A 139881-nucleotide genomic window follows, 5' to 3' on the forward strand; every position below is an offset into this window, starting at 1 on the left:
TGCTGCTTGTTTGTGAGTCTCTCTGCCTCCAGTTTTGCATTTATTGAAAAAAGCTACATCAAACTTATTGGTAATGTCACAAGAAAAGCAATGGTGTGCTCGGTTTCAACGTAACTTTATTCTTTCATGAGTTATTTACACGTTTCTCTTTGTTCGCAGCCATTGACATGTTGAAGAGGTTAACACGTGAGGAGCGGATCGAAATTGTGTTGCTATCTGGTGAACGCAGTCACCGGGTCATTGCAGCAGATTTCAATGCAAGACACCCTACGAGTTCACCCATCTGTGAACAAAGAGAAACTTGTAAATAACTCATGAAACCAACCATTCCCATTTTATTACAGTGTATCCATATAAATGGCCCACCCTGTAATCTGTCCTCCTTGTTCTTGAGTGTAACCAGTGGTTTGCACCTTGTTGTAAACCGTCTATATTTCCATACATGAAGGCGTCTCTTGATTGTAGATCTAAAAAAAAAAAAAAGATACACCTTGACTTGGATGGACGTTATGAAGGTGTTCTTCTTAAAGACGGAAATAATTCTGTCATCATCCACTTTAGCAGTCTACTGTGGTCTTTCAGATCTTTTGATATTGCTGAGCTGGCCGGTGCATTCCTTCTTTTCAGGAATGTGATTGATGATTTAGCAACTCTTAAAGTTTTTCCACATTTTTTTCAGCCAGAAAATGTCATTCTTCACTTTTCACTGACAAGATCAACACTTGGATTTAACTTCAGCTCATTTATCTGCTTCATTTGTTATGAAACAACCAGGGAACCTGAACACGAAATGGCCTGTCAGTTAATTATCCAATTATTTCTGAGCCACTGAAAATGTCTGTAACACCTAAACAGTTGATGGAAAACTTTTGCTCAGTCACTTGAATTAAAGCTTAAAGTCTGCACTTAAATCACATGATGATTGTTTGATTTAAATAGTCTGTAGTCGTGTACAAAGGCAAAAAAAAAAGGCCTCACTGTCCTCAAACGTATGAACTGAACTGTAGATGTCTCAATAAAGTGCAGAGACAAGAGAAGACACACAAAATTGGAGTAAATTAAGATTAATTTGAAAGTTATTCCTCTAAAACTTTCATTTGAATTTTTTTTTAATCACTGAAACGCCAAAACTAACTAAAGAGAGCATGCCAGAACAATTTGAGACCTATTGGTCTAAAGTGGCTCTACCATTTGCGAAACTGGTCCAAAGTTGTTTTGGGTTTCCTTTTTCTTTTTTTTTAAAGGTTTGAGAAATGTGCTGTCTCATGTGTCTGGACAGGAAAACCCGATAACCTTTTCTGAGCAGGATACATGCCTTTTAAATATGAAGATATTGCCAGAGGACCAAGTCAGTTTTGTTTCTAAAGCAGAGGTGTCAAGTGTACAGCCTGCAGGCCAGAACCAGCGGAGGGGGGGGGGCATGAATATGAATGACTTTGACACCACTAATATGAAAGAAACTAGAACCTATCGTCAGTTATCTCTAAGCCTCACTAATAACACCTTACATTTTGTTTGTTTAGCCAATGCGTACAAAAGAAGATTCTTCTGTAGAATCACAGACTTTAAGAGCCAGGTTTTAGTTTTTGCAGGGACTTGTTGCCAGACAACCAGATGAAAGTCAAACAAGTCACCAACAACAGAAACAGGTAACACGGGAACAACTTCAGCTGTCAGAGAGATTTAGTGGGGCTGAATGGTACTTCTTTGGTACTTTTTGAAAGAGCAAAGGTACCTATTCCAGTCTGTGCAAAGTTAATGTTCAACTTAAAGGACAGAAACGAGAGTGGAAATAATTTCTGTGCCTGTTTTTAAGTAAAAGCACAAATTTAAACAGAATAAAATTTGATTATTTTCAAAATTCCTGCATTGAAAATGTAGTCAGTAAAAATATATAAAGTAAAAGCATTTACTATAAAAAGAGGTCTTATTACTCATAAATAAGTATTACAAGAAGACACTCATTGGACATTTTATTAAAAACACCTTGCTACTACAGGGTTCAATGCTTTTGAAATTTTTAATTGAACAAGGTGGTGGAAACATTCCTCTGAGGTTTTGGTCCGTATTGATATCATAGCATCACACGGGTGCTGCGGATTTGCTTTCGGCACATCCATGATGTGAATCTGTTGTTCCACAAAATCCCAGAGATGGATTGAGATCTGTTGACAGTGGAGGCCATTTGAGTACAGTGAACTCATTGTCACGTTCAACAAAGCAGTTTGAGATGATTTGAGCTTGTGACATGATGCTTTATCCTGCTTGAAGCAGCCATCAGAAGATGGGTACAGTGTGCCAGAAACAATACTCAGGTACGCTTTGGTGTTTAAATGATACTCAGATGATGCAAAGTGACCCAAAATGTGCCAAAAGATATCCCTCACACTTACCTTCACCACCAGCCTGAGCCACTGATACCAGGCAGGATGGATGCAACCTTTCATGTTATTAACACCAAATTCTGACCCTACCATCTGATCAGATCAGGCAACATTTTACCAATCATTTATTGTCCAATTTTGGGGAACCTGTGTGATGATAGCCTCAGTTTCCTGTTCTTAGCTGACAGGATTGGAACCACGTGTGGTCTTCTGCTATTGTAGCCCATCTGCTTTAAGGTTCAAGAAGAGATGCTCTTCTGCACACCTTGGTTGTAATGTTCTTCGAGTGTTCCCAAGAGGCTGAAGCAGTCTGGCCATTCTCCTCGGACCATTTTTTATATTTTCTCTTTTATGGAGAAATACTTATGGTTAAGTGGGAAAATCCCAGCATATCTGCAGCTTCTGAAATTGTCAGACCAGCCTGTCTGGCATCAACAACGCCAGCATGTTCACCCAGATCTTTCTTCCCCATTCTTCAGTTGGTTGTTAAGACCATGTCCACAAGCCTAAATGCATAGAGTTGCTGCCAGTTGACTGGTGATTGGTGTTAATGAGCAGTTGAACAGGTGTCCCTAGTGAAGTGGATAGTAAGTAAGCAGCTAACAGGTCACAGAAAGCAGAAACATGGCAAAGAAACAGAAATCACAGATTTAATGCTTCACGCTGCTTTTATAAAGTGATCATTTGTTCTATTTCAATGCGCAATTGTGATTGTTAACTTCCGAATAACTTGAATAATAAGTATTCAAGTTCACATACTTCAGCTTCAGTTGAATCCTTTGGAACAAACCTACAAAGAAAACCAAAAGAATTCCCGGTGTGCCCTGCAGTCACTCAGCATTTATTTCTATGCAGCTTTAAACAAGCATTATGTGATGGAGCATCAGCAGACTCATATTAATTCATCCCGTTCATAACTTTCAAAACAGTGTTTGCGCCTGTATTAGTCTTATTTATACTGGAGTGGCTTGTTTTGTAACCCACTATGTAATGACAAATAGTGGCAGATCCCAAAGCTCTGAATAGTAAGGAGAGGCCTTCCAGCCATCTGTTCCAGTCGAGGTTTTTAGAGTCTTTCTACCAAGCACGCCTCAACCTGCCTCCTCAACAGCTATCAGCAGTTTCCACATATTACTCCTCACATGTGAATAGCTGCACGCAAATGTGCATTTGTGCTCTATTCAAGCCAGTGTTAACAGCCAAGCCAGCTGTAATCTGATGACTGTGTTGCAAACGGCGACCAATCAGGTTCCACTTTCTCTCCCCATTTGTTTGGCGTTAAATGAATGTTTCATCACCAGAGGTAGACGTGTCTCTTGTGTTTGCCGCTATGTTTGATGAAAGTACAGATTTGATACACAGCTCCAGCAGAGTCTCAATAGTCCTGACGAGAACAACATTCACGCTTAGGTTGAGAGGCAGCGCAAATATGGAGAGCACACATACCAACCCTATCATTACATTCACCCCGAGGCTGGGAAAACCCCACTGTCGCCACCCACACCAGCTCCTGCACTGTGAGTCCACGTTTTCCTCTGTGATAAATGCCACAGATACATCTCTCCTTGCCATTTCTTGCTCCTGACTTCCCTTCTTTCCAGACAAACACATTGGGGAAATAAGGACAAAGTCTCCATGGTTGCATGTCAACATCTGCCAGCTGTTCCAGGCTGTATGAACAGTACAGCTGCTCTCTGTTTTCTCTGGGTCAACATGCTGTGCTGGCTCAGACACCAACATCCCTGGTTTTACAGGCTTGAGGGGTGCGGACGACTCTGGAATGAGTTCTTGGCAGTGACAGTCGCCTTTATTGAAGACTCTGAACATCAGCGAATGGCCTTGGCGTCTCCTTTGAAGGCCTGTGCTGCTCGTGGTCAGCAGGAGCAGAAGGAGGAAGAAGCCCATGGACCAGCAGAGATTTATGCCGCTAGGAATGGGGCTGAAGAGGCTGGGCAGACATCTGACAAGGGAGCTATTTGTGTGGAGACAGGCAGCAGCCCACACTTCCTCCAGCTTCCATTGCCCCCTGACATTGAGGGCGACAATGACCCACACTGACAGGCAGCAGAGGTAGCCGACAACATGAGACCGTATGTCTTCATCTGAGCCGCTGCTGTCTTCCTCTTCCTCCTCTTTCCCATCACAACACTGTCCATCAGAGCCTGCTGTCCGCCTCGCTGTCCTGAGAGGGACGACAACACAAGGCCACAGGAGTCTGATCACAGTCTCCACAGCGATCAGAGGTGCGGTCAGCAGCAGCACCCCTCCATAGGTTTGGCTGAGAAAGAGCAGGAAGCGCAGGGCAATAAAATCCCCTGATGGAGTCAAGTCAGTCAGCCAAGAGTCAAAGATCCAAAGGCAACTCAGAAAAGCTGCAGAAACACAAAACACAAAGAAAAAGTGTCAGAGTCAGTGGGTTAGATGACTGGATAAGACCAGGTAATTAGATATCACAAAGAAGAGAAAGGGTTGGTTTAATAAAGTAACTTAAAATAAATATTCTGCCATTTTATTAAAGACAAAGCTCTGAAAAACACTTCATCCTAATATAGGTGTAAGGTAACTCAGCCCGCAAATCATTTTTTATCCGAACACACCCCTCCATACAAACACAGTTTGACCGATTGAAGTATGAATAACTCGGGTAACTGTGTAGGAGTTCATGTGTCTTGCCTCCTAAACCACTGCCCCAGCCAAAACCAAAAGGACTGGTGAAATTTACATAAGGTCTGTTTTATTTATCTTTATTTTAGCAAACAATAGCATTTGCATCTCTTATCATGTAAATAAAAAGGCGTCTGGCAGCGAGTGGAACTAGTTCCAGGATCACTACATCTCACATAACAGCAACTTGTACATATTTATTATTCTAGAATCTGTCATTTGTTTTCTTGTTCTATCAGAAAATTGTGAAAATGTTCATCCGAAGTTCCAAAAGTAAAGTAACAACAACAACCCAAACTCAAAGATTACAATAATTATTTAATCTGTAGCTCTCAGATGAAGATACAAGTTCATTTCCTTTTCCATTTTACTTACAGTGAACATGAAAAACACTTTTATATCTTTTTTAAATTCATACTTCTTTATTCTTCTCAAGTTTGTTTGGTAGATATTGCTGCTTTGATGTCTATTCACCTTATTAATATAAACATTTATTATAGATGAGGTTATTATAAATTAGATTAAACAGGCTCCCAATTAATTTACCAGGCATTTTGGTTCTTAAAGCTGATTAGACCGACTCAGGTCGGAGTTGTGAAACCACTGCTCGTATTTACCCGAGATCTCTTTGTACTAAAAAGAATGAGTTGTAACATGTCTCTGTTAAGAAACACCAGCTGCATTTCTTAATAGATACAGAGTTTCTTTTTTCCATGTTCAATAAAAGCAAATTATAGACAATAAAAGTACAAAAGTCATCACCTGTCAGAGTTTAGACCTCTTGCAGAAGGATATAAGGCAGGTTTTCAGATTTGATTGGACCATGGATTTTGAAATATTTTTGAAATATGGGAAAACACAGTATTTATGAAGTGCTGTTAATCTATGAATTGAGACCCCGCTGAAACATTTAGGAGGATATATACTCATTGACTTTGTCAAGTGTTACATGACTTTAAGATTTAAAAAGTTCAACAGTAAACAAATGTATTGAAAGTAAGTTTAAAGCAAACCTTTCCAACTTTTGTTTAATTTTTTGTGATGTAGAAAAACAGTAACTTCTCATGGCTCCTGCTGACTCCAGCATTTTGAAGCGTAGGGAGGGCAAAACATGCTTTGCTTCAAAATGCTCCTTCAGTCCTCACACTCTAACAGTTTAATCAGAAACCTCACAGAAATGTTTTCCTCCATCGACAGAGGCACCCATCCACAGTCCGCAGATTCAACAGCAAATGCTGCTGAAGCCTGAGCATTAATCCCATCCTCAGCCAGCAGATCCCAGGCAGAGCAGCTGCAGCTGTGATCAAAGCCTGTGGCTACATACTGCCACATCTCAGCCACTGGCAATAAATAAAACGTGTGACGTTTCACAGCATCTCCTTTCTGTTGTGTCTGCAGTGCATTTATTACCGAGAGTGAACTGGATCAACAAATTCACTATTTCTGTAAGGCCATCGAGGCATCATTATTCTATTTGATTCATTATTTGCTGCACCTATAGCCACGCCCAGCAATGATGTCACAGGCCTTGGGTAACGCCTGCAAATCACCATTGCATGGTGAGTGCTTAAGCCACTGGAGGTCAGTAAAACCAAGATTCTGCTGTGAGGTAAGGTTAATCTTAAAAAATAAAAATTATTTGGAAACTTGAACATACAGGTTGTTGGAAACACCTTCTGATATTTTAAACTAATTCAAGTGATTCAGTTTGTATAAGAGGGCTGTGGGGGAACTGGAAACACTGGTTAGAATCCTGCAGTGTCCTAATCAAGCCCTCACCTGTGACCAGGAAGTCTGTGAAGACGAGGAGGCAGCAGCAGCAGAAACTGACAGCACTGTAGGAGTCGGCCAATGAGGGCAGGAAGAGTAGACTGCAGGCCAGTTTACATGCACACAACACAGCCGCGCCTTCCAACACACCATCCATGGCTGAAAAAAAACAGGGTTGACATATTAAAATGGCTTCTTGTCTCAGGGTGGAAGAATTCAGGGATGACAAATACAAACATTTCTGGAACATCTTGCAAAGTCAAATCTATGTTTTACATGGTCATTCAACTGCCAACATGCTTCACAGTCAATATTTAGTTGTTTACATTAACACTGAACCCTGGAACTGAAGGCTGTTTGCAAATGACTGAAAAGAAAATTCTAGGAATAGGTTCATGTCATGTCGGGTAAATATCAATTCTATTTACATTTTTTCCAAAATTATGTCTTTCAAAGGCAAGATAAGAAATAAATAGTAATAAATGCAGTTCACATTCAGTAATGTGAACAGGTGCAAATGTACAGTAAACTTTGCTGTGACCTGACTGCCAGCATGTCCACTTCCTGGCAATGAAACTGGTTTAACCTGTGTAAACACTCCCGCCACCTCTACCACACGGCTACAGGTGGAAATCTACAAGCACCAGATAGTATCAATCTACCACAAAGTTCATTCGTTCTTACCTGTGCACACAGGAGCCTACAGAGCCACATGTCAATATGAGCTTCAAATGCTTCATCCGCTTTCTTCGCCTCCCCTTTTGCTCCACCCTCAAAGGGGATAATGACCCTCCTCCTTCCTCCCCTTTGCCTCCCCCACCCCTCTCTGTGATCCCTGCACCTGGACAGTGGAGGTGAGAGAACTGCGAGGGTGTGGCGTTGTTTGTGCTGACGAGAAAACCTGTCGAACGAGTACGGAACCAGCAGGGTGTGATGCAAAGTGGGTGTATGTTTGCTTGTAAAGAAAACATTTCTGTGTCTTGAGCCTGTACATACTGCACTTTTGGTAGTTCAAAGGGTACTTTAAATGCATACATGATGCATGCAGTCTTATAAAGCTGGATTAAACTATAGGTCACTGAAAATAGAAATACAATTTGTTATTTATTACCTTCTCAATGCTATATTTTAATCACTTGATCCTATTTAGGCATCACAAGTGATTAGTTATTATACTGGTTTCCAGTAATGCTCTGTTTGTAGAGATATATTGGTCCTCTGTATCCAATAGATAGATAAATAATGTGGTATGCAGGGTCTATAAAATACTTGTGGTGAAAACTGCCTGATTACTTCTGCTCTTTTATATTGAGAAATGAAGTGTAAATAAAGTGCATCTTCATAGGATTTTATGCCCTACGCTTAGCTTTTAAAGCACATCAAGAGTAATAAATTAAAACACAGCATAGTTATCTTTAATTATATAGAAAGCAACTCACTGAAGCAGGCAGTGTGTTGATAATTTCTCATCAGCTACTGCATCTTTATCTTTAAAACCAATGAGGTCATTTTATAAACAAGCAAATGTTCTTGACAGGAATCCCTAACACAGCAACGTCACTGTGATATCCTTAGCAAAAAAAGAACATTTACTTTTCAGAAGGTCATCTTGTGCTCAGATGTTCATCTTGTCTTTAAAAATGCTGCACCACCAAAAAGATTTGTGCAACTTTGTTCTGAGCAGATAAGCTTCAAATGCTCAGGTTGAGACACTTTCTAAATTAGATGAATCAATATCCCTTCCTACTGCAAAGTGGGAAGCAGATTTATCAGTCAACCTAGACCAAAACTTCTGGTCTCAGATTTGCTTAAAAACTTTTAAATTAATTAAAAATCCCAGTCTGCAATTAATACAATACAAAATACTTCATAGAGTGCACTATACAGGTCATCGGATGTTCAAGATGGGCTTTACATCTTCCAACAACTGCTCACACTGTCAAGGCAATACACCAGACAATTACATCCACGCTCTTTGGTTCTGTCCACCAGTGCAAAAGTTTTGGCGCGAGATATGTGAAGACTTATCAAAGTGTCTGAAATGTAACATTCCAACTTCCCCCTTAGTGTGTTTGTTGGGCAGCTTAGATAATGTCACTTCAGAAAAGAATATAGCCCATATGATCTTCACTGCCCTATGCATAGCCAAGAAAACAGTCCTCATGAACTGGAAAAATAAAAATAATCTTAATTCTAACCAATATAGAAATTATCTATTAGATTACATTAGTCTTGATACAGCCTCTGCCACCACATTAGATCAATTGCTCTGGGCCCCTTTTATCAGCTCCATCACCTAGTGGGGGTGGGGGGTCATAGTTTGGTCCCGCCTTCACTGTTGTGATTGGTGAGGGGGTAGGGACAGGCTTAGGGCGTCGGGGGGTTCCCCGGAGGCATCTTCCTTGGGGAGCTCAACCCGGGGTAGCGGTCACGTCCGGTTGGGGGCCCTGTCGGCTCTCAGGTGACTGTTTCCTCGCGGCTGCGTGCAGCGGGGCTAGGGGAGGGTCTGTGCTGACGGACGTGGGTTACTGACCTGGCAACCTGGCTGCCCCTGGGTGGGTCCGGGATGGGCGTGAGGTTCTGGGGGCGCTCCGTCTCTGGGCTGGGGCCCGGGCCGGGCCTCGGGGGCTTGGGTCCTGGTTGGTGTGTTGCCGGGGTTGTGGGCGGGTGGGTGCATGGGGGCCCGGCCCTGGAGCAGGGTGCCGCCGGTGCGTCGAGCCGCCTGGGGGGCTCTTCAACTGGTGGGGGGGATGGTCACATCTTGCAGGAGCTTTCTTCTCTTCAGGAACTCTCTGCAGGAGGGGGAGATACAGGAGAGGTGGAGGAAGATCTCAGCCTGGGTGTTTACCGTCTTATGTAGTCTGGAAGATGTGTGGATGGTGGGGTGGGTGCAGTTTTCTCTGTGGTGGGGTTGGGTGGACTGTCCAGGGCTCTGTGGAGCCAGGGGGCGCTACTGCACTGGGCCCCGGTCTGATGGGCCTGGGCCCCCCTTCCCTGGCGGGTCGCGGAGGGTGGGAGTGCCTACTGGGGTCAGCGGGGGAGCTGGCCCCAGGGAGGGGTTACCTGCCCCTCCCTTCCTTCCCTCCCCATCTCCAGCTGCCTCCCTCTTCCCGCTCCTCCACAACCACCCACACATGCAGGGCCTTGGAGTGGGGGTATGTCACCAGGGTGCAGAGGAGGCTACCCCCCCCTGTCCCCTTCTGGCTGCCTCTGCCTCAATTTTATCCCACAACTTAGACATTCACATTATTCACACTCTCATTACACATACATATAGGATCTTGGGGGTGGGCACAATCACGGAGTCCAAATCACCATCAGGGTGTACACCCCACCCCTAGCATCGTTGCCCACCTCTCAATTTTAAATACACTTAGTCATTGAGGGCTAGCAGGAGGGACTATGCGCTTACCTGCTGCTCCTTGGCAGGTAGCTCCATGCCCTCCTGGGTTTTAATTGCACCTTAGAACACATATGCATCAACACTACAATGAGCGGGTGGAGGGAGGTTTGGAGTCTTCTCCCACCCCCATTCTCTGCGGCCTGCTGGAGCGGGAGGGCTAGTAGGAGGAGTTGGCCGTCCGACTGCGGTCTGGGGTGTGGGGCCTCCCTGCTGCTGCGGAGTTGGGGTGGTCTGCCTCTCCCCACCGCAGGGAAAAGGGTAACACCACCTGGGTCTGGGTGCAATTCCCCCCTCCAGGGGCAAGGGTACCTAGACCCGGTTTGTAGAGTACGCTTGGGGAGTGTGATTGTGTGTACAGCGTCTCTTTATGTCTGTCTCCACGTTGGTTGAGTGTGGAGTGAGTGCATATGAGAGCATGAGGGTGGGAATGGATGTTTGTGTCTGTGTGTGCCTGTATGTCTGTGTCTATATGTCAGGTTGGGTATCAGACGCCACCTCTCTGGGGACACCTCAGGCCCTCCAAGGTTTGGAGGCCTATCTCCACCCACCACCACTTCCCCTGCCGGTGGCGGACTCCCTCAGGTGTCGGTGTGTTGGTGGTTCTTTGTGTCTGGGGGTGGGCGTCCGGGTACACACCGGCTCACTCCTTGGCGGCCGCTTGTCGGGGCCTGGGGCCTGGGGCTCGCTCGGGCCCCTTTGGAGGTGGGGTGCCCCCGGCCTCTCGGCCTGGGGCTCGGTCACTCAGGCGCAGCTGGGGGCCGGCGGAGCTCACGGGCGTGTCACTGCAACTCCCCCTGACTTCTGCTCCGCGGCTGCTGGGCGAGCCCTCATCTGGGACTCTCCTCAGCTCTTACTGGAACAGTGGCGCAGCTGCCCCTCTGTTGGTCTTCCATGGTCTCTTGTGTTCTGGGGGCCTCTGGATGTCTGGAGTTTTGATCTCCTCCATACCCGCTTCACACCCTGGAGGACGGGGCTGTGGCCCCCCCACACTCCCTAGCAGATCATTACATGGAGAAACCTTTGGAATGCAAGCATGCTGATCCACACAGGTATGCACACATGGGTATTCACAGACGCGGACTAAAGCTTTCTTGGCTGCTGCCTCAAAGCACACTGTGCGCTGTCTATCTTGCGTGCTGCACAATATCGTTTATTATTTAGTAAATATTGATATCTATGACTAGCTAGTTTATTGTGATGGTGCTTTGTTTTCTCTATTATTATGTTGCTCTTTGTTGTTTGCTGTCTCCTCTGTTTGTTTTTTTTGTTTGTTTTTTTTTTCTCCATACAGGTGACCCAGGAGTTCTTTTTTTTTTTTTCTCTCTCTTCCCCCCCCCTTCTCACCGTCTCTTCTCCCCTTTGGTTTTCTTTCTTTCTCTCCCCCTCTTTCTCTCATTCATTCCCCCTGTCCTATTTATTAAAAAAAAAAAAAAAAAAAAAAAAAAAAGACAAAGGATGAACTGAAGCTCTGCCATCACGTAATGTCGCATACTGCTGTTTCTGATGTCATTTAAAAAAAAAAAAAAAAAAGAGAGTGGATTTTTCCCCACAGAAGCTGTGCTTTTGCATGATCCTCCTGCATTTCAGCCCCTTAAGGAACAGAGCAAGCTCCCAGACAGTTGAAAGCATGTGCAGACTAATTTTTTCCCCCCCAGTCAATCAGTCAAATGGCAGCAACTCTATGCATTTAAACCGACTGAAGAATGGGGATGAAAGATCAGGTTAACTTTGAACGTGCTGGGTTTGAATTTAACCCTTAATCAGACGAGGACTCATATATATATATATATATATATATATATATATATATATATAAACACCCAGCACGCCCCTGCGGGCGGTTTATCCTTCAAGCTCGGGTCCTCTACCAGAGGCCTGGGAGCTTGAGGGTCCTGCGCAGTATCTTAGCTGTTCCCAGGACTGCGCTCTTCTGGACAGAGATCTCCGATGTTATTCCTGGGATCTGCTGGAGCCACTCGCCTAGCTTGGGAGTCACCGCACCTAGTGCTCCGATTACCACGGGGACCACCGTAACCTTCACCCTCCACATCCTCTCGAGCTCTTCTCTGAGCCCTTGGTATTTCTCCAGCTTCTCGTGTTCCTTCTTCCTGATATTGCTGTCATTCGGAACCGCTACATCGATCACTACGGCCGTCTTCTTCTGTTTGTCTACCACCACTATGTCCGGTTGGTTAGCCACCACCATTTTGTCCGTCTGTATCTGGAAGTCCCACAGGATCTTAGCTCGGTCATTCTCCACCACCCTTGGGGGCATCTCCCATTTTGACCTCGGGACTTCCAGGTTATACTCGGCACAGATGTTCCTGTACACTATGCCGGCCACTTGGTTATGGCGTTCCATGTATGCCTTGCCTGCTAGCATCTTGCACCCTGCTGTTATGTGCTGGATTGTCTCTGGGGCATCTTTACACAGCCTGCACCTGGGGTCTTGCCTGGTGTGATAGACCCCAGCCTCTATGGATCTTGTACTCAGAGCTTGTTCTTGTGCTGCCATGATTAGTGCCTCTGTGCTGTCTTTCAGTCCAGCTTTGTCCAGCCACTGGTAGGATTTCTGGATATCAGCCACCTCCTCTATCTGCCGGTGGTACATACCGTGCAGGGGCCTGTCCTTCCATGATGGTTCCTCGTTTCCCTCCTCTTTCTTGGGTTTCTGCTGCCTGAGGTATTCACTGAGCACTCGGTCAGTTGGGGCCATCTTCCCAATGTATTCTTGGATGTTCCTTGTCTCATCCTGGACTGTGGTGCTGACACTCACCAGTCCCCGGCCCCCTTCCTTCCGCTTAGCGTACAGCCTCAGGGTGCTGGACTTGGGGTGAAACCCTCCATGCATGGTAAGGAGCTTTCTTGTCTTTATGTCAGTGGCTTCTATCTCCTCCTTTGGCCAGCCTATTACCCCAGCAGGGTACCTGATCACGGGCAGGGCGTACGTGTTGATGGCCCGGATCTTGTTCTTACCATTCAGCTGACTCCTCAGGACTTGCCTGAGGAGTCAGCTGAAGTACCTCTGCAGGTACTTGGTGGTTGCAGCCTTTCTAGCGGCCTCTTCATGGTTCCCATTTGCCTGCTGGATCCCCAGGTACTTGTAACTGTCCTCTATGTCTGCAATGTTGCCTTCTGGTAGTTCAATCCCCTCAGTTCTGACTACCTTCTCTCTCTTTGATACCATCCGACTACACTTCTCCAGTCCGAAAGACATTCCAATGTCATTGCTGTATAGCCTGGTAGTGTGGATCAGTGAATCGATGTCTCGTTCACTCTTGGCATACAGCTTGATGTCATCCATGTACAGGAGGTGGCTGACAACTGCTTCGTTCCGTAGTCGGTATCCGTAGCCAGTCTTGTTAATGATCTCACTGAGGGGGTTCAGGCCTATGCAGAACAGCAGTGGGGACAGAGCATCTCCTTGGTAGATCCCGCACTTGATGGTGACTTGTGCTATGGGCTTGGAGTTGGCCTCTAGTGTTGTACGCCACATCCCCATTGAGTTCCTGATGAAGGCTCTTAGGGTCCCATTGATCTTGTACAATTCTAGGCATTCCAGTATCCAGCTGTGGGGCATTGAGTCATAGGCCTTCTTGTAATCAATCCAGGCAGTGCACAGGTTGGTCAGTCTGGTCTTGCAGTCTCGGCTGATTGTTCTGTCTACCAGTAGCTGGTGTTTTGCGCCTCTGGTATTCTTGCCAATTCCTTTCTGTGTCCTGCTCATGTATTGACCCATGTGCCTGTTCATCTTAGCCGATATGATGCCTGACAGGAGCTTCCATGTAGTACTGAGGCAGGTTATTGGTCGGTAGTTGGAGGGGACCGGTCCCTTCTTGGGATCCTTGGGGATCAGGACCGTCCGGCCTTCAGTTAGCCATTCCGGGTGTCTCTCGTTAACTAGCAGCTGGTTCATTTGTGCTGCCAGACGCTCGTGGAGTGCAGTTAGCTTCTTCAGCCAGTAGGCGTGAACCATGTCAGGCCCTGGTGCTGTCCAACTCTTCATACTGGAGACCCTTTCTTGGATATCTGCCACTGTGATGGTTACTGGACCCTGTTCAGGGAGGTCGCTGTGGTCTGCCCAGTAGTAATACGATGGCACCTGTCCAAGATGGCGGCCAACCAAACCGATTTGACCAGTTTCGTGTGTGTGCGCATGCGCGTTCAGGTGTGGAAATACCACAGGGGATCAGAGGGGTTATATGAGTTTATGTGTTTTTAACGGGGTTTTAATTTAACCAAACCATAGGGTTTTTAATTAAACTATTTTTATCACTTAGGTGTATCGCAACATTCAGTTATGCATGTGTTCTTAAAAGCAATTCTTTGTTTCTTGTTTCATTCTTGGCGGAGTGGAAGCTGTTTTGGTTCACAGTGCGCCTTAACAAAGAGGGTGTGCTCTAGTCAAAAGTGTTGGTAATAGTGTTTTAATCACACTAATTTTCTAAATCTGACAATGTCTCAGCTTGCAGTGAGGCATGCATTTTATTTTATAAATGGCACAAATGGGAATTTCTTCTGAATGGGTGATGTCAGCATGTTCACAAGCGTTTCATTTAATCAAACCCCTAGTTTTAATTTAACTAGTTTTTACACATCTACTGGGGTTTCTTTCCAGGGTTGATGCGATCATTTTATTTAAAAATCGGGATTTCGGAATGTTGAACTAAGAGTGAGACAAAGCCAGCCAGCTAGTTTTTAACACAGTAAATGTTACAAATAGCATTCAGTCCTTTAGAAAATAAATGCTATAAGCAGCCAGTATCGCTCTTTTCAAACTAATCGTCTTTTAAATACACTCATTTTGTGATTCTGGTGTCACACCTTGCACCGATGCAAGCATTTTATTTATTTAAAAACGGATCAAACGGGCCATTTCTTCTGTAAGGGGTTTCATGGTTTCAGAGTAGTTTTTAACACAACAGATAGTCGCAAATAACATTCAGCAAACGCTACAGTGATACTTCTAAAACGCTGCACACAATGTCGTCTTTTCACCCAAAGCAGCCAGTATAGCTCTTTTCAAACTAATCGTCTTTAAATACACTCATTTTGTTGACAAAGCCAGCCAGCTAGTTTTTAACACAGTAAATGTCACAAATAGCATTCAGTCCTTTAGAAAATAAATGCTATAAGCAACCAGTATCGCTCTTTTCAAACTAATCTTCTTTTAAATACACTCATTTTGTGATTCCGGTGTCACACCTTGCACCATGCAAGCATTTTATTTATTTAAAAACGGATCAAACGGGCCATTTCTTCTGTAAGGGGTTTCATGGTTTCAGAGTAGTTTTTAACACAACAGATAGTCACAAATAACATTCAGCCCTTTAGAAAATAAACGCTACAGTGATACTTCTAAAACCAGTCGCCCAGACCCGCTCCAACTTTTCAACAGCTGGCTAATTGTTTGAATTTGTTCAGGATTGTAAAAGCCCACCGTGGGTATCACTAGTTGAGAGTACCATGCGAACAAGGGCCCAGCCTATTGTTTAAAGTGGCCGGTATTGGCTCTTTTTGTAATTCCTCGACAAGGTAAATGGGGCAGGTGTACCAGTCGGGTGGCGACCCCGCCTATTGTCTGAAGTATCGGCTCCTTTGTAATTCCTTGAGAAGACAAAAGCCCTGAAGGGTCTCATTTAAATTGATTGGAGACATACCTTTTCTTTTTGGAAACACCCACCCTATATAAAAAAAACACGCTCAGAGCCCGAAACCCTGAGCCATTTACGCCTCAAGATTCGCTGCAGAGCACACCATTTTCTTTGCGATCATCAACACTAACATCGTTCTTTATAACATGGCCATCGTAAACGGTAAGTAAAACAAAACCTATTATTGGATTTTTAAAAAGTGTTATGTTAACATATTATAGGATATTCAAACTATTTTTTTTCCCTAAAACAAAAGCTTAATTTTTAGGAGTTCGGGAGAACGGCCCAGGGCCCTTTTCTTTAGAAACGGGCGCTTTTACAGCTGGAACTAGTCCTCTAACAGGCACAAGGTGTGTACAGCATTACTGGATTTTAAAACGTATGTATGTTTTAAACTAGCGATTGTTTTAAATTATGTAATAACGTTTTTGTTTGTTCCAGGGTTAACAAACTGAGCAGGAAAACATTCAGACACCGCGACCACAGAGCCCAACCTTACATCAGGTGTGTATACAACGGGATGTATAGTTGTGTATTATTTTTTCAAAAGAAAAAAAAATTAAAAAGAGGTTTAAACAATTACAAATGTTCTAAACTGACCGTTTTACACCTACAGAGCCACGCCAGAGAACCGGGTGTGTGGAGAAGCAGGACCATCCCGAATAACGCACACTACAAGGTAAGCATAGGCATATATAAATTAGATAAAAAGAGATAGAGAGGGAGACACGCTTATTCAGTTTGAAATGGGTACATGTATAAAATGTTTTAACACATGTCTATCTATCTTCACAGACTGCAGAACAGCACCCCTCCTCATAATGATCAGGACACCGTACGATTCCAGACGTTTTTGGAATGTTTAAGCAGTATCGACCTCCCAGAACAACAAAAACCTGGAGCTTTGTGCAACAGTGGAGAGTCAGAACAGATCTTCATCAGCGAACCTGCAACACCCCCGAGTGAGTGGCTACCTCGCGATTTCTCTGATGTTTTTGAGTACAGTATATCAGATTTTGATCTAGTTCATATACCCACCACCCCAGAATGTGACAGAAATAGCATTGATTCACACATAGATTTCGAAGAAGGCGGCATAACAGACTCTCAAATATCACCGGCGTATGATGCTTACATGAAGCTTCCAGACGCTCAGCCTGCTGAACAGAGTCATATAGCTTCAATAGCTGATAAATTATGTTTGATTGAAGCTAGACTCAATCAATACCACCAAGAAGCACAGGTACAAAGGCAACAGTTTACCAAATTCATAAACAAAGTGTGTAGTACATTAGACAACATCTGCTATGTTCTATTTAAACCCAGATTCCTTTTATAGTTTGCAGTGAAATTTCTTAAACCATTGTTTAATGGGACAGAAGTACAAGTCACTCTTTACTAACACACTGTAGATAAGTTTATTGCTGAACGACACAGCTAGCAGTCCCACACACTCTTTAGATTTTTGAAGTTTTGTGTGTGATGGTTTTGCCTCTCACACCTTACCCCTTTCTCCCAGTATCACAACAGTATGACTCCCAAAGTACGACTCAGTAAACAAACAAGGACTCTAAACTCAGAACAGAAAGATACAGTTGAAAGATTAGTGATATCTTTTATGATGCGTAATAAACTACACCCTCTTCTTCTCTGTATTTATGTTGTTTGTGTGCGTTACTAGGTTGACTAGGTGATACACAGCTGTTTTCACGGTATCGATAAATAAAGAAGATGCCCGACCGTCAAGCTCGACGGCTTGCTGCTGCTGCTTCTCCAAGGGGCTATAGTAACCGGGCATGTCAGGTACTAATGAGCCCTCGTCCGAGGAACTGTCCTCCTCCTCAGTGTGACGCAGGGGTGCAGAGTCCATCCTTCTCGCTGTTTTGAGATTTAAAAAAAAAAGGTTTTGGAGGAATGAGACGGCGGTCTTGTTTTAAAATAACAGAAGGTGGGGCGTGATCCTGAAGTGGGATGATCTTAAAGGGCGGGTAGGATATGTAGCGTTTGAAATGCAAAACGTCTCCTTATCAGCTGGAAATATTAAAGCCAGAACTTGCAACATGATACTTTTTACTTCATGTACGGGGTTTCAAAAATAAATTTTATTTCAAGTAAACAAACTAATACATTTGATTCAGGTAAAACAGATCATCACATTTATTCTTGTAAAGGGTTTTCTAAAAAGTTTTATTTCATGTAAAGCGTTTCCAAGGCTGTTAGCCGCGTTGCCCTGTATTGAACTTATTTACAGTTTGTCAGTAAAGGGTGACATGCACTTCTGGCCCCTGTGTTGTATGAGCCCATGTTGGGTTTGTGAATTTGACACCTTAAGGTTTTGAAGTTGGGGATACATGCTCCTGGTGAGCACAAGATGTCTGATATCAGCTTGACATCACAGTTATAAATGGAATTCAAAATGTTTTTGGAAGTATGACTAACGTATAATCTGACTTCTAAGGTACGCACGCCAAGGCCTAGAAGACAAGGGGACAGTTTACTTTGTGCTATAAAAACACAAACCTTAATCTTTGATCTTCCAATTTTATCTTTCTGTTCTGGTTTTAGCACGCACGCACGCACACAAACAACATAAATACAGAGAAGAAGAGGGTGTAGTTTATTACGCATCATAAAAGATATCACTAATCTTTCAACTGTATCTTTCTGTTCTGAGTTTAGAGTCCTTGTTTGTTTACTGAGTCGTACTTTGGGAGTCATACTGTTGTGATACTGGGAGAAAGGGGTAAGGTGTGAGAGGCAAAACCATCACACACAAAACTTCAAAAATCTAAAGAGTGTGTGGGACTGCTAGCTGTGTCGTTCAGCAATAAACTTATCTACAGTGTGTTAGTAAAGAGTGACTTGTACTTCTGTCCCATTAAACAATGGTTTAAGAAATTTCACTGCAAACTATAAAAGGAATCTGGGTTTAAATAGAACATAGCAGATGTTGTCTAATGTACTACACACTTTGTTTATGAATTTGGTAAACTGTTGCCTTTGTACCTGTGCTTCTTGGTGGTATTGATTGAGTCTAGCTTCAATCAAACATAATTTATCAGCTATTGAAGCTATATGACTCTGTTCAGCAGGCTGAGCGTCTGGAAGCTTCATGTAAGCATCATACGCCGGTGATATTTGAGAGTCTGTTATGCCGCCTTCTTCGAAATCTATGTGTGAATCAATGCTATTTCTGTCACATTCTGGGGTGGTGGGTATATGAACTAGATCAAAATCTGATATACTGTACTCAAAAACATCAGAGAAATCGCGAGGTAGCCACTCACTCGGGGGTGTTGCAGGTTCGCTGATGAAGATCTGTTCTGACTCTCCACTGTTGCACAAAGCTCCAGGTTTTTGTTGTTCTGGGAGGTCGATACTGCTTAAACATTCCAAAAACGTCTGGAATCGTACGGTGTCCTGATCATTATGAGGAGGGGTGCTGTTCTGCAGTCTGTGAAGATAGATAGACATGTGTTAAAACATTTTATACATGTACCCATTTCAAACTGAATAAGCGTGTCTCCCTCTCTATCTCTTTTTATCTAATTTATATATGCCTATGCTTACCTTGTAGTGTGCGTTATTCGGGATGGTCCTGCTTCTCCACACACCCGGTTCTCTGGCGTGGCTCTGTAGGTGTAAAACGGTCAGTTTAGAACATTTGTAATTGTTTAAACCTCTTTTTAATTTTTTTTTCTTTTGAAAAAATAATACACAACTATACATCCCGTTGTATACACACCTGATGTAAGGTTGGGCTCTGTGGTCGCGGTGTCTGAATGTTTTCCTGCTCAGTTTGTTAACCCTGGAACAAACAAAAACGTTATTACATAATTTAAAACAATCGCTAGTTTAAAACATACATACGTTTTAAAATCCAGTAATGCTGTACACACCTTGTGCCTGTTAGAGAACTAGTTCCAGCTGTAAAAGCGCCCGTTTCTAAAGAAAAGGGCCCTGGGCCGTTCTCCCGAACTCCTAAAAATTAAGCTTTTGTTTTAGGGAAAAAAAATAGTTTGAATATCCTATAATATGTTATATATATATATATATATATATATATATATATATATATATATATATATATATATATATACACACATATATATATATAAAAAAAAACACCCAGCACGCCCCTGCGGGCGGTTTATCCTTCAAGCTCGGGTCCTCTACCAGAGGCCTGGGAGCTTGAGGGTCCTGCGCAGTATCTTAGCTGTTCCCAGGACTGCGCTCTTCTGGACAGAGATCTCCGATGTTATTCCTGGGATCTGCTGGAGCCACTCGCCTAGCTTGGGAGTCACCGCACCTAGTGCTCCGATTACCACGGGGACCACCGTTACCTTCACCCTCCACATCCTCTCGAGCTCTTCTCTGAGCCCTTGGTATTTCTCCAGCTTCTCGTGTTCCTTCTTCCTGATATTGCTGTCATTCGGAACCGCTACATCGATCACTACGGCCATCTTCTTCTGTTTGTCTACCACCACTATGTCCGGTTGGTTAGCCACCACCATTTTGTCCGTCTGTATCTGGAAGTCCCACAGGATCTTAGCTCGGTCATTCTCCACCACCCTTGGGGGCATCTCCCATTTTGACCTCGGGACTTCCAGGTTATACTCGGCACAGATGTTCCTGTACACTATGCCGGCCACTTGGTTATGGCGTTCCATGTATGCCTTGCCTGCTAGCATCTTGCACCCTGCTGTTATGTGCTGGATTGTCTCTGGGGCATCTTTACACAGCCTGCACCTGGGGTCTTGCCTGGTGTGATAGACCCCAGCCTCTATGGATCTTGTACTCAGAGCTTGTTCTTGTGCTGCCATGATTAGTGCCTCTGTGCTGTCTTTCAGTCCAGCTTTGTCCAGCCACTGGTAGGATTTCTGGATATCAGCCACCTCCTCTATCTGCCGGTGGTACATACCGTGCAGGGGCCTGTCCTTCCATGATATATATATATATATATAAATAAATAATGGAACAAAAGGAAAATAATCTTGTGATGTCCTCCAAGGGCAGTCTAGGCTTGAAATTTTGACATCCATTTTAGTGGCTGCCTGAAAAGCCAATCATGTATTTTCTACCACTTATCCGGGTTTGTGTTTTGGGGGGCAGCAGTCTGAGCAGAGAAGCCCCAAGTTCCCTCACTATAACTATCTCTATCAGCTCATCAGGTGGGAACCTAAGTCATTTACAAGTCAGCTGAAAGATGTAATATCTTTAGCGAGTCCTGGGTTTCCCCCGTGGCCATTCTGCTAATAGGAAATACCTGTAACACCTCACCTATGAGGCGTCCAGCAGTCACCTGACTAGGATGCCTGGTTACCACCTGAACTGGCTGCTTTTGATCCGGAGGAGCAATGGCTTTATTCAGAGTCCCTCTGAAAGATTGAGCTTTTCCTTCTATCTCTAAGTGAGAGCCCAGATATCCTGAAAAATACAGTGAAGGAACCATCTAAACTTACAAAAGCGTTCCTAAAAACTGAGCCTATTCATGAGAGACCCCAACACCGATTTCTATGGCATAATAGTGTCATGATGTGTGTGTGTCAGAGGACCCCAAATGCAGACTTAAACTCAGGCAGACAGAACTAAAACTTCAAGCATAGTAGGAAATGGTCCAAAGAAAAAATTAATCCAGGAAACAAATACAAAACATGTTAGAAACATCTCGGGGTGGAATAACAAATACACTGACAAACGATAAGTAGAAAACTGGCTACTTAAATACATGTGGCTCCCCACGGGAAGTGAATATAGCTGGGGAACAACACAGGTGCAAACAATCAGGGAAACAAGAGGAAGTAAAAGTGAACACAAGACAGACAGGACAGATAACTATAGAGAAGCTAAAGCAGAAAGTGAAATGTGATAAATACACAGTGAAGTGTGTGTGTGTGTGTGTGTGTGTGTGTGTGTGTGTGTGTGTGTGTGTTTGTTTATCATTTATTTGTAATAGAGTACTCCCAAAAACTTTGATCATACAGGAGAAAAGAACGCTGGCGTCACAATTAGCTAGCTGTTAGACTGGGGTGTTAAATGTGATTTTAAATAGATGATGAAATACAAATGCATTTTCAACATCTTATGTAACAATAATGATGACATTTGCAAATTGAATTATTTCCCATAATAAATCAGCAACTCATTTCCAAACATTTTGCTTAGTTTAAATCAAAACAGGGTGAAAGGAACACTTTAGTTTGCATCTGACTAGGTGAGAGAATCCTTGGTGCCTCCCAGAAGACCAGGAGGAGGTGGAAGGGGGAAAGCGGTGGCATGGGCACCTCTGCTTTGGCTGCAGCCACCATGAAAAACAGCTGGATGTGTTAGTTAAGATAAATTTGTATGTATGTTGGAATTAAACTTTGAGGCAACAAACAAAAAAGGAAAAATGCAGCCATTACCTATGTTATAGTGTTATTCCTTGGCAAATATGAGCTGACCACATTTACTTTCAGCCCAAGTAAGAGCCACAAATGTGGAGTCAGAGATCTGCCAATTAAATCAGAGCCCACTGCTCTCTATGTGCACCTGCTTTGTATTTAGTGGCATTTGAATGCATTTTGTTTTCTCTGTCTGACTCATTTCAAAGATGGAAGAGGTGAAGTCCCACTGAGATATGCATTTTACATAGATTTGAATGTTTGTGTGTGTGAGCGCTTACGCTTATGCTAACAGCAAATATAGTTAAGAGGATGCAGAGAGTAAAGAGAGCTGCAGCATGTTAGTAAATGACACATTAAAGAAAATCATTCATTAAGGCTGCTTGTTGGCAGGTTAAAAACCCCAAGAATGCAGCAGTCCTGGACTAAATCATCTGATCTTATTAAGGCTCCGTTGTATGTTGCTGGATATTATTAGATTAACACCAAATATTCAGCCTACTTTTACAAGCAAAGACAAAAAGCTTGAAGCATCAAGTGCAGCTCAGCGCGTCAAACAAAAATGGACCCCTACAGTCAACAGAAAAGGTAAGAAGCACACTCAGCTGTGTAAACAGTCTTATCAGAAAGTAAAGAACGACCGCCGGTGTGATATTGGCATAAAACAGTTTACAGCAATTAAATCACGAGCATGTGTGCTTTCAAACAATGTTTGTCAAATATAATCCATAAATGTGCCATGCTGTTTAAAAATGTTGGGATTGTCCCTTGAAATTCTTTTTTTAGAGAGATTTTTGTGTCAAAGCCAAGCTTACAATTCAGCATTTTATAGCATAAAGTATATGTTACACCTGCAGTAAAACATCACACTGAAGAACAGGCATCAATCTAAGCGCTTTAACTGTTATAAGCAAGTTGGTTTGCTCCACCCTGCCACAGGACTAAAGCTAACACTGATGGCTGTGACATTGTGCAGTGTGACGGGCTGGAAAAAAAGTTAAAGCAACACGGACAAATTTCTGTATGCGGTAAAAGATAAATCACTAAAGAAAATATTCACATTCATGTGCAAATACAGTTCAAAAATTTAATTTTACAAAAAAGAAAGAAAGAAAGCACTCCGTGGCTCTCACATCTGATCAAACAGACGTTTCACACAAGGAACAAAATCCAAGAAAAAGTGCTAATTACTACTATATGTGGTGCAAATGTAGCCATGCAGTATGTCATCACCAAGGGAAAAACAAAACAAAACAAAATAAAAAACAGACCAGCAGTAATTCTTCATTAGACTCTTCCAAACCTCCATCTGTCCACATACTCCACATACATCCTCCTAGTCACTCAGGACACCAAACCTGTCTCACAGGTACATCATAGACCATTGAAGGTTCTTATCTACATCCTATATTATTACTTCCTCGAGTATCCTAGCAACCAAATGGATTAAAAATGACCCACCTTACTAAAACATCACATTAACACATTAATTGTTTTGAAGCAAAATCCAAACTCACCACCTTTGAACTTGTCTCCTTCAAACTCATTTCTGCCCAGTGACAAAGAAACAGTACAGTGTTTTTGCACTTCACAGGATGGACCATGAACGCTATGAAAAAAAAACACAAATCCTATTCTTATTTAAACAAAACCTTTGTTTGTAAAAACTGACAGCCCCATTTTCAGTTCAGCATGTCTGCTGCTAAAAACATAAAAGTCTGAGATTACTTCAATACATGCTAGTATTACCTCAAAGAAGAGTGAGAGGGCATGTAAAAACCTAAAAACATTAAATAATTAAATTACAATTTTTAGAAGATTCACTTCGTACTAATGAGCCCCTTTCTTCAATCACTAAAGAACCACACTGACATCTTGATGCACGCTCAATCATCCAGGTAAATAAATCTCCAAAAGTTGATTCTGTTCATCTGGATGTAGTTCCAGATGGACAGAATCAACTTTTGGAGAACCACACTGACCGTTTTATACTGCCTCAATCGTCCCCTTAAATAATGGATTGTACAATAAACCACCACAGGCATTACCTCCAGTAATAAATGACCAGTGGTAGTTTAGAGATGTCCCATTCCCTAATGTAAAGGGACTATGCTAAATATCTCCTGTTTTCATCATTGAGGCAAAACCTTCACCATCAGCTGAAGCCCTCTCTGTGGCAGCAGTGCCATCTCCTGCTGAGCTAAGCACAGAGCATATTAGCAGCCTGTCATGCTGCTGCTGCTGAGAGGATTACACTTCATATGTGTGCATGACCATCGTGATCTCCTACACACGGGCGCCAGCTTTTTACAGACCGTGTAACAGATTACACCTGCATAGGGCAAATCCCACTGTTAGGCTGCGCACTTGTTACCCCACCTCTCTCTCTCTCTCTCTCTCTCTGATGGAGGAAAAAAACCGAACAAAACCAAAAGCAAAAATAAAAAAAACCTCAGCTGGACTTGTGTTTTATTATTTGTGTGCACACCTGTTCTCAGCGATGACACAAGAAAGAGACACCCTTTCATATGCAAATATATAATATAACATTAAATAAAATAAAATAAGATAAAATGTCTTACTGCCAAAACAATCAGTGCACAGATAAATGAACTTTTCCATTGTGTATCTAACGCTACAGCGCAAATGCGCACAACATCTGCGAGGAAACCAGAAGCCAGAAAATGGGTTAAAAAATCTGTTTGAGCGCAGTGTTTTTACATTGAACAATTCCTCGCCTGCAGCACCCAGAAGTGAACAGCAGGCGACCCGGAAGATTTGAAGTCCGACTGAGAGCGAGCAGAAAGAAGACTCTAATCCTTTTTTAAAAATTGTTTCCTTGCTCGCTGGTTCAGGTACGTTGGCCACTCGATGCAATTTCTCTGCCTCTTTTTGCTTTTTTTACCCTCCTTACCCCCTCTCTCTCTCGCTCACACACACACGCAGCTGCTCCGTGTCGCTTCGTCACCGTTTTTATTTAAGTCATGCAAAAGTTGGAATTACAAAAAAGCGCATTTGCAGCGCATTAATGGCGAATAATCACTTCGTTTTTCGGCCGCAGTGCCACTTAAAGCTTCCACGGCGCGTCAGGATTATCATCGACGTTTGGATTTATGGCTCAGCAGCTGCAGAGCATTCAGCAAAGGCATGATGATTGTTGTAGGAAGTGTCAGGGCTTTTTTTTTCCTCCTCCCCGAGCCGGGCTATTCAAACCTGCAAATCAAAGTAAACAATCATTCGTACGCTTAATGCAAACATGCCGCTAGCAGATGCGTCGCAGCAGCGTTTAATCACATCCGGAGAATTATCTGCTTATAATATTCGGATCTGCAGAATATGGCGTCCAGTGCTTATAAAAATAAGACTGGGCTGCCATTTTTGTTTTCCTTTTGTCTGAAATTTTTTAATAAACTGTCTGAGAATGTGGGAGAGGCGGCGGACAGGCCGGGGAGAGCGGAGGATCGTGTCTCTCCGGAGGGAACGGCTCGTGTTTAAAGCTGCTCGGGTTAAGATTTGCACAGCGGATCCCTTTTTTGTTTTTAACGGAGAGTTAAAAAAGCAGAGCGGGTACAGAAATGGGGAAAGTTAACGCCAACTTTTGTTTCAGGGAAAGTTGGATTTCAATTTTTAGAGGCAATCTCGAAGTCTGATCTATTTTTAAAGCTGAAATATTGAGGTTTAAAGAGGATGTTCTGGATTTAAAATGTGCTGCCAGCAGACCGAGACTGACTAACCAACTGTGTGATCGTTAGACTCTAAAAATGTGCAGATATATTAGTCTACTTATTCAATAACAGTTCGTGCAAAATTAACAGCATGAAGCATGTTTACCGTGATTGTTTTTGAAGCCTTATTAAAGCTTTAAAAGTCGAAGGAAAATGTTATTTAACCCAATTATTTAAGCTACAAAAGACCGCTTCATGATTTCTATTTTCTGGGTGTATATTCACACCCCTTTCTCTTATTAATATTGCTAATCTATTAATAAATAGTCATAATAACCACAAAGTATCACGGTATAAATATTAACGAACCCAAAATAGGGAACTTTAATCTGCCATGTCTGCAGCTGTAAACATGAACATGTTTAAAACCTACATTTCAGAAGGTGACAGGTCAGACCTTGTCACGGTAAAAGCCTAAAGCTGCCACATTAGCCTAGAAGTGTGATGTGTCCAAGTGCATCATATGATTTAATTAATTCATCACCTGCAGGAGTTTATTTCTTCTGAATAAAACCAGTAACATTTTAAAAGTGTCACAGTAACCTCAGAGTTTTAAACAGCATTATTAAGTGACGTTTCATGCTGTTGCATCGTGTGGTTTTTTTATTTTTTTATTTTAAACTTGAACACCTGGATTAACTTTTCTTTTGTAGCAAGAGTAACCATAGACTGGAAATAATTACACCTTTAACTTGCCATACTCAAGGTCAGATGCAGTACTACAAAAAATGAAACTAATCTGGCCAAAATTGGCACAATCAGTCCTTAAATGAGCAAAGCAATGCAGTCCTGACTGTATAGGACGTAAAAATTAACCTGCGGATTGACTGCTGACGACTTGAGCATTTCGCTGCTGTTGCATGCGTTTTCAGTGTGTCAGGATGTCGCGTCTGAAAGTGACACAAAGCTGTCCGCTGCCAGACGGACTGCTAAACTGTGCCTGCTGCCTTAAGACAGAAATGGTCCGGGAACTGAAACGTATCCCCGCTGGCATCATTAGAGAAATATTTTGTGGGGTGCACTGTACGCTCGTACCCCTGAACATATCAGTTTTGTTTCTCTTGGCTCACTCATGTGGACTCTGTTCTGCCTCTGCTAAGCCAAACAGACTTAGGAATGGGGATGTGTGCCAAAGCATGCAATGCGAAATGTTTTAAAAAGAACTTCATACAGGGTTGAAAAGAGAAGTTATGGAAAGAAAGGCCTTCGGGTCAGGACTTGAGCAGTTAGTAACGTTCTCTGCCTGAAAAATAGGAGCGTTTCTGCCCACCTGGTCAAACCAGCTTCTCGATAAAGCACTGCTAGGTTTGTGCTCGCATTGTGCCATCGTAGTCAACCAGGGAAGAAAACAATTAAGGTTAACAGCTGAGTCATTTACAAATGAGTGTAGCATGTTGTGTCTGTGAAGCAATACTTGTAGTCTGTGTTTATAATTGGATTACTGACCTTCTGGTTTAGGCACTGGCTGTCTTTTGGGTCTTGCTGTACTCTGTGCAAACTTTGCTCTGTTGCCCATCAGACTCTTAACCAGTCGGGGCCCCATGCGTCAAGGTGGAGACAGAAAAAGCGGGTGATTACGATCTGAGCCACTTTGCTTCTAACATTTCTGTTTTCTCTGATAACTGTTCCTCCAGCTGGCTGTCGTAATCTTGCGTGACCCTCTCTCTCGGGCAGCATGCCCATCATGCTGACTTGTGGTTGGAGATCTTAAGGAAAAGCCTGACATCACTCCCCCCCCCCCCCCCACCCCCCCACCCAAAAAAAAGAAAAAACTCACCGAATGCAACTTGGAAGCATCCTCCCTGCTATCAGTGATGAAGATGAAGTGTGAGAAAACAGCATTTTCTCACACACTTTTCGGGAAGCAGGAGGACTCATACAGGGTTTCTTTGAAAATGCTGTCACAAGACTGGAAAAGATTATCTCAAATTATCACATCTAACAGTCAGCTGCTGCACGGGTGGAGAGCTACTGACACATGTTTTAACCGCTGTGTGCTACATGAACAACAGATCCACACATAAATATATATAGGACATCGTTTTACCAGGATTCTCACAACAGTGGGTTCAAACAAGATCAATCTGAGGAGCCGCAAACTGGTAATCAGTGAAGGGTGCTCAAAATAACTTCCTGCATTGTTATTTAAAACTTAAAAACAATCACTCACCTGTGGAACCAGGGATAAGGTATCACACGTAAATGTGGATATCCCTGTCTTGTAAGCTTGACTACAGATGTTTCCTCAGTCCTGAGCATTTAGAGCACCGTTCACCTTTTTTATAACCCCTATGTATTTATTTCAGGATGGCTGAACCCCGCTTTAACAACCCTTATTTTTGGCCTCCCCCTCCTGCCATGCCTGGTCAGGTGAGTGACTGTGGTATTCACCCTTGTTTCTAAACATCTTAACACTACACTCTACATGACTGTTTAGAATATTTTTTGTTTTTGTTTTAAAAATATATATTTTTAAATGATCTAGACAAATAGAGCATTCAATATTTCATTTCTTCATAATTTGCTTCCAAAGAGCCAGGTGTTGTTGTAGTGTTTTAAATAGGTCTTGGGCAGTAGTTGTCCAGACTCTTAAAGTTGTTCTTTGGACCATGGCTGCGTTTTCACTTTTCAGTCCAGTCCTTGTACCTGACCATTGTCAGAGGAACAGATTTATGAATCAGTCAAGGTTAAACAAAGCACCAAACTCGAGCGATCAACCAGTGTGGTGTCTAAATATAACGATCTATGAAAAATTAAAACAGTTTGAAGGCATAAAACAGTATTTTTACACCAACAAGGTAATTCCAAAAGAGGTATTAACTGAAAACCTGGTATATCTTGGGTTTGTGTACAATGGAAGGGTGGCTGATGAGAAGTCATTCTTAAGGAGGGAACCAGGGAGAAAAAAAAAACTGATGTGTGTGTATATATATATATATATATATATGGCAGAGATCATGATAAAGGTGGAGAGGTGAGTGTTTACAGTCATGCGTAAAATACAGTGGAGCATCTTTCGTACTTTGGTGCTACATTTTAGCCAGTACTGTTGCAGATCTTGTCAAAATTGATGAATTATGAATGCAGTTGGCTGAACCACCATGCAATACCAACTGGAAAGCATTTCAAAGTCTGAAAATGATCCCAAACACACTGCCAATGCATTAAAAGAATACCTGGATATAAAAACTCAGTGCAACTCTATCAGTCATAGATTGGATTGGTCTCTCCAGAGCCCATACCACAACAAAATTGAAGCAGTGTGAAATCATCACAATAGAGACTAGAAAAAAAAGGCAGCCAACACACAAAGAAGAGCTTTGAATGTCCTTGAAGAAGTCTGGAGAACTATTCCTGAAGACTACTTAAAGAAAGAAAGCTTGCCTAACAGTTCAGGTTGTGAATGGCAACCTTGAAAATTAAACACTGCCTTGGAAAATATTTGCCTTTAAGCTTGTTAGAAATGTACACTTAAAAAAAAGTATGTTTGACCTTTATGCTAGCACGTTTTAGTAAATCACCTTGCCTGTATCTATTTTCCTAGCAAAACATACAGAAATGAGGGGCAGCTTAAGATGTTTGCACCTTACTGCACTTGGAAACATTTATTAGTTTTTCTGACATAATTAAATTTTAATATTTGTTTGTTAAATATAGAGCTACAACCAGAAAGTATTTAGCCTAACCTAGCATGAATTTTTCTTTTTTTAAAAAGCACATAACTAGTGTATGTACAGTGATTTAAATAAAAACATGAGCACAACTAAATCCTTAAATGTTGATATGTAATTCGATTAACCTGGGGAAAAAACAATATTTAATATTTAAAAAGCTGTGATTTTGAAGGTGGTTAGCACTGAAATATTTTATAGCTTAGCATTGTGTGGCTAAGATATACACATAACTTCGGGTAAAACTACATTCTGATTTGTTTTCATGTTTGTTTGTTTTTTATTTATTGCAGTTAAACAGGTGTGGCATGTTGGGGAAAAGCTTTTTAATTTGGAGAGAGCTAGGCTAGTTTTTTATTTTTTAAAACATTTTTTCCATTCTTTAAGCTAAGTTGTGCTAACTGCCGATTAGTTTTGGCAACACAGTTAGCATAAATCTTCCCATCTGAATACTGTCAATAAAATGAATATAGAGAAAGTGTAAGTGTATGTTTAAATAACAGTCATACAAACCTTGAAACCAAGGATTGTTGAAGATCACTCAGAGGAAGTCACGTTTTATTTTTAATTTTTTTCTGCATTATTCAGTAGCTACTACCTATTTGGGCTTCTTTCTGGTTTTAAAAATCATTTTTAAAAAAGCGCCTCCAAAGGGAAATGGCTGGAAACGCATGTAATATCAGGTGTTAGCCACAAGAGGGAACCATTTCCTTATGAACTGACTGACTGAACTGATGGCTGTTTTCTTGTCACAAATGTTGTTTTCTGGCTGTCAGCTGGATAACCTAGTATTGATCAATAAAATCAAGGAGCAGCTGATGGCGGAGAAGATCAGACCGCATCATCTGCCCCCTGCTTCAGCCCCTTCCCAGCAGCCTCTATTGGCTACCTCCAGCCAGCCAGAAGGCGGCCAGCATGGGATATCCAAAGCCCAGCAGATGCCTGTTCTTCACAACCACAGCCCATCTCAGCCTGATATCGCCCTGCACGCCCGCCCTGCCTCCAGCTCAGTCACAGGTACTCCAGCGCTAAGTACACACCAGTTTCCTTAGTCTCCTGCAAAGAGTCATTTGCCTCATTAAAGGCTAATATAATTAGTAATGAAAAGTCTATTCACATGTCCACATATCAGGAAGTTACAGTTATGTAAGGGCGCACATATATGTGTGTGTATTCTTCAAATTTGGTGAAATTTCTTTAATAATTTTACTGTAATGTCATTTCATTGCATTTAGTCTGTAATTACACAGGCTGTGTGTGTGTGGTTGTCTTTCAGGCCGTATTCTTGGAGATGTAAACTTGAATCTAGATGACAAGGCAGCTATAAAAGCCAGAGGATTATGGGAAGACTGGCATCTGCGTCAACTCATAGATCATCCTTCCAGAACAAACCACGTCTCAGGTAACCATGCAGATTTCTGCAGATTTTATTGATTATTTAGAATTACAAACATATTTATGGGTGTGGCTGTAGCTCAGGAGGTAGAGCAGGTCAACCTAATCGAAAGGTTGGTGGCTGGCTGGTCCAGTCTCCATGCCAAAGTATCCTTGGTGAGATACAGATCTCCAAGATGCTCTCGGTGTATTCATCTTGGTGTATCAATGTGTATAAATGTTAGCTAGAAAGCATTTAGGTTCAGAAAATGTGATTGAATGAATGGGTGTCAATGAGGCATATTTTATAAAGTGCTTAAGTTGAGTAGCAAAGTGTTCGATAACAGCCATTTACCTTTTACCATATTTACAGAGCTAACTTTAAACACTAAGATTTCACAGCTTTATAATGAATACATTGTATTTTAAGATGAGAGAATTTAAATGGATGGATGGATGTGGACAATGTGAGCAAAGCCACATGGTAACCTAAACTAAGGAACTGCAGTTTAAACTCTACCTGTGCTCTTAAGCACCCGCAGACTGGGATATTTATCATTGTAAAATGGATCAACTAAACTCAGATGCAGCATCAAGTTATTTCCATTTGATTGTACATGCAAATTTATAGATTTTCTGTGGCATGCTACAACGTGCAGCATTATTGTGTCCAGGTGCCTAAACTGTGTCACGGCTTAATGAAGTCATGCCAGTCCTATTGCCAGGCAAATAATACTTGTGTGTGCAGTCCTGTGAAAAAGTGGAAACACTAGTACACTTTTACTGCTTCCATGTGAAGTTAAAGGGTAAGTAGAAACCAGGTGCTGCTAATATGTGAATAATTGACGATCAGCAAGTGAGAGCAGCTCTATAAAAGTAGAAGTTTTGTTGGTTTGCTGGTCTGAAGCATTCAGGTATGTGTGTGAACACAAGGCCACATTCCTGCCAGGAGTGGATGTCCCAGCAAATTCACCCCGAGGTCAGACTGTGCAATGCTCAGAGAAACTGAACTAGCTTGAAGGATTGTTGGAAGAAAACCTCTATTCTCTGAAAACAACATAGCAGCACACCTTAGGTTTGAAAAGTTGCATCTGAACAAATCAGTCCTGAAACAAAGTGGGGATGTTTGACCATAAGGCACAGTATTTAAACACACTCCCCTCATAGCAACTGTCAAGCATGGTAGTGGAGGGGAGATGATTTGGGCTTGTTTTTCAGCAAGAGGCACCTTGAGGTCAACTATGAGCTCCTCTGTATACCAAAATATTCCAGATTCAGCAACGGGACAAGATAGATCACGAGCAGAGCAGCAACATCTACAACAGAAAGGCTGAAAAAGAAAAAATCACAGTGTTACAAAGTCCACACCTCAAAATTTTGTGGCAGTACCTTAATTTCACCTCAGCGAACCGAAGACACACACTGTAAAGAAGAGTGGTGTCAAAGAGAAAACGTTTAATTCAAGTTATTGGTGTTAAAGGTTGTTCTACAAGCTAATGAATCTTCACCGTTAAATGAAAATGAAACATTTGGAGACCCCAGGAAATATGAAATATCTTTTAATATCTATTTGATCCTCTCTGGATTTATGCCAGCTGAAAGGTAAACGCTTTGCAATCATGTCTTTGTCTTCCATCTGTTAGGTGTGGCGCTGGCATCCAGAACAGGCAACCTAAACACCTCGGAGATCATCACCCCCACCACGCCCACCTCAAGCAGCCACAGCCGGCTGGGTGGAGCTCCCTCCCCTCACCTCATCTCAGGGTTGGCCGGCCACGGCATGGAGCCTGGGAAAAACAGCGGTGGACTCGTGGGACTCCTCGGTCCTCCTCCAAAGCAGGAACGAGGACGCAAGAAGATAAAGGCAGAGAATGGGTCATCTCTTTTGGTGGTGCCCTACCCATTTCTAGCCTCAGGCAACGACCAGTCGTGCATCACCATTGCTGCCAAAGAGGGAAAAACCTACAGGTAGCAAAAGACCTGCATTTACAGCAGCTCATTAGTATTAATTAGTATTAAGTATTAATACAAGAAAGAACTTCCTCATAGCTTTAACAGCTTCCTCATAGCTTTAACAGCTTCCTCATGGCGTTAACATGCAAAGGGGTTTGGCGACACTTCTGCTGTTTTTTGAAACAATGGGGGTTGGAAGAATATTCACAAGTGCATCTCTGTTTCTGTTTTTGACGCAGGTGTAAAGTTTGTCCGCTGACCTTCTTCTCTAAGTCAGACATGCAGATTCACTCCAAAACACACACAGAGGCGAAGGCTCACAAGTGCCCTCACTGCACCAAGTCCTTTGCGAATGCGTCCTACCTAGCCCAGCACCTGCGCATACACCTGGGCGTCAAACCTTATCGCTGTACCTACTGTGAGAAATGTTTTCGCCAGCTCTCCCACCTTCAGCAGCACACCAGGTCTGAAATGTTTACAGTGTATTTGTGATAGTTTGTTTTGCAATTATGTTGTCATCTTCTAAAAGCACAGGGAACATAAATGCACGAGTCCTATTTTAACGTGACAGCTGGATCTTCCCCTACAGCTCAGTGTTTCCTAATGAGGATAATCACTTAATATTACAACAGGAGAGAAAATATATGCTTGAACTTGACATATTTATTTTGTATTTAACGTGAACTGGCTCTATAAATAATGGTAACTTGTAAGAACAGGAGCTGACGTTTGAGCCTGTTGTGCAGCCCAGTTTTCAAAAAGATTGGAATTCTCTGTGACATGTACAAATAAACATTCATTTTATTAGCTTTGACTGTTCAACTACTTCTCTGAACAAACATTACTTTTGACCTTGAAGCAGATGAGCTTATAGTAGAAGAAGACCACACCAGATGCCACTCCTGTCAGCTAAGAGCAGGAAACTGAACTTCACCAAAACTGGACTACAGTGTATTGGAATAAATATTGTCTGGCCTCAGATTCATAAATTCTGATATGACATCGGGACTGTAGGGTAAGAATTTGGCATAAACTATGGTGTAATGGTGTGAAGGATATTTCCCTGGCATGGTTTGGACCCCTTAGTCCCATCTGTACTTAGATGCCTACTTTCAGCAGGATAACACACCATTACACAAAGTTCAAATCACCTCAAACGAGCATGACAGTGAATTCACTGTACTCAAATGGCCTTCCACAGTCTCCTAATATCAATCAAATAGAGCAACTTTGGGGTGGCAAGATTGGCATCGTTGATGTGTAGCGGACAAATGTGCAGCAACTGTGATGCTCTCATATAAATATGGTTCAAAATCTCTGAGGAATGTTTTCAGTACCTCGATTAATCTATGCCGTAAAGATTAAAAGCTGTTCAAAGCAAAAGGGCAGCCAACCAGGTACAAGCAAAGAAAAGAAAATGCATCTTTTTTTAAACTCATTTAAACTCTGTATTTAATTTAAATAGTCCCATGACAACATAATAAAGCCAGACACTAAGAAATAGTATAGTTTTCTTTTCAATGTTCATTATGAAGTTTGATGCAAGCAACAAAAGAATGAAAAGTCGTGTAATACTAAAAATGAATCAACTGATGGAAAATCTCAAAACTAATTAGCAAGAAGTCATGAACATGATTATATAGAGAGCGTCCACAAGAGGCAGAACCATCAGAAGTCCACATGGTTTTAACATGACGTGAGAGTAATGGGTAAGCTAAGTGTGTTGAACTTAGAGATTTTCATGTCATGAAGGCAGCTTCATTTTTCACCTTGACAGATAATTACATGAACTTATACTGAACACGTACTTTGGACAAGAGAAGATTATGGTCACAGTTTCTCTTTGCAATCAGCTGTAAATAAATAAATAAATAAATGCAGAAACAACCAAAATATATAAACCTCGGGTGTCAATAAAAGTAATTTTCTAGGTAATAATATTCCAGCAAAAACATTTGCAGGCTAAAGTAATTGCATTGAACTCACTTGAAATTGCCTTAAATTCATTAATTGAGACCGGTTCCTTAAGTTTTAGTTGATTCTGCAGCTGATTCAAGGAGAAAGAAGCTGAAAATTTGATTGCTCTTTTTCCAAATTCAGTACAAACCTTTGGGGAAAACTAAAGGAATAACCAATAACTTCTCACATTATTAATCTTTGGTTCTTTAACACCGCGTGTCTCCTGTCCCGTCTTCCTTGCCTCATCCCCAACCGGCCGCAGCGGATGGCCGCCCCTCCCTGAGCCTGGTTCTGCTGGAGGTTTCTTCCTGTTAAAAGGGAGTTTTTCCTTCCCACTGTCGCCAAAGCACTTGCTCATAGGGGGTCATATGATTGTTGGGGATTTCTCTATTTTTTTTTTTTTTTTTTTATCATTATAGGGTCTTTACCTTACTGTGTAAAGCACCTTGAAGCAACTGTTGTTGTGATTTGATGCTATATAAAGGAAATTGAATTAAATTCAACTTTTTGGTGAATGTAAGTCAGTGAGTAAGATGTGAACAAATCAAGAATAGCCTTATAAATGAGTTACCAGTTCATGACATGACAAAGGAGACCACCCAGCCTGACCAAACAACACAGTATTAAATAAGGCTTCTGAGGACACATGCATATACGTCACATCGCCATCATCAAGTACAGACCTAAAAGTGGAAAGAAGTCTCTTTCTTGCTTCAAAGGAGAGACTTTATTCTAAAGGTTGACCATTCTTTCAAGCATCTGTGTTGCTTTTTGCTGGCTTTTTTTTTTTTTTTTTCCACTTTCCATGACCGAATTAACCTCACTGACGACACTTATTATTCATTGCTGTGCAGACGTCCTTGTAACTTGAGCAATCATTTGAATTCATTCAAAACTAAGTAGATTGCAAACATCTGCAAGCTGCCGGCTTCCCGTCTCACCTGTTGGTTCATTTTTCTCGTTTCAGAATCCACACAGGGGATCGGCCTTATAAATGTGCCCATCCTGGATGTGAAAAAGCTTTTACGCAGCTGTCTAATCTGCAGGTAGGTAAACATGAACTCTGACGTACTTTTTTTTTTTTTTCCCCTTAAACTTGCCTGATGACCATTTGGCTTTGTGTGCGTGTGTTTTCTCTCTAAAGTCTCACCAGAGGCAGCACAACAAAGACAAGCCCTTCAAATGTTCCAACTGTTACCGTGCCTACTCAGACTCTGCCTCACTTCAAATCCACTTGTCTGCACATGCCATAAAAAACGCCAAGGCCTACTGCTGCAGCATGTGCGGCAGGTCGTACACCTCTGTGAGTTCAAAATCCGAGTCATATTTTTAAGCCTCAATTAAGGGGCAACGGTCACATCTAAATAGCTTTCCTCTGCTTCTTCTCAGGAGACCTACCTTATGAAACACATGTCTAAACACGCAGTGGTGGAACACGTGGTGTCTCATCACTCCCCTCATCACAGGACAGACTCTCCCGCCATCCCTATACGGATCTCCCTCATCTGAGCCCTTCACGCGTCTCCTGCCCTCCTGTTTTCTGTGACATCGTCACTTTGGTCCTCTGATGAACCACACAGCCCGCTACTGGGATCCAAAAAAATGTGCCAGATTGCCAGTATTTTGTGACGAGGTGCTCTTTTATTGAGTATATCCTCCTGTCCTTCCTTGCTGACCAGACAGTATTATCGGGGGCATCCAAAGATGATTTCTCAGCACTTTCCGGCCTGAAAATCACAGGCCTAAAATTTCATTTTTCTATGTGACTTCACAGGAAAAAAAAATGCTCCAGGCAGCTACATGGAAAACCTTTTTAACCTTTTTTTTGTGTGTTTCACAGATTTATTTGTCTTTTTTATACAGTCCTTTACTTTCTTTACTCTTTACAAAATAAATATATTTGCATCAGAAATAGTCTTCCATTAGCTGAGTGGCCAAGTTAACATAAAAGTGAATGCTTATATACTGTGTAGCTATTCATGTATATCGTGCCACTTCTCATGTCAGCTTCGTCAGCAACGTTTCATCAACCACATGACCGTAATACACACATCTTATTATTCTTATTATTTTCAGCCTGCTGCCAAGTTCAATCTGAGCCGCTGTGACTCATTATCAAATTTAGTTTTTAATTCTTTTCTTCTTCTTTTTTAAATTTTAGTTTTTGTATTGTTAAACAAATATGCTCAAAGCAATCCTGGAGAACTCAGTTTAATCTGGTCAAGGTTTAAAAGTTCTGAATGATGAGCACTGTTATAAAGTGTCTCATAAAAATATACTAAATAAACCTCCAAGCCACTGAAAAATGAAATAGAAGCTGTCATACAACGAATGCAAGAGTTTCTGCATTCAGTAGTGTTACAAATGCAAGGAACAATGTTTCATTACTCCACCCATAAAAGGCAAAATACCAAAAACAGCCCTCACGTGATAACCTTTAATCACTCTAGCTTTCAAGGTTATCTTCTATTTCACCTCTGAGTCACTTTTTGTGCTTCTGTTAACTTTAGATTGCTCCCAGGACCTGGGAGTAAACGGTGGACTGAATTTCACTCATTTACTCACAAGTTAAATGTTTTGGGAAACAAGTGCACATGCAGGGGGTGGAGGGCAAACACTGGTGGGAAACTGCCGTGTCTGCAATGCCCCATGGGCTAACGTCACAGTTCAGGTTGTTTACGCTGAAGATTCTAGATGTCTCTCAGAAAGTGACTGTAAAGCTCTGTGTTATGAATTGAAGGCTTATGGTTAAAAATAAATGAGTATGCTCCTGGTCATGCTCTCAACCTGATGCGCCACCTTGGGGCATGAATACCGTGGACTGTTCCGCTGAACACCAAGATGATGCTCAACATAGAAGTCCATTTGACACAGAACCTGCACATGTATGTGTGACTCTGATGGGCAGTGCAAATGGAAAATGCAAGATGGAAGCAGTACAGTGCTTCACAGGGGCCAAATTTAAAATCAGAGGTTTTTGCTTCTTATGGGTGGAGTTAAAAAATGTTATATGTTGTAACCCAAACATGTGTTACTCTCAGTTTAAGTTAAAACTGAAAAAATGGCAATGTATAATCCCTTATCTTGCCAAATTTATATTTGTTTGTGTGTGTGTGTGAGTGTGTGTGTTGTGCGCTATTTGTTTTGTCTGTTTTGTATTTAATCTGGTCTTAAAATAAACCAATGTGGTGGCAAGACTTCCACCACCATTATTTGACAATAAGCTTTTTCCTTCTTGGTTGTGTAATCAAAGCATCAGCCTTATTTGAATATGTATTTTTTTAATTGATTTATGAATGAATATTTTGTCATTTTATATGCATTTAAGCCTTAATTTAGTTACAATTCTACATTTCATTTTGTTGTTGGCTTTACATTTGCCTTTTATGTTATAGCATGACGTATACTGTAAATAAACTATACCTACTGTCAACCCATTTTATATTAAATAGTTGTAAAAGTCTTTTTTCCCCTCCCCTCTTCGCTTTTGTGGTTGCACATAAACAAAATAAGCAAGAAAAAAAGACTTCCGGTGACAGAGGTGGGGAGGAATGAGTCGCAGGAACTCAAACTCACTCACTTACAGGAGTCCTTTAGGCATATAGGTCACCTGCTCAGAGCTAGGTGAACCATAGTGGAACTGAGCAAACATTGCACATTTAGTCCAATACAACAAAGTTGTGACTGACTGTAAACTAATGAAAGAAAATACTGTACAAGTCACCTTATCAGTGTTCATAGCAAAAGTCATGTCACACTGGTCCATTAGACCAACTTCTCTGGTAAACGTGTTTGTAGGGTGTCGATTTCACACCACTTATTTTGTTCTTCACACTTTAGACAGATGTCGACTATGTTTTTGTAACTTCCTTTAAAGAAAAAAAATGGTTTAGGGCTGTTCAAAAAGAAAATAAAAGTGCAGCTGAATTTCTTTAGTGACAACTGCGGGGGCATGTCTCAAACTACACATTGTTGTTGATGCAAACAGGAGCAAAGAGCTTGTATTTGCATTATGAGTTTATGAAATTGATGTGGAATAAAATCAAGAAAGTGCAGTTGTACAACTAAAGTCTCTGATCACTGTGAGCACTATCATTGTGTACTTCCAACTTCACACAGTGTGCAATGAAGTTGCTTCCAGACAGTAGTCACTTTATGCTTTGAAATGTGACTTTTCCAGTTGCTCTTATGTCTGTCCTGGCAATTCTGATTAACTACATTCACCACTCATTTGTATTTCAGTTGCTCCCAAAAAAATGTTCCAAACCCAACTAATGAGACAAAAGGCTGAAATGTAGGAGCACAGTCTGGTTGAAAAGAAGATGATGCTTTAAGCTGTACAATCGTCTTAAGAATAAAAAGAAAAAAAACAAACATTTTTTCAGACGCCATGGCGGAGCTGAGGCACCTGCCGGTGATAAAGTTGGGAGAGGGAGGCTGGGCAAACCTTTCAAGCACATGTCCTACAGGAGATGTTAACAGACAGCATCGTGATTGGGATAATAACAATAATCAGGCCTACACTGTTATGTGTGGCTGTGTGCAGACAGGAATAGGACCCAAGGTGCAGACTCCGGAGACAGTCGTGAACTCAAAACAGCTTTAATGTAAAACTCAAAATATAACATAACTGGAAAAAAATCAAAATAAACTTTAAACCAGAGGACTGACAGAACACACAGCTAGGTAAACGGTAGATCGCGACACAGACACAGAGAAACACAGGGCTTAAATACACAGAGGGAGCAATCAGGGAATGGGTAACAGGAGGGAAACACAGCTGGGGCAAATCAGAACTGACGAGACAAGGAAGCGTCAACTGAACACACTGAATGGTAAATGGCCTGCATTTGTATAGCGCTTTTCTAGTCCCTAAGGACCCCAAAGCGCTTCACACTACATTCAGTCATTCACCCATTCACACACACATTGGCGATGGCAAGCTACATTGTAGCCACAGCTGCCCTGGGGCGCACTGACAGAGGCGAGGCTGCCGGACACAGGCGCCACCGGGCCCTCTGACCACCACCAGTAGGCAAACACGGGGTTAGTATCTTGCCCAAGGATATTTGGCATGCAGCCAGGAGGCAGCCTGGGATCGAACCACCGACCTTCTGATTAGTGGCTGACCTGCTCTGCCACCTGAGCTACAGCCACCCCAAAGAGATAAGACAGAGACCTTCAAAGTAAAACAGGAAACACAAAACACAGACTGAACAAAGACACAGACTCACATGCAGGCACTACAGAGGGAACAGAGACGTGGGACCAGGGCAGACACAGACACTGACTGGACACGGGGATATAACAACTAAGGATACACAGAGACGCGAACTAGACAAGGGGATACAGCTGACAGGGGAGGCAGAGCAACTAGAGAAGACAGACATAAACCAAAAGACAGAACTCTAACAAAGAAACAGCAGCATCACCGCCTGCAGCATCACTGCCTGGTCCCGCAGCCGTCACGCCTTCATGCGAGCCTGGTCCTGCCTCGCCTGTGTGTCTTCATCCTCGCCTGGTCCTGGCTCACCTGGTCCTGCCATTGCTACACCGTCCTCAGGTCCAGCTCGGCCTGTACCACCTCGCCTTTGCTGGCTGCTTTCCAGGCCTCTAGTTGGATGACATGGTCATCGAGGTCGGCCTTCTGAACGAGGTCGTCGCCCCTGCTGCCTTCCACGTGGCCGGCCTCCGGACCTGTCCTGTCGCCGCCGCTGGCTTCGCGGCCGGCCTCTGGACCTGCTTTGTCGCCGCCACTGCATTCCACGTGGCCGGCCACCTGATTGGTTTTGTCTGTGTCGCTGCTGCTGCTGTCCACATGGCCAGCCCCCTGAACTGTTTTGGCCCTGTACTGTCAACCTCCGGGTCGACCCCCTGAACTTTTCTTGGACTTGTGTTAAGCTCCAGTCCAGTTTTGTTTTGTATCAATGATGTATTCCTGGACTCTTGAGTTCTTGAATAGTTTTCTTGTTTTATGGACTATTCTGGACTCTTGCTCCTTGTTTTTTGTTTTGTTTCTTTTTGTTTATTTTGAAGGATTGTGTCTTATGTCAGTGTCCAGCTTTGCTCCTCCTGTCTCGTTAGTCCTATTTCTCCCAGCTGTGTCTCCCTCCGGTTGCCCATTCCCTGATTACCACCCTGTGTATATTAGCCCTGTGTTTTCCTGTGCTCAGTGTCGCGTCGTACCCTCAGATCCTGCCTGTGTGTTCCAGTTTGCGTTTTCATGGTTTGATTTCTGTTTTTGTTTGGTGCCAGCAATAAAGCTGTGGTCCTCAGTTACGTTTCCGTCTCAGAGTCCTCCATTTGGATCCACATCTCCACCTGTCCGCACACAGAGACCTGACAAATGTAGCCTCATGGGCAGTGTAAGCTATTAAGAATTGACTGTACACTGTGTTCGTGTTTTCCTCCGAAACCTGTTGGAGCAGCCTTTCACCGCCTCTCTCTGTCTCTCGCTAGCAAAGTTGACCCAGACAACAAAGTAAAGCTAGTTTTCAATTATTAGCCCGACACACAACCCGACGTTTTAGCCAGAGGTCCCTTTACTACGGTAGGGAGCCGTGGACCTTTTTTCTATCTGCGCCGAACAGTTTTCTTTACGAGATCCCTGCAAAAATCACACAGCAATAGTCCTGTAGTTGTAAAAAGCATGATAATATATTAAGTAATCCAAAGTATTCAGAATACGTTACACTTATTGAGTAACATAACGGAATATGTGTATAGGATAAAGGTCTAATCATCTCTTAGTTTATCCAGATTGCACAGAGTGTATATTTGTTAATAATTTGAATCATTTTGGATAAGGATAAGTGTAAGATAATGGGGAATTTCAGTTTTTACTTTATAATTTGTTTAGTGTAAGATTTACAGTTAAATTGTATTTTTTCTTGCCTTATTTAATTTTTACGTACTGTTCCTTTAACACACGGTAACTGTGCACGGGGGGAGCGACGGGCAGTGTGGAGCTACGGGGGCTTTAACTAGCTGTGGAGAAAAAACGTTTCTTACCGTGTTTACAGTGTACAGGAACATCCAAATGGATCACTGTATTTCAAACTGTGGAAATAAATGTTTGCCTGTTTGTTTTTCGACTACAAGCGGACTTTGTGGATTATGTTCAACTGCACTAAGACACGCGTACGGCCTGACTACCAGCTAGTGCTTCCGCGGTAATAATATGTTACAAAATACGTTTTGGGGCATGTATTCTGTAGTGGAATACATTTTAAAAGTAATCTTCCCAACACTGACCATATGTACTTTGTTCTCTGATTCACCATTCTTTGCTGGTCTTACACTGGATGGTTCATTGGTATAATTTTATCTGTTAATCTGGTTTTACAAATTAAATTCTGCTTTCAACTGTTTAAACTGGTGTTTAAAATCTTAAAATCATGAAAATAATTTAACGTTCGATCATTTGGAAAAGGGCTCGAGGTGATTAAGTGATTTTTTTTTTAAAAAGCAGAAAATATATATTTTGTATGATGATTTTATGGCCGATTTTGTGTGTATTTTTGTCCACAAGGTGTCGAAAGGGTGCAAAATTTGAGGAGGGCACAAAGGTTACATTTTAAATGATCAGACAAAAGAGGGTTTTCAGGGAATACTGTTAAATGCCCAGTTTCTATGACGTATGTCAGAAAAATATCAAGAGTGGGATTAAAGTAGTGGGTTAGATCATTTACATTTTGACAGAAGCCAACTGAATCTAAGTTAAGTGGAAATACTATGAGCTCCAATATATAACCTCCTGAGAACCAGCCTCTTTATTTATGTCTTCTGTAATGGACATGGTTTTGGTCTATATCTTTTGACTTATTTGAGCTACCCTACTAAGTCATAATGTACAAAACAGAGGACATCCTGGGATTTCCATTGACATCTAACATGTTTGCGTAGCCTCTTTTAAATCCAAAGGAAGGAAATCACAGAAAAAATTCAGTGGGAAGATGAATTTTTCCACAGTTCTCAGGAGAATATTTAAGTCATGGTTCTGTCTTGGGGAACTGAAGCCCAAGTATTTCATGCAGTAAGCGTTTTTTCTTTGTGAAGTTGCATTTTAGCTCTGTAAATAACAGCATAACGTTCTCCATGGGTTCTCCAGACCCTTTCATGTCTGTCACACGTGCTCAGGGTGAACCTGCCCATATATTCCATGCTGCCCATTTGAGGACATTGGGCCCCTTATGCCACCCTCATCAAGTCTGTTTCTGATTTTTTGGTCATCATGGTAAATGGTGAATGGACTGGTTCATATATAGTGCTTTTCTACTCTATCAGCACTTCTCTGCCGTGTTCTGTCATTTGTACAAACCTTTTTAGCAGTTCAGAATCAGCACAGCATTTTAAAATATGTTTAGCAAGCAAAGCAAAAATAGATAAATAAACAAACATACTGTAACTACAGGGGTCCAACAAAGAATGGCCACGCATCATACTGATGTCTTCGGAAATTTATTTCTCTCTTTCTCTCACTCTTATTGTCTTCAGACACCGTGAAAACTGAAGAAACACAAAGTCTACAACATAAATGTTTTGAGCTTATCAGTCTCTCATATCAGTGTCCATAAACAGTCTTGCACAATAATGGATATCACAAAAATGTCCTCTCATTACCAGTGTAAAACACGTATGCACGTATACAAACAATATACATGAAACCATACCGTGTGCGCCTCTTGGACCACATGCAGAATAACATTAACGTTGAGGCTGTAGATGCATCTGTAGCCATGTATCCATGCTAGCTACACAATACCATGGTTGTGCTCTCAACCAAACTCTGGTCATGTGACCATTACAAACTCTACCTCATACAAACTCTACAGCACTTTACATATTTAACAAACCCATATTTTGTAATCACATATTTTAAACATGATTTTAATTAATGTTACACTTTTATCCTCTTATCTTATAAATAAATGAACTAAATTAAGCATGAATCTATCACAGAAACATATGAAATAACCAACTTTATTTTAACTGTCTCAGGGACAGTTACACATACAAAATCACTGCTCAATAGACGAAGGAAAGAAAAGAGGAGAAAGAGCATACACCAGGAAGTTAGATTGGAGGATTCCTATCAATGACTGTACACTGTAAAAAAGATCCGTATATTTAACAGTGAAAGACAGTAAAAATACGACAGGAAAAACCTGTTAACTATAAAACAGTTTAAAACTGTTGATTTGATATGAAATTGCCGTAAATAAAGAAATGTAGAAAAACCGTAATATGTACATTTTTTCTCTGAAAAAAATACATAAACCTACTGTAAATCACTCTTGCATAGTTTTTTTAACGGAAGATTCCAATAAAGTTTAGAACAGGCAAACACAATTTTTTTTACATTTATTTATTGAAAAAAATACAGGTTTTAATTGCTGAATGTAAGCATGGTTGTGCTGGTAATGGATACATGCTGTAATATGACTTTGTGATTTTTGCATTAATTTCACATAATAATAATAATAATGGATTAGATAGTGATTTTCAAGAAGCCCAAAGCACTTTACATTAAATCCATTCTTGATTCATAGCACCTTTAATACAGCATATTCATATAACAGCTACATATGTCCCAAGATCTTTATACAAGAAATGTATTAGGGCAATTTTTGGATGTAGTTTTTGTAAAGAATATGGGATGTAGCTGTTAAATCTACATTCTGTTGAACTCAATAAACCATGAGTTTAAAATGTAAAAGCTAACAACAACTTGAGAGACCTACAGCTAATGATAGACATACTATATTATTGAGTGAATTCATTTAATCCCAAAAGTGTTAAAACAATAATCTGTTGTCTGTTCTATTTATTCATAGTTAATTATCTTATGAAGAAAAAAGATTTTAAAAGCACCTCCTCCCAAAACTAGGCGTTTTCCCCTGACGTTTAGAGCACCGTTTCACATCAAGGCGCCTGATTTCAAACGGGCCAATCAGCGCACTGCATCAGGCTCCACCGCAGATAACGTCTGTACAGCTCCACACACAAGTTTTTCTTTGGACTACGGCAGCACGCTATCTTCATTTTCGTGGACTTGTTTCTCTCTTTTTTTTTAATTTAACGTCTGCTACAGCTCGTCTTCAGTTACTACGGTAAGAAAATAATCCAACTTGGTTTATTTATCGACAGCATTGTGTTGCAGGCAGTGAAGGCACAAATGATAAATTTACGTTAGCTTTAGCTCGTTTCTAGCATTAGCGTTAGCTACATCAGGCTGAAAAGAGCCTTGCAAAACCAGCAGTGCGCGTTTTGAGACGTGTTTTGGAGATGGGTTTATTAGTGGAAACCGTCTAATTAGTATAGCTATATTTTAATGCTTTGTCTAAATGCAGCCTGGATTTTCCCGCCTTGTTTGACATCTGGCTGAAGCTTTAAGTTAGCTAGCCTCGCAGCTGTGTCATATTGATTATGTATTTTTGCAGCATATGTGGAGAATCGGTTCAGTCCGTGAAAGCTTATGTTTTGCATTGCAGACTGCATCGTAATGAACCCCGGTGTATTTTTAAATGTGTTGAAGTAAGTTGTAAGCAGGTGTTTTCTGGATATGCTGCTTTAAAGTCTCACTTCTACCGCCACCACACTGGTACCGCAACTGTTTCTCAGAATGCTACCTTAATGGGTTTGAATTGCACTGTCTCACTTTGTGAATGCCAATGTGAGGGAACTAAAGCTTTGATTGCTCACTTACAGGAACACATAGAAGAGGGACGGCATGTAACTTGTCCAGTGAGAGGATGCCAAAGTGAGTTCTCTGTAAAATCTACATTTACCTCCCATATGTCTAGAAAACACAAACGTTAGGAAAATGTGATTTGTGGTTTAAACAAAGATACTGAGTCCATCTACAAGTGCCACCATACACATACAGGAAGGTGCCAGTGTATCAGATATAGAAGACCCTGGTATGGATGGGTCTAATTTCAGTGACCTGTATCTCAGACATGCATGTATGTTTTACATTAAACTACAGGGACAGCATCTTCTGCCAGCATCTACCATTCAAACCATTGTTGAAGAAATACAAAATATACATGAATTGGGACAGATGTATACATTGAATAGACTAAGGTCATTCATAGCCAGGGGAATGGCCCATATGCTATAAGAACAGCATTGGGTTGGGTCATAAGTGGGCCCATGGAAGATGGTAAAAGCAACTTGGACAGCGAGCACCCACCAACAGTTGTAAATAGGATATCTGTTTGTAAGCTGGAGGAAATGTTGAAAAGTCAATATAACTATGACTTTAATGAAAGGGTTACAGAGGAAAAGGGTTTGTCAAGGGAGGACCTTAAGTTCATGAAGATCATGGAAAAATCTGCAACAATGGAAGATGGACACTACTGTTTGAAGTTACCTTTTAAAAAGGATAACATAAAGATGCCAAACAATTTCTCCATAGTTAAACAAAGATTGCAAAGTCTACAACGAAAACTTCTCAACAATGAACAGTTGCATAAAGAATATAAAAACTTTATGGACGAGATGATAAGAGACGCACGTAATCGGCGTCAGGTGTGTCATTGAGAAGGCAAACAGTTTGTGACCGTTGCGCTGTTATGCTAAGTCGATACGGAATAAAGAACAAAAAGGACAAGATACATACTGCTGGAATTATTGGACCGTTAACTTAATTCATGCATACCAGTGACATCGCGTCACCCCCGTTAACGACCACCTCAGTGGCTTCAAGCGTAGGCTTGGCCTCTATAGTCACTTCTAAAAGATATGTCAGTTTCAGATGAAGACATAAAAATCTGTGACACAGTAAAACAATCTGACTTGTTCTCAGCTTGTCACACTGGGCCCCTGAGAACTGCTTATTCAAGAGTCCAGTGCTTTAAAGATGTGTTCAAGTATGTTGAACCCAGAAAAGTGTTTTTGGGCAGGGACGAGAACAGGATGGCGAGATTTGCCTATTGTGTTCCTCTGCTAAATATTTTGAAGGGTATGTTGGAATCAAGTTTTTGGCAAGGTCTCATATCAGTGAATCTTAATAATGTTTCAAGACCAGATGTTCTCAGGGACTGTTGTGATGGTAACGTGTTTGTGTCAAACAAATTTTTTCAGGAAAATCCACATTGCCTCAAGCTGGTTCTATACCAGGATGCATTTGAAGTAGTGAACCCACTTGGTTCTGCCAAAAAGAAGCACAAGGTTTTGGCTGTGTACTTCTCTCTACTCAACATCCCACTAACACCCTTCATCATTGTTTGCGGTAAGCTGAAAGAGCAAAATTCAACTTTTTTTTTTCTGTTGTAACTGTTCTTGTACTCTTGGCTTGTTTAGTTTCATGTTCTGTTGCTTCCTCACTAATACACTGGATAACACAACCATATAAGTTCAACTAGTAACATAACTCATCCTATGATCCATGTAACAAGTATCTCTGTATTTCTATATATGACTGACATTAAAGCTCTTGTTATTAAAGTTTTTAATTTGTTGTTGTTGTTGTTGTTGTTGTTGTTTTAATTCTCAGGTTCCTCCTGCTTCGCTGCTGAGACATTCATGTTGAGCATTGACAAGAAGACTGTCAACGACCGCATCACAACCTTCACCTCTGCTATCTGCCTAATGTTTGGCAGTTACTACTGCTTTAACATACACTACCCTGTAGAACTGCGATCAACACTGGAGTTCCTTCAACGGTAAAATTTATTTTATTATGGATTTATTTTTGTGCTTTTCAAACTTGGCCATTTGATATCCCACCTCAGGTTGTTAATTTCCTCAATCTCTCTCGCCCTTTTTTCATGAAGGTGTTTCTTTTCTATAAATTCTGAGAGAGGCACCAAGGTTGAATCCAAGAAGAAAAAAGTGTTCTCAGTCAATCCCAGAGTCCTCACTCTCATCTCGGACATTGCTGACCATGAGTGGATCTAGTCCTAACCCTCTTGTTTGAGACAAAGTGATAAAGGTATACTATGTTACATACTCTACAGATGTTCTGTTTTTGAAACAATTGTTACATTTCTGATTGTGAGTGGGAAGTTTAACAATGTGAAGTTTTACTAGACACAATTTGTAAAAGTACATGGTCTACTTTTGATTCACTGTTTTATATCTGAAAAATGTATCTGGTAAAAATGTGGTAAACCTGCGATTTTGTTTCTTGGATTTTAATTTTCCCAGTTTTAAAGATATTTGTATTCCAATAGTGTAAAAGTATGCTGCATGTACATTGCTGGCATTTTGTAGTTATCCAAAAATTTGCAGTTGAAGTTCTCAAAACAAGTGTAAAGTTTTTGTTTGTTACCTGATGCAGTTTTAAGATGTACATTTTCAGGTTTACTGCTCAGTTCTGTGTGCAAAATATGTGGGTGTAAACTTGTTCCTGTAATTTCTTCAATTCAGATTTTCTTTCAATTATAGAAAAAATGTTTAATTCTCTATATTTGTATTTGGATAATTTGAAAAGTCAAGATTCTACGTGTACTGACATTTATGTAGTGAGAACAGCACCAAAACACTTAAAGGTGTCTGAATTGTCTGCTAAAGGTAATGTGAAGTATAATGTGTGCTCAACTTACAGCACTGGTTTTGCACAGTTTGAACAGAACTTGTAAGAATTCTGTGATTCCTCACTGTTACTGTCATGGAGATAACTAGTAACTATTTGTGATTTGTTGAGTACAAATGTAAATGTTTGATGTTCAAAACATCAAAGATGTTAAATAAAATACTTTTTTGGAAATTTAAGGTGGACATTTTTGTGTTACATTTAGTAATTTGAATAAAATCATGGTTTGTGTATTAAGCTTACAGAGTAGAACACTTAAGAGCACTCTAGTCTAAAAACGGTTACAGAATAAAATTGTATTTTATTATTTTTTGATAGTTAATTTTACAGGGAAAAAATGTTGTTTTCTGTCACAAACTTTATTTTATGTGTTATTTTCATGTTAATTCTAGAGAAAAACATTATTTTTTCTTCAAGTTAAAACATTTTCTTCTATGGTAAAATATTGACCCTAGCACTGTTTTTAACCGTAAAATCAACAATAACAATACCTTGTTACCGTTAAAGAAGAAAATGTTTCACCCGTAATTTTACGGTAGATTTCTGGCAACCACAGCTGCCAGCGTTTCACCGTAAAATCTACAGTTTTTTTTTTGTTTGTTCTTTTACAGTGTAAGGTCAGAAAGATTAAGTTTCCTTGGTGAATAGTTTGTGTTTTTGTAATGGACTAAAACATTTGTTTCCACTTCTATGTTGAAAACATGCCCCCACAGTGGAATATGTGTGTGGGGGGTTATGGATTTATCTAGAAATTGGTCACTGGGAACTTATTAAATGAGAAATTCTGTAAATAAATGTGCTCGTTATTCTGTGAATTATGCAATAAGCATCCCTTGGACTTCAAGGGGCCACCGTTGTCTTTATGTTACTTTAGTTAGACTATTGTAATGTAGAGTAGTGAGCGGCGTGATGTTATGATCAAGGTTAAAAGTGTGAATGTGACTGTGTGTGTGTGTGTGTGTGTGTGTGTGTGAGAGAGAGAGAGAGAGAGAGAGTAAGACAGAGAAGGTGATATGCTGTTTTTGCTCTGTACAGCATGAAAACATGTGGGTCCACCTGTCTGTCAAGCAGATTTCTATCTATGGTAAAAAATAAATAAAATTTGTAGAACGGTTCTCATTTAGCACTTTTCTGCTCTATCTCAGCACTCAATGCCTTTACACTATGCTCATGATCATCCATTCACACCAACACCGCCCCTCTTCCCCTCTTTATAGCTAACATTCACACACACCAATGGATGCATCACAGAGTAACTTGCCGAAGACAGGTGTAACCGGCCCAGAGTTTGATTAAATGTTCCTGCAAAACAAGGAAATGATGACTGGTGAAGTTTCTCTTTGCCTCGCTTCTGCCATATTGGAGAGGAGGACCTATGACCTCGCTATTCTGTCTCACTGAACAATGCGCATGATTTACACAAGTGCATTTATTCTGTGAGTAATCTACTGAAAATGTGTTTGTGATCAGTATGTGGACCATTGTTTTAAGTTTTAGTTTAAGCTTCATCTCCAGATCTTGGAGATAATACAGCATGATCTAAAACGACGGCTCATCTTTGCGGTATTCTTAATTTAGGCTTTTTTCTTCATGAACTACAGACACGGAAACACAAAGGCATTTTATGGCACTCCTGTCACTTGTTGTAACCCGTTAGTGAGACAGACTGCGATTTCCTGCCATCTCTAAAACTACAGGTAATCACTGTTCTCCAATCTTTATTTGAATATTGGTTCATTTGTTTCAGAATTGCAATATAATAACATAAATCCCTGAATGTTTATGGCGGCTGTTACTTTATTTGACCTGTCAGAGAGGATGAGATCTGTGAGCTAGAGAGAAAACCCAACGCGCAAAGACAAGCAAGAAAACCGGAAAATGTAATTTAATATCGTGAGAAAATTGTTTTTCACGCTAGGTTGCCCTCTGAATAACACCTTTTACGTCTTTAATGTTGCTAATAGCGGTAAGATCGTGTTGTAACCTACATCACCTTCTGTTGAATTAAAGATAACAGGTAACATGAGCCACACAGCAGTGCGTAATGGCTGCGCGCAGTGGCTCGTCTTTAGTTGTTCGCACTTCTATGATAAAGGAAATGATTGAGTGTCACAGGCGACACTGAATATTCCGAGGAGGTATTTTTGCCCAAAAGCAGACAGAAGACGAAAGGCGTGATTACATCAACTAACGGGCCACGTGGGGACACAACTGTGGATATTTGTACAAGATGGAAGAAAATAAAACTGAGCCATGGAACCTAGTACAGGTGTGTCAAAATATTTATGATTCTGAAGAAACGAAATGTGTGAGCATTTCTCTCTTCGTGCATCTACAGAGAGCTTTAAAAGCATGGATGTTTGTTTCCACCACGGAAGAAGTTGCCATCCTTAGTTCAAAATTTCGTTTTAGCTAAAACAAAGCAAGACCGCTTTATTTATATAGCACTTTCCCCTGTGTAATGTGCAGATATCTTAAGATATCGACTTACTCAGACTTCTGCATGGCTGCTGTTTCAATAATTTACGTATTTATTCGTATTCATAAATTCTATATTTGTGCACTTCCCACCTGTTTCTAAAATTACGCAGTTTTAAGCCGAATTACAACTAATTTCATATATAGTTTATATTTTTAAATATCGGGAGATTCGCAGAAGACTTCACGGCCGTTTTAACGCTTAAGCTTTCTATTGGAGCGAATAGTGTAAAGGAAAGCGGATATATACGTTGCTTTTGCTTTAAACTGAGCCCCGTCCTGAGCCATTTTTATCTGTGAGCACGGAGGCTCTTCTGTGAGCCACAACGCGACAACGAATCTTCCTCCTGAAGTGGTAGCCTGTTTGGTTTTTAAAATTTTCCTTAAGGGGGTCGGCGACTCACAGGTAGGTTATTTTTTTCATCTCGGTTCCTTATAGGAAGTTTTTCCTCTTCTTCTTTACTTAAACTGAAGATAAATATAGGGGTTTTTAGGTCGTTTTAGGTCTCTTCATTTCCCAGTTGGACGTAATATTGCCTCTTCTTGCACGTTCGCCAGAGTAAATGCCGACATCAGAATGAGTTCAAAATACGTTTTGGTTTGTTTAATGAAAAATGTAAAAATAGAAATCCTGCAATGACATTACAGACCTTGCTTGCTTTTTTGTTTTATATTATTTATGAGAGAAAACAACACGTTCAAAGGAATTTTTAAAGAATGCGTAACATCTCACCGGCCGCAGCACAAGAACTGAACAAACTACATGAATCAACTCCATTGGACTGCTAAACCTACAGACTGGGCCACCTTTACAGGCTGCACAAGAAATTTGGGATAAACAAGCTACTTTAGAGCACGATCATGAAACGCTATGCACTACTACTAATTGCAACCCCAATACACTTCTACAGAAATGTAGCCACGATGCCAAAAAGACAAACCAAGGCAATTTGTATACAACAAAAGTATGATTTTGCATTTTATTATACATATTTATTTATTTTAAATGGTACAATACATTACCAGCACCCTAAAAATCCATTGTCCAGAAGCAGTTGTGATAATATTAAAATACAGAAAAAAAATTAAAAGTAATGTAAAATTAAACATCATGGCTCTCGTCACTAAGTATTTAAGTCAATACCTTATATAATATCAAAATATGCAATTGAAAATGTATTTTTACATATTTTCTAAGTGATTAAAATGGTGTCCAGAGTTTTTGTCAACACCATCAGATTTTTTTAAAAGTACAAAAGAATCAGGAATTATTATGGGTAGCTTACACTCTGAGGACCCCTTTACCACTTCCTGTTTGATACACATGCCATGAGGTCACTGCTGTGATAATTTTATTTTTTTTTAAATTTCATTTATTGCACACCTTTCTGATAAAACTCTGTGTCACAACCATAGTGTGTCAACACCAAAGTCGATGTAATCCAAGATTTTATTTTTTATTTTATTTTTTTTGTAAAAAGAGCTTAATTTAGGTAGATTGTAGAGGCCATAAGCAACTGATGAAAAACAAGATGGCTTCTGTCAGAAAAACATGTTATATTTTTTGCTGATGACATCACCATCCCCCCAGACTGCTCCAAAACAAACCAAAATGGTCTACTTTTTTAGTGCTACGTTTGTGCAGATTTGTGCAGGTAAAATTAGCGTTTGTGCTGCTACGGTTTCCGAGATATTAAACTTTATTTTATAGGTCATTCAAAGGTCACCATCCCCCCAGACTGCTCCAAAACGGGCCAGAATGGTCTACTTTTTTAGTGCTACGTTTGTGCTGGTTTGTGCAGGTAAAATTAGCGTTTGTGCTGCTTCTGTTTTAAAGATATTAATGAAAATGTAAAGGTCAACCAGCCCCCCCACATTACCCAAATCCAACAAAAGTGGTATCAAACGTTTGTGCTACGTTTGTGCTGGTTTGTGCTGCAAAGATTTTCGTTTGTGCTGCTATCATTTTAAAGATATTGTAACGATGGTTAAGTGTTATTGTACAGTGACATGTTGGTGATCTCTTCACACTGTTGTTGTTCCTTTAAGATTCATGTTTGGTTGTGGTACAGGAAGGGGAGGGGGGACCTGGTGGTTTTTGGTGTGTGTGTGCCAGGCTGGAGAGAGGAGCTGTACGAGGGCGCTCTCCCCGGAGTTAGCAACCCGCTTGCTTATGTGCCGAATAAACGGACAAACTGAGACCCAACCGTCTGGTTCTTGTGAACGTTACATTGGTGTCAGAAGTGAAGAAAGAAAAAAGAACCCCAGAACGCCCGAGACCCTGTTGCCGGCGACGCTTGCCGTTACGAGACGAGGATGTTGCCGGGCAGGATTAAGAAGGAGACGGAGGAGAGGGAGGTTCGTCCGCGCTCGCCCGCCCATGGAGTGAGGGAAACGGCGCTGCGGCTGTCTGCCGAGGCTGGATTTTCTCCAGGTTTGACTAGGCTAGGGAACTGTTCGCACAGCGGCCGCGATTCCGGCGGGAAGGAGTCGACCTCGCTTGGCGCGCCGTCACGTGATGTAAACAAACATGGCGGCGCCCAGCAAGCTGCAGCGAATATAAAAACGCCTAAGTTCAGCGGCAAGACGCCATGGGAAGTGTTTATCGCACAGTTCGAGCTGTTAGCTGTTGCAGCTGGCTGGTCTGAGGAACATAAAGCTCTCCAATTGGCTTTGTGCCTGTGTGAGGATGCAGCTGCATGCCTGCTGCTGCTGACCGAGGAGCAGAGGGGAGATTATAATGCTCTGGTCAGAGCACTTCAGAGGCGCTTCGGGCAGTATAACCAACCAGTGCTGCTGAGGTCGGAGTTCCACAACAGACGCAGATTGCCAGGTGAGCCCCTCCGCATTTTGGCCCATGAAGTCGAGTGCCTTTGCCGGAGGGCGTATGACAGCATGCCACCATCAGTGCAGGCGGAGTTAGCTCGGGACCAGTTCCTGCAGGCCCTGAGCCCTAAAGAGCTCCGCATGCAAACTCAGCTTGCTCGGCCGGCCACACTCAGTGCAGCCCTGGAGCTAGCGTTGGAGAGGGAGATGCTTGCAGGATCCTCTGGGGGCGCTGACGACGCACACGTGGTGAGGGCTGTGTCAGCACCTGTGGAACAGATGGAGACGCCAGCGGGCCTGTGCAGTTTGGTGCAGACAGCTTCGCTGCAGTCGCCTTCCCCTCGGGCTGGCCCACACCGCCGACCTCAGAGCTGCTGGGGATGTGGACAAGTCGGACACCTCATCAGGCAGTGCCCCAAGCTTGCAGCGGTTCAGGGAAACGCCCACGGGCCCGTGTAGGCGGGAGTACACGGGCCTGGGAGAACGACATCCCCACACCACCGCCACCTCCACCCGGTGCGGCCATCACTGTGGGCTGGACCCAGGTTGGCGGCTTTTGCCATGTTCCAGTGACGATTGCGGGGGTGTCCTGTACGGCCCTGCTGGACACGGGATCCAATGCAACGCTGGTCCGACCCGATATTGTCCCAACCGGAGCTGCTGTACAACCGACTAACGTGCAACTTAAGACTGTGACCGGTGATCTGGCCCCAATGAGAGGGAAGGGAGTGTTCCAGTTCAAGGTGGGGGACCTCGGTGTGTCTTATGCTGCCTGGGTGGCTGACGTGCAGGACGCCTGCATCCTTGGGCTGGATTTTTTACGAGCCATTGGTGGTGTACTGGACTTAGGCAAAGGCCTCCTCGTACTCCCTGATGGGAAGAAGGTGCCGCTTATTCCTCCCCCGGTCTGCACAGCATCTGCCGCGGCGTCCACCTCCACCGCAGAGACCCCTGCAGACCCGCCAGCAGAACAGCGAGCGGAGGAGGAGGAGGAGGAGAGGCTCTCAGCAGTGAGGAGTATCTGGTCAAAGAACTGTGAGGGGCTGACTCCACAGCAGCAAGAGAGTCTATGGCAGGTACTAAAAGAGTTTAGTGACATTTTTGCCCTGAAAGAAAGTGATGTTGGCTTGACACACTTGGTAGAGCACGTCATTGAGACCGGGGATGCCCAGCCTATTAAAGTGCGCCCCCGCCGCCTGCCCCTGGCTCATCAGGAGGCTGCAGACAGGGAGCTGTGTGAAATGATGAAGGCGGGCATCATAGAACCATCTGATAGCCCGTGGGCCTCCGCGGTGGTGATGGTGCCTAAGAAAAAAAGTCCTAGGATGCGTTTCTGTGTGGACTACAGACCACTCAACAAAGTGACTAAGAAAGACTCTTACCCCCTTCCCAGGATTGATGAGTCCCTCGACTTAGTAGCCGGGTCCTCCTGGTTTTCCACCCTGGACCTGCGGAGTGGCTACTGGCAGGTGCCACTGTCCCCGGAATCCAGACCGAAGACAGCCTTCTGCACTAACAGGGGACTATGGCAGTTCAAAGTCCTGAGTTTTGGCCTTTGCAACGCTCCTGCGACCTTCGAGAGGCTCATGGACAGTGTGCTGGCTGGCGTCCCACGGCAACGGTGTCTGGTTTACCTGGATGATCTTCTAGTGCACGGGAGCTCCTTTGATGCTGCCCTGGATGCCCTGAGACAAGTGTTGGAGAGGGTGGCGGCTGCAGGCCTGAAGCTGCATCCCGACAAGTGCCACTTCATGAGGAGGGAGGTGGAGTTTCTGGGCCACAAGCTGGGTCGTGAGGGCATCAGCACTTTGGAGGAAAAAATTCACACCATTACCGAGTGGCCCACACCAGCAGACCAGAAACAGCTCAAAAGCTTCCTAGGACTGGCATCTTATTACAGGAGGTTTGTGAAGGGCTTTTCCTCCATAGCCGCACCACTCTTCCACCTGCTGCAGAAGAACCGTGACTTCATCTGGACCCAGGACTGTCAGCAGGCGTTCGACACCCTCCGCAGATCGCTGACAGAGTCCCCAGTCCTTGCCCCCCCTGACCCCGCCCTGCCTTTTGTCCTGGACACTGACGCAAGTAATGTGGGGCTGGGAGCGGTGTTGTCGCAGGTTGGACCGGAAGGGGAGAAGGTGGTGGCGTACTTCAGCCGGGTCCTGAACAGGAGCGAGCGGCGCTACTGTGTCACACGACGAGAGCTGTTGGCTGTGGTGGCGGGGGTGAGACACTTTAAATACTACCTGTGCGGCACAGCATTTGTTGTCAGAACTGATCATGCTGCCCTTCAGTGGCTGATGTCTTTCAGGGAGCCAGAGGGACAGGTGGCTCGCTGGCTGGAGGAGCTCCAAGCCTTCAATTTCACCGTGGAGCACAGAGCAGGGACGCACCATTCTAACGCAGACGCCCTCTCTCGCCGCCCATGTGCTGCAGCTGGCTGCCGTTACTGTGAGAAGCGAGAGGAAATAGAGCGGGAACTCACGACAATAGACGGAGCAGCACAGCTCGCCTGCAGGGCTCTTCTGGTGGTGGATGCAGCGGAGTGGAGGGCACGGCAGGAACAAGACACGGACCTGCTGCCGGTCCTGCAGTGGCTGGAGAAGGGGGAGCAACCCCTTTGGGATGAGGTCACTGGGTTTTCCATCTGTACCAGGGGGCTATGGGCCAAGTTTGCAGCTCTCAGGCTGAAGGAGGGGGTGTTGGAGCGTGCCTGGAAGGATCCTGCCACGGGGGAGGAGAGGTGGCAGGTTGTGGTGCCAAGGTCGCTGAGGTCAGCTGTGCTGGAAGCCTGCCATGGGAGCACTGGCTCCGGCCACTTTGGGGTCTCCAAGACTCTCCGCCGCCTCCGCCAGGGCTATTACTGGGGTCAACAGCGGAGGGACGTGGAGGACTTTTGCCGCAGCTGTGATGCATGTTCCTCACACAAAGGGCCACAGGACCAGTCCCGGGCTCAGCTTCAGCAGCAACCAGCAGGAGCCCCAATGGAGCGAGTAGCTGTGGACGTCATGGGCCCATTTCCTCGCACAGACAGAGGAAACCGCTATGTTCTTGTGGCAATGGACTATTTTACCAAGTGGCCGGAAGCATACGCCATCCCAGATCAGGAGGCTGAGACTGTCGCTAATGTATTAGTGGAGGGGATGTTCAGCCGCTTTGGAACAGCAGAGACCCTCCACAGTGACCAGGGGCGTAACTTTGAGTCCAAGGTATTTGCTGCCATGTGTGGACGCCTTGGGATTAAGAAGACCCGCACCACCCCACTTCACCCCCAAAGCGATGGGCTGGTGGAAAGGTTTAACAGGACGCTGGCCCAGCAGCTAGCCATCCTTACCTCAGAACACCAACGGGACTGGGATTACCATCTTCCCCTTACCCTCATGGCCTACAGGTCGGCAGTACAGGACTCCACCCAATGTACGCCTGCCCTGCTCATGTTAGGGAGAGAGCTGAGAACTCCTGCAGAGTTGGCTTTTGGGAAGCCCCCGGACGCGCCAGAGGCACCACCGGGCCGGGACTACGCAAGGAAGCTGCAGGACCGGCTGGATTCTGCACATTCCTACGCCCGAGAGCAGCTGGCGAAGGCAGGCCTGCGCCAAAAGAGGAATTACGACATCACCACTAAGGGGAGGCACTTCCATGCTGGGGAGCTGGTGTGGGTCTACAGCCCAAAGAGGAAGAAGGGACGGTGTCCTAAACTGGATAGCAGCTGGGTGGGGCCTTGCAGCATCCTAGAGCGAGTAGGGGAGGTTGTTTACAGGGTGCAGTTGCCTCCTAGGGGGAGGATAGTAGCGCTGCACAGAGACCGGATGGCCCCCTACAGAGGGCAGTCCCTCCCCTCCTTTCCAGAGGGACGTGTACAGAGTGTCCGTGACCCTGCTCAGAGGGACCCCCGACCGGGGCTGCGTTCCCCTCCCTCGGACTCTCCACCCCAAAGCCCCGAAGCTCCGCGTCCACCTCAGGGGCTCAGGAGGTCAAGGAGGGAACGTAGGCTACCACCCCGCCTCAGAGACTGTGTCGTTCCCTAGGGGACGAGGAACTTATTGCTGGGGGGGCAGTGTAACGATGGTTAAGTGTTATTGTACAGTGACATGTTGGTGATCTCTTCACACTGTTGTTGTTCCTTTAAGATTCATGTTTGGTTGTGGTACAGGAAGGGGAGGGGGGACCTGGTGGTTTTTGGTGTGTGTGTGCCAGGCTGGAGAGAGGAGCTGTACGAGGGCGCTCTCCCCGGAGTTAGCAACCCGCTTGCTTATGTGCCGAATAAATGGACAAACTGAGACCCAACCGTCTGGTTCTTGTGAACGTTACAATATTAATAACAATTTCTAGAGGTCATCAGAGGTCAACCAGCCCCCCCACATTAATTAAATCAAACAAAATGGGTGTCAATCAACTGTGCTACGTTTGTGCTGCTAAAATTTTCGTTTGTGCTGCTTCTGTTTTAAAGATATTAATGAAAATGTAAAGGTCAAAAGGTCAACCAGCCCCCCCACATTACCCAAATCCAACAAAAGTGGTATCAAACGTTTGTGCTACGTTTGTGCTGGTTTGTGCTGCAGAAATTTTTGTTTGTGCCGTTATTATTTTAAAGATATTAACAAAAATTTCTAGAGGTCAACCAGCCCCCCCATATTAATGGAATCAAACAAAATGGATGTCAAACGTTTGTGCTGGTTTGTGCTGCAAAAATGTTTGTTTGTGCTGCTAACATTTTAAAATGTTTAATAAAATAACGTCTTGATGCGTGCTTAATCATCCAGGTAAGTAAATCCCAAAAGGTTGATTCTGTTCATCTGGACATTTTCAGTTGGAGAAACGTTTCGTCACTCATCCAAGTGACTTCTTCAGTCTCAGCTGACTGCAGGTTTCCCCAACCTTATAAACACCCGTGAGTGAAGTTGCCCCCCCTACCTTCTTCAAATCGAACAAAATTGATGTCAAACATTTGTCCTGCAAATTATTTTGTTTGTGCAGGTTATGTTTCCCTAATTTTATAAACAGTACATGTACAGTGAGAGAGAGATGTTACATCTGTCTTCACTTGCATCCCAGTCATAGAAGCGTTGGAGGTCGTTCATAAGAGATTACAGGATCATCCCAACCTCAGCAACAGGACCACTCTCAGCACTGATCAGTTGTGTTTGCTTTTGGAACTGTCTTAATTCCACCTATTTTGCATAAGGGTCAGTACAGGCAGAAATCTAGGTGTGCCATGGGTTCCCACAGGCCCCTGGTCAAAGTCACCAAACCAGTTCGTAAGCAGGTACAGGTGTGGCCAGAAGGGTCCTCAGAGGCACTGCTTTTCCACCACAGGCCGCCACACACGACAACACCACAGACTTTCAGGAATATACAGAAACTGTCACTGCCTACATCCCAAAATGCATCGATGATGTCACAGAGACCAGGACTATCACTGTCTGGGCCAATCAGAAACCATGGCTCACAGGTCAGGTTTAAATGCTCCTAAAGTTGAAAAATGCAAGCCTTCAGAGCCGGGAATTAGGTGAGCCTAAGAACAGCAAGGGCAAACCTGTCACGTGGCATCAGCTACAGCAAAGCTTCAGCGACAGCAGAGATACTTGGAGGCAGTGGCAAGGAATACAAACCATCACAGACTACAAGCCCACTCTACAGACCGTGGTGACACAATCCCCAGACAGTGTGTGGAGATCCCTCCACCATCATTACTGAACCCAAGAAGTCATCTATCTCCTGCTTTAAGGACTACCGTCCTGTCAAACTCACCTCCATCATTATTAAGTTAAGTGCTTTGAACGGTTAGTCATGCATCAAATCAAATTATTGCTTTCCCCCAACCTGGATCCATTTCAGTTCGCATACCGGTCAAAACGCTCAACCGATGATGGAATTTCAACTGCCCCTCACTCAGCCCTCACACATCTGAACACTAGAGACTCATATGTCAGAGTGCTGTTCATAGACTTCAGTTCAGCATTCAACACCATCATTCCCCAGCAACTCATTCACAAACTGGATCTGCTGGGGATCAGCACCTTGCTGTATAACGGGCTGCTAGATTTCTTGACAGGAAGACAGCAGACAGTACGGGTCAACAGCAACACCTCCAGCCCAAGAACACGGAATACGGGGGCTACCCAAGGATGTGTGTTGAGCTCCCTTCTCTTCACTCTGCTGACCCACGACGAGATCTACTACAGGGGTGAAGTTAACCATCTGCCAGAGTGGTACAGCAACAACAACCTGTCCCTGAATGTGGAGAAGACCAACAGTGACTCTACTTCCTCTGCAAACTGAGAAGCACAAGAGATTCAACCCCCATTATGAGCACCTTTTACAGAGGCACAGTTGAGAGTATCCTCACCAGCTGCATCACTGGTGTGGTATGACTCCTGCATTGGGTTCTGCAGGAAAAAATGACAACGGGTAGTGAGAGCAGCCGAGAGCATTGTGGGGACCTCTCTTGCCTCCCTCCCCAGGAGATCTACTGCACCTGCCTCATCTGGAAGGTCGTCTCCATTACAGGTGACTCCACTCATCCCTTCAACAGCGTCTTCAGTTTGCTGCCATCAGGAAGGATACTGAAGAGCCTCCGGGGCAGAACCAGCAGACTGAGAGACAGCTTCGTCCATCGGGCTGTCAGGATGCTGACCATCTCTGGATCGAGAAGGGGGGCCCAAGGGTACATCTTTCGCCATCCTACAATGCTGTGATTGTAGCCATTCCCCACTTTCTGTGAATGGTACTCATGGCCATTGATCAATAGGCTTTGATTAGTTGTCATTGATCAATGGTCATAAGAATTTGCATACTAACAATCATGGAATTAACCCCCCGGCACATTGTTCATTCAGTGGCGCTAGTTTCCTTCACTATGCAAATGTACTGTTTATATGGTTGGGGAAACCTGCAGTCAGCTGAGACTGAAGAAGTCACTTGGATGAGTGACGAAACGTTTCTCCAACTGAAAATGTCCAGATGAACAGAATCAACCTTTTGGGATTTACTTACCTGGATGATTAAGCACGCATCAAGACGTTATTTTATTAAACATTTTAAAATGTTAGCAGCACAAACAAACATTTTTGCAGCACAAACCAGCACAAACGTTTGACATCCATTTTGTTTGATTCCATTAATATGGGGGGGCTGGTTGACCTCTAGAAATTTTTGTTAATATCTTTAAAATAATAACGGCACAAACAAAAATTTCTGCAGCACAAACCAGCACAAACGTTTGATACCACTTTTGTTGGATTTGGGTAATGTGGGGGGGCTGGTTGACCTTTTGACCTTTACATTTTCATTAATATCTTTAAAACAGAAGCAGCACAAACGAAAATTTTAGCAGCACAAACCAGCACAAACGTAGCACAGTTGATTGACACCCATTTTGTTTGATTTAATTAATGTGGGGGGGCTGGTTGACCTCTGATGACCTCTAGAAATTGTTATTAATATCTTTAAAATGATAGCAGCACAAACGAAAATCTTTGCAGCACAAACCAGCACAAACGTAGCACAAACGTTTGATACCACTTTTGTTGGATTTGGGTAATGTGGGGGGGCTGGTTGACCTTTACATTTTCATTAATATCTTTAAAACAGAAGCAGCACAAACGCTAATTTTACCTGCACAAACCAGCACAAACGTAGCACTAAAAAAGTAGACCATTTTGGCCCGTTTTGGAGCAGTCTGGGGGGATGGTGACCTTTGAATGACCTATAAAATAAAGTTTAATATCTCGGAAACCGTAGCAGCACAAACGCTAATTTTACCTGCACAAATCTGCACAAACGTAGCACTAACCGCTCCGCCTATTTGCCTTTACGTTTCAAGTGGGTGGGGGGTCAGCTTCACTCTGCTGTAGGAGCAACACAAGTTAACTCAGAGACACAGGCTGATGTAATAATGTGTATGTGTTAGTCCCCATGGGGAAATAGTTCCTCTGCATTTAACCCATTCACCCAGTGAAGCAGTGGGCAGCCACCAATGCAGCGCCCGGGGAGCAGTGTGTAGGGACGGTACCTTGCTCAGGGGTACCTCAGGGTAGCCGTTCAATGGAGTTGAACCCCCGACCTTCCGATCATGGGGCCACCACTCTACCTACTGAGCTATCCTGATCGCAAGAAAGAAAAATCCCCAACTCATCTCTGCTGCTTTGTTACTACTTTACAGGAAACGAATGCATCAGTGACAAAACCTGTATTACTGGTTTTGTCGCATCAGTCCGTGTCTCTGAGTTAACTTGTGTTTCTCCTACAGCTCCGGACCGCAACAAATGCGCGTGCTCTTTGTGAGCTCGTTCCCGGCTCGTAACCAGCGCGTTCTGCCGTCAAGGGCGATCATTGGTTAATAGTGATCATGTGACTGATGCAAGCCAGATCCTTTTATTTAGCAAAACTGTGATTAATAGTTAAATATTATTGTTGAGGGGCACAGACAGAACTCCGCACGCACACACATAAAAAAATAAATAATTTTTTTTTAAAAAGTTGCCTCAACAAAAGGGCACTTTGGGCACCCATCAGGAAAGGGGCGGGTGCTCAAGCCCCTCTAGTCCCCCCCTCTGCACGTGCCTGAGTAGGTGTACAGCGCACACTGTAGTGTGTAGCACACAGGAGTATTAGCTTATTACGTACACGTTGGTAAGTTGTCTTGTTGCAACTGACGAACTGAAACAAATGAGCGTGCTGTGTGTGCAACAGCGCGACAAACATTACCTGTCCTTTTATTAACTGCACAAGTAGTGCTGGTCATAGCTGCTGGCTACCTGTGTAAGGCTGTCATGGGTTTGTAGCTCTGTCACCGTTTTAGGGAACATATTTAGTTTTAAAGTAAGTTTCCGGGCTTTTCCTGCCTTTCTGGGGGGATTATATTTCACTAAAAACGATCTAATATGCATGTCCACATAATAATTATTATAATTATAATATATTTAAAAACACAAGCTGTATTTTAAAGAACATACATTAAGAAGCAGATTATATTAGATTTATATTTTAAATAAGACAAAATTTGGATTTTACAGCAGTAAAATGATTGTATCTCTACAGTTTAAAAATGTAATAAGCTTTGCCCCTGCACAGAGTGGATAGTGAAACAAATGGAATCATCATAAATACATTATTTCATATTTATTACTTCCCCCTCCTCATTGCTTTATTATTGTAGCTCTAGTAATAAAAAAAAAAAAAAAAAAAGATTCTGGATCAGCACAGTGATGCCCATAGTATATACAGTATTCTGAAGAAGGTCTAAAATGTCACTGTGTGTGCGTGCATGTGTGTGTTTTATGTAAATGGATTTTTTTTTAAAATTATTACTCATGATATAACATCGTCCAGACGTGCCTGGTAAGGACATGAGGAGGAAACAGTAGGAGCTGTATGAGGCTACTAAAGGCAGGGCTATAACATTTTTCTGTCATCATTTTATTACAGATAAAGTGCTGGAGTTGTTAGGTGTGGATAATTAGATTATAGTTTATTGCAATAGCAAGTTGTGCCTTGTTCTCAGACAGCAAGTGGAGAGTGATATATGAAATGATGGGATGGAAGGAAGAAGAGAAGCAAAGAGTGATTCACAGGCAGAGCCTAATTTATTTCTCACAGTTTTTGTTGCCTTATGGTTCCAAGTGCTGTCACCAATCTTTGCATTTTGTTATTATCTCATGACACTTGTTTAATCAGCTACCATCTCTCCTATGGACTTTTTAATGTCTACAGTCTCAGATCAACACAGCCCTGCCCTTCCCATATTAGATTCTTGATGAATGTGTGTTGTTGTTATTCAGCCTGGTTCAATATGCCCCTTTTTAACTTTGAGCACCCGCCCCTTTAAACCTCTCTGCACGGCCCTGGTGTCAAATATTATCAAATTTGTCTTATCTTGAATCTCATTGTTTATGTGTACATCATTAATCCTGTAGGAAAATGCTTAGTCTTCTGCATTTAACCCATTCACTCAGTGATGCAGTGGGCAGCTACAAATCCAGGATAGCCGCTGTTCGTTGGATTTGTACGCCCAACCTTCTGATCATGTGGCATCTACTGAGCTAGCTGTACCCCGAGAGCTGTTCTTTAAGTGATGATGTATGAATCCTGCTTCCGGGCCTAAACTACTCTGTGTTTATTAAGCCTGTTGTGCTGTTAAAATGTTTTAATGCTTTTTATCTTGTTCTATTACATCTGAACAAGCCCCTAAAAACAGTCAGTGATCACTGTCAGCCTAGCCATCGGGAACCATCACGTTAACTTTTATCAAGTGGAAAAAAGTTAGCATTCATCCTCCAGCTTCACTGTGTTTATATTATGCTAACATAGCTGTGTCGCTAGCAATCATGTAGCACATCACTATATAGAGAGAAAAAATTAGCAGCCAGCCCGAGTTGAAGAAAGAGTTTCTCATAAAGGAAAGGCAAAGATGGAGAAATAGAGTGAAAAAGAGAAAAATAAAGAACATCAGTGATTCTGAAAGAAAGAGAAAAAAGGCAGCAGAGAAGTTTTTGGAAGAAAGCACAGAGAGACAAAAGGAGAGAAAGTACAGCAGGGTCTAAACACACAACCAGAGTACTTTAGGAATCAAGGAGTAGTAGGCGGCTTCTTGCTGGTAAACTATTAAGATGTAGAACTTGACATGTGCAAAAACAGAATTGTTATGATGTGTCTTGTGATATTACAAAGGTTGCTAAGGTTTAATGGTCATTTTGAAAGAAATAATATCTTGTTATTGTCGCCACCCTCAGCACCTTGTCAACTCCGTAATATGGAGTTTTGGTTTATTTTTCTCTTTTGGAGAACCATATATTTTCCTCCCTTCATTTCCAATAAAAACACGTAATTTTCTCAATAAATGTGTAATTTGCATTCTGCTGTCAATATCATTTCTCTATAAGAAATGATTGTTTCTTATAGAGATTAAATACAAGCTTCTGAAAATATGTATGTAAAATATGTAAAATGTTTTTTTGTTTTTTAAAAAAAAGATTGGTTTCTGATGCTGTTCTACAGGTAACAGTTATAGCAAAGCTTAAGAATAATGTCAGAGTTGCCAATTCAGCCAAACCCATGCCTTTTTGTCTTTTCTCAGATTATTTCTCAGTGTTGTCTGGTGAAGTTGAAGCACTGTGAACTATGAGGTATTAAAAACACCCTGGTTAGTGTTTATGTCATCTTTGCCTGTTCAGTAACACTTCTTCTGCCCAGTTACTGAAATTAAAATTGAAATTCAGTCTCAGTATTTATGGTTAATTTTGAACCTTTCACCTGCAGATGCTTCCAGAAGATAAAGTGCACGCTGAAATGTTTGCTCTGGGTTCCGGCTGCACTCTGTGCTCTCTACTTCACACGTCCATCCATGCAGTGAGTATCTTTAAACAAAAAACACAATAAAACCCTCAGCTGCCAGTTTAATTCGACATCCCTGAAATGGCATTCCTGCAACACAACTACATGGATCCAACAGGGATCGTTTTGGAGATGTAGAGTTTGTTGTTTTTGAAATATGTGGCTGGCTTTTCTTGTGTCCACTCTGTTTGAATCACTGTTGTAAGGTAAATGACAGAGATATCATTATACATATTACCACTAAACATAATCCAAAATGTTCCTTTAAATAAAACAACCTTAATCATGTTTCTTTCTAAATATAGACTAGATTACATTAGTAAACAAGGTGCGTACTATCGGGTCGTTAAGTCTGACGTCACTAGCCGTGTCTGGGCCTAAACTCCGCTGCAGGTCCATATATCAAACGATCACTATGGCATTACTGAGAGTTGAAAAACTGTCTAAAGTCTTTTATCTTTAATAAAATGATCAGCGTTCTGCTCTACCAGGTGTAACAATTGAGTTTAACATCCAGGCATCCATGAAAACGGAATTTATGACATTTAGAAGTTAGCAGGAAGTTAGCTCGCTAGCTTCTATCTAAATACAATATAGCATGTCCTGACTGCGGGGTTTTGGAAACAAATTAAAACGTACAGCTCTGTTATCACTTCCAACATAAATGAAGACAAAAAACTAAACAGCAGTGACGTTTGTAGGGTTACTGAAGTTTGGCTAGCTGGTATATAATGATGTGCTACGTGACCGCTAGCGACACAACTATGTTAGCATAATATAAACAAGCTAACTTTTTTCCCACTCGATAAAAGTTAACGTGAGTGTTCTCGGTGGTCAGGAACAAATGTAATCGCATGACAGGATGCTGTAAAAGGACCAAACTTCAGCCAGGAGAACAACTGAGATAATCCATCCACAATACGAGGTTAGTCATTCATATACTGCTGCATGGGCTGGGCTGTAGTTACATTCCAGGGTTTTAAAAACTGATCTTAAATAAATGATTAGCGGTAATAAAAGCCGAGGGAGGTCAACAGTGATCACTGACTGTTTTAGGAGCTTTTTGAGATTAAATAGAAGAAAATACATAACATTAAACATGTTAACAACACAAAAGCCATATTAAACGCAGCTACTTTAGGCCCGGAAGTAGGATTCGTCACGTCATCACTTAACGACCGGATTGACAGTCTTTAACTCACCACAGAGTATTACATATTGTCATTGTGATGATGACATTTAAGAAAACAAACTATAAAATGCTTTTGATATCAGTATTTTGATAGGTTTCATACCCATGGAAAAGTGCTCACTGGAAAATGGAAAGCTGTCAACCTTGGACAACAGCGTTGATGTCAGCCTCGACTTTTGGTAAGACCATCAAGACTTTTCATTTTGGCAACCAAGGTGCTACCGTTTCTGGTCTCAAACACTGATAGGTTTGTAGCATAAACCTATTCGCTGGAACATTCAAGACAATTTACTACACAGCAAAAAGCAAGACACAAGTAGGCAAAGTTCTTTGTGTTACTCATGCATGAGGGAGACCTGCCTGGAGCCAAGTGTCGTTCCACCCACTTGACCTCCGTCAGACTCTCAGCCAGGTTCCCCATAGCACTCCTTTTATTTTGGTTACATGAATATGCATAGGTTCATTAACATATGATGTTTCATATAAGTGTACATGTGGACAAAGAATACTCTCTGTGTGTGTGTGTGTGTGTGTGTGTGTGTGTGTGTGTGTGTGTGTGTGTGTGTGTGTGTGTGTGTGTGTGTGTGTGTGTGTGTGTGTGTGTGTGTGTGTGTGTGTGCGCGCGCGCGCCCGCCCATAAAGACTTCCCTAACGACCATGGGCGACCGTGGCTCAGGAGGTTGGGAAGCGTATCTGTAACCGGAACGTCGCCGGTTCGATCCCTGGGCTCTCTATCCTGGTCGTTGTGTTCTTGGGAAAGACACTTTACCTTACTGCCTACTGGTGTTGGCCAGAGGGGCCGATGGCGCGATATGGCAGCCTCGCTTCTGTCAGTCTGCCCCAGGGCAGCTGTGGCTACAACTGTAGCTTGCCTCCACCAGTGTGTGAATGTGAGAATGAATGAATAATGGCATTGTAAAGCGCTTTGGGTGCCTTGAAAAGCACTATATAAATCCAATCTATTATTATTATTATTATAAACCTGCTGGTCTGGAAGTCCAGCAGTTCATCAAAAAACCAGGCACTTAGACTAAAACATATATAGATACATTTATCCTACCATAAAACAATTAAAAAAAGGTATGACCTCTCCCATGCTTCCAGGATGTGGGTGTTAATGCCAGAGTGCTCTGGCATTCACACCCACATCCTGGAAGCAAGCAATGCGGAAAAGAGAGAGAGAGAGAGAGAGCTGTGCATGAAGTGTGATTTTTATCCTGAAAAGTCAGCAAAAGTCAGAGGGAATTCATGACGATGTTTATGTGAAGCATAGTTTGGATCTTTTTTGCTGCTGGTTCGGTCAATATTGTTTGGAGAGAGATAAAACTAACAGCCATATGATCAGCGCAAAAAGGGCGTAAACACACAGCGCGGACCCGCGGATCAGAATCAGCAAGCTGTCGGCTTTCAGCCCCGACCGTCAGCTGAGAAAGGTGACATCTCACTGATTCTGATCCGCGGGTCCGCGCTGTGTGTTTACGTCTTTGTGCAGAAGCCGTGTACCTGCTCTCATTTACTGTCTTAGCTGTTTGGTGGTTGTTGAAATTTTGTGATCTTTCACCTGAGATTGTGGCATTTCGGTCAAAATAAATTAATATTAAAAAATCGATTCAGGATTTTAATGAATCGATTTTACGTTATCCAAGCCAGAATCGATTTTAATCGATAAATCGATTATAAAAACCCACCCCTAGTGTGGTCACTTTGTCCTTTGCTCAGGCTTCTTGTATGTCCTCTGAGCTCTCACCTTCCTGCTCTAATAACTGGGACTCCTCCACCTCATCCCCTGACACCTACACATCTGATTCCCCCTATCCAATTTGAAGTAAAATCCTTTGTCTCACCTCTGCTTTTTTTTTTTAAAAGCCCTACTCTCCCCTACAAAGAATGCTGAATACAATTTATATTTTGAAATTACATTTCAGAAATTATACCAAATTAAGCATAAGAACATGTATTGAATAACTGCTCAATCATCCAGGTAGAGAAATCCCCAAAACTTGATCTTGTTCATCTGGACGTGGCGTTTTAATGACCATTGATCAATGGTATTGATTAATAGCCATGAGTACCATAAATGCTGGGGTACCGCAAACGCTGGTTTGAGTGAAACATCAATGTGGCCATTTATGTGAAAAGGAAAAGGTCGTCTCTGAATCAAGGTTACATCTTTCACCAGCTTACAGCTTGTTATTGCAGCTGTTCCCCAACTCTCTGTGAATGCTTCTCATGGCCATTGACCAAAGGTCATTAATCAATTGTCTTTGATTAGTGGTTGTTGATCAATGGGCATGATAATTTGCATATTATTGACTATAAAACTGACCTCACGGCTAGGGATGGGTACCGGTGTCCGGTGCCATGATGGCACCGGTTCTGACATAAACGGTAGTAACCAGACCGAAAAGCAGCGCACATTTCGGTGCTTTATTTCGGTGCTTTTTTTTCCTGAGCTGTGATACACTTCTAGCCAATCATTTTACGTTTCCGAGAATAGTAGGTGGGCCCAGGTACGTACGTTCTTTTAGAGCAGAGCTACAGATTAAAAATGTCCAAGGCGAAGCGGTCAAAAGTATGGCTGTACTTCACAGCAAAATATGCAAACTCAGCAGCCTGCAACAAGTGCTTTAAGCTGATACTGTGATACTGTCAAAGGAGGTAACACCTCGAATCCGATGAAACACCTGGCGACGCATAGCGTTTTTTTTAAAAGCCCAGAAATGCACCGTATTTGATAGCTTGCTGCGAGACCTCACACCGAGCACATCTACTGCGGGTGGGTTACCTGTTATGCAACATCCCCCAAAAACCCGAAGAGTAGAGTCCTGGCCCCTAGCCCTGCCAGTGTAGCAGAAATGATGAGGATGATGATGGCAGCAGCAGCCGTTCTTCTCTGCGTGAGTAGCTTAATGTTGTTCGTGTGTAATTTACGTTGAGTAGGCTAACCACGTTATTACATTAATGCATGTAAGGTGAACTAGCAAACATCATCATAGCTACATGTGGCTGTCCTCTTGTTTGGCAGATACTCCCTTCACCCTGGCCAAAAAGGCTAAAATGACCAAAGAAAAAGTGGAAAACAGTTAAACATGAGAGGTTTAGGACAAAGTTTGTGTTTTTTCCATTGTTTAAGCACTGCTTCCAGCCAAGAGTGATACCATATATGCCCCATAGCTGCAGAAAAGGCTAACATTGTTATCTTTTTACAAAAAACAGCTGAACATGAGAGGTTTTTGGACAAAGTTTGTGTTCTCCATTCTTTAAGCACCGGTTTGAGCACCGTTTGAGCACCGGCACCGTTTCAAAAGTACCGATTTGGCACCGGTATCGGATAAAACCTAAACGATACCCATCCCTACTCATGGCCCATTGTTCACCAGTGGTGCTAGTTTCAATCATTATGTAAATATACTCTTTATAAGGTTGGGGAAACCTGAAGTGACCCTGCAGCTGAGACTAAAGTCACTTGGATGAGTGACAAAATGTTTCTCCCACTGAAAAAGCTGCATCCAGATGAACATTAGGGGTGCAACGATACACAAAATTCACTGTTCGGTTCGATACTTTGGTGTCACGGTTCGATATTTTTTCGATACAAAAAAATGTTCATGCCTTTTTAATTTGTCATTTATTAAAATTATAAATATATATTTTAACTCAAAAATACAGTTTTTAAATTTAACCCTAACCCTTGTGCGTGTTTTTTATTTTGACAGCGAATGCGCACCTGCGGACCACTTATGTGCAGCCCTGGTTATTTAGCTCGTCATATCGCAGCCACAGAAATTCTTTTGTCCATGAAACCATAAAGCTGCACTTTCTTTTTGCCTTATAGTCTGATTTGTCATAACTTCTCCGTTTTGTGGTAAGCTTTTCTTTGGCTGTCACTTCTTCACCCTGACCTGTCTTATTTGGCTCAGCAGAACTGAAATGCTTTTACACACTCACTCACATAAGCTCAGCGATTCTCTGCGCGATCAACCTCTCACATGTTTAAGCTTGCTGCGGGAGATTTCACTTGTCATGTTTGCATAGTAAGCTAACGATTAATAAGACGATGTCAGAGGAATTGGTGCACAAATTATCATCACTCACAGATCAGTGCTGTCGCTCTCTATACACAGTTCGCACGATTGCAAAGTGAAAGCAAAAAAACAAGCGTAAATTCAAACGCGACTTCAATATGTCACATATTGACAGTGGCTCACCGATGCCACTGACATAATTACCCAGCTACATTTCTGAAAGAATGCAAAAGCATTGACATATATTTTTCCTACAATAGCCCGACGTTCAGGGAAGAGATAGATTTTGGTAGCCCGACTGAAAAAATCGCTAGGACGTCGGGCTAGCGATATTGCAAGCCCTGTATCTGATTGAGGAATCACTCATCTTTGGAAAAGAGAGTTTATTACAGAGAAATGGCTCTTTCCAAAATAAAAGCTATACTATCCGCTTCTTCTGGGCTATATTCTCAGCAGCATAAGGAGAATCATGTGCTAACAGCTGTCTAAATGACTCGGCTAAAGTTAGTAGCATGCTTGCTTTTTTTTGTCTGCTTCCACTTGTCTTTGCACTAGGATGATGTCGGCATAAATGTGCACTCATATTCGTTGTGTTCCCACTAGTGCTTTCAGGTTAATCTCGTTGAAATGACCTTAACGCCACAACACGGCAAATCTCCGTTAACGAGCTACCGCCGATCGCTCCGTGCATGGGGCTAGACGGCCAACACGTTAACGAGCTAACTGCGCTAGCACACTAGTTCACACCAATGTAATTGAGCATTGCATGGCACATCCAACATACTGTTTTACTTTAGTCCATGACTCGCTTACCTTCAGGGTCATACGTCACATGAAAACCAAAATAATTCCAAACGCCAGATCTGAATGAGGGTGGGGGAGGTGCCCTGCGCTCTTCCTTCTGACTATGCTGTCTGTGTTGAGCGCTCAGTGGATCTGTGTTCGACTACTCCGCCTAGGCTGCACTGTCCAGCGCAGATCCACTGAGCGCTCAACACAGACAGCATCGTCAGAAGGAAAATTGATAAAATAAATTACAAATGTTGTATTGTTCGATACATATGCGTACCGAACCGAAAGCACTGTATCGAACGGTTCAATATCGATACGAATATCGTTGCACCCCTAATGAACATAATCAAATTTTTGGGAATCAAACAAATTTTTGGGAATCGCACTTAAGCTTCCTTATTGCCATAAAATATGGAAGCCGTAATGGATGTAAAGTTGGCATCACTAGAAAGCCCAGGACGTCCTCTTGGCACTATAGGACTCATATAGTCAAGTCAAGTCAAGTTGGCTTTATTGTCACTTCAACCATATACAGTTAGTACACAGTGAAGCGACACAACGTTCCTCCAGAACCAAGGTGCTACATTCAACATAAATTTACAACATAAATTATATTTGCCATCATTTAGATGGCATAAATTTTGCTTGACGTAGAAGTCTTAGACTCATGTCCCTCACAAAAGCCAAGAATTAATTGGTGGCATGGATGGCGTGGACTGCCATTGTGATGGCAATTTGGGGATTTTAAGAATGTTTTGAACTGAACTGATTTTCCAGGGTGGAATAATTGTATAGCACACATCTTTAATGACTTAAAAAAAGACTTGGATGAACTAGTTTGAAATTACTTGGATTTTCTCTAATCTACACTAGTAAAAGGTATGCATACACCCCCACTAACACTGGGTTAAATGTCCCGTAGCAAACTGCACCTCACTAAGACACTTTTGATTCCCATTAGCAGACTTCTGGTATAATTCTGGTTGGATATTTGAGCATTCTTCTTGGCAGAATTGGTAATTTTATTTAAATTAGTTATTTTCCTGACACAAATCTGGCTGTTAAGCATAGTACACAAATTTAATATGTTTGAGGTTGGGGCTTTGGGAAGTACATTGCAAACAGTTTAATGTTAACCTGCTTTATCTATTCCAAAATCAACACCTATTATGTCCAAATGTCACTGTACAGTTGTTGATTTAATTTCAGTAGTCCTCCTTCTTTGTGACTCCATCTAATTTGTACAATACCCAAATACCACTAGCAGCAAAATGGCCCCAAAGCATGATGCTACCACTACTATGCTTGACAGGAAATTTGAGCTGAGCTTGATGGTGGCAATTTTAGTATTCTCCTCTCAGTCCATGATGATATAAAACTCAATTCACTGTAAACGGTGCCGTTGATGTTCCAGCAGTTTCCAGTTCAGCCATGCTTGAGCCCAAAAGAACATTATGACCAGTTTCCACTCATCTGAGGATGATTTGGTTTTCTTACAGAACTAGTGACACATCTGTGGTGGTGCGTGGTTTGTGGCGCGGCTGTGGGGGGAGGCGGACACACCTGAGCTCGATCAGCTCATCACCCTCCCCTATTAAACGTGCCGGGACCTGAGGAGTTGTTGTTGTTGTTGTTGGACGTGTTATGTGGCTGGCAGCTGAAAAGCTGCAGCTGAGAGTTGTAAGAGACGACAACCGAAATATAGAAAAGTGTGAAGAGTGAACTATGTGTTCGGGTCCGTCCTTACTGCCATAACATCTAAATAATACTTATGTATAATTGTTTGAATTTTCAGTTTTGAAAATTTACAGTTCTCCTATCTGATCTTCACTGACTTCTTTTACCATCGTTCTGAGGACTGTTCAGTCATTTCTACACTGGCAAAGAGAAACTAATAGTTGTAGTTGATCATTATCACAAACAAGGCATTAGTAGGCCTTACCACATCTCTATTTTTATTTATTTTTTTAAATAAACTGATAAAACCACCACACTTAAGTGGTAACTTAAGTGTAATATGTGTTTAACCGATTTCTTTCCACTTCAGGTCTCGAACTGACGTTCAAACATGCACAACTTGGAAAGCTCCTATTCTCTGGGAGGGGATGTTTGACCCTAAAGTTTACGACCAGAACCACAAGAAGGAAGGATCCTCTGTTGCTCTAACAGTGTTTGCTGTGGGAAGGTTTGTTTTCACATTAGTATGACTATTTAAAATACATCCTGGTCTTCTAATTGCCATTTAGTCTGTATATTTGTGCTCTATTCTTCTAACTGTTTGAGACTGTGAAATAAAGCATGAACTCTTTTTCTCCACTATCACCAAAGGTACTTGGACGAATACCTCGAGACCTTTCTGAACTCCTCAGAACATCACTTTATGGTGGGTTTGCCTGTGTCCTACTACGTATTTACCGACATGCCAGAGAAGGTCCTGCACATCCATCTCGGTCCTCAGCGAACCTTGAAAATGATCAAAGTGCAACGGCACTCAAGATGGCAGGACATTTCGATGATGCGAATGAAGGCAATATCAGATGTCATAGAGTCTGATATTCGCCACCACTCCACGCATGTCTTCTGCTTCGATGTAGATCAGGTGTTCACTGGGAGATTTGGCTCAGAGGCTCTGGGAGACTCTGTGGCTCTGCTCCACGCCTACTACTACCACCTTCCAAAGATTTTCTATACTTATGACCGAAACCCGAAATCCAAGGCTTACATGGAAAACGGGGATTTCTACTATCATGCTGCTGTCTTTGGAGGCTCATGGAAAAGCGTAAAATCTCTGGCTGAGGGCTGCTACCAAAACATCATGGAGGATAAACAAAATAATGTGGAGGCTTTGTGGCACGATGAAAGTCACCTAAACAAATACCTGTGGCTGCACAAACCTAGCAGGGTGCTTTCTCCAGAGTACTGCTGGGATACCCACATCGGTTACAGGAGTGACATTCAAGTCACTCGACTGCTATGGGCACCAAAACAATATGATAAACTGCGCACACCTTAGTATTTCTTGGAATTACACACAAAACCATGCAAATTCAGCAACTCTAATAGCATGAAAACTATATGAAAACACATTTTTCTCCATACTCACAAAATATGCAAAAGTTGGCAACCATTTCAAATAATGGTATGAAAACAATATGGCAAAGGAACATTTTCCTAGTTACTCATGCTTCCTTGAGTTCATTTACACTCAACTCCAAAATGCACAAGTTTGCTTACAAGACGTCAGATAAATGTCTATGCAAATGCCAGATTTGCTTTCTTATCAGTGATTGCAACATTGTCTTTGTTTAAAAAAAACAGTGCTGATAAAAGGTCAAACGAGCAAAGCAAACCACATATAATATACAATTTTAGCTAGTCTTCATCCCATTTCTTCAGCTTCACTTTTTTTTTTTTTTGTACTGATGTCATAATCACAGTATGTGGTAAAATACATGTCTGGTTTTCAAGTATTAAGCACGGGCGGCTGATCTGTTAAAAAATAAACCCTGTATTTGAATTTCATATAAAGTTATTTTGCATTCCAGCTCATTATTCTTCCTTGATGAAAACCTGGGTATAAGCCTGTGTTCTGAATATTACAGTCATAATTTTTAAACATCATTTATAACACAGGAACTTTGAACCAAAGGTTTAGGGTTTATTGTCAGTTCGTGCTGTTTTTACAAGTGTGCTATTACTTGGTGTTATGTTGAAAAATGACGGAACTGTTTTCTATATTTATATTGTTGGGGTATAACAAATGTTGGTGAGTACAGCTGCAAGTTATTTTGTACTGATATGAATAAAATTACATCTGTAGGGCACTACTGAATTCTCCGATGAAAACCTTTGTGGTAGATGTAAGGATGTTAAAGAGCTGTTTTGACAGTTTGAGACACGTTTAGAAGATGTCAAAATAAAATGTTTGTAGGACTTTTTTGAGGAGAAATATATTATGTACAAAAACTGCAATGTTGGGTCTAAGATGTTTTTCAAGTGAAGTAGCATGTGAGGAAAAGGTTTTTGTTGAAAACAAGAAATATTTCCACTGAAAAGCCACATAATGTGGTTCACGGAAATTTCTGTTACTTGGCTTCAGGTTAAACTGGTATCCTGCTGTAATCTGACCTCAATCGGGCCGTTATTCTTGCGCAATGCAAAAGTGGAACTGGTTTTGTGTAGCAAAGTGATTTTCCAAAGTGCACTTAAGAAACTCCAATCCAACCCCCCCCCCCCCCAGAAATTTAGAGCATTTGATATGCTCCTGTTTTGTCTGATGCTGTTTATCTGATCACCAGTCCGTAAAATCTTTAAACTGTGCAGTAATTATGTTAGATACATTCATTTTAATTCTAGTGAACTGGAATTTTTTTTTTTTCCCGTTTAATAGCAGGAACCATATCATCATTTAGGATTGATAGCACTTATAAGAGATAATGGCAGTTGGCATGAGCATGAAACCAGACTGTGGTTTTGGGGGAGGGGCTCAGAAGGGACTGGTGACGTCTCCTGGGTCAGGCAGATGCACTAATAAGAGATGAGAGACAAAGAGATGAGGGAAGGTAGGTGGGGAACTAAAAGAAGAACAAACTGCTTGTAGCTCAAGGGGTCAAATATACACAAATAATTGAAAGGGGAGTGTTATGAGATGTGGGCCTGCTCCAGAAATTCAGATAACTTATTTCCAATGTAAAACCTTGAAGTTTAAGATGGAGAACAAATGCAAAAATTGTCAATTTTGATGCGAAAGTCCGCAAAATTTAGAAACTGATACAAATTCAGGCTGGTTTAATTTGATTGTTTTAATGAAATTCAAACCCAGTTTGTATCTTATTTATTAATTTAACTTACAAATAAAACAGAAAACTTCAGGAAGGCAGATTTTCAAGGCTGCTGAGGGCAGCCAGGGGACCTGAGCGGTTCAAGTGGTTTTTCTGTGTAGAGGTCAGGTTCAGGTAGCTCATATCTGCTGATTGACACACAATCTCAGACGCACGACTGTAACAAGTCCCATCTGTCTGCTTGGAGTGACCTCTAAGTGTACCATCCAACAAGGCCTGAGCTTCAGACTGCTCAGGTGAAATCACACTGTGGATGCAAAGTTAACAGACATTTAATTAGGTTTCATTGTTCCTAACAAATTAATTTGAGGCAAGTTCTGAATCACTGCTGGACCTACCTTGAAGACTGCTGAGGAAGAGACTTGAAAACTTGCTGGTCATCTGGCATTTTCTTAAGTTTCTAATCACACAAAACAAGCAGCAGATTAATATTAAATTCAAAAGATGGGCTTTATCTGTTAAGACCCAGGACACAGTCAGGCTGTATCAGTGTAGGTAATTCAGTGTCAAAGACTCAACAAATATTAAATTATGTTATGTTAGCATTTAACATGCTACAGACCTCAGTTAGCATGTTAAAGTTCATGACAGCACAATCAGAAAAAAGTGAATAAATGTGGCTTGTTTGAAGAGGCTCCCAGGAGAAAGCCTCTTGAATCAGAGCAAACCACACAATGGAACAATGTCCTTTGGAAAGACGAGACTAAAGTGATGTTTGACGAGAATGTCCAGTGCTGTTTGGCAAAAACCAAACACAACTCATCAGCACAAACACTTCATACCAACTGCCAAGCACGGTAATGGAGGGGTGAGGATTTGGGCTTGTAGTCACAGAGTCAATCATTAAATCGTTAAATTTTGATGAAAATTTAACGATCTAAGGCCAAAGTTGGCAGAGAGTGAATTTTTCTTTTTTACCAAGGTGTATTTACGCAACACCTTTGAGGCAGAGCCTAATTATAGGTTTAGGAATTTCTATTTTATTAGAAAGGCTCATAGATCATTCTTATGATAGCCAAATAAATGGAAAACATAAAACAACATGGAGCATGTGTATAAAATAAAAGCATAATTAAGCACGAGTGGTACCTCAGCAAAGTGAAGCAGCTCCGTCTTCTGCAGGCTGAACTCCAGGACAGCGAGCTGGTTGGACATTTGTGATATTTGGTTTCCGAGTTTCTTGTTTTCGAGCTCTAAAAGTTCCACCCTTAGGATCAGAACGAACATGAAGTCTGGATTGGATGACTTATCATTCAGTAAATTTCAGTAATTTCAGTACCTGCATTTGGATAAAGAAGCTTTTAGACAACTGTCCTTCTTCTTGTGCTCCTCCTCGTTTAGCTGTTGCAGTAGCTTCCTCCTCTCAGAGAGTAGTTTCTCATTTTCCACAGTTATGCTTATGACAAGCTCCTTCTCCTGAGCATGAAAAGGAAAAAAGAAACATTTACCACCTTCAGCTTTATATCAGCTCCTACAGTCCCCCTTGATGAACATTTACAAATTTGGCTTCATCACTGAACCAATAAGACAGCAAACAGAAGGACACAAGTAGCAGTTTTCTTTTTTCTTTTGGGGACATAAAATACAGACTAAGCAACTGTAAAAAGACTCAATGTTACTGCTCCACCTCAAACATCCAAGTGCAGACTCACCTTTGCTACTGAATGACAGCACAAGGACAATTCTCTCTCTAGACTTTTTATCTTCTCATCACGCCAGGTGGTTTCATCTTCAAATTTCTGTTTGGCTCGGCAAAGTTTGGCCTTGTGTTTTTGCTTCATCTCGTGGAATTTGCTGAAGGGACATGGTAAAAAAATCAAATGCAAAAAGCTCATTTCATGATGGCAAAAGATGCCTACGTGTTACACTCTGCACAGCCGTTTTATTCCATTTAATTATAGTTGTCTCCTGTATGGATGAATGGACGTCTAATCATAATTACACGTCAAACTCATTGTATTTGTCACACTGATGTAAGTTAGGTTACCTTCGCTCTTCGTCAATGCAGTACAGGGTCTCGCAGATCTCGCTTTTAAGTGCCTCACACTCCTCTTGGGAGGACAGCAGAGTTTTCATTGCTTGTTGACAATTAATACACTCCTACAGTCCAAAATGAAAACATCAGCACAGACAGAATTTATTTTTATTTTTGGTGTTTACAGTTGGGGTTTTTGTGTTTGTTTTTGTTTGCCCAGAGCATTAAGTATCACCTTCTGCACATGTGAATTATTTATTTGCAGCTTTCTCTTTGAACTGAAAACATGAGCTAGGCAACTGTTATTTTTCCACTTTAGCACTATGACATGAAAGCAGGTTTAAATGTGTAAGCAGACCTGAGGAAATATGGGAAATTACCTTTTGTGGTCTGTTTTCTTCGCACTTTATCGTCTGTGGCTCTTCATCCGCTGTCACAAAGGAGTCATGTGACTGAGTGTTTACAAAAAGATAGGGATCTGCCTTTTTTTGTTTCAGCAGCCTTCAAACACAGACATGGACACACACTGAATATAAACCTTCATTCATGGGACTGTTTTATAGAAAATCCTGAGAGGTAGAAGGTCCAGGGATTGAATATCGTACATTTGATCCTGCAGGATGTCTTCACTGGTGTTGATATTTAGCACAAAGTTATCCACACTGGTTTGGGAACAGTCAACCTGCTGCTGAAGAGAATGTATCTAAACAGATGAGAAAAAAGATATAATGTATAATGTAACAGAAAAGGCTGTTTATTTTATTAAAAAATTATTGGGACTCATCTGAAAAAATTCTCCATGTTCTTCTAATGTCTCAGTTTGTCACCAAAAGCCATCTCGTGAGCACTGACGCTATTTAAAAAAAAAAAAAAAAAATCGGCAGGCAGTTCTGATTGCTCTTAATCAACTTACTCACCCTGTACTGGACACAAAAAGATTCAGGCCCCGAGAATAGTTGGCGACCACGTGGCAACCACTGGTTATCAGGCAAAAGAGAGTACTATCTGACCAGTTGCAGGTGGTTGCTGGCAATCACTGTGAAATGAACTGCTAAAGCCTCAGTTGGGGTGGCTGTAGCTCAGGTGGCAGAGCAGGTCAGCCACTAATCAGAAGGTCGGTGGTTCGATCCCAGGCTGGCTGCATGCCAAATATCCTTGGGCAAGATACGGCACCAAGATACTAACCCCATGTTTGCCTACTGGTGGTGGTCAGAGGGCCCGGTGGCGCCTGTGTCCGGCAGCCTCGCCTCTGTCAGTGCGCCCCAGGGCAGCTGTGGCTACAATGTAGCTTGCTATCGCCAGTGTGTGAATGGGTGAATGACTGAATGTAGTGTAAAGCGCTTTGGGGTCCTTAAGGACTAGAAAAGCGCTATACAAATGCAGGCCATTTACCATTTATGCACACTTAAAAACTGGTCAGCAACGTCATTTGTCGTTGCTGATAAGTTGGTGAGCACTTGCTGGAAGTTGGTTGCTGTTGCCAGCATGAACATTGTTTGTGCTATATGGGATACAGTGCTGCACTGAAAACTTCTTTGTAACTGCAGGTTATCAGGGTCACCTGTGGTTTCTAAGACAGCCCATAACTACTCATGAAAAAGCAGGCAAACTTTTAAGAGTGCAGCTCAAAACCTGTGATGGATACTGCTCAACCTTTTAAATGTGTTGGTTTGTAAAGCACAACTTTACTTTACTGGTTACTGGTTTGTCTTGCAACCAATTGCTTGGTGGTTAGGCAAGTGTTTGTAAACAAATTGGTGTCTTTCACAAAAACTATGGGTTACAGGCTGGTTGGGAAAAACCAGAGGCCTTGAGTAAGTCACAGTCCTGTTAACAGGGGTTCAGAATTCAGGGTTGTCACGTGGGTCATGCAGCTTTCATATAGTTCTCACAAGCGCTTAGCAGGTGGTTAAAATATGTGCCGATAACATACAGACATGTTTTTTACTTGAAGACTTGAAGACCTAGCTAAGGCTTTCAGATCTCTATGAAACTGTATTTATTCTGTCTTAGTTACCTTGGTCTTTCATCCCATTGAATGCATGTATGCATATCTTTGTCTATAAAAGTTTGTGTGTGTGTATGTATCTATGTATCACATTGTCCAGTAGGGATGGGTATCGAAAACCGGTTCTTGTTGAGAACCGGTTCCCACTGTTTCAATTCCTTGGAATTGTTTGCCATTTTTGCAAACGATTCCCTTATCGATTCCAGTCGCCCCGAATGACGTCACCACGTTGCGGAGCGTCATTTACCTGGCAGCAAACGCGGCGCCTAAGCGGCTTAAACACTCAAAAGTTTGGTCATACTTTACGAGAACAGATGACAGCAGGGCAACTTGCAATACTTGCAAGTAGATATTTCATAAAGGAGGAAACGCTACGAATATGCAAAAGCATTTGCTCACAAAACACGTGCGTTTTGTGAGCAAATGCTTCCGCTCCAGACTCGTGAAGCTCAACCCAGCAGCAGCGGTAATGTTTGCACGTCCTCTCCCGTTAATGTGGCAGGTAAATAATCAACTAACAGTGCATATTATGTTAGCGCAATCTGCCTTATTACAAAACCTGCCTTTACTGTGCATTTAGGTGACCATGATGAGAGAGACAGACAGAGTCTGGCTCAGATGCTGGCAGTTCTCGCTCCTTTTAGGCCTGGATAGATGAATGTCACCGAGCAGTGACTAAGTTTGTGGTAAAAGGCTTGCACCCATTTGCCACAGCAGATGCCCCCGAGTTTCAGTAAGTGAATGTGTTTAATTGTAGTCAGGTACATTACTGGATATTCTTGTGTAATTGCTACAGAATCATTTATGTTGACGGGTAGTTTTTACATTTGTTTACAATACAGGTCTCCTGAGGTTGCTTAATCCACCTTGGTAGAGGTGTGTTTTCAGTCCCACCTATTTAGCAAGATTACTCAGAAAGATTACTCAACAACTGTCAGACCGAGAGCAAAGGAAGAAACACATTAAATTTTAGATTTTAGATCTCTCTATTTAAAACTGTGATAAGCAGTTCGTGGACGCACTTTTCACATGTCATTCAAATCATCCTTCTAATTGTAATTTAGTATATATTAAACCTGACAGCGACGAAAGAATTCAGCACTTCTCTGCTGAAACTCTGTATTATAAACAGCAAAGGTTTACCTGTCAAGGTGTGTTGTAGCGCTTAGTTGAGGTAACAAACTGCAGGGTGTAGGCAGTACAAATAGTGTAAACAAAAGGCGGCCTTTAATAGCTGATATGCATAAAGTAACAAAAAATATGAAGGTTAAAAAAAATCCCAAACTGATGATTTGTAACAAAATCACATATGGGAACTGGAGCTAAAGAAAGTCAAACACTAGACGGCAAACTATCTTGAAACATACTTGAAACATCTTGAAGCAATAGACTCAACTATATGAAAAGAAATCAAACTCTCTGTTAGAATAATACAAAAGAATCGAATCGGGAATCTAAAACTCAAACTACCAAATACAAGAATAAAGAATTCACTCATTAGATTAAAAAAAAAAAAGAAACCCAAAACTGAAATATAGACCTAAAGCTCAAACACCACATAAACCTTAAAGACCATGAGAGATCTTACTTCCTCCTCACATTCAACATTTTTCTGTCATACTGGACATGACGCAATTAGTCAGCAACAGCTCCGAGAGGTTTTCTGACTCTTGCTGGGTGAAATCAGAAGCAAAGAAAGTCTTGTTTTCACAAATACACTACAGCTTGGAGAGCAACTGTTCAGTGTTAGACAGGTGTGTCACTTCCATGCAAATTACAGGCGACATATATACTTGTATACACTACGTACCTGTACTAAGTGTTTATATACTGAAATTACAACGTTAAGCATTTGACCCGTATGCTCAAATTGTTTGTGACCCATATATTTAGGTCAAGCATTATTTACATTTGTAAGAACACCTGTTGATGCACACAGGTTGTTTTGAGATTTAATAACTGGAAATAATGTGTAGGTTTGTGGCCTATTTTGAGCGCTTTGTGACATATGGTTGGTAGAAATAGGCCAATCTTTTTTTTTTTTAGTGTAAGGGTGGCATAACAGTCATTATTTTTGACTTCATGAACTGACCTCAGGCATAAGCCTGTGAAAATGAGCCCAAAAATGATTGATGATAAGGTCTGGGAAGAAAGCCCAGAAAGTTATACAAAGAGGGTGTTGAATGTCATAAGAAGCAAAGTTGTGTAAATTGATGCACTGATTAAAGTTAGACACATTTATTAGGTAACTGTTGTAAGATAACGATTCAGAGACAATTGGGGAAATAGACAGAGTTTAGTATTGGAATCAAATACCAGGTTTTCTGTCTTTGCCTTTGTGTGTCTCTGTGTGCTGTTTGTGCTTATGTGTTGTCTTCTGTTCATTGTGATGTTCTGTTTTGTTTGCATGACGGTTTTAACTTATTAATATATTTACTTACAGTTTCCTCTTTTTCCAAAAGGCTTCTCCTCTCTGCAGTGAGCTTTTCTTGCAAACGTCTGCAGGTCTTGTTGCTCTGTACCAGCTCTGCTGTTGGAGACTGAAAGAAGTACAAAATCAAACTTTACATTTTATTCAAGCGCATCAATATGAAGTGTGTGCCTGTGTGTGTGATTCCTGTTGTGTCTCTACTCTTATTTTCTGTGCCGGGCTCCAGTGTGATTGTCCTCATTGTCTTCACCTGTATTAATTACTTTCAGCTGATATATGTTGCCCGCCTGTCTCCTACTGACTGACCAGCCATCTGTGCAAAGATAGTTCTGTTTTTCTCTCTGTCAAGCTGTGTTATGTTTGCCCAAGCGCTGCCTAACCTTTCTTTCACGAGCTCATGTTTGCCCTCGCTCCTTTTCCCAGTAGGCTTTTGTTTATTTTATATTATTCAAACAGCAGTTAAAACTTTCCATGTCATACTCTCACTCCTGCATTGTGCATATGAGTCTCCTGCCAATGTAAACCCCAAATTTGCTGTTGCATTCTTAGTTGTGCATTTATGTAAGAGCAGTACCAAAAATAGCACAAGACCAGTTTAGAAGGTTTCAAAGCTAACTTCCTCCAAATGCTCCTGTCACTAAAATATGTATATATAGCATAAGAATGCAAAACCTTGAGTGAATACATCATGTTTAAACAGACTTACTTGAGTCATCTCTGTTGCTTGTTTGACTGGAACCTCTTTAGTTAGGAGCTCCTCCTGTAAGGCTGCCTTCAACTGCTCTGCTTCTTCTTGCAGCGACACAACCTAAGACAAACACACATACAGTAGACAAGTTGTTATTTCACTATTCATTCATTCATGTTTGTGTTATTTGATGCTTAAATAATTAATTAGCCGATCTACAAAATAAAACACACACACACACAAACCAATCCTCACAGGGGCCTTTATGCTACATATATTTGCATAATGTCTGTTCTGCACATGCAGTTAACATGTAAGTGCATGTACCTCTCATGTACTTCATATTCAGCCGTGAATTAACAGCAAAGTCGAAATGCGAACTGAGAACTTTGCTATTTTGTTTTAATTTAACTAAATTTTGCTGCACAGAAAGTAACAGCAAATAAATCTAACACAGTTTCACAAAGATACAGTATTGCACAAAAGTCTTGCCCCAACCCTCATTTCATTATATTTTGCTTCAGAGAAGTGAGAGCTCCTTGTATTTATTAAAAAGTGGTCCTGAGCAATAGTTCTCCAGGTTTTCAGAAGGTCTTTCAAAGTTTTTCTTTAGACACTGGCTGCTTTTTCACTCATTTTCAATCCAGTCCTTCAACCTGATCCTTTTTCAGAGGAATGTTTTTTTTGTTTGTTAAGCTGCTTAATGCTGACTTATGAATTAGTCAAATTCATAAGCACAAAAAATGCACCTAACTTACAGGATGAACCACTATTGTGCACACACATAACAGACAACCTGCTACTTTGTTCCTAGCAGCCTGCTGGAAAAACACATAATTTATTCCCATTTATTGCCATGTCTTTAGTTGGCGAAAGAAAACATAGTTTGAAGGCATAAAATAGTATTTTTGCATTAACAAGGTGATTGTTGGTCAAATTGTTGGTGAACTCTTGTGTGGTATGTATGGAGAAGGTCAGGAGAGAGGTACAACAGTGAGTGTCTACAGCCATCTGTAAAACATGGTGGTGGTAAAAGACTGCTTCATATAAGGCCAAAGAGTGGTCATCCATCCATTCGCTTCCGCTTATCCTTTTCAGGGTTGCGGGGGGCATCGGAGCCTATCCCAGCTGTCTTAGTGCGAGAGTTAGGGTACACCTTGGACAGGTTGCCAGTCTGTCACAGGGCTAACACACAGACAGGAGACAACCAATTGCACTTGCATTCACTCCCGCATTCACACCTATGGGGAATTTAGTGTTTCCAATTAACCTATCCCCACTAACTGCATGTCCTTGGACTGTGGGAGGAAGCCGGAGTACCCGGGGAGAATCCACGCAAACACGGGGAGAACATGCAAACTCCACACAGAAAGACCCTGGCCTGATGGTGGAATTGAACTCAGGACAGCAGGCAGCACAGTGGCACAGTGGTTAACACTGTTGCCTCACAGCAAGAAGGTCCTGCTCGTGTATACTTTTTCTTTAATTGTATGTGTGCTTCTGTGACATGCTGCTCCTGGACATTCATAGCTGCTCTGTGTAGTTTGATGCGAGTATATGCTTGTACATAGGGGTACAGTTGTAAAGAGGAAGTATAGGATGTATCACTGCTGATTAAAAATAAATAAAAATTGAGTTTAAAAAAAAAACATGGTGGTGTTTGGTGGTTTAGAGCTGTATTAGAGCCACTGGTGTTGGAGATCTCGTCCAATTTGATGGAAGCATTAACGCAGAAAGCTACAGTCCAATCTTGATGCACCATATAGTGCCATCTGGAAAGAATCTGATTGGCAACACCTTCATTTCTCAGCCTGATAACAATCCCAAACACATTTCCAATGCAATAAGCGCACACTAGGATAGAGAAAAAACACAGTGAAACACAGTGCTCCCCAGAGACCTCAGCATTATTGAAGCAGTGTGGGATCATCTGGACAGAGAACAGAACAACAGGTAGCCGACATCCAAAGAAGAGCTTTAAATGTCCTTCACGAAGCCTGGAAAACTATTTCTGAAGACTACTTAAAGAAATTATAAGATGCCTTGAAGAAGCGGGTATAGGCTACGTTGAAGAATAAAGATGAATTTCACCTTGAATTTCAAGTTTGTTACAATTATTTTTGTCTTTTACACCGTATATACATGTATGTTTACACATTTCAATAAATTACTGCACCTGTTTCCCAAAATCTTCATTGTATGTTTTTGTAAATTACTTTATTCTAGCTGGTCTCTTACCATCTGCTTCAAAGAGGTTTTCTCAGCATCCAAGGAGCGAACCCTATTCCTCAAGGCTCTGATCTCGAGGTCCAGGCGATCATTTAGCTCTTTAGTCTTTCGCAGTTCCACCATTTCTTTAAAAAAACAAAAAAGTACTTATTAGATCAGCGGTCCCCAACCTTTTTTGCGCCATGGACCGGTTTATGTCAGACAATATTTTCATAGACCAGCTTTTAAGGTGTCGCGGATAAATACAACTAAATAAAACCAGTACTGGTACCAAGTAAAAAGAAGATTTCTTCATAACACACAGGAACAGACCCAGGGAAACAGAGTTAACAATAAAAACAATTTAAAAAATAACGCTAAAAACCCTGAAAACCATGAATTTCACACCCGAGTCTCAACTCTTGCAGCCCAGTACCAAACGACTCACAGACCTGTACCAGTCTGTGGCCCAGGGCTTGGGGACCGCTGCATTAGATGATGATAATGATGATAATAATAATAATACAACATGCTATCACTGTTATCGTTTTTATTTTACTTTAAACACTTTGAAGGTCTACTTAATAAATGCGATTAAAAGATTCATTTCTATTTTTTAAAGACTGTACTACCTGCTGTACTCCACATTTCTGAAGCTAAAATAATGCTCCAGCAGTTTAAATTTATTGGGCCAAGTCTATTATACAAAACACTGATGGCCACCAGCGCTACCCCTCAGCATACTAGTAGATGCATATATGTTGTAAATGGAAAAATCCTAAGTCACTTCCTTCTCGAGTTATCGTGTTCGCAAGATTTTCAGAATACTTAAAATCTGAACTTGAACTTATCTGAGATTTTTAGGAGATACACGCGAGGCATGAATCTGAATACCCTAACTCGGGTTTCAATGCCACCTGCCCACCTGGCAGGATGACAACAATACCCCATCAGGCTTTTACAGGTGAGGGGTTAATAAAAGCTGTTTCCTTGCTGATCTGCGGTGGAGGGAAAACTAAAAGAAGGGGTTTTATTCCAGTTCATGAATCTGAACTGTATGGGGCGTGTAAACCTGCTTTTGTCTTCGTTTCACAATTAGTTCTTTGAAAACTGTTGTTTAGAATGCAATTTCTTGGTAGTGGCGAGGTGTGTTGTTGGCTCAGCTGCAGCGGATGTGCGGCGCAGTTTCAGGGGAAATGTGTGGCGTAAGCTGGAGCACGGATGAATGCTGAATGACATTTCACCAAAGAGCCACTATAAAGCTATTATAACAACCAAAGTGAATCACAAACTGTGTCTGGCTATCTGTTGGGAATCCGTAGTGGCAATTTTGTGCTGAAAACATGCAAAACAATTCTCACCATATTTCTTCAGCTTTTCTACCTCCTGCCGGAGCTGCTCCACCTCCTGCTGTGCTGATTGCAACTCAGGCTCTGAAAAACAACATAAGCTAGAGTAAGCACACACTTCTCTGAACAAAGTTGCTGGTTAAGTTTTGTTACAGGGGTGCAAAACTTCGGTTTTATTTGAAGAGTATGCTTATGTGTTATACAAACAAGGCTAAAAATCGGTTCCAGATTTAGCTCTCCTGGGATAAAAGAGAAAATATACACATACAAGGAGAGGGTCATTCAACGCACATCATCATCATAAAAAAGAAGAAGAAAGAAATACATCAATCAATAAATCGCCCATTTCCAAATGCAGTTATAACTTATCTACAAGATTTTCATAGGCTCAAAAGTAACTAGACATTTGGCTAACAGGCTATTTCATGGCCAGGTTAGATCTGTTCTCTTGTTATTCTGTAGTGTACAGTTCAAGATGGATTTGTTTTATTTGACTCTGAATACATATGTATGTCAAATGAAACTAGTAGAAAGCATGCAACCTCAAAGTTCAGTCCTATTTTTGTTTAGTGTAAAATAATCAGCCATGACTGCTTGAAAAGAAAATGCCACATTTTGTAGCACTGCCATATGCCAATGAGAAACACACCAATACCATTGATGTAAAAATACTGAAATTGTTACTTTACAGAATTGCTAGATGTCCAGATGCTGGGGGCAGAGGAAGCATGTTCACTGCAGACCAAGTAACCCATATAGTCATTATGGCGATTGCAAATAATCCTATACAGTACAGTCACTTCGCACAAAGATTTGTTTGCAAAACTAAAAGCACAAAAACTGCTTTGCACTCAGTTTGCAATTTTGTAACACACACTTTGCAAAACTGTAGGCACAATTCACTGCACAACACTCAATTACCAAATTTCCAACACACTCCTAGCAAAAGTATACACATGTATGGCTATCATTAACACTAATTTGCCAACTGTCTGGCACACTTTCACATGTGAAAACTTTTTTAGATAATTAGTTCACTTTGCAATCAGCCTAAGCATGTGTGTGTGAATGGGTGGATGACTGGATATGTAAAGCGCTTTGGGGTCCTTAGGGACTAGTAAAGCGCTATATAAATACAGGCCATTTACCATTTACCAATACAGGTAAGCTGTGTGTGCGGAGTACAATGGAGGGAGCAGAAAGAGGGAGAAGTAGAGGAGGCCGAGGAAGAGGACGTGGAGGTGAAGAAGTAGCTCTAATGTGAATGAAATAAAGAATTCTGATGTGTTACTCACAACAACCAGTGTATCACACAGTACTTGTTAATTTTTCTTCAAATAATGCTTTGCTTGTGTATTGTTAGTGCAATTATTTCCCAGAGAGAGTATTTTTTAATAATTTGTTACATTACTTTTACATGAGATGAGCTGTCACATACTGTAATTACCAGTAAACAATCAAGCTTAGACTACACCTCCCCACGTGACAGAAACTCTATCCTGATGAGGAACATATAAGATCTTCTTTTTAGTGTTTAATCATTAACACAAAGTCGAGAACAATGCCAGTGAATCTTGTGAATTGTGGACGCATGGACAGACAGACAAAGGATGATGAACCTATCACCTTGCCATAAATTTACTGGTCCTTCAGCAGGATGAGCAAAAATCCAGCCCAAAAAGCATTTCACAAAGAAATGTCTGTGAAGGTTCTCAGTCATCCAGGTCATTGTAGTCTAAGGAGCCTGGAAAGAAAGGCATCTGGACTTCTTTAAGTTTCCTTGAAGACGTTTCACCTCTCATCCAAGAAGCTTCTTCAGTTCAAAGAGCAATTGGTGGAGAGTCCCAGATTAGAGCGGGTGAAGCTGGTTCTGTTTTCCAAGGAGCTTGTAGTCATTTTCTGTGGTTTGAAAGACGAGTGAAAGAAGCCATCTATGTCCATTGTGAACGACCATCTTTGAACAGAGGCGGGGGTTTATGAGACCAACTGTCTGCCATCTATAAACCAGTTTTTAGATCCCTTCCCAGACGCCTTAATGCCCACTCACATCCTGGGACATTTGACCTCAGTAAATCACATGATAGGGTGTGAAAATGGGTTCACCCGAAACCTTGGCTGATTGTGAACCACACCTGTTTTCACACCTTGGCTGATGTGATTAGGTAGAGGACACTCCCATAGGGCTTAAAATCTGGGACTCTCCACCATTTGCTCTTAGAACTGAAGTGAAGACACTTCTCGGATGAGAGGTGAAACATCTTCAAGGAAACTTTAAAAAGTACGGACGCTTTCTTTCCAAATTCCTTAGACTTCACAAAGAAATGCTCAGCCACAATTTCTCCACTGTAGAAAGAGGCGTGGGTGGAAACGGAGGCTGTAATGCTGCATGCCTGACTGCTTATCACGCCTTTGTTACCTTAGTATTTTTCCTCTACCATACACACAAGCTGAAGCCAGCAAACTATAGTGTAAGTGTGCAAGTAAAAACATGGTTTTTTTTGTCTGTTTGTTTCTAATCCCCCGTCTTGCAGATGCCTAAGGATGGCATGTAATGCAACTAACAAGATAGCTGCTTGATTTGCAATTTAGTACGGTAATTCTGAAGATTACCTGTGACTAAATTAACTATACTTAGGAGTGTGCTATACCAAACAAGGTGGTACTGCAAGGACAACATAATCACCTCAGGATTAAGTCAAAGTGAACGTCTATTCCAAATTCAAAGAAATTACCTCAGTGCATTATTGCAAAATGTCCATGAATGGGAGGGACCAAATGCCTCCAGGAAAAGCTGCATTTAGCATATCCATATAAACACAGAGACAATTGTGATGGCAAGCCACCATGAGAAATCAGTTTAAGAATGACAGCCTCTTTATAAATTGTTGATTAATATCTCTCACCATATGCTCTCTGGGTCAAATGAGCAGACTCCAGCTCATCAGTCAAACGCCGGATCTCATTGTGTGCCATTGCCAGCCGGCGGGAGCCCTCCTCCAGGTCCCGCTCCAGCCGGGAGCACTCTCTTCCCAAACTACTTTCCTGGCCAGCCAAAAATCTGGCCTCAGCCTGCGAATACAACACGCATCAACTTACTGCATGTCCAATACAGCAATAACTGACAAGCTCTAAAAGGAAGTAAGCAGGAGCAGGAACATATAGCGTAAATGTTTAAAGGTCCATGCAAGAACTGGACACCTTGAGAAGTGCAGTGGGTCAAGATGCATCAGTCGGGTAGTATCTTGAAATTCTTCTGCCATGCAAATTTCCTAACCTGTGCTCAGAACAGAGCTAAATAACACTGGAACAGAAAATAAAAGTTTGTAGTTAATGTGGCGAGTGGCTAACGTGCAAGATCTTTATGTTTACACATTATACAAAAACTAAAGTCAGCATCAGTTCCTGAGAGCAATCTTAGTGTTTGTTAGTATTTAAAGGAGATGAGCGAACTAACGACATACATACAGGAATAAAAGTATGTTTGTTCTGTGAAGACTTGAGTCCAAAGAGTTTTTTCCATGCGCTCTGCCCATGACGTGGTGCCCCCTTGTGGGCAGCCTGTGGAATAACATTTGAAGACAGCGTCACAGACTAGGAAAACAATATGCATGTTGGCCACATGAGACTGAATTTGTGATGTTCTTCCTCTAACCTGGGATACGCCGGTGCTCTTCACTTGTGCTCCTGTCCCCATATGGTTGGCTGTGTTTCCATCACCCGTCAACTTGTCTGTAAGCTCGCTTGTCTCAAGCAGGGAAGCCCTCTCCACCAGGAGGTACGCCACCTGCTCACTGGGGCTGCTGTGAATCAACTCTGTGAGACCCTGCTGGTACAGCATTTTAGCCACCTCGCTTATCTGGGCATCTGACAGAGGAAATCGGTGAGGGGAGTTGATTACTCACGAAACTTGTGGGTAATCAAGTAAATAGAGCATGTTTAGGATGCTAAAAGAATAAGAAAGTAGAGTCCTTTAGTGTATGAGACTAAAACATCTCTGTCTTTAGAAATTTATGGGTATATACCATCCAATAATGAGGAAACACTACATTAATTCTGCTCTTGGGTTACTGTAATCTGTATATTGTGTAGGTAAGAATTTTTCACACCTTGAAGTGATATTAGGCGCCGCAGCTGCTCCTTAAGGTGATCATTCTCATCTTGTATCTCCTGAGCCAAAACATTTTTGTGCTCCGTGAAGAATCTGATCTGCTCCAGCGACTTGCGTACCTTACACACAGAAAGGACAGATAACAGACTTTCTCTCTTATCGTCACATTCTGATATCTTCAGAGGGGATACCTTACCTCCGCCATTTCTGCTAAGTGCTGAGAGCGGTGGGTTTCCAGGCCTCTGGTCACTTTGCTGAGGCGGCTCGTCGTGCGCTGAAGAGCGCGCCATAGCAAACACAGCTGAGCTTCCTTTGAGGAGTCAGGAGGAAGACCTTCCTCTTTACACCAAGCAGAGATCTCCTCCAGCTGCTTTTGGTGACAGTGAAGGCAACATGTGGCTGAAAACTCAAAACCAATAACACCACGTTCTGGGAGATTTTTACTGTTTCCTGCTTCTTGAATTACTTAAAGATAAATTAAGTATATGATAAGTTATTTTTTTAAAAGTCATTTTTCAGCCTGAGGATTGATGCTACAAGCTGCAGAGCAAAAACACTGCAACAAAAGAATGAAGTTTGGAAGCAGACGCTTATGCTCCAACACAAGACCAACTTCATTGTGCATCACTAAAGCCTGATTTAGACTTCAACACAACATAACCTCTGCGAGTGTCCAACTTCACTGCCTGCATTTATGCTTATTATGGACACATTGTAGGCAGTGGTGGTCCTAGCCTGTTTTGCTCCCCGGGCAAACACTCCCTCTGGCGCAGAGGATTGTACATTAACATAAAACTGTTGTCGAAATTCACCAGAGAAACACACACACACACACACGCACACACACACACACACACACACGAAGAGAGAGAGAGTATGCATTGTATGCAAACAGCTACCAAACAGCCATCATAATTCGTCATACAATGAGAACAGCACAAATCAACAACTGACAATGACTAATTAATATTAAAATCTGTAACACAATGTATTGTTTGGAGTTTAGTCTGTTACTGTTACTATTTTTACCATTTCTTTTTGGAGCAACTGTAACCCACATAATTTCCTTAGGGATTAATAAAGTATTCTGATTGTTTCAGGATGACTTGCCTTTATCCAATGACACATATGCTTACTTGTATCTATCGAAAAAACATTGGTGCAAATTATAAATCTGTATCATAATGTCTGTCCAGCCAGCCAGAGAATCCCCCCGCCCTCTCCTCCCTGTGCCGCAAGCAGCAGGCGCACCTCGCAAACGGAGGGCGCCCTTACTCCCAGCAAATGGCCGATAGAAAACCAATCGGTGCCTATGCCATTCCCAGTATGCGCTGGCATGACGTCGGGGCAGCATGAGTACCAGCAATTTTTTTTTTTTTTTGCAGATGCTTGTGATCCATTAATCTCAACAACATTGCTTCAGTTCTGTGAGGTCTGCAGGATGTGAGTGAAGTTGGCCCCCCACCTTCTTCAAATCTAACAAAAGTGGTATCAAACGTTTGTGCCAGTTTGTGCTGCTTCTGTTTTGAAGATATTAATGAAAATGTAAAGGTCAAACCCCCCTCCCCCCCACACACACACACATTAATGGAATCAAACAAAATTGATGTGAAACGTTTGTGCTGGTTTCCATCTGTCACGGCAGGTTAAGCCAATGTGTTTGGAAACAGGACCCAAAAGCAGATACTGTAGGAGACAGCCCACTCAGCCCTCACACATCTGGACACTATAGACTCATACTTTAGGATGCCGTTCATAGACTTCAGTTCAGCTTTCAACACCATCATTCACAAACTAGATCTGCAGAATCAACCTTTTGGGATTTATTTGCCTGGATGATTAAGCACGCATCAGGACATTATTTTATGAATATCTTTAAAATGATAGCAGCACAAACGTAGCACAAACATTTGATACCACTTTTGTTAGATTTGAAGAAGGTGGGGGGCCAACTTCACTCACATGTGCTCGAGATCATGGTCCTGTTTTATGATCCACCTGAATACAAACTTTAATGGACAGATGTCCTCTGTCAAGTCTCTGCTGTGTGGCAGGTAGGAATTGAACCAAAAGTGCATGTACTGTAAGATAAGGTTTAAAACTCAAAACAGCTTTATTTTCGACGCCTTGCAAAAATGACAAACTAAACAAATTCATGAGCTAATTATCAGGCAACAGGTGGAAGGGCAGCTGACACTAATCACGGATAAGTGAGACAAGGGAAGCAAAACTGAATATAACGTGCACAGGGTACCAAAACAAAAACAGGAAGTAACAGAACATGAGAACAAAAACATGGGCTTGACTCTGAGACAGAAAGGTAAACGAATATAGAGACCCAGACAAAGACATGAGAACTGACAAGAACAGCAGATAAACATGGAGACATGACTGACACTGAGACCCCCACAAAGACACAACAGCTTGATGCAGAAAGAAGACAAAACACAGAAAATATAGAAGTCGTGCAGAAGATGAAACATAGATGAGACTGGGACAGAGTGGACACAGAAGGGAACTAACATCATAACCAGCAACCAGGACTAGAGACACAGAAACTCAGAAAGACAAATAATTAAACTAAATATCATATAGAGACTAGAAGATAAATAACATCACATGTCCAAAAGAATCTGATTTTATTTTATTTTTTTAAATCAGACACAGGGGCCGTGACAGCCTCACACTTGACTTTAAAATACACTGGTATACATGCTGACTGGTCCTGTGGCTGCAAAACAAGTCAAATCATCAACCGTCCACCACTGTTAGTATATCCATGACACATTAAAGAACAAGGCTGGCAGAAGGAGAAAGAGAAAGATTTCAAAGACATTGAAAACTAATGAGAGATGTGTCTACAGACCTCAGAATAACTGCCAAGACACTCATAAATGATTTAGCCATGTCAGGAATTACTGTTCAAAAGAAGACAATCAATTTAACCCTGCACAGGAATAATCCACCAGGTCACTGATTAAGAAAAACTCCACTTCTGCAGGAGAGACACTTTCAAATCAGACTAAAATAAGTAAGGACAACCTGGAGAAAGATTATGCAAGCATGTCCTTTGGGCAGACGGGACAAAGCTACAGCTCTCTGGGCACCGTGACACTGCTTATGTTTAGAGAAAGAAGGGAGTCAGAAGGAAGCAATACCATCTTCATGGTGAAACACGGTGGTGGGACTATTATGCTGTGATGATGCTGGAATTTTTTTCTGTATTTTATTCATCTTTAGGCATGAAAAGCTTAATAAAAATACTTGAGAAAAAAAATCTGAATCCTGATTCTTTTTTATTCATGATGTTTTTGTCATAATTTATGCATGATAGGGTTAAATAACAATAATTACAGTTACACACTACATACATCTATAGTAACATTAAACGACCAGTGGGTGGGTGGGTATGGAGTGATACGTCAGTGTCCAATGTAGTGGTTTATGTGCAAGTATACCATCAACACTGACACAAATGCAAGATAACAACCTTTGAATACCTCTCCACTGTAGTGACCACTATCCGTGAAAGGGTTAAGTATCCATTATGTATCCATGTAAAGATTAACTTTGAGATTAAAAATCTCTTATTCAAGTTATAACATAAAAGTTCTATAACTAAAAAAGTGCTATAATCTAATTGTAGAAAAAAACATACAACCAATTCGTAAAGCGCGTTGATGTCTATTTACCAACATTAACAACGATATTAGACCTAAAACAAAAAAAATTGAGCCCTTACTGTCGTTCATACTTTCATTTAAAAAAAGACACTGATGACACAAACCGCTAAGCGGAAACACTCAAGAATAAGAACAAAGTTTTGAAGCAATGAGACACATTTTTATCAGTAATCGTTGTAGCTGTAAGCTTTCTGTGCTGTGGTTACACCTATTACATAAACGTCTGTTTCATCCTGTGCAGACAACTGGCATTAAACGGAGTGTCTAGGCTGAACCGCATTTTCTTCCTCGCTGTTTCTGTAGTTCAAAAACCTGACATAACTTAACATTACCACAAAAAATAACTAACTTAGAATGCATGCGCGTTAGTAGCTCAGTCTAAACCTCTTCCAGACACTCATGTTGAGTATTTTCTGAAAGTAAGCTGTTTTAAAAGATTGATAAAGTATGTACGACTTCTATATTTGGTGTCTGCAGTTATATGGAAACGTCCTAATAAGTTGGTGATATTTTATTTTCTGTTGTAATGTAAAGTCGCAGGTTTTCGCTAGCTAGCCATGTAGTGTAGTCGCTGCGAAGAAAAGTTAACGATACCTCTTGTTGATCCATTTGTCCTTAGGTGAAGGAAAACAATTTAAAAAAATCCCAGTCTCACGTTTTAGCTCTCATTTCACCGCGGCCAAGCGAGCCGTCATTTGTGAGCCGCGGTCTAGCCAGCCGCCTCTTATCCGCTGCATAAATTGTGTGCGCTTCTACACTAAACTTTACGGCAGCGCCTGTTCTCCTTCATTCCTGGTCGCAAACTTAGAACCGCGTACACATACGCGTGCGCGTGCGTTCACAAATACACGCGCGCGCACACATTGCATCGGGTGATAGTTGAAGTCAAACTTTCAACACAATCCTCCTCTGGGCCACGTCTGGGCCAAGTTTAATTTCTATCAGCTGCAAGATTCCACAAAAATTAAAGGACAGTTATGCTCAAATTCAGTACAGTCAATGCAAAACAGTCACATCATATTCAAAATCATCCTTGATGGCTGATTTCAAAACATATTCCTCCACTGTACCTCTGGGCCAAGTTTCATCTGAAACCGTTTTCATACTCCTAAGAAATTAAAGTACAAGTCTGCTCAAATTTAAAAACTTTAAAGGAATGTGATAACGTAATGTAAGAATTTCTTAACTATTGTTCTTTAGTTTGGCTTTTTGTATATTAGAATGGTTGAGACACATTAAAAAAATGCTGGGTTATTATCTTAACTCAAATACTGGGTAAAAGTCGTTCGTAAGTTGGGTTGGTGTGACCAAATATTATTCAAAAGTTATGAATCAGGAGTTGGGTTGGTGATGTGCCGAGTTCTTCAATTCACTCCACAGCTTGACTCTGTCGGGTCATAGGTTTGGTAGCTTTGATCAAATACTGGGTCAAAACTTTACCCAATTGTTTGGGTTGAAGACAAGCCTCAGAAGAAGCCACATAAGTTTTCACAAACTGCCATTTTCAACTAGACTGTGACCTGATCACATATCACTGGACTTCTCCACTACTAAGAAATAAAACATGGTAAGTAAAAAGTGAATTCTACGCATTTGAAAGTCATAAGGTCATTTTTAACATTACAATTAACTGGTTTATTCTAGAACTTTACCTACTCGCTAAAGGCCTTTTAGCAGATAACACCAGCTAGCTTGTGATGAAGAAAAAGCAATTTTACTCAAAAATGTTTGATATCGTCTTTTAAAGTTAGTTTTGAAATGAGGCTGAGGTTGCTCTGTTTGACAAACCATTTAGAGATCACCCTATCTAGAACAAATAAAATATGAGATTTGGTGTTGCATTTGTGGGGAAAAGGTAAAAAGAAAAAGAAAAAAAGAAAGAGGAACAGTCTATCTAAACTAATTAATTTAATTTAATTATTTAATGTATCCTAAATGATCTATGTTGATAACATCATATTGTATTTTTAAATTTAAAAGGCAATGATAATTCATCTCATTTAGATTAAAAAATAAAGATAGATTGCGCCAATACTTTGACCCACTTTTTCTAGACCCCTTAAAGGGGCGCGCGCATATCTGCACTTAGCTGGCTTGCTACTAAAGAAAACGGGATGGCAACAGCAACATACGTGAGTATTTATACTGCCACCACCAATATTTAGCCACCAATCCTCACTCTGAGACCTCAGTAGCGCTAAGGTCCGCCACTCTGAAGTTTACGTTTAGTCAAAGTAAAATAAAAAAACCCACCAATTTACTGCCTTCTAAATATCATTTTTATTAAGCCTTTTGGTTCTTAGTCAACATACAAGGCTAATTTGTTAAAGGGTTAACCTGGCGGGGCTGAAAATGTTGGCTGCATTCATACCCTGCTCAATATACAGGTAATCTGCTCTTCACTTAGATGGAAGCAGTGCTAGCTACTCTGTGACACTGGGTGATCTACCTCTGAGATACGGAAGGTGACCTGGAGCTGGCGGAGGAACTGAATATCTTTTTCGCCCGCTTTGTGGCCGTGGTACCCGAGGTATTGGAGCCACAGCTGCAACACGCGGCCCACAGCAGCAGCACCCTCACCTTGGAAGAACACGAGGTGAGGCGCACTCTGCGGGCCGTCAACCCGAGGAAGGCGGCTGGTCCTGAAGGAGTGCCAGGCCAAATATTGAGGGATTGTGCAGAACACCTGGCTGGGATCTTCACTAAATCCCTCGCACAGGCGACTGTGCCATTCTGCCTCAAGTCCTCCACCGTAGTCCCATTGCCTAAGAAGCCCCACATCACCAGCCTGACTACACACCAGTGGCACTCACCCCAGTGATAATGATATGCTTTGAGAAGTTGGTCCACAGACACATCACAGTAGCCCTGCCTCGGAGCCTGGATCCACACCAGTTTGCCTACAGAGCTAACTGATCCACGGAAGACACCGTAGCCATAGCACTCCATGCTGCCCTAACGGCAGCATGGAGCAGCTATGTGCGGATGCTTTTCAGGGGTTACTGCTCTGCTTTTAATACCAACCTTGCACACAAACTGGTGGTGAAGCTACAAGACCTGGGGCTTCCATACACCACCTGCTTGTGGATCAACAGCTTCCTCTCGGACTGTAGACAGAGAGTGAGAGTTGGCCATCGCACATCCTCAGCCTGAGTCTCAGCACTGGCTCACCCCAGGGCTGTGTGCTCAGTCCACTGCTCTACTCTCTCTACACTCACGACTGTACTCCTGTCCACCAGAGCAACACCTTTGTGAAGTTTGCAGACAACACCACAGTGGTGGGGCTCATCTCCAGGGGTGATGAGTCTGCTTACAGAGATAAGGTGGAGCAGCTGTCGTCATGGTGTAAGGCCAATAACCTCCTCCTCAACACTTCAAAGACCAAAGAACTCATAATAGACTTCAGAAGAAAAAAGGCAGAGATACCACCACTAATCATTAAAGGCGACTGTGTGGAGAGGGTGGCAAACTTTCGCTTCCTGGGAGTCAACATAGAGGAGAACCTTTCCTCGAGTATGAACACCTCTGAGCTGCTGAAAAAGGCCCAACAGAGACTGTACTTCCTGAGAATTCTCAGGAGGAAAAATATTACACAGAGACTGCTGGTGTCCTTCTGCAGAGCCACCTTCGAGAGTGTACTAACCTATTGCATATGCATCCGGTACACTAGCAGCACTGTGGCTCAGAGGAAACCACTCCAAGGGGTCATGAACACCGCCCAAAGGATCACTGGCTGCCCTCTCCCCACGCTGGAAGAGCTACACAATACTTGCTTAAAAAGCTCAGAACATTATAAAAGATACTTCCCACCCTGGCCCCTCCCAGTTTGAAATGTTGCCCTCGGGAAGACAGTACAGTCACAAATAGACTCAAACACAACTTTTACCCAACAGCAATAATATGTCTAAATGTCACCTGTTTGCAGCCCGAGGGAATTTTTCTGAATGAGTGGGTGATGGGGGAAGTTGACTTGCTGACCGCTCAAGCCTGGAATGTTTTGATCACCATTTTTTCAGAATCAGAATCAGAATCAGAAAGGGTTTTATTGCCAAATGTTGAGCAGGTTTACAACATTAGGAAATTGCTGCGGTGCTTCAGTGCAAACATACTGTCATAAATTGCGCTTAAATAGACATGAAAAAATAAAAGTAAGAATAAGAATTAAAAGTGCTACGTAGAAAGATATATGCATGAGATATACATGAGATATATACATGAGAATAAGAATTAAAAGTGCTACGTAGAAAGATATATACATGAGTGCAGGTGGTGATCAGTGCCAAAACATGCAATCATGCAGTGAACACAGCGTAGGGTCATGAGTTAGTGGTGGGGACAGTCGTACGTTTATTGTTCATGTGTCCAACAGCAGAGGGGAAGAACCTGTTCTTATGGCGAGAGGTTCTGGTGCGAATGGACCGGAGCCTCCTGCCTGAGGGGAGCAGGTCAAACAGACTGTATCCAGGGTGAGAAGGGCCAGCTGAGATCCGAGCTGCACGCCGCAGTGTCCTGGAGGTGTACAGGTCCTGCAGAGATGGGAGTTTTGGATGGATTTCAAGAATTTTGATAACAAATAAAGGAGTTTTTTAAATTGGAACTTTGACTTACGTTTTGAACAGCGGGCGCGTCAACATTATTCCCGTATTCAGCTGCTCGGCGACTCAAAGGTTTGACAGTCGCCAATACCACTCTTGAAATGATCTATGCACTGACTGAAGCATGTTTGTGGGAATATATGTGAATGTTTGCTCATACTATTCTTATTAGCACTTGATATTAAGTATTTCATTGATTGATTTTATTACATTTTTATTTTATTTTATTTTATTTTTATATTTCTATTGATGATGCAACTGATCGGAGAGCACTTTTAATTTTGTTGTACCTGCGACAATGACAATAAAGACATTTTGATTCTGATTATTCTAAAATTAGGAAATGTTATCTTTGCTTTAACTTTTGAGTATTGTGATGGACCGAGCAGTGAAGGAACGTCAGGCAAAGGTTAAAGTGCAAAAAAAGGTTTTTTTTTAATGTGACCCTAAACATTTTATTTTTTTTTACAGAAAATTCAAAATCTTGCACACGAATAGTGTGGGTGTCCAAGAAGAGGAGAAATTTGTGTCAACTATAACAAATGATTTTGAATACATTTTAACATTACGTTATCACATTCCTTTAAAGTTTTTACATTTGAGCAGACTTGTCCTTTTATTTCTTGGGAGTATAAAAGCAGTTTCAGATGAAACTTGGTCCAGAGACACAATAGGTAGCTCAGAGGAGGAATGCGTTTAAAGTATGACGTCAACTATCAAGAATGATTTTTAATGAATTTGTGAATGTGATGTGATTGTTTTGCATTAACTGTATTGAACATGAGCATGAGCATAACTGTCCTTTAATTTTTGTGGAATATTGCAATTGATAGTGATTAAACTTGGCCCAGAGGTACAGTAAGGGGAACCAGGCTATCCCAATGCAATATGTGTGCGCGCGTTTGTGTGAAGGAGAACAGGCGCTGCCGTAAAGGCAAGTGTAGAAGCGCAAGAAACTTTATGTGGCGGATAAGAGGCGGATGGCTTGACCGCGGCTCATTTAACTGCGGTCTCATACCACTCTTTCTTTCTTTTTTTTTTGGCCGCAATTGTCTCAAACTGCCTTTGAAAATCCGAACACCGAACACCGTGAGCGCGTTGTTTTCTTCCCGTCGTTCTAACGGTACAGTCCTGCGACGACGGAGGAGGGCCCTCGGACAAACTCTGGGATTTAAAAATCTGACGCTAAAAATTTTCGTTGTCTTTTACACGGGTAAAACATAACGTGGGCGAATGCTAATTGGATGCGCAGGCCGATATCGCCTTCTCAAGCTACTCTAATGTTGTGGGTAATATTTTGTAGGAGATGTTTTGTTCATGCATGGTGTTTGTGAACGCAGCATGAACATTCACCCCTCCCTTAGCTCTTTAATCGGAGGCTGGTGCAGCTGTGGCCTACTCCTGACTCCCCCTGACACTCTTTCCTGTTGTAGGTGGCGATAATCACAGGTTGTCTTTAAGCATTGCAGCTCGGATTCATTTCCCCTAGCAACTGTTTAAGCTGTGTAACTGTTGAAGGGTGGTGAGTAGGATCCTCATAGGTTCTCTGCAATTTGGTTTATAGTAGGGTGGACCCCGGCCAACGTTCTCTGCAGCAAACTTGTATCTCTATGGATCTCTACAGTTTCAGTTTATTTCCCAGTTTTTAAATCTGTTGCCCTATGGTTCCAAGAGCTGTCACCAATCTTTGCGTTGTATTATTTCACAACACTACTTTAATCAGCTAGCATTTCTCCTCTGGACTTGATGTCTACAGTCTCAGATCAACACAGCCCTGCCCTCCAGCACTATCAGCAGCAGTAACATTGTACCCCATCAGGTAAAATATAGGCTATGGTTGCTTTGCATTGTCCCCACCTGATGAGTGATAGTATGATGCAATTCTATATTATTTTAGATTCTTGATGAATGTGGGTTGTTGTTATTCAGCCTGGTTCTATGCACTCCTTTTTAATTTTGAGCACCTGCCCCTGCACAGCCCTGGTTAAATGTTACAGCATTGGTCTTTGAAGATGTGCTCAAATAGTAACAAAATACAGAACATTTATGAAAATGTTTGCTTTTCTACTGCACTTGGGCATTCAAAGCACTTTATACTTTATCTCATCCACCCTTTCACACACTTTCATAAAGGCACTTTTTTTTTTCTCTATGTCTTTTGCATCCAACATTGGTTTCCTTTGGAACTTTAAGTCTATCTGAAAGTGGAGAATAATTCTTAGTTGGTGTGGTTGGTTTTTAAATATTGCTCTAAATCATTGTTGTATATTTTTTACATGTTTATACAGAATATTGTATTTGGTTTTTAAGTAGTTATGTGGTACATGTGTTTAACTCTTGCTGCCATGATGTCTCTCTTGGAAATTAGATGAATAATCTCAATGAGATTTTTACCTGGATAAATAAAGAATTAATAACCCCCATGCCCTAGAAAACCCAGAAGTCTGACAAAGAAGTACAACCTCAATTTCCCAGTTATCTCAAAATTTTGGAGGGAAGATTTCCAATACAACCAATAAAAATTCCTGACAATTAAAATGTGCACTGCTGCATTAATGTACAGAGCTATAAAGTTACATGTAGCTTCCGCTTTTTTTTTTTTTTTTTTTTTATATAAATCGGTTTCATAATAATAATCAGTTTACTCATGTTTTCCTGCTGTATTAGTGAACTGAAACTGAAGAGTATTACTTTATGATGTCACTTCCCATTTGAGCTTCCTGGATGCTTCAGATTACGAAAGGATTAATGTTTATTTTCCTCATGTTACTGTAGTGACTGTTATTTGTTGTGGAAGAGAGATTTGTTTTTGGGAATGACTTTATTGTTGCAAACAAAGTGCTATTAGTCAAAGTGGAATATTTCAGCATGGTGTGCTGTCTTTCCTTTAAAAAAAACAAACAAACTTGATTTGTGGCCTTTTTAGTTGATTTTCGCTAAACCTTCACCAGAAACTATCGCAGTGAAGGTTGGCTGTCAAGAAGCCATTGTTATGGAAGGGAAATGGAGAAAATGATGAGGTACCATATTATACACAACTGCACTGGAAAAACTGTGGCAGCAGGTCTTTTGGAAGTTTAAATCTTTGGTTCCAATCATTGTAAGTATCAACAGAGTTGAGGAGAGAGGTGCAACAGTGAGCGTCAACAGCCATCCGTGAAACACAGTGTAGGCTTTGTCATGGTTTGGGTCTGTATTTCCACCACTGGTGCTGGAGATCTTGATAAAAATATCAGTTTGGTTTTCGAGCATGACAATGATCCCAAACGACCTGTCAATTCAGTAAAACCCTACCTGGATAGAGGGGAAAACCACAATCAAGGGTTAACCTCCCCAGTGCCTGGACCTCAGCTCACTGAAGCAGTGCAGGATCATCTGGATATGGAAAAAAAGGTAAATGTCCTTTAAAATGTGTGGAGAACTATTCCTGACGATGACTTAAAACAAATGACAAGAAAAGTTGCCTCAGTGAACTCAGTTCAGTGCAGGTTTAGTTAGGTAGTGCCAAATTACACCTAAAGTTGCCTCAAAGCAATTTACACTGTATGTTAAAGACCTTACAGTATTTGGAGGAAAATCAAATGATCCTCTATGAGCAAAAACTCAGCAACAGTGTGAAGGAAAAACCCCTTTAAATAGGAAGAAACCTCTGGCAGCACCAAGCTCAGGGAGGGGCAGCCATCTGCTGTGACTGATTGGGGGTGAAGGGGAAAGAGAAGAATAGAAAAGAGAGGAAGGAAAGAGAACACAAGGATTTAAGGACATGCTGCAGTGGGATATAAACACCTGAGGAGTGAAAAGAGGTGAATGGACAAGAAGTGCTCAGTACCTTCCATGAAATCTGAGCCTATAGCACCATAACTAAGTCATCCATCCACTTCTCCTTTTTCCTTTTCAGGGTCGCGGGGGGTCACTGGAGCCTATCCCAGCTGTCTTAGGGCTTAGGCTAACCTTAAATTTAGTAAGGGTGTCTGTCTCCAGGATGCAAACTGGGATTTGGCTCCATAGTAGAGAGGTCTGAGAGCTGAAGGCTCTGCCTCAAATTCTACTTCTAGAGATCCTCGGAACCACAACCAAGCCTGCTGCGTGAGAGCATAAAGGTGGTCATAACAAACATTGTCTACGAAACTTGTTAGAATTGTATAAACTCTGTTTTTGTTTTATATGCTGTATATGTGTGCACATATTCCAATAAATGCTGGCACCTATATCCCATTTTCCTAGCAAAATGCAATCTCAAGCCCAGTACTGTACTTTTAAAACTACAATTTTACTTTCACGGGCTATGATGTCTTCAATAAGTTCATGTGTATTAAGGTGGCGCTGTAATGAAACCGCATAATAAGCAACAATTCAATGAACCAAAGTGCTTCCTAAACATGAATACAACAGTAAAAATAATCCAGCCTCTTCCTATTTTCTGTATTTGATATTTTTTAATCTTGACACTACTTCAGGTACACAGAAGACAGTCTCTCATTAGTGAGACAAAGTCTACTACCTGGCAGGACAATTAAGTAAACCTTTACCGTGAATGACGTCACTTGATGAAGTTGAGTTTAAAGACAAATCATTATCGTCTCTTGGGATTCAATTTAGGATGAAACGGTGTGTGTTTTATTCTGGGTGGTCTGAGATTTCTTCTACATTTACAATCAAAAGTGGGCAGGAATCAGCCCTTATTTCCTGTCCTTCCGTCGCCTCACGTAGGAAGTGATGTAGTGGTGTTCATACCAAGCTGCAAGGCTCAATGAACAGCATGAGCAGGAATGCAGCATTGGCACATAAATCTGTCTGTAGCAATTTAATCATGTGCTGCCCACACATCTAGCAGTATCATGACAAATGCTGTGGGATCCTTTTCATTTTTCAACACACCCCCTAATGAGCACAGTGTTGTTATTATTATGACCCATATTTTCGGTACAGATGGGATGTGTGCAGGAAACTGCAAAGAATATGTTCTGTGTTCACGCAGGTCCACAGGAATGTTATTTTTTGGTATCGGGCTGGTCCCGACCACAGATTTGGGGGGAGGGCAGGGAAAGTTTGGAGGAAATGGCTGTAGAGAACTCCTCCTATGTCTAACTCTGCATTCCTCCTCGGTGCCCTTCTCTCCAAGTGTTCAAGCAAAAACCTCTGCAAGGAACGAAAAAGCAGAGATAGTGGATAGGAGTCACTAGGGAAAAGTATCTGAGGATCTCTCTCGAGCTCTCGACTCCAACGCTTTGAAACGGGTAAGAAGTTTACTCACACTTGTTAGGGAGGATTATAAAGAGACTAACAAAATACTTCTCTGAGCTTTTATGAAGTTACACTTTCTGTGTTAATCTTGAGATATGCTGGAGTTTTGTACAGTATAACTTAGCGCTGTCTTTCTGGATCATCTGAGATTTAAGAGCAACATTTCCCTGTAATGCCAGACCAATGCAAACTCCTGGCAGGGTAACGACACAGTGAAGTGTGCCAATGTAAACAGACGTGCGATTTACAGACTCATAAGGTGACACATCAAATTCAAAATTTCATTTTATCCATTTCTAATTTGAAAAAGTAGACAAAAAAACATCACTTAAAAGGAGAATTTCTAATGTAGTGTGCAGGCTTTATAAAAAAAAATCATTTAATAATTTTATCCAGATGTGTTACTGAAACTGAAGACTGTTACTTAGCTATGTAATTTCCCCTTTGAGCTTCCCAAACGTTCAGGAAAGTGTTTATTTTCCTCTCTTCTGTTACTGCAGAGACAGTTATTAGTCACACAGAGGAAACATTTGATTTAGGTTTTAGTAAATTTGCTGACTTATCAAAAGATTTAAATAGTTTTACTTGTTTTGTTTTGTTTTGACTCAGAGGCCTGTTTACAAAAAAATCATTTGACAAAGCGTTAAAAACTTTTTATTCGTTAATATGATTTTCATGCTTTGTGCATTTAAACGCTGGAGGTTTATATCCAGATTTTAAAAAGTAGAAGCCACAGTATTCGATCATGAGCATAAGGGTTTCATACTGCATGTTTGTTTACAGATGTTATAGAGTGCAGATGTTTTCATGTGCCCCTCAGAGACTGGATAGAGTCTAAAGAGATGGAGCAACTCCCCTGCATCCACTTCCTTCTGTGTGGCGTGCCTGTGCCTTGATAAATGAGCAGAGATTGTCAGTGAAACTGCCCAGAAGCAGACAAAGAGTCCAGTGTGTCAGGCCACGGAAATCTGTGGGTCACTTTAAATAGCATAAAAGAAGAAAACAAAGAGGAGTGTTCACTGACTAATTATAAAATCTTTTTAATAATTAATCATTTTACTTTCTCACATACTTCACAGGGTCATTTGCACACCCGATTCTAGGCTCGTCCTCGAATCTCAGAATAGCCATGGTCTTCCTACTCATCTCCTTAGTGGTGCTGCATTTGCTTTCCTTGGCCATGCTTGTCATTGCCACCCTTGAGAAGGTGAGACGTGGGAAATTGTGTTAAATAATTTACCCTCTTCTATCAACAGATGTCGCTGTTACTCTGTATTTCACATGAAGAGCACTGAGCAAAAGAATGGTGCTTCTCAACATACCAGCTGTAGATTTGTGCCATGTGCCTTTCTGCATATTTGTCTTAATGTGTGAGTGAGCATACTTTGAATTTCTTTCTTTCTTTAGACCTGGTGGGTTTGGACAGAATCAGAAGTCTCCAACCTCTGGCATTACTGCATGTATGACAATGCCACAGAAGCCTGGTTGTGTTCTGCTATCAATCAAAGTGGTAAGAAAGTATTTCTAACTTCATACTTCCATCCATTCCATTCATCCATTTTCATCCGCTTTGTCCGGGGCCGGGTCGCGGGGGCAGCAGCCTAAGCAAAGAGGCCCAGACCTCCCTCTCCCCAGCCACCTCCTCCAGCTTATCCGGGGGAATACCAAGGCGTTCCCAGGCCAGCCGAGAGATATAATCTCTCCAGCGTGTCCTGGGTCTGCCCCGGGGCCTCCTCCCGGTGGGACATGCCTGGAACACCTCACCCAGGAGGCGCCCAGGGGGCATCCTTGTCAGATTCCCGAACCACCTCAGCTGGCTCCTTTCGATGTGGAGCAGCAGCTGCTCTGCTCTGAGCCCCTCCCGGATGGCCGAACTTCTCACCCTATCTCTAAGGGAGAGGCCAGCCACCCTTCGGAGGAAGCTCATTTCTGCCGCTTGTATCCGCGATCTCGTTCTTTCGGTCACTACCCACAGCTCGTGGCCATAGGTGAGGGTAGGGACGTAGATCGACCGGTAAATTGAGAGCTTCGCTTTTACACTCAGCTCCCTCTTCACCACAACGGACCGGTGCAGCGTCCGCATTACTGCAGCTGCAGCCCCAATCCGTCTGTCGATCTCCGGCTCCCTTCTCCCATCACTCGCGAACAAGACCCCGAGATACTTGAACTCCTCCACTTGGGGCAGGAACTCATCCCCGACCCGGAGTGGGCACTCCACCCTTTTCCGGCTGAGAACCATGGCCTCAGATTTGGAGGTGCTGATCCTCATTCCCGCTGCTTCACACTCGGCTGCGAACTGGAGCGGTGAGGTGAGGGACCAGACAAAGAGCGATTCATAAGACCCTTATGAAAAGGACATCGAGGGAACAGTTTACCCTGCCCGGGATAGGGTTACCGGGGCCCCGCCCTGGAGCCAGGCCCGGGGAGGGTGCCCGAGGGCGAGCGTCTGGTGGCTGGGCCTTAGTCCATGGGGCCCGGCCGGGCACAGCCCGAAGAGGAGACATGGGCCCATCCTCCCGCAGGCCCACCACCCGCAGGAGGCGCCATAGGGGTCGGGTGCATTGTGTGCCGGGTGGCGGCCAGGAGCGGAGGCCCTGGCGGACTGACCCCCGGCTGCCAAGACTGGCAATAGGGACTGGACTTCTGTGCTAATCACAGTTTGGCCATAACGAACACCCTGTTCGAACATAAGAGTGTCCATAAGTGCACGTGGCACAAGGACGCTCTAGGCCGCAGGTCGATGATCGATTTTGTAATCGTATCAGCAGACCTGCGACCATATGTTCTGGACACTCGGGTAAAGAGAGGGGCTGAGCTGTCAACTGATCACCACCTGGTGGTGAGTTGGATCAGGTGGCGGGGGAAGACGCTGGACAGACCTGGTGCACCTAAACGCGTAGTGAGGGTGTGCTGGGAACGTCTAGCAGAGGCCCCAGTCCGCGAGATCTTCAACGCACACCTCCGGCAGAGCTTCAACAGCATTCCGAGGGAGACCGGGGACATTGAGTCCGAATGGACCATGTTCAGCGTCTCCATTGCCGAAGCTGCTGCATTGAGCTGCGGCCGCAAGGTGGTTGGTGCCTGCCGTGGTGGTAATCCCCGAACCAAATGGTGGACACCAGAGGTGAAGGGAGCCACCAGGCTGAAGAAGGAGTCCTATCGGGCTTGGTTAGCCTGTGGGACTCCGGAGGCAGCCGACAGGTATCGACAGGCCAAGCGGAATGCGGCTCGGGCAGTGGCTGAAGCAAAAACTCGGGTGTGGGAGGAGCTCGGAGAGGCCATGGAAAAAGACTTTCGGGCTGCCTCGAAGAGATTCTGGCAAACCGTCAGACGTCTCAGGAGGGGAAAGCGGTGCTCTACCTGCACTGTGTATAGTGCTGGCGGAGCGCTGCTGACGTCGACTGAGAAAATTGTCAGGCGGTGGAAGGAATACTTCGAGGACCTCCTTAATCCCACTGACACGTCTTCCGAGGAGGAAGCAGAGTCTGGGGATGAGGGGAATGACCCGCCAATTTCCGGGGGCGAGGTCACTGAGGCAGTTAAACAACTCCTTGGTGGCAGAGCCCCTGGTGTTGATGAGGTCCGCCCCGAGTTCCTGAAGGCTCTGGACGTTGTAGGGCTGTCCTGGTTGACACGCCTCTGCAAGGTTGCGTGGAGATCAGGGGCAGTACCTGTGGACTGGCAGACCGGGGTGGTGGTCCCCATCTTCAAGAAAGGGGCCCGGAGGGTGTGTTCCAACTACAGGGGGATCACACTCCTCAGCCTCCCTGGGACAGTCTATGCCAGGGTGCTGGAAAGGAGAGTTCGTCCGTTAGTCGAACCTCGGATACAGGAGGAACAATGCGGTTCTCGTCCTGGTCGCGGAACACTGGACCAGCTCTTTATCCTCTCCAGGATACTTGAGGGTGCATGGGAGTTTGCCCAACCAGTCTACATGTGTTTTGTGGACTTGGAGAAGGCATTCGACCGTGTCCCTCGGGGTGTCCTGTGGGAGGTGTTGCGGGAATATGGGGTGTCTGGCCCATCGCTATGGGCCATTAGATCCCTATACAACCGTTGCAAGAGCTTGGTTCGCATTGCTGGCAATAAGTCGAACTTGTTCCCGGTGGGTGATGGGCTCCGCCAGGGCTGCCCTTTGTATCCGGTTCTGTTCATAATTTTTATGGACAGGATTTCTAGGCGCAGCCAAGTGGCGGAGGGCTTTCGCTTTGGTGGCCTCAGAATCTCATCTCTGATTTTTGCAGATGATGTGGTTCTGTTGGCTTCATCGGGTGAGGGCCTCCAGCTCGCACAACTTCATACTTCATATCTCTAATTTCATTTCTGCATCACTGGCTATTGCATAACAGTTCAAAGCTCCATAGTGAGCCATGCTCTTCCTTTAACTTGTTCTTCCAGACTGGCTGCAGTCTATCCAGGCCCTCATGGTCTTCTCTGTGGTCTTCTCCTCAATCTCCTTCCTGGTTTTTCTGGGTCAGCTGTTCACCATGTCCAGAGGAAGCCTGTTCTACATCACAGGCCTCTGTCAGGCCTTTGCAGGTATTTAATGACTTCTTCTTTCTTTGCAAAGAGTAACTAATTTACTAATTTTAGTCAATTAGTAGCTAATTTTGTATTAATTGGACTGGACACTTCCATTACATTGATTTAATTTTAAAAACAGTTGCTTTCTTATTTTTCCAAACTTTTTGAATCATGCTTTTCTTCTATATGGTTGAAGTTTGACAAAGATGTTAATTTTCTTGTCATCAAACAGTTTTCTTATCTCATGTGCACTTCAAAACATCAATAAACTGGTCTGACAACAGTTTGTGTAGCCTGATGGTTGTGATTATAATCAAAGTAATTGCACGATTCACACCTTTAAACTGTGGCTCACTAGAGCACCACCGTGTGTTAAACCACAGCTGTATCTAGTCCTCAACAAATTCAGTATTAGCTCCTGTCTTATTACCACTTGCTTAAAACTTAAAAAAATAAGTGTTTTTAACCTTCAAAGTCAGTTTATTGTGTTTTTCCTTATTTTTTTTGCTGATACATTGGTGCATGCTCAAAACCTACTTTTCAGATAATGAGGCAAAAGTATGTACAAGTAATTCCTGTAAGCCTCGGTTAGTAGATGTTCAGATAATCGCTCAGCGAGACCATATATTCCAAAGATGGTCATCTGAGGCACAGAAGCCCCTCCCACCTGCAGTTAGAACTTTCGGTTTTGGGACAGGCAGCCAATCAGAACAGACCAACCGACAATCTTTTTGTTTTTTAGGGATATATATGCTGCATCTTTAGAAACCAGTGAGGTAGAGCATGACAGACAGCTCTTGGAGGTTGGAAAGCACTGATATGTCAAATGACATGGCTCCTCTTCTCTTAATAAAAGAGAAAACTGTATATGACCATTGATATTTAAAACCTTAAAATGATTGTACTTATATTTTAGGGAGTCATCATAGATGTGTATTAAAGTGACAATAAATGCTCCTCTCTCTTCTGACTGCCCCCCACCAGCCTCGCTGAGCGTTTAGGGCTCAAAATCCTGAGGAATTCTGCTCACAGTACTGTAAATAAACGTAAAGAACAAAACGCATAAGTGTAACAATAACAGACAGGTGTTAGTGTGAACCAATGTATCAGGTTCATCACCTCACCCGATGACTGTAAAATTAAGCAATGTCACTCACTCTCTAATGTGGTTTTAAAATACGATTTTTTATTGTTGTTGTTGTTGTTTATTTATTTTAAAACGTTTGCAGGTTTCGCGGACTTTGCCGCTTGCCTCATCTCCACCTTCCACAGAAAGGAGATTTTTGATGACTCAAGAGTCTTGAACAAAGGACACTTTGGCTACTGTTTCATCCTGGCGTGGCTGTGCGTCCCCTTGCTTCTCGTGAGTGGAGTCCTGTACATCCACCTGCGCAAGAAGCAGTGAGCCAACAAGAAGCTGAAGCGAAGGCACCTTATTCAGAGACCTTATCTGTCTCTCTCTGTCTTTCTCTTTCTGTCCCTCCAGTTAAGAGTATAAGCACACATGATGAGGAAATAAGATGACTGAGAATGAAGTGCATCTTTAAATGCCACAGCTCAGTTTTCTTATTCCTGCTTCCAGGGAATTCAAAGTTACTACAGAATAATTGAGTGAGCAAATATATGTATAAATTTCTGTGTTTAATGTTTATATATATTTTTTATGCAATGAGAAAATGCACTCATTAAAAGGTCATGCATTCAGAGCTGGGCTAAAGAGCATTCCTGTGTTTTAAAGGGTTCAGTCTGTGTGGGCTTTCCTTTGTTTCTCAGTAAGTGCTTTGTAAAGCAGAGGAGGTTTAATCTAACGACAACACTGTGGCTGCAAAAATGCTGCTCCCTCTTTGTCATTCAATCGCTCACCAATTTGTGGCATTCGCTGTTTATCTTTTCAAAGCAACATCAGGACATTTTCAACGGAACAGAAGAGGGGGAAAAATCAGTGATAACTCCCGCGTGCTTTAGAAACACAAACAGCTTCGTTAAAGCACTTCCAAAGAAATCAAAATGAAACAGCTTACAGATTGCACCTATCACCGTTTGATGCAGAGCTAGATACAGTATTACACGTTACCCGTAAACTTACCCGTCAGGCTGGACCGGTCCCAGAAAAAAAACACTGCGTGGCGCACGACAGCTTCTCAGATAAAGCATGCATGGCACTATAATCCACTACACGCCTCACACACAGGTATATGCATCTTCTTTACAATCGGAAACCGGCAATATATGCTGTGAAGACAGAGGGGATAAAGTAGAGTCATGCCAGGGTGTCTGTGATCTGAAGCGATCCGTCAGCTCCGCAGTATGTCTGGAATCTGGGAATGGTGTCAGCAACAAGGAGTGGAAGCCTTTAATGAAATTAGATAACAGGTGGGTGAGGTGACACACACAGAAGAATCACAGCTGCTCTCAGCTTACGTATCGTATCACACTTGAGCCAAAGAGATCAAACTGCCCAGGAGGTGAGTTTCACAAAGTGCTGATTTAGTCATCAAACATTTCAACCTATTTTATTTTTTGGTTGTTTTAGGGGACAAAATCGTAGAGTCCGACTGCAAGCGAGGACAAGATATCTCTGAACTGCCATAAATGGAAATAGTGAGTTGTTTTTTTTCTGGAGGAGTGAATGAAAATCTCCGTTTTTCTTGATTGGAGAGCGACATGAGTTGAGTTTCACTGCTTTAAAAAAGTAAACGCTTATTGCCGGGAAAGACTACAGTCATGTCAAACAACGAGGAGAGTCTGGATGAGGATACAGTTTTCCTGCCGGTGGATGAGTCCTCCCCGGAGTTCATCTATAGTGAGAGGGAGAGAGAAGCAGTGGAGAAGCTGCTGAGCGCTGGACCAGAGGCTTTCTACTCAGTCGTCAAAGAGCTCCCCGACTGCTTCTTATCCTCTGAAGAGGTCAGCCAGTTTAAAAGCTGGGTTCAGAGCTACTCTTTCAACGATCCGCGGCTACAACATGAGAATGGAGCAGAGAGCATGGCAGAGATGGAGGACTTCTGTTCCAGTTACTTTCCCTGCCACTCGGACGTGCCAGTCCCGGGCCTGGAGTTGGGCTGGCCTCATAAAACCCCCTGGTCGGTAACGGCAAGTGTCACAGTCCACACCAGCCCTCCTGCAGAAGGGGAACCTTCAGTCAGAGAGGTGATCAGACGGCAGTTACAAAGAGCCAGACAGGTACGCAAATTTCAGCTGGATTCATTATTTTCACGAATAGAAACAGCTTATGTTTTCATATGAAGTACATAAAGTCAGGATATCTAAAAGGAAATTAGTTATATGCTTAGACCCTGATGAAGACGCCTGTGTTTGTCTTGCTTGCTAAATTTCTCCTAGAGTTAAATATTTTTATGTTGTTGGGGGTTTTTTTGCACTCCTGAAGATTTCCCGTAGAGAAAGCCTTAGAGGCAGCACTTCCTCTAAAGAACTCGTTTTGTTGTTAGGCATTTCTCTGATAATTAACCATCAAATTTTAACTTTTAGCCATTATGATTTCATCATTTCTTTTTGTTATGATTGTATTCTTATGATAGGCCTGAACACTGAAAGAAGTGGGCTTTAGTTAAAAATGCAGGCTAAATTATATACATGCATATTTTCATGTCATTCAGGTAATTGCCATCGTGATAGACAGACTGACAGATAGTGCAATAATTGGAGATTTACACAGTGCTGCCTCTCGGGGCGTCCCTGTCTACATCATCCTGAACCAAAGGTCCATTCAGGAGAAGTTCTCGTCCAACAGGCTCTGGCATCCAGTGAGTCAACACATACAAATCAGCACACACCTAGCAGCCATCCTTCACACATGGCAGTAAATAAAACAAAGATTTTAGTTGGACACAGCAGCGCATTGTGGAATGGGATATTTTCATTTGCTATCCTGGTCTTAACATGTGCAACAAAGTCTTGTTGTGCTCAATGTGGTGGCAAATTTGTTTAAGCTGAAAAAGAATGAAACTAAAAACACTTCCCATATGTCCCATGCTACTGTAGTGACATCTATAAGCACACATTTGTTCCCAAAGTCTAGTTTTTGTATTTATTTAAGTTAAAAATGCTTTTCAAATGTAGTTTTATTGCTTTAGTTCAGTTTGAGTTACTTGACTCTGTGCACATATGTTGGAACTCAAACTGCAAGTCTTGTCTTTTTGCTTTGACAAGCTGATGGTAGGAATGTAGCAGAGAATCGGCCACACAGCTAAACTGGTTGCACAGCATTCAATGGAGTTTGTATTGCTTTCAAGAAAAGACAGCATTCTCATTAGAGCTGCTCATGAAATAGATGAACAGAAGGTAAAATCAGGGCAGAATTCAGCCATACTTGGATAGAATGCTGAATTAAAACCCTGTTTACACTTATATCCAATCCTTTCCACAAAATCAATTTAAATCCAAGTGTATACACAGTCGTACCTGTTACATGCACTTTTAGACATTCTTTCTTGTGTCCTCAGCGGATCAAGCCTACACTCCTTTGCATTGATTATATCACCTTGAAACCTAAAGTACCACTTAATCATATCAAGATCATGGTCTTGTTTGTACCTACAGTACTTACAGCGTTACACACCAATGTGACGATTCAGCTTTTGGCACTGTCACAGGTTTTAGTGTAATGCAATGCTGAGTTTAAACCTTGTGTTTTGACAGAACATACGGGTCCGAGCTCTTGGTGGGAGAAGTTTTGGTTTGAGGGATGGAAGAAAGCTGGTTGGGGAAATGAATGAGAAATTCATTCTGGTGGATTTAGACACAGTGATCCACGGCAGCTACAGGTAAACAGATTTGGCTTCCACCTGCTTGTCTTTGTATGTGAGGCGTAAATGCTTGAAAGTGACTCAAAACATTGTTGCTGAATTCTGCAGCTTCACCTGGACGGATACCCACCTGCACCGGCAGCTGATCACCGTCCTGAGGGGACCAGCTGTTGATGCATTTGACCGGGAGTTCAGGATTTTGTATGCTAGTTCACTCCCAGTTCTTTCCACTGCAACCCATGTGAACCAAAACCATCAGCTTAAAGACATTTCAGCTGTCAGACTTCTGAAAAGGATCTCTGTTGATCCCGATATCACCGACCCTCCCTCCCCACGTGCTGTTTCCCCTCTGGACTGGGATAAGATGGGATTTTTTTCAGAAGAAAGCAGCTTGCCAACCAGTCCTCTGTATCTTCATGGGGAAGTGGTGAAGCTGGAGATGGCGCTACAGAACAGCATGCAGTTAGATAAAAACACACCTTTAATGGATGGATTTACTAACAACCAAAACCATCTTGAGGATAAAAGAAGGTAGTGTATCTGAATTAGTCTCCACATCATCATCAGTCCTTGAATAAATATGTCAGAATACAGCAGACATATTTAAAATTCTCATGGCCAGAATTTATTCTGTCCTTTAACCAAACCTGTAGCTGATCTTCTTGCTTCTTGCTTTAACCTGCCATCCCTTTTGTATTATTCTCTGAGTAATTTCCAGAATAGCAAACTGGATATTTTCAATATTTTGTGCTGCAGGATGTTTTTTTTTCAGATTTTTGTGTCTGACAGATTCAAAGAAAACTTCTCTCCAGTGGAAACTGAAGTTGTTAAAAACTCAACTTTGAAGTGAGTCTTATTAAAAGCTATGTTATGATTTGAACTACTAGCTCATGTCGATGATTTACACAAACATAAGGGATCTTGATTATGCTCATAGGAACAGAGAGCCTTTGACAGCAGAGCCAGCTACTTCAGAGAGAACGAAAAGGTGAAATCAATAAGACACCAAAAAAAAAAGAGAATTATTTTTAGACTGTCATTTTCAAATATATGTATATTTTCACCATGTTATTGAAGATTTTTTAATTCGACAGGATCACAGACAGCCTTTCTCCAGTGGCAACTGACATGGAGAAATCCACTTTCCAGTGAGTCTTATGTAATGATTCAAACTATTCGATTTTTTTTTCCATGTCAATGTTTTACACAAACTTTTGGGATCTTGACTATTTTCATAGGCGCAGAGAGTCCTTATCAACCCAGCCGGATACTTCAGACAGAACAAAAAGGTAAGATCAACAAGATACAACTTAGTTTTTTTTAAATTGATTGTCCAAATTTATCTATTTGTAAATATTTTAGGATGTTTTTAAAGATTTTTGTGTTTGACAGGGTCAAAGACAAAATCTCTCCGGTGGCAACTGATGTCATAGAAAAATCAACTTTCAAGTGAGTCTTGTTATTAGCTGTGGTATGACTGAGATTATTAGGGGTCTGTTTTTTCCAGGCTGAGGATATTTGGGATCTTATTTGTTTTCACAGGAACAGAGAGCCCGTATCAACTCAGCCAGCTACTTCAGACAGAGTAAAAAAGTAAGATCAACATGATATATGGAAAAATAATTATTAATTTTAAAATTTCACGTCCAAATATATCTATATTTTGAGGACGTTCTTACAGATTTATGTATTTGTCAGGTTATCTGAAAGCGTGTCTCCTGTTGCAACTGACATAGAAAAATCAGCCGTTTTCAAGTGAGTGTTATTATGAGCTATGCTGTTATTAAGACTATTAGCTCGTTTGCACAAACATTTAAGATCTTGATTATTTATTAGGAGCAGAGAGTCTTTCTCGACTCAGCCAGATACTTCAGACAGAAGAAAAAGGTGAGATCAACAAGATACAAGTTTTTTCTTTGGCAATTTCTTGTCCAAATATATCTATTTGTATATGTTTGTAGGATGTTTTTACAGATATTTGTATTTGATAGGGTCAACGACAATCTGCCTCCAGAGTCAACTGATGTCATAGAAAAATTACTTTTCAAGAAAGTCCTATTATTAGCTATGCTATGATTAAGACAATTAGTTGTCTCTGTTTTTTCCATGATCTTGATCTTGGTCTTGATTTAGGAGCAGGGAGTCCTCATCAGCACAGCCAGCTCCTTTAGAAAGAACAAAAAGGTAAGATGTCATGTCCAAATATCTGGCACCAAAATAAGTTATTGAAATAATTGTATAAATAATAATTTAATGTCCAAATTGTGTATTTTGTAGATTATATTGTACCGTACTCTATTGTATCCAGCACATTTGTGGCTTATTGAGAAAAGCTGGTCATAAGCATTTTAACTGTACCTACTTTAAAATAATGCCAGATTTTTCTTCTGTGTGTGTGTTGGTATGATTTTTTTTTAAAATTACTTTTCTATCCTTTTATATTCAAATGACATGTTCACACAAGGAAAACTTTTTTTTTTAAAGGATAAAGCCTGGTGGTTATAATTTAGCTTTCCTTAGCTTTCCTTTTGCATATTTATTCAGAGTTGTTTCATTTTCAAATGGTCTAAAATGTCTAAAATAAAGTTTGTCACTTTTTATTCCTACTGGATGGAGTGCAGCATGGAGAGAGACACTTCCAGGCACCACCCATCAGAGAGGAGCACGACTTTATATACCAGAAATACATCTACATATGATGACAAAGCAAACGAGGAAACATACAGGCGTTACTCTTTTCAGGCAAGAAGGTACTCTATTAAAGAAGAGGAGAGTAAAACAGATGATATTGCAAAAAAAATGGTGAACAAGCCATCTTCTAGAGTAAGTAACCTGCTTTTGCTTTCAAAACACTCAATCTCATCTTGATATGGAGCTCCTAGAAAAGCTAAGATGTATTTCTCTCCTGTCAGAAGCCGATAATCTTGAGCATACACAGGGAGGATAACTTCACCGCTCTGAGCGACATCATGAGGAAAATTCCACATACCAGTTCAGGACTGCTTAAGAGAGAATCAAAGAGTATACATACCCAGTCCATGTGGGATCTGAGCAAGGAAGACGCAGCTACAAGTCATGAAAAGAAAAGAGTCTCAGTGCCGAGATATACCAGGCCCACTGTAAGTGTGCAGATTTAACTAACTAACTAACTAACTAACTAACTAACTAACTAACTAACTAACTAACTAACTAACTAACTAACTAACTAACTAACTAACTAACTAACTAAAGGACTTAGAGACTTAGAAAGATATTTATTGAGGCTCTCCCTTTTCTCTCTGTGCTCTCCTTTTTTCTTCCCCCTTAATCCCTGTGAGGGGTTATGTCACATCGCTGCCTCTCCCTGCGCCTGGATTGGCCGGGAGTTACTTCCTGTTAAAAGGAAGAATCCTCCTAGTGCTGCTCATCGGAGATAAATTGAAAGTTTGGGGTTTTACTTACACTGCAGTGCATTTAGCTCACAATATAAAGAACCTTGTTATTGTGATTTGGGACTATAGAAATAAACCTGAAATTAAGTCAGTTGTCACTCCACAAAAACATAACAGTGGCCTTTTGCAAATATCTCTTCTCCTCAGTATTAAAAGTTATCATCTTAGAACTCTGAAGTAAGTAATAAGAAGCCAAAAAAAAGAAAAAATTTATTTTTAGTGAAATTTCCTTTTAGTAAAATCCATGTGTTTGAATCATTGCAAACAAAAGATAAACATACGTGTAGAAAGTACAAATTAGCCAAGGGTTTTCTGCCTTTTTGGCTGGTGACCCCTAAAAACTACAATCAAATTTTTAAAAAAAAGTTATTGTCTGAATGAGTGAAATCACATGTAATTTATTTTTCAAATATTTTAGAAGCGACAAGAATCATTTCTACTGTTTTAGAGTAAAAAAAAAGAAAAGAAACTAAGTAGTCTGTTTTATCTCTGTAATTACCCTCAGGTTGAAAAGCAAAGGTAGCATTAACTTTAAATTCACTCATATGTGAGAAGTATATAACTATAGTGCCATAGTGCCAATATCTGATACTCTTTTTCTGTTTCCCTGACAGTATGAGCCATCTTACATAACACCTGGTCTTACCCTGATGGAAAAGAGGAACGACAAAGCGAGGTCCACATTAATGCCCACAGAGAGGCCTCGCAGTTACACTTTTCTCGGTGTGGACTCGGGAAGGAAGAAAGGAGGAGCGGGAGAAAACCACGAGTGATATACTGTGAACACGTTCTGTCACAAAGCAAAGAAACCGGCTGGCAGTGGATATTTTACGACATCTGCAGTGTTAACTACTTAAAGTATAAGCCAAAGCAGGCAGAGACTGTAATGAAAAGCATTAGTAACAGGCACATGGATAACAGGCATTATGGATACGATGTTTTACATGTACGGTGACTTACATGTAAAATAGTCATATTGTTGCTGCTCACCAGGAAAAATATCCACTCTGTTATTTGCTAAACATCTTTTTTGATTAAAATGTTCATAGAAGTGACTTCACTGAGCCCCTTGGGGGGTTTAGATCTTTGATGATGAACTGATAATGACTTCATTAGTTACACTTTGCTGGTACCTTTATCTCCAGAACTGCCTCAATTCTTCAAGACACAGATTCAACAAGGTGCTGGAAACACTCCTCAGAGATTTTGGTCCATATTGAGATTACATCATCACATGGCTGCTGATATTTGGTGACTGTGGAGGATGTCTGAAAACAGTGAACTCACTGTCATGTTCATAAAAGAAGTTTGAGAAACACAAGTTTGAAAGCCAAATGTTGCAGCAGAAATCGAGACTTATCAATTGTCCTGTTCTTACCTGACAGGAGTCACCATGTGTGGTCTTCTGCTGCTATAGCTCATGTATAACGTAGCACAGAAAACATTGCGGTTAAATATTGAATATATTTATTTGCCTTTCAAAAAAATATAGTGAAATGTATTGTAATTTTACATCATCAAATAATTTAGTTTTTCCTGTTTTTTGTTGGGGGGGGGGGGGGGGGGGGGGGTTACTGTTTTACTATTTGAAGTTACTGTTAATTCTATGGTGAAAATCACAGTTAGAATGTGAAATTAAATTCTGTTTTATCACTTTTCATATTTTAACAATGCCAACTTGGCAGACTAAACCTGTTTTGTGTAATCTGGGCCTCCTCATCTACAAATGATGTTACCAGAAAATATCCAGTTTAACTGTCATACTGCTTATACTGGCCTTCGACTTCTACCTCTACTGTTGTAAAGTACATTTTCAGATCTTTCAGTTATTCTAGCAAGGAGAGAAAATAAACATGCACATCCATCCATCCATTTTTCCTCTTATCCAATTTAGTGTCCCGTGTAAGCAGGAGTGTATCTCAGTTCTGTTAGGTGAAGATTTATTGTGTGTGTGTGTGTGTGTGTGTGTGTGTGTGTGTGTGTGTGTGTGTGTGTGTGTGTGTGTGTGTGTGCCTGCCTATCTATCTATCTATGGTGGTAGGCTCTCATTTTTCTCAGAAACAAAAATTAGGTTAAAAAAAAAATCTTGTAAATCTTTGTTTTTACATTCATCAGGACCCAATCAGCCCAAATATCAAATAGAAATAAAAAATGCATGCCGTGGAAGAGTTCGGGTCTAAGGAGGTTAATGGTAAATAAGAGAGAGTAGAAAACAATGGCACAGTGGTTGAAAATACATATAAAACAGGCTCATTATGTTTCCACAGTTATGTTAGAGGACACAAGAAAAGTTGATATTGTGTTCTTGAAAGTATATTTTAATTTTCTGAGAACAAATAAGCCGCATATAAATCATATCACTTCATTTTTCTTCACATGCATTACTGTAAGATTAACAGAAGATGGCTGTAAGTATAAAAATACATGCTCAGTTACTTAATCTTAATTCATAAAGCTTGTAAAGTTTAAAAAAAAGTTGTAAAACAGCTAAAATTATTTTATTATGCGATGTTGGGGACCAATTTTTCAAAGAATAAATACACACATGTAGAGATGAATGGTCAGATAACTCTCCGCACAGTTTGTAGAAATCCTCCAGGACAGCAGGGGGCGGTAAGTTTCCTCTCTGATTGCCGTTTGAGCTGAAGAGGAAGGGGACGTTTCTTGTGGCACATGGTATCCAGTGAGTAAAACAGATGTGTGCAGTTAACTGAAGTGGATATATTCAGTTTTAATCTGCATTTATACGCACACAGACGTGGTTTATTGTCCGCTGTGTGTGAAGCTGGTTCATCATGGTTCGAGCAAAACGGTAAGTTTGGCTAAGATGTATCTACCTGTTAGCTTGTCTTTATAGCGTCTCTGCTCTGTTTTTCTGGGGGTTCGTGTGGTCACAATTGGCGTGCAGTGTTGTAGAAACAACGATAAGTTGTTAGTCTTAATTTACAAGCATACGGGTGCATGATTTATACTCCACTGCTGTGATGGGAGCTGGCGCTAGTGAAGTGTGGAGTGATCCGGGAAAAATAAATCTGGTATTTAACCAGAAGTTTTGAGTCTTTATTTGTTATTTGTCTTTTGCTGTTCAGGGGAAAACACGCGCAGCGGCCAAACAAGGATGAGGTCTATGATGAAGACGACCCTGAAGCCTACAACGACATGCCTGTCCCTGATAAGGTAAGACACGCAGTGTTTTATACAGCTGTGGTCAGAAGTTTGCATGGATGTGGGGGATAAGGTTTTAATGATTTCTTTGGAGTTTAACATGATTTCACATTATGTTACAGTTACTCAGTGTGTGGCTCTTTGCTTACTTTACCCAAGTCGGTATTGTCCTCTGATTTCTAAACTAGAGGGTAGTTGGTGACTTTAAGGGGGACAAAATATTACTCTGAAAAGAGAGGTCAAATTATAGCTTTAAAATAATAAAAACAAGATCTGAAATCTTGCCTGATCGTATGATTAAACTGTTGCTTTCTGTAACCAACAAAGCGGTAATATCTACGTTGAGCCAAACCTTGATGACCTGTGAAGAATAAACTAAATAAAGACCAGCGTGCTCTCATATGGTGACTTGATACAACTGTTTTCATTCTCAAAGGTGTTTTCTCTTTTCTCATTCAGAAATCCTCAACATACACAAAAGACAAGATTGATGAGTTTCATGATGAGAAGATTGCAGTAAGTTCTTTATTTGTTCTACGGTAGGTGTGCAGTGCAACAGTTGTGTTCTGTAACCTTTCTTCGTGCTCCGGTGTCTTTGCCGCAGAAACTTCTCGCCCGAGGTGTTCAAATGGAGAGCGACCGGGAGGAAGTGGACGATGAGGTAATGTCGTACGTGTTTGTTTAAAAGTAACTGCAGGTGAAAAATGTAGAGGAACAGCCGAGAAGAAACCTGAGATTATCGGAATTTCACAGGAGGAGGTGATGCCCCTGGATCTTTCTGAGTCGGAAGATGATGAAGGGGAGGAAGAAGAAGAAAATGAGGAAGAGGGGACAGATATGGAGAGTGATTTAGAAGGGAGAAATGAGGACGGTAAATTGACGTGTGTGTGTGTGTGTGTGTGTGTGTGTGTGTGTGCTTTTCATTTTGAGCCTATCTCACTGTGTTTACATTGTCTGCTGCAGAGCTCCCTAATGAAATGGCCTGGGGCAGAAAGAAAAAAATGTTCTACGATTCAGATTATGTGACCTCAAGTAAGAACCTTTTATCTCAAGCCGTATTATTGCATTGTGTGATGATTGCATTATCTTTTATTATGCAACATTTCGATCACTGTTATTACAGAAGGGAAATCGCAAGAAGAGTTGGAGGCTGAGGAACAAGAAGAAGAAGAAGAGGCTAAAAACATCCAAAAACGTTTAGCTGCAAATCTGAGCGAGGAGGATTATGATTTGAACTTTTTTCAGGTATTTATCTCTCTCGTAGGCCTAATGACATGCTGACAGAAACGTCTAATTCTAATTGTACGTCTTTGCCTAAATGAAGGAATTTGCTGTGGAGAAGGATGAAAGCAAGCCTGTGGAAAAAGAGGAGAGGATTGTGAAAGACCTGAAGCAGATGTCTCAGAAGGAAAAAATGAAGCTTTTGAAGAAAGAGTCACCAGAGCTGCTTGAGCTTATTCAGGACTTCAAGGCAAAGGTAAGAGACAAATAGGAAGGACGCAACTTCAGACTTAAAGAGCCTTTAAATTTTCAAGTGACGTGCAATAGATGTGACTTATTCCTGTTTCTTTGTACAGCTTAACGAGCTCAAGAATGAGCTTCAGCCTCTCATGCAAATGGTTAAGGAGGGAAAGATCCCTGCAGGAAAGGTGAGCACACTTGGCTACATTTTTCTCATGGTGTTGCTTTCAGCCACTACACGCAGGCATTTCCTGTGATAAAACACACAAAAAGCTGTGTACATTACTCTCTCTGCCCCAGAAAGCAGACAGACTGTAAGAAGCATGCAGTTGTTCAAGGGACCAGTAGAGATCAAAACTGAGCTTAATTATACTATCATTGGGCTTTCTTTATCAGGTGGCCAGAATTTAATGAATAATGATGGACACAGGCGTCAACACCATGACGCCTGTGTCTTTCTTGTATCTGCACCATTATCTAGGGAAACAAATTGTGATTGTATTGTAAGTTCCTCTGTGTTTCCAACCTTTAATCATGATGAAAGGAGAAGATACTCATACTTGTGGTGCACTGCTTACAGCCTTATTTGTAAGTAAGCTACTTTCAGCTGCTCAGATTTTTACACTGGATACGCGTCCACATGCAAATCCACATCCATATATCTCTGGCTGGAATCAAACCACCAACTTTTTGCTTGTGTAGACGTGTTTGAGTATACAGGAACATGTCATCAATATCATGAAAATCAACGATGTGAATCTGAACATCTTTCATCCTTGTTTGTTTTGTTTTTTTTACCTAAAGGGTGCCAATTACCTGAAGACAAAGCAGCAACTTTATCTCAAGTAAGTTGTGATTGGATCGTAGACTCACACGACAAACTGTCACGCTCTGTCACTGAATGATGTTTCTCTCCTGCCACAGTTACTGCACAAACATCAGCTTCTACTTGGTGCTGAAAGCAAAGCGGATACCTGCTCACAACCACCCTGTGATTGAAAGACTGCTCACCTACAGAAATGTAAGTCCACACACTGATGTTTAGACCATGCTGAAAAACAGGTGAGCAGTTTCTCCTAGATTTGGTACTTTAATTTTAAAAAAAAGCATGCGAAAGCTCAACATTTGTAGGCTCTGTTATGAGTCCAAGAGGATTGTCGCAGGATGTGTGATTATGAGCCCTAGAGCTTAACCCAAAAGGCAGGTTTAGCAAACTCAGAACAAACCCTGAACTTTGAATTAATTAACTTTGAAATGCTAAACTCAGTTCAGTCAGTCGGGTGTTGGGAATCATCAGTGGAGCTCTCTTCTTGTAAATATGTGCAGGTAATCCACGCTTATATGCACTTTGATCTGAATTACACTCAACAAAAATATAAACGCAACACCTTTGTTACTGCTCCCATTCCCCATGGGATGGACGTAGAGACCTAAAATTCATTCCAGATACACAATATAACCATCCCTCCCAAACAGTGGTCACAAATCAGTCCAAATGTGTGGTAGTGGGCACATCTGCTATATTGAGATAATCCATCCCACCTCACAGGTGTGCCACATCAGGATGCTGATCTGACATCATGAGTAGTGCACAGGTGTACCTCAGACTGCCCACAACAAAAGGCCACCCTGGAATGTGCAGTTTTGTCTCACAGCAAAATGCCACAGATGCCACAAGCAATGAGGACGCGTGCAATTGGCATGCTGACAGCAGGAATGTCAACCAGATCTGTCGCCCGTGCATTGAATGTTCATTTCTCAACCATAAGCCGTCTCCACAGGCGTTTCAGAGAATATGGCAGCACATCCAACCGGCCTCACAACCGCAGACCTCGTGTAACCACACCAGCCCAGGACCTCCACATCCAGCAGGTTCACCTCCAAGGTCGTCTGAGACCAGCCACCCAGACAGCTGCTGGAACAATTGGTTTGCACAACCAAACAATTTCTGCACGAACTGTCAGAAACCGTCTCAGGGACGCTCAACTGCATGCCCGTCGTCCTCATCGGGGTCTTGACCTGACTCCAGCTCGTCGCCATAACAGACTTGTGTGGGCAAATGCTCACATTCGATGGCGTCTGGCACGTTGGAGAGGTGTGCGCTTCACGGATGAATCATGGTTCACATTGTTCAGGGCAGATGGCAGCTGAGAATGTCCCAGTTCTTGCATGGCCAGCATACTCACCGGACATGTCACCCATTGAGCATGTTCGGGATGTGCTTGACCGGCGTATACGACAGCGTGTACCAGTTCCCACGAATATCCAACAACCTCGCACAGCCATTGAAGTGGAGTGGACCAACATTCCACAGGCCACAATTGACAATCTGATAGACTCCATGCGACGATGTGTTGCACTGCATGAGGCAAATGGTGGTCACACCAGATACTGACCGGTTCTGGGTCCCCAGACCCCCAATAGCGCAAAAAACTGCACATTCCAGGGTGGCCTTTTGTTGTGGGCAGTCTGAGGTACACCTGTGCACTACTCATGATGTCAGATCAGCATCCTGATGTGGCACACCTGTGAGGTGGGATGGATTATCTCAATATAGCAGATGTGCCCACTACCACACATTTGGACTGATTTGTGACCACTGTTTGGGAGGGATGGTTATATTGTGTATCTGGAATGAATTTTAGGTCTCTACGTCCATCCCATGGGGAATGGGAGCAGTAACAAAGGTGTTGCGTTTATATTTTTGTTGAGTGTAAATAAACGGCATCAGTGAGATACTTCAGGCTCAGCAGGTCAGGTTCACAGGGGTTAAAATAGTAGCTGTTTGTTGCAACTAAAAGCCAAAATCTTTTACTGTGCGTTTGTTACTTTGGTCGGCATCTTTTATTTGTGATTTCACTGTATTGACACTCCAAACCAGCACCATGAGACACACGATTATGAAATCTCTCCTGACACACATCCTACAAAGCTGATCACAAAAATCCGCAAAATGTCTTACTGAGTCTCTGATGCCTGCTTGCAGCTCATCAATGAACTAGGCGCAGTAGATGCTCGGCTCGCTCCAGAGTTTCGCCAGCTACTAGCTGGTGGAGAGGAAAATAAGGCAGGAAGCAAGCAAGCAGAAGGCAAGAAGTCTAAAGTTTCAAATAGGAAGGAAAAGGTAAGAGAACAACATTAATATACTACTATATTACGTCTGCACCAGGGGTTATCTGAGGACACTCTTCGACAACATTGATATACATAAAGAGCATCCTCAGATGACCCCTAGTGCCGACGTTTAACTTTTATATTGATTGCTAATGTGTGCGTATGTGTGCACGCACCCACTGGATACAGGAATCTGGAGAAGCTGTGCCCGAGGAGGAGTCAGACTCTGACCTGGATGAGGAAGAAGCTCTACGCTTCTACAAAGAGGCAGAGGAACGGTTAAAATTAAAGAGGAAGGGCAATAATCCAGAAGATGAAATGTAAGTATGCACTTTTTAACTTGCAGTAAAAGTACAGGAAGTGTACTCATGGGATGTGTCTTTGATATGCAGAGGATTTGGGGTCAGAATAACAGGAATCCGTGCCGACTTGCATGTTGCAATAGATGTCACGATGTAGCACATTTGATATACTATAGTATTGGGAAATACACTGAAATTTTTCAGAAGCCTGAAACACTGCAAACTGCTCTGCTCACTCTAAAGTCTTACATCCCTCTGAGTGGTTCAGTTCTATTTAAACACCAGTATTATTGGGGAGCTGAAATATGTGTGGCTTGGCTCTAAACATGTAGAGAGCAGTTACAGGACAGACTGGTGTTCAGTTGCCAAAATGACACTGTGCCTCTGGTAGAGTATTCACCAAAAGAGCCATGTTGGATATTTTGGTAGTACTGAATCAAATTTATATAAGGTAAAATCAACCAGGAGAGTGAAACATTAAGAAAATCTTTGTGTTACAGGATGGAGGAGAATGAAGAAGAGGAAGAATTGGATCCAAATGCAAAGAGAGGAATCACTTACCAGGTACTGAGTGATACAGTCATGTATTTGCACAAAACATGAGTACTTACAGCAGAAATTTAATGGATGGAGCCCACTGATAACTGTAGCATATGCCACAGCTTGTTTAATAATTATCCAAGCATTACATTTTATAACTATGGATACATTTGTTTTTTTTAGTGTTACACAAGCATATGTCTTTGTATGCTTACTCATTTTGACCTCTAGGTATTTTAAAAAAATAAATAAATAAAAAAAATCATGTCTATATTGTATATGTAATTGATAAATATACAAAGGATTGTAGTTGGATAACAGATTAATAATTTCGACCCAATTAAATAACTGAAAATGTTAAAAATGAACAACTTAACTTCTTGAAGTAGTCATTTATTTGCCATTACGGTTGTTGGAGAATGGAGTCTAAACTACACTTTTGGAAGTACTGGTGTTAATAAACGTGATTGAGTGCCATCTGCTGGGCACTCGCAGTAGTACACTAAAGATTTTATCTAGCTCTAGTTCAAGAAAATGGATTGTAGTGTGCATATCAAGTTGTTTTGCTACAGCTTCAGAGAGCGTGTTTGCAAAATTCAGCTTAATTATCCTTTAAAAGTACGTAAGTGCAAGCTTTAAAGTGTTCTCCACAGCACTGCGTGTTTACATCTCTGGATTCTCCTCCAAGTTTTCTAGATCCAGTGTGTGACACTGATTTCTGAATTGTATTAATTATGTTTGTCTAACAATTCCACAGATGGCCAAGAACAAGGGGCTCACGCCGAAAAGGAAGAAAATTGACCGTAATCCCAGAGTCAAGCACAGAGAGAAGTTCAGACGGGCTAAAATCCGCAGAAAGGGACAGGTCTGTATTCAACATGTTTTATTACATCGTTGAGCAAGGATTTCAGGGATTGTCTGAAGACTCTTAAAGAGGATGTGCTGGATTGTGACACACATTTCTGCGATGCGTTTTAAAATTGCTGCTTATCGTTTCGCCAGGTCCGAGAGGTTCGTCACGAAGAGACGAGATACAGCGGAGAGCTGTCTGGTATTCGTGCTGGTGTCAAGAAGAGTGTCAAACTCAAGTAACCGAGTCCAGAATATGCTGCCAAGTGTGGCAGTGAGATTGAACCAGTACCAGTGGACTGTGATTTTAAATGTTTATTATTGGAAAACCTTGCAGGAAAGAAAATATTGTCATTGTTTTAAAACTTGAAACTGCTTTTCTGATTACTAGAAAGTGTGAATAAACATTTTAAAACCTGGATATTGTCCCTCTACAGAGACTGCGTTTAATGCTTCGAGGTTCATTCTTAGAACACACACAACAAACAAGGAAGATGTGACTTACAGTTGTCGCTAAGGTTTTGCAACAGTAGAGCATACTGAATATACAGTAACTTGCCAGCAGAACAGGCAGGTATGAATTGCAGCCCAATGTGGATCACGTAAGAATACAGACACAACTTAAAGCTGCTCAGACATGCAGATACGTTCTATCAAGCCACTTGTTGAGTTATGAAGTTGTCATGCGCCGACGTCAAGTTGCTGACTATCCTCTCTTCTATCTCCACCTCATTCTTCACATCCTCCTCAGTTAGGATTAGCTCAGCCTGAGTCTCAAGGGTCACCACCACCACATAACCCCGCCTAGAGTCCAGTACGTTGGCCACCACTGCTTGGTGCCTGTAGGTATCCAGAGCTCGTCGAGCCTTGTCCAGCAGGATCGACGCATCAGTCTCGAGTTTGAAGGATATGACAAATGCCTGAGGTGCCCATTCTTTCACCAGTGGGGACAATATCTTGGGGACCATTTTCATGCTCAGCTGAAGGGCAGAAGAAAAATTGTAATTACTGGCAAGACTAAAGAGGCATACGCACAGGAAAATGTAATTCAGCAACTGAGAGGAGCAACAATAACAACTGCTGAATTGAAAGTATGTGCAGCTGTTTAACGCAGCAGTTCCCCAACCCGTTTTGCTCCACGGACCGGTTTAATGTCAGACCATATTTTCACAGACCGGCCTTTAAGGTGTCGCGGATAAATACAACAAAATAAAATTATATGACCAAGACAAAAACTGGTATTTTCTAAATATAATAAACGCAAATTAACTGTGTAATTGTGGAACTTCATTAGCAGCGTCCTCCTGAAATGCTCCAACAACATTAAGAGTAAGATCTTCCTCTCTGCCCTTTAATGCTCTCTGGTCGCTATGGTAATGTATAAATATTTCTTTCAAAATAAGACACAACTACAACACGGTAAAAAAAAAACCCAGGGAAACTACAAATTTCACACCCAAGCTTCGACTCTCGGGGCCCGGTACCAAACGACTCACGGACCATGCCCCGGGGGTTGGGGACCGCAAGCGTAAGGGTTCACAGCCTGGAGTTTATTCCCTAGCTGTAAGTATAAATTAGTGCTCGGTTTTAGGACCATATATTGATGCTTATATAACAATAAAAGTAAAATTATTTGCAACCAACAGGAAAAAATAAAGCTTCATCCAAGTATCTGTATTTCTTACTGATGCTCATCAGACACAAAGACACTGTGGTATCCGTACACAGAGGTCTGGGGATCTTCCAGGAACGATGACTCTCTAATTATCATTAGGTTAGCAGCATATGTTACCATGGCAATATTCCCCCGTAAGCAGTGAACCCCCTTCGTACTCACATCTCATGCTTCCTTTTACACACCTCCGAACTGAAGTGGTGAATAAAAAGCAGACCAATAACACCATTTCCCCCCACCCTCACCTGAAGAGGTCCGTTGGAAGACTGGATTTTGTGTTCAGGCATCTCAGATGCTGGGATGTAGAAATCAGACACTGCTGCAGCCAAGTAAAACATAGCCTTTGATCCTAAGGGCAGAACAAACACTTGTGAAGATGTTTTGAATGTATGTTAGACAAAGCCACAGCTCAGGCCTTTAACCTGCTGTTACCTATTTTGCTGAGAGCCTGCGCTGCTGCTTTGAGTAGGTGCAGATACTCTGACAGAGTGCTGAACTCGATAGGCAGAAGAAGTCTGCTTTTTTTCACCTCCTCGTATCTCTTCAGTACTTTGGCAATGTTCGGCAGCACCTGCTGATTAACCACCACTTCACCAGTATTACCAGGCGCTCCTCCACCTTGAAACTCCAGAGCGTCCAGCATGTTGATGGTTAAAAACATCCGTGTGTAGGGGTAGAGTGAGCGATGCCTGTGTAGGAAAATGACTGCATAACCAGAGTCTATGAAATACTCTGCAGAGGAGGCTCCTCGCCTGCCGCTGCTGAAGTTATCGAGGAAGCGAACAGTGCGGGACTCCAGGGGAACCTTGGTGCCTCCTGAAGTGATGAGAACCACCTTTCGGCCTGCTTCTGCATGAAAGCTGGCAAAAGCAGCCATCTTCTCTTTGACCTCCTCCACATGGGAGGGAACAGCAAATTCTTCTGCTAACTTCCCATCAATAGATGATATTCTGGGTTCAGCCATCACCTGACAAGAGAGAAGAAGGAGGCATCTTTAAGTGATGCCTAATGTGATTCAACAGTCTCCAGTGACAGGTCTGTTTTCAAAGTGGGACATTTCAGTATCAGATTACCTCGCTGTTGGTTTCTGCAGGTCACAAATTTATGGATGTACAGTTATAAATCACACTGGGCCTACTTTAATAAAGCTGACTGGGACAATATTAAAATAATGCTGATAATTTTACACCCAAAGCGTGACATTTAACCACAAAAACTACATTTTCCCGTTCAGTATTTAGAAAATGACAGTTAATGAAGACTGTTAATTCTGTGCTTCACTATTTTCTTCTCTTTTTTTGGTAAAACAGCGCATTTGAAAATTCATGGATAAAAATAATATTTGTATTATTGTATTATAGTATTGTAAATATTATTTTGATTAAAGGACTTGTGCATACTGGTGGGTTAATCATTACAGAAAGATAAAAAATTGCCAATACTTTAAATTTAGGCCAGTGTAGCATAAGCATTACTCTGGGTGACGATCTGCTGAATTTATTAAGCACTGTAAATGTACGTGCAGCCATCCTCCTGTAACGTCTACCTGACGGTAACAAGAATTAATGGTGTGCTGGATGGCCATGATCGTTGTACATTTACATAAAATTTAAGAAAAAAACCCAAAATGTGCAATACATAAGCATAAAGTAAACTGAATTCACACTTTATTAGGTGGGGTGGATGCATCCATCCACCCCCTTCTGCTTATCAAATTCAAGGTCACCAGGGGGGCTAGATCTTAAAATGTTGTCGTCATTTAACATTTATACAGGTTCAACCAACACTAATCATCTACTTGTCCTGACTGTATAGGCCTCTGTCCCTCAAAGAGCTCTGCTTAGTTTCTCTAGCAAAGTGCCAAAAGTGTTTAAACATATAGGTGCAATAACTTAAACTGTCCACTTTTTTACAGTCTGTTTTTATATCGTGGTATTTCTGATATTATGTCTTACCTATGTTTGTATCTATAGCGGTTTGTCCCATAGCCTGTGGTTTCCAAATGTTACAGCTGACTAATGAGAAGAAGAATATGAAGAAATAAACCCACGCCTCCCTGAAAATCCTCGCTTTGTTCACTGATCCGTTTACAGGTCGAATAACAGGCTAAGTTTACATTAATGCATATTCTCGCATCATCGTTACGTATGGGTGAACTTCACAGCACAACACTGACGTGATACACACCTGTTTGCGGTTAAATGACACGCGACAGTAAACACGCTGTCAAAGTAGAAGGTGGACACTTTCTTTGGCTACTTAATGTTCAGTAATAAGAAAGGCGACACGACATAGCGCTACATGATGTTTGTAGGTTACTTGCAACTGCGGTAATACCTTATATAAAACGTAAACGACGTCTCAGACTCACAGACAAAACTTCAAAACACCCCACTTTGGTATTCGGATACCTCCAAAGAACTTGTGCACTTCCTGAAGGCCAACTCTTTGGTTTTTATAAATACAGCACAACGCCTCCAGCTCCCCTAGCGGCCATTTGCGGTATTAAACAAAGAAATGGTAGTCTGCTTTTGAGTCAGCAGTGCGTCAATTATTTTTCCCTCCTGCTTGAAGTGTCAAACTTTATAAAACCCGAGCATCAACGGAGAGGACAAGGGGAATTTCTCTCAAAAAGGGGATCTTTTTGCACTGGACTGTCCCACTGAATCAGCAGATACAGTCGACGAGCAAAGACAAAATGTTGAATTGAACTTTGTGTGCGACTAGTTTGACAAGCAACAGCATCATTGAAAGCTCCTTTTCTTTGGATGTTGGTGCGCGTTTGTACATCTAATTTCTGGTAAGTTTTGAAAAAGATTTAAATACAAGCTTTTCGGGGAGGAGAAAAATGCGTTTATTTGAAATTCAATATATATATATGTATATGTACAAAATATATGTTTTATTTCATATATGTGTCTTGTACATGTCATTTGTGTTTAAATCTGAGATTAAGATGAATATTAATAATAATCCAAACCAAAAACAAGTGGATTAGAAATATGACAATCTGAACATTTTTACTGTTATTTTTAATTTTAGGCAAAAGTTATGTTTTTATAGTTTAAGGGAAAAGTCTGCTTTTGTGAACGCATTTATTTTTTTAATAAATAAAGCACTTACTGAGCAGCTAGTAAAACTAGAACAGACCTATAGAAATGTAAGTGCATTACAATATGATCCTTCCAAGCCCTCTTTCAATCGCTTAGCTTAGAACTAGTTTAATCTCATTTATCTAAGAATAAATGTGTTTTAATTAGTTTAGCTTTAGATTGTTTCATTGCATTCCAGCTGACTGTGCAGATCTTGTGTCCTCTAAACTCTGCTCCTTAAGTGCATCCTATTTCACTGTTTCAAAGACTCGACAGTCTGTCTCTGTGGGAATTGGAGCAATTGTGATGGGAACACAGACAGTATTTCAATATTTTTGTGGTTTATTGTTTGTGTTACTTTCATTTCAAATTTTTATTTTTACTGCTATCCAAATTTGATCTGAACAGTATGTAAGGGTTAAAGGTGTAATGCACAGTTTTTATGTAATAGTTTATGTAAACGTGACAGGCGAGTTGTATAAATTCTTATTTTTCATTAAGTTAACAATTTTTTTATTATCTGATCTCCTTTTTTCTTTGTTGTTGTTGTTACTGTTATGACACCATCTCATAGTGTAAGGCCCTTACCAGGTGCCTGTGGCACTTTTTAAAATCTGTGTTGCTTATTTGTTGTTTATCGTGGACTGAACTAGTTTTTTTTTCTTTATCATGCTGCTGTAACACAACAAGTTCAGTTGTAGTTTCAATAAAGTGTCTCTCTCTCTCTCTCTCTCTCTCTCTATATATATATATATATATATATATATATATATATATATATATATATATGTATGTATGTATATATATGTATATATATATACACGCACACACACAAAATATATAAAATATATATACATATATACAAAAAGATGTAGCTAAGGAAAGTCCATTTTCAGGATTTGTGATTTTCAAAAACTAAAGAAATCATCTGAGAAACTAACCAATAACAACTCACAAAAATCAACTGCTTGGTCAGTGTGAAAACTATTTTGGGATATATAAGTTTTATTCACCATAAACTTTTTATTTCAGCCTAAAGTGGCACATCATAAGCTAGAGGAGGGCAGGCTGAGCCAGTATACCTACAAACCTTTTATTTTAAGACTTTAATCGTTTATCAATTGTCTTGTTCCATATTTTTAGGATTTATTGGCGGCAGTTCCGCAATCGACCGGCAGGTGCCGCTGCTGCACCGTTGGAAGGACAGTTGCACCACTTCGGCTGCTACCTTCACGTGCGTACTTAATTGCATTGTTTTCCCTTCCAGTTTAAGCGCATGCGATGCACATTTGTAAAAGCTAAATAACTTTTTTTTACTAGATATCAGAACAATATGATATCTGTTTGCATAACTAATAAAATAACTATTAATTATAATAATGATAATAACTAAGTAATAAAAATATATGTTGTAGCTTAGGTGAAAATAAGTGACATGGAAAATTCTAAATAAAGTATTAATAATAAAAATAGCTGGAAAAAACATAAATCGATGTAGTGATTGCTTGTATTTTTTCAGGATCACTGTTTTGCACTAAAGATGCCATGCTGATATTTCTCTTTTGATGGCCTCTGCAAGCCTCCGCGTTGAAGGTCGAGCTTTATGAGTGGAGTTAAAGGACATCCAGATATTAGTGAGCATAAAACCTTCACACTAATTAAATGATTGCAACACTTTGGCAGAAGAACAGACAGAACAATTCAAAAAAAGGCAACCAAATTCCCCACATACAACAACCACACCTCTATCACACACTTCCAGTTTCTTAAATTATCCCATATAAAAAGCCCAGAAGAAGCATGAATGAAAATTAAGGCGATGCCACGGTAAACTTTTCCTTCCGTTGTTATAATACTGCTTACAACTGCTTTGAAGTGATTGCGGGCATTGAGGTCACTGAGCCCATTAGTGTCATGTTATTGCTGGCAATTTTTTTTTTTTTTTGCTCTGTGAATTTATGGTGCAGTTCACATTGTGCAATGGACATTTTAAATAGTTTTTAAGCTCGCTATATTTACATAGGCTCGGACCACTTACATGTGTGCACATGCTCCTGCAGTAAAGGTTGATTCAGTACAGGGTTAAGTTTAGAAACACCAGCCTGTTATTTTTAGGTCTTTTTTCCCCCAACTGTGGTAACTGAGCTAAAACTGCACCTTTGTATGGAGATGATCCTGTATCGTGCTGTTTCAAAACACTAATGCTTGTCTTTTATCACTGTCTATTTCATTTCTCTGAAACACCTACTCCTTAAAAGATGCACATTTTAATTAAACTCTTTCATCCGATCTTTGATCTACACTTCCTGTGGGTATCACTTCCTAAAAAGGCATGCTTCATACAAGTTTTTGCAAGTAGTAACTTATTGCAGTTTCAGCAGTTAATAATTAATAATCAGAGCAACTTAAAGAAAAAAGGCATGCTGCATGAGGTTTGTATTGATTTAGAGATATTTTTTAATTATTTTCTAGGGATTTTACCCTTTATTAACATCTTATTAACGTGTGAGCTATCTGCAGACTTGATGGCTGCCACAATTTATAACCCACTTATTACAATGAAAGCAGCATACACCCATTTAATAGACCTGGAAACCTGTTAGAGCTTGTAAGTAGGCTACAGTTTTACTAAATGATTTAACCTTTGAATAAGTATAAATAAAGCCACTGGTTAAAACTTACACACCTTTTATTAAAAAAGGTGACTTATCAGACCATGTGGACTGTATTCAACTACTCCCCCCCCCCCCCCGCGCGCCTCCTGCTTTTATTCTGTGATGTTGCCTCTATTTTTCTGCGCACTTTGAGCTACATTTACACCCAGTGCGCAATAAATAAAGCAGATATCACGGATCATTTTTATTGATTGAAGTGCTTTCGTGTGTGCGGGTGCTTTTTCCACTGCGGGCGTGTGCATTTAACCGCGCGCTAGTTTCTGTGGCGGCAGGGGTGGTGAAAGACAGAGAGAGAGAGAGAGAAAAGAAACCTTCATGTGAGCTGTCTATGTGAAAGTAGTTCCGGGCACTTAACCCAAAGAGGGGAGAGTCCCGGATGTTGGCTCGGCCGCCGAAAGAAAGGCGAACGGGTGAAGGCGGAGAGAAGCTGAAGAGGGACGCCACGGCACCGCAGGCACACCGGCGAAGCCACGGTCACAGCGGCTCTTCACACAGGACGATAGCGTCAGGAGCGCAGGACATCCCCGAGGGGGGAGGGCAACCCGCTATCCGAAGAAGAGGAGGTGAAGGAAGGGGGGAGACAGTTACTCTGAAAACTACCGTGAGGATTACAGAGAGCCACCGTCACAGCAGCTTTCACCCTGAGTAAGTGAGCTATACGGGCATGGAAGTTGAACTAAGGCCCACGAAATGGACGACTTTAACGGGGAAGTGAGCTGCACTGAAGTTGTGGGGATTGCGCCCAGTGAACAGGCCCTGACACACGGTTCTCCACTCGCTGTGCTGAGGCGTGAGGGGGGACTCCTGGTTTTTTTTCCCCCCTTCTTCTTCTGCTCAGGGAGCCAGTCAGTGTTTCCCCCGTGGTCAGTGTTAGTACACCCCGGCCGTGCTGCTGCAACTCTCCAAGTTGACAGCTCTTGCGTTAGCCTGCTAACACCGCCGTGCAACCGGTGACAACTGACAGGGCAACTTTGACAGCTAGCTAGCCAGTTTTGGTAGCCAGCTAACTTTAGCAGAGTGTTGTGGGCGCTTTCTCCAGGGCCAGGGCTAGGTGTGTTTGTGTGTACGCTTGTGCTTTTCCTCGCTTTAGGTGGCTGTATAATGACCTACCCCAGCCCTCCACAGCTATCGTTAAGCTAGCTGTTTGGTATGTGAGACGATGTGTGTCCAGCATGGAGTGAGTGTGTGCATGAGCCCAGTGTCATTTGGCTTTCCTGCGTGCTCTGACGGTATTTGACTCACAGCTGTTGCAGTGTGTTTTCTCGTCTGTCAATCGTCTGCTTCTCGGGCGAGGTTATAAATTCCTGCAGGAAAAATAATGATCCTAGCATGAAAAAGATGGGGGGGGACCCCCTCAAAAATCTAGTCGACCTGTGTGAGAAGGGCGAAGGATTGTCATGAGGCTGGGCAATCAACAAGTGCAAAGCGTGTTTCAGGTGCATTTTACGCCGCTGATTTTGATCTCCAGTCTGCCTCTGTGCCGCTGTGCATTGTCCTGAGACGGCACAGGCGGGTATTGCGGTTAACTCTTTGGTCATTTGTGCAAGATTTCTCGGGGCATGCTTTTTCTTATCTCTTATGTTTTTTCTAGTAGTGAGTTTGTGATCGTTCAGAATAAGACACACACACACACACACACACACACACACACACACACACACACACACACACACAAAACCCCAAAACAAAACAGCTGCGACATTTGCATGTAGTTGTGTACAAAAACGGCGCTCTTCCCTTTTTATCCCGACTTCCTTTATTAAAAGATGGATGACTGAACTCTTAATTTGCACTGCTGTCAACTCGTGCAGGCTTTATCAACGGATTCAGTGTGCTATTGCAGAGATGGGCTTGCAACGAGCTAATCATCATATACTCTCAATTAAATTTGCCATAAAGCCGGCGAAAAAAGGTTAAATTTATGACTAAATCCAAGCGTAATAAATTCCCCCCTAACATCCCAACCATGCCAGACCTTATGCTTCAACTAACAAAATGCCCATAGCGTTAGTCAGCACCCACAATCAAAGGTCAGACCTGGTTTGCTTCTTAATCACCCATCCTTTAAATAGCAGGCCCACAGAGCTGTCTGGATCGAGGCTATCTGTGCATGCAGCTGTAGAAGACACATGGTGTTTAAGTGTGCATGGTGTTTGAAGTTGTTCCATCCAGGTCACTAGGGCCACAGTGGTTCCATTAGGCGTATTGTGGGGAAATGAGCATGCATGCTTACCCCGTCATTTTTATCATTCGAGTTTCAAGAAGTGACACCAAACAAGATGTGTGAAAAGTCTTAAGTTTGCTATGTGTTTTTTGGTGCTTGATGCAATTCACTAAAGTCGCCTTTTTATAAACACTGCTGTTTTTATAACCAAGATCTGTCACCGGGCTGTGTGACACTGGTAGTATTTGCAGTTCTTATCTGACTTGAAGTACGGCTAATGCATGCTTTTTAAAGGCTGCTGCAAAAGTATACATTACCACACACACACACACACACACACACACACACACACACACACACACACACACACACACACACGCACGCACGCACGCACTGCTGTAACATCCATTTAATTCATTTTAGTCTGTAAGCAATGCTCATGTTCATTTCTGTTTAAAGCTGAAAATGCTGGGCAGGCTCAGACTTGGAGGTTCCTTCATGTGTATTATGTACAGTAGTTTATAGTTTACAATTTGATATCAAACGGAGCCTGGTTTGGGATTTTATTTGTCATAGTAAAAAGAAAGAAAACAGTTGTTCATCTTTGATAAATTGATTGACTATTTGAGAAGAAAGTGCAAAGCACATTACACACGTAACCATTTTTAAATGTGCATGGGAGGATGAGATTCAGGTTCATCTGTAGTTTTGACCTACTGTGGTTTTTGAAGTATCCTGCTTAATGGTTAAAAAAAAAAACCAAACACCTACATCGTGTGTGTGTGTGTGTGTGTGTGTGTGTGTGTGTGTGTGTGTGTGTGTGTGTGAGAGATGACAATAACATTTATCTACCATCTCTGAAGAAAAATTAATTTGTTGGCATGTGCAGAAGACAAGGAACATAAATGTAAAATATTTCATCACAGGTACTGTTATGCTTGGAGGTGTATAATTTAATAGACTAAATAGAATAATGACATGATATTGGGATAATTTTGATGTATGTCAGGGGTCAGAAAGCCAGTATTGTACTGTGAATTCAGAACAGCTTTTTACTTTTTTGAATATGAGCTCATTTGGTATTCAGTATGTGGCCCTGTGCCTAGCCGGTCTCACTGAGAGGCTTTTTAATTTCTCCCCTTGTTGAAGTGATTATTCAAATGGCCATCCGTGAGGTGCAGTTATCAGACTCCTGGTGCTAGTTGAGCCTGTGGCAACATGAAGGCCCATCACAGCCCCCCCACCGCCCTGTGTAGTTGGACAGCACCCAACAGGTACCCTCTGTTGCAACCCCTATTAGACGGTCACATCTTCCCCCTCAGGCTGAAAACCTTTTGTGTTATGCGATTGGCAGATGGCAATTTATTCATGAGGACTGCTGATGCTTTGGGTCAGAGGGCTCTGTTTAGTATTTTTTACAATGACTTAGTTTTGGTCTGAATCCAAAGTGGCTTGTTTCAGTCTTTCGCTCTCTGCTCTGGAATGTGAAGTTATTTTAGGTCTTTTTTTTTTTTTCTTCCCTCCTCACTTCATCGCCCATCATCTTGTCCTTCAGCGTGTTTTTCTTCTTGGATGAGCGAAAAAACAGGATCTTCCTTCTCATTTCAACAGCTGTTTGCTCTGCATGGAGGCCAGGCTCAGGCACACTGACTGGACAGTTTTTGGGTTTTTTTTTTTTTTTTTTTTTGTTTGAAAAATTCTCCCTGTACCCTGCTTATATCCGGCGTTGGATGTTTCGCCGCGTTTGGTGAGAAGAGACTGGCTCAGTCTTCATTAGCAAAGCCGTGCATCACTAGAATGCCGATGAGCTATGAAGCCATTCATCTGCTGGAAATGCCTCCCTGATTCCAATTTGAATCTTGTTTGCAGTCACATTGTGTGAGCCCACTTCTCCATGTTAAAGAAGTCTCTTTATGTGAGAGATCAGAGGGGGATAATTGCACTTAAGTGAACCTCATTTAGTGCTGGCCAGAGCAATTACAGTAACTGCAGTTCTAGGCATTTTTGGGGCCTGGAGCAGCTGTCATTGAGTCTCTGTAGCTGAGATATCAAATGGTGAATAGAATGGCATTGCCATGCCATCATGGGAATGGCATATCCTTGGATGGATTTTAATTAGTTTTTGCAGGTTTTTGCTCAGCGCTTTTCTTTTCTTTTTTTTTTTCTCCATTTGAAGAAAAGCATAATTAAAAATGACAATTAGAAATGCATTATTTTAGTAATGATTGAAAATAAATTATTCTCAAGGTGCTGTAAGGTGAAAAAAGCCAGCAATGTTTCTTCAGGCAAAACCCCCTGGGCTTGAGGGAAATGTTTTATCATTAATGTTATTCAGGAGCCAAATTTTGGGTTTTGCTCAGCTGGGTGCTTTAATCTATTTTTGCTGTAAATTAATGAATTTTTAAAGAGCCCCTCGCTGGATATGGGTGGATGTGGGAATGCAGCGCTGGTTCGGTTTTCAAACGAGCCTCTCCTCCTCCTCCATCACCCCCACCCTCCTCACGGGATGGAGAGAATGAATTTGCTGAAGCACTACACTTTTCATTTTTTATTCATCCAGCAGTCCACTGTCTAGTTCTCCTCATCCTACCTCCTCCTCATCTATTGAATTGAATTTGTCAGTGAACTAGTCTTGTATGCGCCAATTCACGTCCTGGATTGGAGTTGGGCGTAGATGTGAATTGGTGAGGGAGTCATGGGATATTTAATTCAGCTGGCTCTTTTGCTCATATTATCAGTACATTTGCTCAGATGCATGTTTTATCTAAAAGTGTGTATCGATTTATGTCTGTCTGACTAATCAGGGACGGTCTCTTTGCAAGGGGAACTACAGTAACTACCCACACTAGAGTTTGCCGGGTAAGTTTAGAAAGTGGAGAAGAAATGGGTGGGGTAGGGGCGGAGGGGAGAGGAGGGGGGTTTGGCGGCTCTTGTATTGCATGGCGGTTTTGGTGAGTCATTACAGCCTTGTGGTAGCAAGAAGGATATATATATATATATATATATATATATTAAATTTTGTGGCAATTTTACTATAAATGTGTAACTTGATCTTATCTTTGCATTGGGTTTAAGCAAAGGTGCGTGACCAAAAGTGTTACGAAAATGATGGTTAGATGGTTTTACTGTAGTAGATGTGCAAAGGAAATCGGGCCCTGCAAGTCATAATGACGTGAAAACAAAAGTGTTTCTGAGTAAATGCACATTGTGTGTGTGCAGTAGCTGTGTCGTGTAAGATTTTACTTACATGAGTGCTAATGAAGACCCAAATCCTAAACGAATAAAATGGGCCTCAGTTTTCAGTTCCTTGACGGATTTAATAATTCATCATATTGTTTGCTTTGTCCTTGAGTTTTAATAGGCCCTCAGTATCAGTGTAGGCTTTTTTTTTTTTTTTTCCTTTTGGCTGGTTGCTTAGTAGAAGGAGTTGATATATGATTCACACTCTTAGGAGACCTTCGCGCTTTGTGCAGGAAGGAGAGCTCGCTAAGCCGACGCAGCTTAAGTAATAAGAGTGGAACTTTCATCCTAGTATTTGGTATCTGTTTTAATCATTACTTTGGCTCGCGTGGCAGAAATAAAATCCAATTTTTAGGCAGCATTCCTAGAGAACAGGGAAATTTTTAAGCTTAATACGGTAGCACTTACAGCTGACTAAACAATGCAGCTTTTCCTGCATACCAGTCGCCACAGAACTTTCATTTATGACATATCATACGAATGGCGGCAATAACTGCTGCACTAAGGTCTCTTCATGAAATGACACTTTAATAACACGATATTCCCAGATGTTACGTCCAGCTCCCGCCTGTGGACTGCATGCATGACATGGCAATTTATAGGTGATAGCATAGCAATAATAC

The 139881-nt window shown here is 41.8% G+C and overlaps 11 protein-coding genes and 1 long non-coding RNA gene across 36 annotated transcripts in view; 8 read left to right on the plus strand and 4 right to left on the minus strand.

Annotated features, from left to right (window-relative positions):
* Nucleotides 1-1949: 1949 nt before the first annotated feature.
* On the minus strand, nucleotides 1950-30311 carry LOC147330840 (uncharacterized). Of its 5 annotated transcripts, XM_086292693.1 has the most exons (5): nucleotides 30168-30311; nucleotides 27761-27892; nucleotides 27430-27505; nucleotides 6828-6977; nucleotides 1951-4756 (listed from the first exon to the last, which is right to left on the minus strand). In XM_086292693.1, exons 3-5 carry the CDS (start codon nucleotides 27497-27499, stop codon nucleotides 3663-3665), a joined length of 1314 nt encoding a protein of 437 aa, XP_086148819.1. In that variant the 5' UTR covers nucleotides 27500-27505; nucleotides 27761-27892; nucleotides 30168-30311; the 3' UTR covers nucleotides 1951-3662. The 5 variants fall into 5 exon arrangements, with proteins under 5 accessions (XP_086148817.1, XP_086148819.1, XP_086148821.1 ...); XM_086292691.1 differs by lacking the exons at nucleotides 27761-27892; nucleotides 30168-30311 and having other exon boundaries at nucleotides 1950-4756; nucleotides 27430-27541; XM_086292695.1 differs by lacking the exons at nucleotides 27430-27505; nucleotides 27761-27892; nucleotides 30168-30311 and adding an exon at nucleotides 9352-9465.
* LOC147330841 (uncharacterized) lies at nucleotides 16022-17410 on the plus strand. Its single transcript, XM_086290849.1, has 5 exons — nucleotides 16022-16037; nucleotides 16144-16225; nucleotides 16317-16379; nucleotides 16492-16554; nucleotides 16671-17410. The coding sequence occupies exons 1-5, from the start codon at nucleotides 16022-16024 to the stop codon at nucleotides 17212-17214; spliced, it is 768 nt and encodes a 255-aa protein (XP_086146975.1). The 3' UTR covers nucleotides 17215-17410.
* Nucleotides 17371-22183, minus strand: LOC147330842 (uncharacterized). Its single transcript, XM_086290851.1, has 8 exons — nucleotides 22087-22183; nucleotides 21156-21302; nucleotides 19775-19856; nucleotides 19621-19683; nucleotides 19446-19508; nucleotides 19163-19329; nucleotides 17554-17753; nucleotides 17371-17445 (listed from the first exon to the last, which is right to left on the minus strand). Exons 1-8 carry the CDS (start codon nucleotides 22181-22183, stop codon nucleotides 17371-17373), a joined length of 894 nt encoding a protein of 297 aa, XP_086146977.1.
* znf362a (zinc finger protein 362a) lies at nucleotides 24921-38435 on the plus strand. 5 transcript variants are annotated; one of them, XM_086292688.1, is made up of 9 exons: nucleotides 24921-25113; nucleotides 28290-28353; nucleotides 30431-30671; nucleotides 30931-31056; nucleotides 32672-32996; nucleotides 33221-33445; nucleotides 35908-35986; nucleotides 36085-36243; nucleotides 36330-38433. In XM_086292688.1, exons 2-9 carry the CDS (start codon nucleotides 28291-28293, stop codon nucleotides 36447-36449), a joined length of 1338 nt encoding a protein of 445 aa, XP_086148814.1. In that variant the 5' UTR covers nucleotides 24921-25113; nucleotide 28290; the 3' UTR covers nucleotides 36450-38433. The 5 variants fall into 5 exon arrangements, with proteins under 5 accessions (XP_086148814.1, XP_086148816.1, XP_086148812.1 ...); XM_086292690.1 differs by having other exon boundaries at nucleotides 30464-30671; XM_086292686.1 differs by lacking the exon at nucleotides 24921-25113 and adding an exon at nucleotides 25163-27810 and having other exon boundaries at nucleotides 36330-38435.
* Nucleotides 38436-44914: 6479 nt separating this feature from the next.
* Nucleotides 44915-48809, plus strand: LOC147330844 (uncharacterized). Its single transcript, XR_015129115.1, has 5 exons — nucleotides 44915-45052; nucleotides 45651-45702; nucleotides 47031-47178; nucleotides 47443-47611; nucleotides 47723-48809. It is a non-coding gene; the product is annotated as an uncharacterized LOC147330844 (long non-coding RNA).
* Nucleotides 48810-49724: 915 nt separating this feature from the next.
* Nucleotides 49725-74957, plus strand: LOC147330845 (alpha-1,3-galactosyltransferase 2-like). Of its 7 annotated transcripts, XM_086292701.1 has the most exons (7): nucleotides 49726-49919; nucleotides 50085-50180; nucleotides 64865-64913; nucleotides 65047-65136; nucleotides 66397-66492; nucleotides 73178-73315; nucleotides 73459-74957. In XM_086292701.1, exons 3-7 carry the CDS (start codon nucleotides 64909-64911, stop codon nucleotides 74141-74143), a joined length of 1014 nt encoding a protein of 337 aa, XP_086148827.1. In that variant the 5' UTR covers nucleotides 49726-49919; nucleotides 50085-50180; nucleotides 64865-64908; the 3' UTR covers nucleotides 74144-74957. The 7 variants fall into 7 exon arrangements, with proteins under 7 accessions (XP_086148833.1, XP_086148827.1, XP_086148831.1 ...); XM_086292707.1 differs by lacking the exon at nucleotides 64865-64913 and having other exon boundaries at nucleotides 49725-49919; nucleotides 66408-66492; XM_086292705.1 differs by lacking the exon at nucleotides 64865-64913.
* A 492-nt stretch (nucleotides 74958-75449) lies between these two features.
* On the minus strand, nucleotides 75450-95175 carry LOC147330846 (uncharacterized). 5 transcript variants are annotated; one of them, XM_086292697.1, is made up of 19 exons: nucleotides 95016-95174; nucleotides 90935-91108; nucleotides 90737-90857; nucleotides 90283-90494; nucleotides 90096-90188; nucleotides 89534-89699; nucleotides 86643-86714; nucleotides 85312-85427; nucleotides 83092-83193; nucleotides 82396-82494; nucleotides 78552-78649; nucleotides 78327-78447; nucleotides 77959-78071; nucleotides 77624-77765; nucleotides 77251-77387; nucleotides 77061-77178; nucleotides 76310-76371; nucleotides 75982-76218; nucleotides 75450-75657 (listed from the first exon to the last, which is right to left on the minus strand). In XM_086292697.1, the coding sequence occupies exons 1-18, from the start codon at nucleotides 95028-95030 to the stop codon at nucleotides 75999-76001; spliced, it is 2181 nt and encodes a 726-aa protein (XP_086148823.1). In that variant the 5' UTR covers nucleotides 95031-95174; the 3' UTR covers nucleotides 75450-75657; nucleotides 75982-75998. The 5 variants fall into 5 exon arrangements, 4 of the variants coding, with proteins under 4 accessions (XP_086148823.1, XP_086148824.1, XP_086148822.1 ...); XM_086292698.1 differs by lacking the exon at nucleotides 75450-75657 and having other exon boundaries at nucleotides 75928-76218; nucleotides 90935-91105; XM_086292696.1 differs by lacking the exon at nucleotides 75450-75657 and having other exon boundaries at nucleotides 75928-76218.
* An 8641-nt stretch (nucleotides 95176-103816) lies between these two features.
* On the plus strand, nucleotides 103817-110497 carry emp3a (epithelial membrane protein 3a (MAM blood group)). 2 transcript variants are annotated; one of them, XM_086294245.1, is made up of 5 exons: nucleotides 103817-104253; nucleotides 105340-105467; nucleotides 105668-105770; nucleotides 108659-108799; nucleotides 110014-110497. In XM_086294245.1, exons 2-5 carry the CDS (start codon nucleotides 105390-105392, stop codon nucleotides 110187-110189), a joined length of 498 nt encoding a protein of 165 aa, XP_086150371.1. In that variant the 5' UTR covers nucleotides 103817-104253; nucleotides 105340-105389; the 3' UTR covers nucleotides 110190-110497. The 2 variants fall into 2 exon arrangements, with proteins under 2 accessions (XP_086150371.1, XP_086150372.1); XM_086294246.1 differs by lacking the exon at nucleotides 103817-104253 and adding an exon at nucleotides 104269-105230.
* Nucleotides 110498-110705: 208 nt separating this feature from the next.
* sack1e (scaffolding CK1 anchoring protein E) lies at nucleotides 110706-118516 on the plus strand. Its single transcript, XM_086294247.1, has 16 exons — nucleotides 110706-111967; nucleotides 112402-112548; nucleotides 113444-113568; nucleotides 113659-114081; nucleotides 114340-114396; nucleotides 114488-114538; nucleotides 114645-114698; nucleotides 114789-114839; nucleotides 114943-114999; nucleotides 115093-115143; nucleotides 115249-115305; nucleotides 115387-115437; nucleotides 115684-115734; nucleotides 116172-116373; nucleotides 116463-116669; nucleotides 117596-118516. The coding sequence occupies exons 1-16, from the start codon at nucleotides 111509-111511 to the stop codon at nucleotides 117752-117754; spliced, it is 2202 nt and encodes a 733-aa protein (XP_086150373.1). The 5' UTR covers nucleotides 110706-111508; the 3' UTR covers nucleotides 117755-118516.
* Nucleotides 118517-119620: 1104 nt separating this feature from the next.
* Nucleotides 119621-126846, plus strand: utp3 (UTP3 small subunit processome component). The gene is made up of 16 exons (XM_086292711.1): nucleotides 119621-119793; nucleotides 120071-120158; nucleotides 120606-120662; nucleotides 120751-120807; nucleotides 120900-121017; nucleotides 121110-121178; nucleotides 121270-121391; nucleotides 121471-121623; nucleotides 121724-121795; nucleotides 122412-122452; nucleotides 122532-122628; nucleotides 124594-124731; nucleotides 124911-125041; nucleotides 125524-125587; nucleotides 126321-126428; nucleotides 126566-126846. The coding sequence occupies exons 1-16, from the start codon at nucleotides 119777-119779 to the stop codon at nucleotides 126653-126655; spliced, it is 1422 nt and encodes a 473-aa protein (XP_086148837.1). The 5' UTR covers nucleotides 119621-119776; the 3' UTR covers nucleotides 126656-126846.
* Nucleotides 126715-135216, minus strand: ppcs (phosphopantothenoylcysteine synthetase). 5 transcript variants are annotated; one of them, XM_086292716.1, is made up of 4 exons: nucleotides 135097-135216; nucleotides 128520-129054; nucleotides 128333-128436; nucleotides 126715-127392 (listed from the first exon to the last, which is right to left on the minus strand). In XM_086292716.1, the coding sequence occupies exons 2-4, from the start codon at nucleotides 129049-129051 to the stop codon at nucleotides 127066-127068; spliced, it is 963 nt and encodes a 320-aa protein (XP_086148842.1). In that variant the 5' UTR covers nucleotides 129052-129054; nucleotides 135097-135216; the 3' UTR covers nucleotides 126715-127065. The 5 variants fall into 5 exon arrangements, with proteins under 5 accessions (XP_086148842.1, XP_086148838.1, XP_086148840.1 ...); XM_086292712.1 differs by lacking the exon at nucleotides 135097-135216 and adding an exon at nucleotides 130425-130533; XM_086292714.1 differs by lacking the exon at nucleotides 135097-135216 and adding an exon at nucleotides 130459-130520.
* foxj3 (forkhead box J3) overlaps nucleotides 134257-139881 on the plus strand; it is a 100517-nt gene continuing 94892 nt past the window's right edge. For both annotated transcript variants that reach the window (XM_086292709.1, XM_086292710.1), the window contains exon 1: nucleotides 134257-134499. The gene's annotated coding sequence lies outside the window, so the exon portion shown is untranslated. The remainder of the gene's footprint in view (nucleotides 134500-139881) is intronic.

The sequence above is a fragment of the Aulonocara sp. 'chitande type north' Nkhata Bay genome, linkage group LG5, assembly GCF_057382095.1.
Source record: "Aulonocara sp. 'chitande type north' Nkhata Bay isolate Kocher_YH1m ecotype deep benthic linkage group LG5, A_spYH_male_GT1.1, whole genome shotgun sequence".
In the NCBI taxonomy this organism is placed as follows: Eukaryota; Metazoa; Chordata; class Actinopteri; order Cichliformes; family Cichlidae; genus Aulonocara; species Aulonocara sp. 'chitande type north' Nkhata Bay.

What these genes read in the sequence shown, in the direction of transcription:
- LOC147330841 (XM_086290849.1), top strand. An exon ending in AGTCCTCTAACAGGCACAAG is followed by an intron (nt 16,226 to 16,316) that starts GTGTGTACAGCA and finishes TGTTTGTTCCAG; the next exon opens with GGTTAACAAACTGAGCAGGA. An exon ending in AGAGCCCAACCTTACATCAG is followed by an intron (nt 16,380 to 16,491) that starts GTGTGTATACAA and finishes TTACACCTACAG; the next exon opens with AGCCACGCCAGAGAACCGGG.
- LOC147330842 (XM_086290851.1), bottom strand. Translation starts at nt 22,183, where the DNA reads ATGGTGGCTGCAGCCAAAGCAGAGGTGCCCATGCCACCGCTTTCCCCC. An exon ending in ACCAAGGATTCTCTCACCTA is followed by an intron (nt 21,303 to 22,086) that starts GTCAGATGCAAA and finishes TGTATTTTTCAG; the next exon opens with GATATCTGGGCTCTCACTTA. An exon ending in CGAATAACGCACACTACAAG is followed by an intron (nt 19,330 to 19,445) that starts GTAAGCATAGGC and finishes CTATCTTCACAG; the next exon opens with ACTGCAGAACAGCACCCCTC.
- LOC147330840 (XM_086292691.1), bottom strand. Translation starts at nt 27,526, where the DNA reads ATGGGGCCCCGACTGGTTAAGAGTCTGATGGGCAACAGAGCAAAGTTT. An exon ending in GCCAGTGCCTAAACCAGAAG is followed by an intron (nt 6,978 to 27,429) that starts GTCAGTAATCCA and finishes GTTTTTTTTCAG; the next exon opens with CCATGGATGGTGTGTTGGAA. An exon ending in CACAGACTTCCTGGTCACAG is followed by an intron (nt 4,757 to 6,827) that starts GTGAGGGCTTGA and finishes GTGTTTCTGCAG; the next exon opens with CTTTTCTGAGTTGCCTTTGG.
- znf362a (XM_086292686.1), top strand. Translation starts at nt 27,764, where the DNA reads ATGCAACTTGGAAGCATCCTCCCTGCTATCAGTGATGAAGATGAAGT. An exon ending in CTCCTGCCATGCCTGGTCAG is followed by an intron (nt 28,354 to 30,430) that starts GTGAGTGACTGT and finishes TCTGGCTGTCAG; the next exon opens with CTGGATAACCTAGTATTGAT. An exon ending in CGCAGCTGTCTAATCTGCAG is followed by an intron (nt 35,987 to 36,084) that starts GTAGGTAAACAT and finishes TTCTCTCTAAAG; the next exon opens with TCTCACCAGAGGCAGCACAA.
- LOC147330845 (XM_086292701.1), top strand. An exon ending in TTCACACGTCCATCCATGCA is followed by an intron (nt 65,137 to 66,396) that starts GTGAGTATCTTT and finishes TTTTGATATCAG; the next exon opens with TATTTTGATAGGTTTCATAC. An exon ending in ACAGTGTTTGCTGTGGGAAG is followed by an intron (nt 73,316 to 73,458) that starts GTTTGTTTTCAC and finishes CTATCACCAAAG; the next exon opens with GTACTTGGACGAATACCTCG.
- LOC147330846 (XM_086292697.1), bottom strand. An exon ending in AGAGCACCGGCGTATCCCAG is followed by an intron (nt 90,189 to 90,282) that starts GTTAGAGGAAGA and finishes GTTATTCCACAG; the next exon opens with GCTGCCCACAAGGGGGCACC. An exon ending in AGAAAAGCTGAAGAAATATG is followed by an intron (nt 85,428 to 86,642) that starts GTGAGAATTGTT and finishes GTTTTTTTAAAG; the next exon opens with AAATGGTGGAACTGCGAAAG.
- emp3a (XM_086294245.1), top strand. Translation starts at nt 105,390, where the DNA reads ATGGTCTTCCTACTCATCTCCTTAGTGGTGCTGCATTTGCTTTCCTTG. An exon ending in TCATTGCCACCCTTGAGAAG is followed by an intron (nt 105,468 to 105,667) that starts GTGAGACGTGGG and finishes TTCTTTCTTTAG; the next exon opens with ACCTGGTGGGTTTGGACAGA. An exon ending in TTCTGCTATCAATCAAAGTG is followed by an intron (nt 105,771 to 108,658) that starts GTAAGAAAGTAT and finishes TTGTTCTTCCAG; the next exon opens with ACTGGCTGCAGTCTATCCAG.
- sack1e (XM_086294247.1), top strand. Translation starts at nt 111,509, where the DNA reads ATGTCAAACAACGAGGAGAGTCTGGATGAGGATACAGTTTTCCTGCCG. An exon ending in AGTTACAAAGAGCCAGACAG is followed by an intron (nt 111,968 to 112,401) that starts GTACGCAAATTT and finishes CATGTCATTCAG; the next exon opens with GTAATTGCCATCGTGATAGA. An exon ending in GAAAAATCAGCCGTTTTCAA is followed by an intron (nt 115,306 to 115,386) that starts GTGAGTGTTATT and finishes ATTATTTATTAG; the next exon opens with GAGCAGAGAGTCTTTCTCGA.
- utp3 (XM_086292711.1), top strand. An exon ending in TTCAGGACTTCAAGGCAAAG is followed by an intron (nt 121,624 to 121,723) that starts GTAAGAGACAAA and finishes TTCTTTGTACAG; the next exon opens with CTTAACGAGCTCAAGAATGA. An exon ending in AAGCAGCAACTTTATCTCAA is followed by an intron (nt 122,453 to 122,531) that starts GTAAGTTGTGAT and finishes CTCCTGCCACAG; the next exon opens with TTACTGCACAAACATCAGCT.
- ppcs (XM_086292716.1), bottom strand. Translation starts at nt 129,051, where the DNA reads ATGGCTGAACCCAGAATATCATCTATTGATGGGAAGTTAGCAGAAGAA. An exon ending in GCAGGCTCTCAGCAAAATAG is followed by an intron (nt 128,437 to 128,519) that starts GTAACAGCAGGT and finishes TTCTGCCCTTAG; the next exon opens with GATCAAAGGCTATGTTTTAC. An exon ending in CTTCCAACGGACCTCTTCAG is followed by an intron (nt 127,393 to 128,332) that starts GTGAGGGTGGGG and finishes TCTGCCCTTCAG; the next exon opens with CTGAGCATGAAAATGGTCCC.